Source organism: Lithobates pipiens, unplaced genomic scaffold (genome assembly GCF_037356315.1).
Source record: "Lithobates pipiens isolate NorthernLeopardFrog02 unplaced genomic scaffold, aLitPip1_a1.2 Scaffold_8, whole genome shotgun sequence".
In the NCBI taxonomy this organism is placed as follows: Eukaryota; Metazoa; Chordata; class Amphibia; order Anura; family Ranidae; genus Lithobates; species Lithobates pipiens.
This window is the reverse complement of record NW_027507903.1, coordinates 410683954-410797679: the sequence shown is the minus strand read 5'-3', so window position 1 is coordinate 410797679 and position 113726 is coordinate 410683954. Positions and strand designations below refer to the sequence as shown.

The 113726-nt window shown below is 44.6% G+C and overlaps 2 protein-coding genes across 2 annotated transcripts; one reads left to right on the top strand and one right to left on the bottom strand.

Annotated features, from left to right (window-relative positions):
* Positions 1-13184: 13184 nt before the first annotated feature.
* On the top strand, positions 13185-30147 carry SRA1 (steroid receptor RNA activator 1). Its single transcript, XM_077474129.1, has 5 exons — positions 13185-13261; positions 19347-19469; positions 21780-22003; positions 26163-26271; positions 29862-30147. The coding sequence occupies exons 1-5, from the start codon at positions 13237-13239 to the stop codon at positions 30056-30058; spliced, it is 678 nt and encodes a 225-aa protein (XP_077330255.1). The 5' UTR covers positions 13185-13236; the 3' UTR covers positions 30059-30147.
* Positions 30148-30459: 312 nt separating this feature from the next.
* On the bottom strand, positions 30460-104298 carry C1QTNF2 (C1q and TNF related 2). Its single transcript, XM_077474128.1, has 3 exons — positions 104119-104298; positions 47510-47767; positions 30460-38445 (listed from the first exon to the last, which is right to left on the bottom strand). Exons 2-3 carry the CDS (start codon positions 47757-47759, stop codon positions 37790-37792), a joined length of 906 nt encoding a protein of 301 aa, XP_077330254.1. The 5' UTR covers positions 47760-47767; positions 104119-104298; the 3' UTR covers positions 30460-37789.
* Between the last annotated feature and the right edge of the window lie 9428 nt (positions 104299-113726).

Here is a 113726-nt window from a genome sequence, read left to right as displayed (position 1 = left end):
TTAGTCCGCCGTACCTAGTCCGCCGCAAAAGTACCATGTGTGGGCAGGTAGCTCGTTCAGAAAGTCCAGTGGAAAGTCCGGCAGAAAGTCCGCCAGACTAAGTTCGCCGGATAGTCTGATACGTGTGTACGCGGCATTAGAGAACCTTAGTTCACAAACAGCATCATGTAGGCCAGGGAACACACCAGACAGGTTAGGAATAAAGTTGTGGAGAAGTTTAAAGCAGGGTTAGGTTATAAAAAAAACTCAAGCTTTGAACATCTCAAGAAGCACTGTTCAATCCACCATATGAAAATGGATAGAGTACGGCACAACTGCAAACCTACATGGCCTTCCACCTAAACTGACAGGCCAGGCAAGGAGAGCATTAATCAGAGATTCAGTGGGAGATTCTGTCCACAGGACAACTATTAGTCATGCACTCTGGGCTTTATGGAGTGGCAAGAAGAAAGCCATTGTTGAACAACAGGCATGTAAAGTCCCGTTTGCAGTTTGCGAGAAGCCATGTGGGGGGCACAGCAAGCATATGGAAGAAGGTGCTCTGGTCAGATGAGCCAAAAATTGAACTTTTTGGCCTTAAAGCAAAACGCAATGAGTGGCAGAAAACTAACACTGCACATCACCCTGAACACACCATCCCCACCGTGATACATGGTGGTGGCAGCGTTACGTTGTGTGAATGTTTTTCTTTAGCAGGGATAGGGAAGCTGGTCAGAGTTGATGGTAGGATGGATGGAGCCAAATACAAGGAAATCTTAGAAGAAAACCTGTAATGCCACGTACACATGATCGGCATTTTGATGGGAAAAATCTCTGATGGTTTTCCTGATGGAATTCCGACAGGATTTCGCTCAAGCTGTCTTGCATACACACGCTCACACCAAATTCTGACCATCAAGAATGCGGTGACATACAACACGTATGATGGGACTACAAAAAGGAAGTTCAATACCCAGTAGCCAATAGCTTCCATCTTGTAGTTGAATCTGAGCATGCGTGAGTTTTGGTGTGTCGGAATTGCATACACACAATCGGAATTTCCGATAGAACGTTTTTCTGTCGGAAAAATTGAGAAAATGCTCTCAAATTTTTGCTGGCGGGAATTCGGCCATCTAAATTTTGATGGAGCATACACACGGTCACATTTTCCAATGAAAAGCTCTCATCGGTCTTTTGCTGGCCAAAATTCCGATCGTGTGTATGCGGCATTAGAGTCTGCAAACTGCAATAGACTTGAGACTGGGGCGGGGTTCACCTTCTAGCAGGACAACGACCCTAAACATACAGCCAGAGATACAATGGAATGGTTTAGATCAAAGCATATTCATGTGTTAGTATGGCCCAGTCAAAGTCCAGACCTAAATCCAATTGAGAATCTGTGGCAAGACTTGAAAATTGCTGTTCACAGACGCTCTCCATCCAATCTGACAGAGTTTGAGCTATTTTACAAAGAAGAATGGGCAAAAATGCCACTCTCTGGATGTGCAAAATCCCAAGAAAATACATTTATGTTTTTGATTGTAACATGACAAAATTTGGAAAATTTCAAGGGGTAAGAATACTTTTTCAAGGCACTATATATCTTTTACTATCAAAGCTTAAAGTATAACTAAAGGCAAAACTTTTTTAGTTTTGGATAGAGTGGAGAGGAATTAAAACTCCTGCCAGTTTTTCTCGATGTCGTTATCCCTGTTAACCACTTAAGCCCCGGACCATTTGGCTGGCCAAAGACCAGACCACTTTTTGCGATACGGCACTGCGTCCCTTTAACTGACAATTGCGCGGTCGTGCAACGTTGCTCCCAAACAAAATCGATGTCCTTATTTTCCCACAAATAGAGCTTTCTTTTGGTGGTATTTTATCACCTCTGCTGTTTTTATTTTTTGCGCTATAAACAAAAAAAGAGTGACAATTTTGAAAAAAATAAACTTTTTGCTATAATAAATATCCCCAAAAAATATGTAAAAAAATAATATTTTTTCCTCAGTTTAGGCCTATACATATTCTTCTACATATTTTTGGTAAAAAAAAAAAAATCGCAATAAGCGTATATTGATTGGTTTGTGCAAAAGTTATAGCGTCTACAAAATAGGGGATAGTTTTCTGGCATTTTTTGTAAAAAAATTTTACTAGTAATGGCGGCGATCAGCGATTTTTATCATGACTGCGACATTATGGCGGACATGTTGGACAATTTTGACACATTTTTGGGACCATTGCCATTAATACAGTGATCAGTGCGATTTACATTGCATTGATTGCTATAAAAATGTCACTGGCAGTGAAGGGGTTAACACTAGGGGGCAGTGAAGGGGTTCATATGTATTCTAGGGAGTGTTCTAACTGAAGGGGGATGGGACTGTGCAGTAAAATTAACAGATTGCTGTTCATACTCTGTATGAACAGACGATCTGTCAGTTCACTGCTCAGAGAACTGGAAACTGTGTGTTTACACACACACACAGCTCCCTGTTCTCCCCCTAGTGGCCATTTATGCTACCGACGTCGCATATTTGCGCAGCCGAGCCATACTGCTGCAGTACAAGTGAGGTGGCTGGTTGGCATGCGGTTAAGGAGATTCACCCTCGCTATTTGTCCTGTTTATCATTACCATTAAACGTGAAAGTAAAGAAAACCCAAAATTTTGGGTTATCCCCAAAAGTTAATAAGGGAGAAATCTTACGATGGGGGTCCCCAAGGGATTCCCTTAATTTACAGGGATTTCGGATTACTTCCTGTTTGGTATGGGACAGGAAGTGAAGGGAAATCTTCAAAATGGGACACAGATGCAAGAAAGGGGTTATAACCCTCCCTTACTCTATCCAAAATGAAAAAAAATGTTTTGCCTATAGTTCTACTTAAACTTAACAAGCTGACTATAGAAGCTGATTGGTTGCTATGCACAGCTGCTACAGATTTTGACTGTTCCACAACCCCTGGCCTGCAGCCAATGCTGTGCCTATGAAGGGGTTGTGTGGCTGGGAATTTTAAAGCAGTGTACCTGATGTCACTGCCTGAGCCTCTGGAGTCCAGCGAGCCTTGTGTGAGTGAACACAGCCTTTGACTGAACTCTCCTCTCTCTCTTTTCCTTCCATTTAATTCTTCCTTCCACATCATTTAGTGATCCATGCTTCCTGCCTTCCATGTACCATAGTAATACTTCCTGCCTTCTATATACCATAGTAATCCTTCCTGCCTTCTTTGTGCCATAGTGATCCTTCCTGCCTTCCGTATGTCATAGTGATCCTTCTTGCCTTCCATGTGTCATAGTGATTCTTCCTGCCTTACATATGCCATAGTGATCCTTCCTTGCTGCCTTCCATGTGTCATACTGATCCTTCCTGCCTTCCATGTACCATAGTAATAATTCCTGCCTTCTATATACCAAAGTGATCCTTCCTGCCTTCCATTTGTCATAGTGATCCTTCTTGCCTTCCATGTGTCATAGTGATTCTTCCTGCCTTCCATATGCCATAGTGATCCTTCCTTTCTGCCTTCCATGTACCATAGTGATCCTTCCTTCCTGCCTTCCATGTGTCATACTGATCCTTCCTGCCTTCCACGTACCATAGTGATCCTTCCTACCTTCCATATGCCATAGTGATCCTTCCTTCGATGTACCGTAGTGATTCTTCATTCCTGCCTTCCATATGCCATAGTGATCCTTCCTTCCATGTACCGTAGTGATTCTTCCTTCCCGCCTTCCATGTGCCACAGTGATCCTTCCGGCCTTCCATATGCCGTAGTGATCCCTCCTTCCTTTTTTCCATGTAACATAGTGATCCTTCTTGCCCTCCATGTACCATGGTGATCCTTCCTTCCTGCCTTCCATGTACCATAATGATGCTTCCTTTCATCACATGTACCATAGTGATCCCTCCATTCATTCTTCCATGTACCATAGTGATCCTTCCTTCCATACAGCGTTGCCATCCGCCATTATTTTTACTGGCAGCCATTTTTCTCCTGCCAGTAAATGTCAGTGAAAAGTTGCTAGTAAAAAATATGGCTGTGAAGCTCGGCTCTGAACTGCACATGCCACAGCCGGCCGAGACCATCCAAGTGCCTGTTATAGTTTGGGTGGTGCCGGTAGCGTGAGGCTGGTGGAGGCGGTGCCTGAGTGTGTCATGTAATGTCATGGTACAAGGGCATGGGCCGAGCCTCATGTGCAGGTCTGGGAGCAGGACTTTCATGCTATATGGACTGAAGGGACCACCTGGCGTGGAGAGAGACTGTCACTGTGACTCAGGAGGGGACGTGTTGGTGAGGTGTCATCATCATCTGTGCTGCTGCACACCGCTCTCAGTCAGTGGCATACCAGCTGGGGCCGGGGGGCGTTCCACACACTGCAGGGAGTGTCAGGCTGCCCCCCACGAGCAAAGGAGTGACAGTGGGGTGGGCCACGGCAGTGCAGCGGCGTGGTGACAGAGCAGCCAGGAGACTGAGCTGTGACAGGGTGTTTGGGTGCTTGGGCCGGGTGTGGAACATAGCACTACCAGGGTGACACCCAGAGCCGGCTGAACAGTGCAGGATAAAGAAGATACTTTCTCCTCCTAGAGAGAGAGTGAGAGAGAGAGACAGTGAGCAGCGTTTAATAGAGGAACTGCTGGAGTTAACTTTTTAAGTTAACCAGCAGGTGATTGGTTGCTGTGTGGTCCTAGCAATCAATCATTAGCTTCTTAATATGAAAAATTTACTTCAACAGCTCCCGCCCCCTGTTCAACGCTGCTGTGTCTCCCTCTGGCTGCATGATTAAGGTAGGAAGGTGCTGGGGGGGTCTGCATGGGGTTGGTCCAGAGTGTGGGCAGGGTTTCTATGTAACATTTAGAGGGTCCATCCAGACCTATTGGGGGGTGTCCATGTAACATGCAGGGAGTCTGTCCAGAACTGTCGGGGTTGTCTATGTAACATCCAGGGGGTCCAGAGCCCCCTGGAGGTCTTTGTAACATGCAGGGGTCCAGAGCTGTGTGGGGGGGTCTTTGTAACATGCAGGGGTCCAGAGCTACGGGGAGGATGTGTATTGTAAAGCGGTCCAGAAGTGCAAGGCTCTGTGTAATGTAAAGGGGTCCAGAGGTGCAGGGTGCTGTGTAAAGGGGTCCAGAGGTGCAGGGTGCTGTGTAATGTAAAGAGGTCCAGAGGTGCAGGGTGCTGTGTAATGTAAAGGGGTCCAGAGGCGGAGGGTGCTGTGTAATGTAAAGGGGTCCAGAGGCGGAGGGTGCTGTGTAATGTAAAGGGGTCCAGAGGCGGAGGGTGCTGTGTAATGTAAAGGGGTCCAGAGGTGCAGGGTGCTGTGTAATGTAAAGGGGTCCAGAGGTGCAGGGTGCTGTGTAATGTAAAGGGGTCCAGAGCTACGGGGGCTGTGTAATGTAAAGGGGTGCAGAGGTGCAGGGTGCTGTGTAATAGAAAGGGGTCCAGAGTTCTGTGCAATATAAAGGGGTCTAGAGGTGCATGGCGCTGTGTAATGTAAAGGGGTCCAGAGGTGCAGGGTGCTGTGTAATTTACAGGGGTCCAGAGGTGCAAGGTGCTGTGTAATGTAAAGGGGTCCAGAGGTGCAAGGTGCTGTGTAATGTAAAGGGGTCCAGAGGTGCAGGGTGCTTTGTAATGTAAAGGGGTCCAGAGCGGTGGGTGCTGTGTAATTTAAAGGGGTCTAGAGGTGCAGAGTGCTGTGTAATGAAAAGGGGTCCAGAGGTGCAGGATGCTGTGTAATGGAAAGGGGTTCAGAGGTGCAGTAGTGGAGAGGGGGTACCCAGTAGTGACAAAGAGATATTGGGAGATGCAGAGGTATGCAGGGGCACAGGGGGATGTTTTTACATTTTAACGCGGGGGAGTGCCAGATATAGGATCCGCTCCGGGTGCCAAATGCTCTAGGTACGCCCCTGCTCTCAGTGTCACTGTGAAAGTCAATTTCATGTGTGTGTGCTAATCGAATATTGTACTTGTTTGTAGCCTAAATACTGAAATTTGCACTTATGGCTGTAATTTGGTAACTTTTGGAAATGTCAGTAAAAACTTGTCTGTCAGTAAATTTTGTGTGTTGTGTCAGTTAAAGTGGTTGTAAACCCTTAGAAACCACTTTGACCTACAGGTAAGCCTAGATTAAAGAGGAAGTAAAGGCTAAACAAAAAAAAAAGAAAACACACCCTGTAAGGCAAAGGCATAATGAGCTAGTATGCATAGCATACTAGCTCATTATGAATAACTTACCTGAGAACGAAGCCCCCGAAGCAGTCCTCCGTCTTCATGTCCGCCGCTGACATTGATCCCGGAGGGACTTCCGGTTCTCACTGCTCCGGCGCTGTGATTCGCCGGAGCAGCGATGACGTCACTCCCGCGCATCTGCGGCCGCCGCGATCTGCGATCGCGGCGGCCGCAGATGCGCGGGAGTGACGCGATCTGCGGCCTGCCCAGTGCGCCTGCGTGCCGCTGTCTACGGCGCATGCGCCGTAGACAGCGGTGGCTGTCTTCGGGTAAATATGTCCTAAGCCGTATAGGTTTAGGAGATATTTCTTGGACCTACAGGTACGCCTTAATCTAGGCTTACATGTAGGTCAAAGTTGGTTGTAAGGGTTTACAACCACTTTAAGGCTTACCTGTAGGTCCAAGAAATATCTCCTAAACCTACACGGTTTAGGAGATATTTACTAAAAGACAGGCACCATAGACAGTGGAGCGCAAGTGTACTATCGCCGTTAGCAGCGGCATGCCGTTAGTGGTGGCTCCCGTGCGCATACGCGGAGCAGCGATACCCGGAAGAAGATGGACGCTCCATACTACAGGGGACAGCAGTGACATCGCTGGCTCCTGTGTCAGGTAAGTGACACATAATGCTGCTGCTAACGGTGATATTCTGTTAGTGGCGGCTCCTTGCGCATGCGCGGAGCAGCGATACCCAGAAGAAGCTATGCGATGCAATTGGACCGTTAATACAGAGCTTTCAAAAGTTGATCACGACAGTTCATCTGATATTATTAGTTTGGACAAGAAGGAAAAATTTTCTCATACGATACCAGATCCTACAATTTTCGTTTAGTCAGTACAGTTGTCACTCGAAAATACAATGGAAACACACTACAACACATGACATCACTTCCGTTTTTTTTTTTTTCTGACGTATGAGAATTTTCGTGACTTTAGTAACCTATTCAATTTCTACTTGCGACTAGTAAGCGAAAAAAGTCGGGCGTTCTGATGTTTCGGATTGTGTGTATGGGGCATTAGGGTCAGTTCACACTGGAACAGTGCAGGAAAGGGGCATTCCGTGTGCGTTTCCCATACTACATGCAGCCCTTGTGAGACGGCACGTGGTTGCCATTAATTGTTAACCGCAGCATGTTTGCGGCCACCAGACCACACGGTACTGCAGTAATATGGGGTTTGGTGTGGCACGATTTGAAAAAGAAGCGCTTTGCAAAGCATCCCTATTCACTCGGTTTGTGGTCTCTTGCCAATGCGTCAGGGGAAATAAATCCTGCCGCAGCTACAAAGCAAAGCATCGTGCTGCTGCATATGAACATGCCTATGAAAGAAAGGGGGAGCACTTGGCGAGGTGGTAAAACCCTATGGTTGAGCTGCAGTTTTACCACCCCCTACAACTACTACTGTGAATTAGCCTTAAGCCCTTGTATACACGGTCGGACATTCCAACCAAAAAATCAGTCGGATTTTTTCCCCGGCGGATTTTGTCCATAACTGGTGTTTCATACACATGGTCGGACAAAGTTGTCGGAAAATCCAATCGTTCAGAATGTGATGACATTCGTTCATTACGACGGGACTACGTTCAGGCTAGTAGTCAATAGCTTTGGTCTCGTAATTTGATCTGAGCATGCGTGGCACTTTGTCCGATCGGAATTCTCTACAAACGATCAGAAAAAGTCCAATCGGATTTTGTTGTCGGAAAATTTTATATCCAGCTCTCAAACTTTGGAAAAAGTCAGATGGAGCCCACACACAGTCGGATTATCTGACAACACGGTCCGATCGGACATTTTCCGTCAGAATGTCCGACCGTGTGTACAAGGGCTAAGTGTTATGTTGCATACATTTGAGGTAAGATTTCCTTCTAATGTTCATTTGTTCAAGCAATGCTGCACTGTATACAGCAACTAGGCTTAGCTTATGTTTAACTGTCTCTCTTTAAGCCACTCCAACTGTTAGTAGCAAATGATGCTCATGGTCAAGCTGTTGCAAAACTATGGAGGGCCATAGTTTGAAGACCCATGTGCTACACATACTGAAGTACTTATTTTCTGGCTCCATCCCAGGGGTTCCCTAGGTCCTTCACAAACTTCTATTTTAAGCTCTCTGTCTATTTTCAGTATATACAAAACCACATGCATTGGAATTATTTTTTAAGTTATTGTGTTGAGGTTTATATGTATCCCACGAGACTCCAGCTTTCTGTCAAAGCATATTTTTCTATCAAAGCATATATTTCAATGCATATTTTATAGGTATGAAGAAGCCCAGGTTATGTTTAACCACTTTAGGTCTGCCCTGCTACAGGTTGGCCCCTGTGTGCTGGATCACGTATTTATACATGATCTGACACTTCCGGGTATGGGAGTGCGCACGCGCCCCCGGCAGCTCGCTTTCACCGTCATCATACACAGCGGGTGCCACTTACTCGATGTCCGCTGGCACCCGCCAATCATCGGGCTGAGACACAGAATGCCAATCTGCCTATGTAAACAAAACAGATCATCGTTCTGACAGGGTGGAAGGAATGGAGTTTGTGTCCCTGTACAGTACATATTTTTTTTTTTTTTTTTTAATCATTAAATAATTTTTATTGAAATTTCCATACAAATAGCAGAAAAATTAAAGGCAGCTGGTTCTGGTATATAACAATCAGGTATAGCAGTAAAACATTTACATACTAATCTCAATCAAAGTATGGTCCATTATAACAATGGAAAGGTCATTTACAATCTCCAAGTACAGATTTTTTTTTAGCTCTAATAACTGTATTGGTGTCACTGGTTCCCAAAAAGGGTCAAAAGTGACAGTGTCAGAACGTCTGCCGCAATATCGCAGTCCCACTATAAGTCGCTGGTTGCTGCCATTACTAGTAAATAAATAAATAAAAAGATTCCAGTTTGTAACTTTTGTGCAAACCAATCAATATACACTTATTGGGATTTTTTATTTTTTTTTGTAGCAGAACACATATTGACTAAAATTTATGAAGAAATTTATTTTTTTCAATTTTTTCTATTTTATAGCACGAAGTAAAAAATATATACAGTGGTGTGAAAAAGTGTTTGCCCCCTTCCTCATTTCCTGTTCTTTTGCATGTTTGTCACACTTAAGTGTTTCGGAACATCAAACCAATTTAAACAATAGTCAAGGACAACACAAGTAAACACAAAATGCAATTTGTAAATGAAGGTGTTTATTATTAAAGGTGAAAAAAAATCCAAACCATCATGGCCCTGTGTGATAAAGTGATTGCCCCCTAAACCTAATAACTGGTTGGGCCACCCTTAGCAGCAACAACTGCAACCAAGCGTTTGCGATAACGTGCAATGAGGCTTTTACAGCGTCCTGGAGGAATTTTGGCCCACTCATCTTTGCAGAATTGTCCTAATTCAGTTACATTAGAGGGTTTTCGAGCATGAACGGCCTTTTTAAGGTCATACCACAACATCTCAATAGGATTCAGGTCAGGACTTTGGCTAGGCCACTCCAAAGTCTTAATTTTGTTTTTCTTCAGCCATTCGGTGGTGGACTTGCTGGTGTGTTTAGGATCATTGTCCTGCTGCAGAACCCAAGTTCGTTTCAGCTTGAGTACACGAACAGATGGTCGGACATTCTCCTTCAGGATCTCTTGGTAGACAGCAGACCAGACCAGACCATTACACTACCACCACCATATTTTACTGTTGGTATAATGTTCTTTTTATGAAATGCAGTGTTCCTTCTACGCCAGATATACTTGGACACACACCTTCCAAAGAGTTCCACTTTTGTCTCATCGGTCCACAGAATGTTGTCCCAAAAGTCTTGGGGATCATCAAGATGTGTTGTGGAGAAATTGAGACGAGCTTTGATGTTCTTTTTGCTCAGCAGTGGTTTTCTCCTTGGAACTCTGCCATGCAGGTCATTTTTGCCCAGTCTTTTCCTGATGGTGGAGGCATGAACGCTGACCTTAACTGAGGCAAGTGAGGCCTGCAGTTACTTGCACGTTGTTGTGGGGTCTTTTGTGACCTCTTGGATGAGTCGTCGCTGCGCTCTTGGGGTAATTTTGGGCGGCTGGCCACTCCTGGGAAGGTTCACCACTGTTCCATGTCTTCGCCATTTGTGGATAATGGCTCTCACTGTGGTTCGCTGGATTCCCAAAGCTTTGGAAATGGCTTTATAACCCTTTCCAGACTGATAGATCTCAATTACTTTCTTTCTCAATTGTTCCTGAATTTCTTTGGGTCTCGGCATGATGTGTAGCTTTTAAGGATCTTCTGGTGGACCTTACTGTGTCAAGCAGCTCCTATTTAAGTGATGCCTTGATTGTGAACAGGTGTGGCAATAATCAGGCCTGGGTGTGGCTAGAGAAATTGAACTCAGGTGTGGACAACCACAGTTATAGTATGTTTTAACAAGGGGGCAATCACTTTTTCACACAGGGCCATGATGGTTTGGATTTTTTTTCACCTTTAATAATAAACACCTTCATTTACAAATTGCATTTTGTGTTTACTTGTGTTGTCCTTGACTATTGTTTAAATTGGTTTGATGTTCCGAAACACTTAAGTGTGACAAACATGCAAAGGAACAGGAAATGAGGAAGGGGGCAAACACTTTTTCACACCACTGTATGGTTTGTTTATAACACAAAAGATAAAAAAAAAGTAGAGGTGATCAAATACCACCAAAAGAAAGCTCTATTTGTGGGTACAGCGCCGCATGACTGCGCAATTGTCAGTTAAAGTAACAGTGCCATTGGAACTACGTATTTGGCAACCCATTACAGTTGGCTAAGGAAGTGACGTTCCGTCGCCACCATCTTGCTACATCCCACACTCGTCCACAGTAAGGAAATACTAAGTAGGGGGAAAGCGGACATCTTGTTACACCCACCGGAGTTTTGCATTTTAGATGTATTTATGTAGCACTGACCCCCGAAAGAGCGTCTGGTTTTATTGGGCTTACCGTTACCTTCTTGACCTTGTGTACGTCTAGGGGTTTCCCTAGGTAGATGGCCCAAAGAATTGCAGAAACTGACACTGGATCCACTTTTGGGATATTTATTTGACAACAAGTAGACAAACAGTCTCTCAATGAAGGATAGAAGGTTGGGTAGGAAGTTCAGGTACTCTTGGAACTGCAAAAAATAGGAAGTCTCTCACTATAGAAATCCAGAGAATCACCGCTCACAACTGGATTCTCAATGCTACCGGATAGACCTCCTCTCATTAGGCCTAGCAGCCGATAGAGTGTTTAGATAAAGTAAAGTCTTTGCCACAGACTTGGATGTAGAACACTTACGAATAAAGTCTCTGCCACAGACTTGACTGTAACTGAAGGATGTAGATAAATTTAGAGAGCTATCATACGGTACCAGTATCTCGCAGCCGGTCCGGCAATACCTTATGAGTGTAGTGTCTTTCAACTGAGCCTCCAGGCTGCTTCTGAGAAGCCAGCCTTGTGCATGGCCTTCTCCCGAAGAGTCCTGGTTGCTTCTCCAGTTGCTGGGCCTCTCCACAGATGAGACGGCACCGGACCACCTTTGAATCCCCCTCCCAGTTACTTTGCCTCGGGCTAGCCAGCCCCGAGACTTGGAATTGGAATTGGATGGATCCGCACCCGAGGCCATGAGGACCATGGGGGCTGTTCAGGAGGACCAGGACCAACCAGACAGAACCCAGAAGCATGTGATTTCAGTACCTTAAGTACCCTCTCCCAGAATGCACAGCAAGATGACACTCCCACTGGGCTGGTTCCGAGAAAGAATGGCGTATTGCCTAGCTAAACTGCGTTTTCACACTTGCCAGTGGTGACACCTGTGGCCAAGCAAAACCCAGTGCAATCCAGCTAGACTGGTACTGAAACCATAATTTGGTATAATTAACCCTAAAACCCAACTGTGGCTTTAGGAATTTTAAATAGAAAAAAACACATATCGCGTGCTCTTCAGGAGCCGGAGCTACATTTATAACAGTAAAGTGAGTTTCTATAGTCAAATACAGGACTTAGAACTCCGTCCGACTGCTTAGATATTGAATTTTAAAAGCAGCGAACTTCTGTCAGATTATCAAACCTGTGAAAATAGCAGGGTTGCTGCTGCTTTTAAAATTCAAGATCTAAGGAGTCAGACGTAGTTGTGCGTACTGTGTTATAGTGTTTCACTATATAAACTGACTTTACTATTATAAATACGTGTAAACAGGGCCGGTGCTACCACTAGGCAAACTAGGCAGCCGCCTAGGGCGTACTGCTGCCTAGGGGGCGCCCGGCTGCTGATTTTCCTCCACGTCTGCATGCTTTGCAGGCTGCAGCATGTAACTAACTCAGTCACAGGAAGCTGCTCTGTCCAGCCGGTGGTGTAATTAGAAGCGCAACACAGCACTGGAGCCCCAGGGCTAGAGGAAGCAGAGACAATGCTTCCTGTATAGCGCTGCCTCCTGTCACATGGACAGGGCAAAGGCGGTGGGGTCAGGGGTGGAGCCAATGAGGGCGGCAAAATTAGGTTTCGCCTAGGGTGTCGAAAATCTTTGCACCAGCCCTGCGTGTAAAATGCAAAACTCCAGTGGGTGTAACAACATGTCCGCTTTCCCCCTCTTAGTGTATACTTACTATGGAGGAGTGTGGGGTGTAGCAAGATGGTGGCGACATAACATCGCTTCCATAGCAAACTGCGATGGGTCGCTGAATATGTCATTACACTGTATTGCAAAAAAACTTCAAGTGCCCTTAAGCCCCTTTCACTATCATAAATCTCCCTTAAATGTCCCTCATTCTCAAGTTCAAAAGTTGGGAGGTATGACAGAGACCAATATGTATCTAAGAAACCTATAATATATAATTCTGCTCTGTCCCTCCCTGTATATGAGACTGTTCTCTGCTTCTGTGCCTGGATAATCATTCAACTGCACTGGCAGCTCTTCTTTAGCTACACAGCAAATGAAGGAGCAGCAGTGTTTTGGTCTTACAAATAAAGCTTTGATTGAAAAAAAAAAAAAAAAAAAAGCAGCCACGAAGCAGCAGTGAGAGTTCCTGGAGAGGGAGGGGACTGGAGCCATGGCTGAGCTGTATGTGAAGCCAGGTAAGAGGATATGGGGAGGATGGTGTGTGCAGATAGAGAACCCTGCTCGCTGATTGTTATTATTGATGATGAAATATACCACTTTACTTGGGGCTCATTCAGTAAATCTGCTACATGTGTTGTTCGGACTTTACATCCCAGGTGTGCTGGGGACATATCCCTTCTTGTCCTAAGCAGAGGGGTCTCAAACTGACGGTCCTACAGCTGTTATGAAACTACAAGTCCCATGAGGCTTTGCAAGGCTGACAGTTACAAGCATGACTCCCACAGGTAAAGGCATGGTGGGACTTGTAGTTTTGCAACAGTATTGTCATCTGTGTTCATCTCTATAGATCAACACAAACGAGTATAGAAAACCATTGTGTTCTGATCACAGCGCTGAGTTGGGCTGCTGTGCCTTGTGCTTTCATCGCTCCTCAGTAGAGATGGGCTCAGGCGTGTTCGAATGCTCCACGTGCAGAGCCTGCCAGGAAGTCGGCGCAGCGCTGTGCTAATCACAGGCAGTCAGACATTGTCCGATCTGCGCATAGGGGCAATGTCTCACTGCCTGTGATTAGCGCTGCGCAGACTTCCTGGCGGGCTCTGCACGTGGACCATGCGAACACGCCGGAGCTCATCCCTACTCCTCAGTGCATTTCATAGACTTGAATGAAGTGTCATTTTGTGACCCTTCCATAAAGTTAAAGTAGTACTTCTATTTAGGCAACACCCCCCACCCACATACATTTTTTGCTTTAGGGCTCCTTCACACAGGAGCTTAGCGCCATTTGTTCCCTTTTGTTTTATTACTACTGATGGGTAGGGATGAACCGAACAACAAAATTCAGCAGAACGCACGAACACTGTTAAAGTCTATGGGACATGGACATAAATAAAATCTAAAGTGCTAACTATAAAGGCTTATATGCAAGTTATTGTCATAAAAAGTGTTTGGGGACCCGGGTCCTGCCCCAGGGGACATGTATCAATGCAAAAAAAAGTTTTAAAAACGGTTGTTTTTTCGGGAGCAGTGATTTTAATAATGCTTAAAGTGAAACAATAAAAGTGAAATATTCCTTTACATTTCGTACCTGGGGGTTGTCTATAGTATGCCTGTAAAGTGGCGCATTTTTCCCGTGTTTTAAAACAGTCCCTGCACAAAATGACATTTCTAAAGGGAAAATTGTCATTTAAAACTTATCGCCGCTACAAAGAATTGTCGGGTCTCGGCATTATAGATAAAACTTGTTTAAAAAAAATGAGCATGAGCTCCCCCCCCCCCCCCCCCCCAGTCCATTACCAGGCCCTTTGGGTCTGGTATAAATATTAAGGGGAACCCCGAACCAAAATAATAAAAAAAAAATTGGGCTCCCCCTAAAATCTATACCAGGCCCTTCAGGTCTGCTTTGGAAATTGAGGGGAACCCTGTGCCAAATTGAAAAAAAAAATGGCGTAGCCCCCCCCCCCAACCCATACCAGACGCTTCAGGTCTGGTATGGATTCTAAGGGGAACCCTGCACCATAATTTATAAAAAATGCCTTAGGGGCCCCCCCCCCCCCAAAATCCATACCAGACCCTTATCTGAGCGCACTAACTGGTATGCCGTAGGTAAAGAGGCGGGAATGCGCATCTCCCCCTCCTGAAATGTACCAGGCCACATGCCCTCAACATGGGGAGGGTGCTTTGGGGTCTGACCCCAAAGCACCTTGTCTCCATGTTGATGTGGACAAGGGCCTCATCCTCACAACCCCTGCCTGGTGTTGGGGGGGGGGGGGAGGGTTATGTGGGCAGGAGCTTATCGAAATCTGGAAGCCCTCTTTAACAAGGGGACCCCCCCCCATGTAAAAGACACGAGACAGCGTGGTACAAGTCCTTTATTAAAAAATTAAAAATGTCCTGTGATGTAAATTCACGCCTCCCGACGGACCAAAAAAGTAAAAAAATAAATAAAAAGCTGCGACCATTCCGCCTCAATGGGAGGCTCCTGCCGACTGATGCTTCTTCTCTGTGACAGTTCTTATATAGCCGAGGATGGGGCCACCCAGTGACGTAAATGTGTGACCCCGCCCCTTCTGACGCCAGTGAGAAAATTGTGCCACTTTACAGGCATACTATAGACATCCCCCAGGCACGATATTTAAAGGAATATTTCATTTTTATTGTTTCACTTTAAGCCTTAAAAAAAAAAAATCACTGCTCCTGAAAAAACGGGCATTTAAAAAAATAAAAAAAAATAAAAAAATTGCATTGATACATGTCCCCTGGGGCAGGATCCGAGTCCCCAAACACTTTTTATGACACTAACTTGCATATAAGCCTTTAAAATGAGCACTTTTTAGATTTTTCATGTTAGTGTCCCATAGACTAATGGTGTTCCGGCGGTTTTCGAACTTGCTGCGAACACTGCATATTGTTCACTGTTCAGTGAACAGGTAAAAACCCAACTTACGTTCGACTCGAACATCAGGCTCATTACAACTGCTGAGCTGTGCGCAGGCTATCCATATAAAATGAATAGGTGCGCATTGGCTGTACACACTCGCCCACACAACCAGGACTGACGAGTACACATGGATGGGTGCATGGACATGGATGCGCAGGTTCCATGTTCTGTGTCCATCAAGTCATGAGATTTACACAGCTCCGCCACACATCAGTTTTTTGACCATTTCTTGCTACAGTTTCACTTTCACTTACAAGTTGCTTCTCCACCCTGTCACTTAACTCCAGTCCTCCTGCTTTGTTTTTATTCTAGCTTCCCCACCAGTCTTCATGCTCCTTTTAGCCTCACTTCTCCACTGGCGGATACTGCTGCTGGTTCTGCTGCTGGGTATCCCTGGTGGATGGTACTGCTTGCACTGCTGGTGGGTATCCCTGGTGGATGGTACTGCTGGTGGGTATCTCTGGTGGGAAATGCTGATGGGTATCCCTGTTTGGTACTGCTGGCACTGTTGGTGGAAATCCCTGGTTGGTACTGCTGGTGGGTATCCCTGGGGGGTACTGCTGCCACTGCTGGTGAGTTTCCCTGGTAGAGGGTACAGCTGGTGGGTATCCCCGGTGGATGGTATGGCTGGTGGGTATCCCTGGTGGATGGTACTGGCACTGCTGGTAGGCATCCCTGGTGGATGGTACGGCTGGTGGGTACTGCTGGCACTGGTGGGTATCCCTGGTGGGTACTGATTGTGTTGTGTGTAACAGTGTAAATTTGCTGCCCCCTCAAAATAACTCAACACACCCATTAAAGTCTAAACAGCTGGCAACAAAAGTGAGTACACCCCTAAGTGAAAATGTCCAAATGGGGCCCAAAGTGTTAATATTTTGTGTGGCCACTATTATTTTCCAGCACTGCCTTAACCCTCTTGGGCATGCAGTTCACCAGAGCTTCACAGTTTGCCACTGGAGTCCTCTTCCACTCCTCCATGACGACATCACGGAGCTGGTGGATGTTAGATCTTGCGCTCCTCCACCTTACATTTGAGGATGTCCCACAGATTCTCAATAGGGTTTAGGTCTGGAGACATGCTTGGCCAGTCCATCACCTTTACCCTCAGCTTCTTTAGCAAGGCAGTGGTGGTCTTGGAGGTGTGTTTGGGGTCGTTATTATGTCGGAATACTGCCCTGTGGCCCAGTCTCTGAAGGAAGGGGATCATGCTCTGCTTCAGTATGTCACAGTACATGTTGGCATTCATGGTTCCCTCAATGAACTGTAGCTCCCCAGTGCCGGCAGCACTCATGCAGCCCCAGACCATGACACTCCCACCACCATGCTTGACTGTAGGCAAGACACACTTGTCTTTGTACTCCTCACCTGGTTGGCGCCACACACGCTTGAAACCATCTGAACCAAATACGTTTATCTTGGTCTCATCAAACCGCAGGACATGGTTCCAGAAATCCATGTCCTTAGTCTTCTTCTTGTCTTCAGCAAACTTTATGCAATCTTTCTTGTGCATTGTCTTTAGAAGAGGCTTCCTTCTGGGACGACAGCCATGCAGACCAATTTGATGCAGTGTGTGGCGTATGGTCTGAGCACTGACAGGCTGACCCCCCCCCCCCCCCCCCCCACCCCTTCAATCTCTGCAGCAATGCAAAGATAACCTCTGGATATGCGCTGAGCACGTGCACTCAACCTCTTTGGCCAACGATGGCGAGGCCTGTTTTGAGTGGAACCTGTCCTGTTAAACCACTGTATGGTCTTTGCTTTAGATCAGTTTCAGGGTCTTGGCAATCTTCTTATATCCTAGGCCAGTGGTTATCAACCCTGTCCTCAGGGCCCACTAACAGGCCAGGTTTTATGTATTACTTTTGGGAGACGCAGACTAGAAGACTGCAATCACTGAGCATCAAATGATATCGCCTGTGATGTATTTCAGTTATCTTGCAAACCTGGGCTGTTAGTGGGCCCTGAGGACAGGGTTGATGACCACTGATCTAGGTCATCTTTATGCAGAGCAATAATTCTTTTTTCTTTATCGTACATCACAGGACACAGAGCCTCAGTATTCACTGATGGGTTATATAGGCACCACTAGGTGATGGACACTGGAACACCCTAGACAGGAAGTTTAGTCCCCTATATAACCCCTCCCCTAACTGGGAGTCCTGTGATGTACTCCTAGAAAAGGATTTTACAGGTAAGCTGTTATAAAAAATCCTATTTTTTCAGATCCTCAGATGCTCAGAGTTCTTTGCCATGAGGTGCCATGTTGAAATTCCAGTGACCAGTATGAGAGAGTGAGAGCGATAACAACAAATTTAACACACCTGCTCCCCATTCATACCTGAGACCTTGTAACGCTGAGTCACATGACACCGGGAAGGGAAAATTGGGCCCAAAGTTTTCACTTAGGGGTGTACTCACTTTTGTTGCCAGCGGTTTAGACATTAATGGCTGTGTGTTGAGTTATTTTGAGGGGACAGCAAATTTACACTGTTATACAAGCTGTACACTCACTACTTCATCATTGTCATTTCTTCAGTGTTGTCACATGAAAAGGTATAATAAAATATTTACAAAAAGTGTGAGGGGTGTAATCAATTTTGTGAGATACTGTATATACACATGAAAATTAGCCATATCTTAATGACCACCCACCTAAAATTGAGTAGGTGCCCCTTTTGCTGCCAAAACAGCTCAGACCCATCAAGGCATAGATGCCATATCCCTGAAGATATGCTGTGGGATCTTGCACCATACCGCTAGTAGTAGATCCTTTAAGGTGGGATTCCAAACTATAATCTAAAATCGGTGCTCCAGTCTGGTACTATCGGGCATCCGTTGTCAGCTGTCCCCCTCCTCTCCCCTGAAGCCGGCGGCAGGGAGCTGATCACATGAGCAGACAGGAACACCTCGAGAATAGGCAAGTATAAGCATCTTCCTTTACCAGTCGGATCTGTGGCGCTATTTAGCCGCTAGCGGTTTTACCCCCACTATCGGTTGAGAGCAGAGGCTCTTTGCCAGCGGTATAGCCACGGTGCCCCATTGATTTCAATGGCCAGGAGCGGTGTAAGATGCTGCTAGCAGGATTTTTTTTCCCGTCCTGCTACCGCACTGCTCCAGTGTGAAAGCCCTCGGGGCTCTCACATGAGACACAGCAGCGGCTGTTTTAGGTCAGTTTGCAGGTGCTATTTTTAGCGCAATAGCGCCTACAAAACGGCCCAGTGTGATAGGGGTCTTAGGATAAAGATTTTGCATGAATAAATAAGATGACCATGGTAAGCACCCCTGTTGGTGGTAAATGGTTTGTCTTAACACAACTAACTGCTACATTTGCAGGAGAGCTTGTTCTGATGAAAAATTAAGACTTACTGACTGGATTACCAGCTGAAAATCAAGGAAAGAAAGCCTAAAAGAAAACAAATGCAGCAACAACATCTAAAAATTGGCAAGCTGCAATATAATAAATGTTGGGTTTAATGTTGCTTTAATGAAATGCTGTTTGGAATTTTATATCTTGCCTAATATGGAATAGAGGTAATAAGCAGCTAAACCTCTGTACTTCTTAAAGACTCAGGATGTTTTATTGATATTTTCCACAAAACAAACTAAAATAAAGAGCAATACTTCAAGTTTAAAACCTGTAACACATTTTTCTTTTCTAACAGGGAACAAAGAAAAGGGCTGGAATGACCCTCCCCAATTCTCTTATGGCTTGCAGGTATCCGGAGGTGGAAAACGTACATTGTTGAATAAAAGATTACCAGTACCTTTACAGGATCCACCTACAGGTAGGAGACAGTAGAAGATTTATAGTGTACTCTTCTGTGTGAATCACGGTAAGCAGTGAATGTGTTACTTTAATTGGTTGAACTAGATGGACTTGTGTCTTTTTTTTCAACCAGACTAACTATGTAACTAACTACTTATGTACAGTTGACTACAAATTTACATATTAAAGCAAGTCATAGATAATGCGATTTTTTTCTTTCCTGCAACCATGGGTTGCAGGAAAGATAATCACTCGATTTTCGCTAATCTATTGTGTTCCCCTTATTGATGAAGAAGATCATAGATAGTCCTGTAGTAGTTATACCTGCATCTTATCCTTTAAACCTCCCTAAATTATGCCGGAGGGAACCTGTTCAACAAATGTTTCTATATATGGCTTCTCAGTTCTGTCTTTTTTTTTTTTTTTTTTTTATTTACTCCTGACCACAGGTTAAAGGCTCCCACACATCAGCCTGTACACTAAAACATGTGCATGCTGGTGTACATCACAAAGGGGGTGCTATGCATCATCACAATGCATCACACAATTCACTTTATTCTTTTTTTACTTTATCAAAGTGTCACAAAATGCCTTTCAAGTTGATGTGCTGTGTTGTTGGGAGTTGCACTATGTGAAAATGCAGACAATTTTTTTTTTTTTTTATGTTCCCATGTGTTGAGTATGTTTTATTCTATGCTGATCAGTGCAGCTCAATGAATATGTTATGAATGGGCCCTTATGAAAAACGAACTGTAAAAGGCAATTGTCAAAGATTAGTTACCACCAAAGTGGTAGTGATTGGGATGGTTATAATTAAGAGATCCATTAGCTGACTATGGGAAAGAGAAGGAAAAGGAGATGTTTTAGTTGATAATAAAATAACACTACACTAGAAAAAAATGATGCGTTATGAGAAAACAGGAGATAACAACAGATTTTTTTTTTTTTCCACTTCATGTGAAACTAAAAATTACACATTGGTGACATTTATATTTGTGAGCTGAACTTCTTTAGGAGGATATTATCATGAGATGAAATAAGTAGTGGTGTTCCAATAATCCATGCAGATTAGTCCATCGAGCCCTGGGTCCAGACGTCTCAGTCCCGAGAGATACAGTGCGATGTACAGCTTCCCCCAGTAACTTGCTAAGTGCCAACCCCACCACTTCTGTTGTCGTCCGATGTCATGTTGTAACATACCTGGTGTTGGACCTGACGTGTGGAGCTAGGCTTTTCTTACACCTCTAAGGAACCCTGGTAAAGTGACAGGAACACCTGAGCACAGAGTGGGCATGAGTGCCTGGCTGGCCTTCCTTAGCAGGATGCTGAAAAGCAGTGTGTGCATTGCTGAAGAGAAGGTTGTACAGGCAGGGAGACCGGAACAGGAGATAGGCACAGGTCAGCAGGTTCAGATGCGGGTAAATGGGGTCAGGCAGTCTGGGACAGCAACGGAAAGGCAGAACAAGTAAAAGTGGTAAAGGCAGACAGATGGGCAGGTAGAGACGAAATCCATAGACAAGGCCGGGGTAGGTACAGGCAGTGTTCAGGCAGAGTCGGGAGCAGATCAAGTCAATAACCGGGAGTACACACAGGAACAGGTAGCAGGTATTCAGGAAACTTAATAGAGCAAACAGCAAGGAACCAAGGCCATAGTGCAGTTTAAATAGCCTTCTTGGCATTTGTGCGCACCCTGTATTTGTTCCCATTTCTTCATATAGGGGTGTTGGAGAGAAGATTGGGAAAGTGATTAAACCAGTATCTTATAGATTTTTTTTTTTTTTTTTTTTAATTGACCCTTTTGCTGAGTGGACCTCCAAGGCAGGTTTTCTTGAACGTTCTTCGCTTAGGAAATTCAAGCGTGCCATTCATGGATTGAGCGTAGAGGCGTATCTGTAAGTATTCAAAAAAGAGCCTGCTAAAGGAGATTATAAGTGTTTTGAAGATCTTGGAAGGACCTTAATACTCTGGTTCTGGCATCCACCAGGTGGCCAAAATGGAATGGGCCTATTCCTTTCCAAGCATGAGACGTCCTTGAATTTAGATTGTCTAGAACAGGGGGGGGGTGAATAGGAAGGAAGTGTTGCATTAGTGGTAAGAGTTGGTGGCTTTTAGTTTGGCGCCAAAGGAAGCAAGTCTTGACCCTTTTTTTCTTTATTGCTAGTCTAGATCACCTTTGATAGCATATTGTGTTGGAGAAAGGATGGTGTCCAATGTAAGATATTTTGTGCATGCATAGATACAGTTTGTGTGTAACCATTGGTCATTGTGTTACAAATAGAAGGACTTGTTAATAATTTATGGTTAAAGCATGTTTCTGTTTTTATTTTAGCATCTTCTGGGCAACCACTTTCTTTTTCCACCCCTCCAAAGATGCCACCAACAGTTCCAAAAAACAGCATTGGACCTCCTCCTCTAGGACAAGTTTCCTCGCCCCTCAGAGCGGATGACTCAAAGTCGTGTTCCAGTCAAACAGAGTCTGAGACTCCTGTAGATGTTAAGGTTGTTTTAACCCCACTCCATGAAATCTTGGACGCCTGCAAGGACTTAATTAAGGTGTCCTGTTGAATTAAACTAGATCATCACAACTTTCTATTTGTTTAAAAGAATTGTGCTGATTATTTGTTACACATTTACTATTCTTAATTTTCTAGATGATTGTACTATGTAAATTTTATTCCTATTGTCACAGCCTTCATGAGATGGGAAACAGTTTTTATTTCTAGAATCTTATGCGGCATGCACACGATCGGACCGCCGGACAATCTGCCCGTGTGGGGGCTCTGGCGAACTTTTTCTTTCCAAAAGGGCGGACTTAGAAGTTTTGGCTCTAAATTGTCCGCCGGAATCTGCCCGTCTGTGTGCTAGTCCGCCGGACTTTTGAAATGAACGGACTTACCCACACACGGAGAAAAGTCTGTTCATTTTGAACGTGGCTCCAGGTAGACGCAACTAGCGAAGGAGGTCAATGTCGCCGCCTCCATCAGCGAGATTGACACCTCGCTGGCCCCGTCACCTGGTATGGATTTAAAGGGGAAGCCCTACGCCGAAAAAACGGCGTGGGGGTCCCCCCCCCCAAAGTCCATAGCAGACCCTTATCCGAGCACGCAGCCCGGCTGGTCAGGAATGGGGGTGGGGACGAGTGACAGCCCCCCCCTCCTCCTGAGCCGCATGCCCTCAACATGGGGGGTGCTTTGGGGAAAAAGGGGGCCCTGCGGTCCCCCCACCCCAAAGCACCTTGTCCCCATGTTGATGAGGACAAGGACCTCTTCCCGACAACCCTGGACATTGGTTGTCGGGGTCTGCGGGCGGGGGGCTTATCGGAATACCGCCCCCCCACCCTATGTGAATGAGTATGGGGTACAATGTACCCTTACCCATTCACTTAGTGAAAAAAAGTGTAAATAAAGAAAAACAACACAAGTTTTTAAAATGTATTAGACAGCTCCGGTGGTCTTCTCTTCTTTCGTCTTGGGGGGGGGGGGTGGGGGGGGGTCTTCTCGCCGGACTCCTCCGCTATCTTCTGCTCTTTTACTAGCGGAGGAGCCCGGCTTTCTTCGTTATCGTCGCTACTGCCGTCCGGGGTTCTTCTTCCGACATCGGGGTCTGGTCGACGAGAATACCCCCCCCCCCTATACTTACCTACCTTTTTGCACATAGCAGCCCTGTTCTTCCCAGGTCCCCCTGCCGATGTCCCTTACCCCTGTCGAGTGCCCCCTATAGCAACCACTTAACATTTAACAGATTAAGCACACTAAAATAAACCTTCCTAAGTAAAACGTTTGCAAATTTAAGTGCTGTCGGCTCCTGCTCTCTCATTGCCTTTTTTCTGAACTTCTGGTCTTCTTAGGAAAAATTCAACAGTGGACAGTGCAATCTCCAGGTGGTCTGTTAGCTTGGAGAAGTGAGGGGGGAAGAAGGAAAGTTAGCTGGGCTGTATGTTTCTAGCACACAATATAGGGAGACATACTGTAACTCTAGCCCATGCATGCAAGGGTAGCTCCATAGGATGCTGCCAGAGAAATGATCCACCCTGAAACATGAATCTGGGGCAGCAGTTATGGCATCTGCTTAAACTGGAACATTGGGAAGGACTAAAAGATAAAAAAATCTACTTGCTGAGGAAGTGATTAAATAATTTAGGGTAGAACATGTAACATGTTCCCACTCCTGCAGCCGCTGCTGGATCCGCTGCATCTAGTCTTCTCCCCCCACTTGCTGTCAATATTTTTAACAATAAATGCAGCTTTGCAGGGTTACGCCCACCCCATCACGTCATTCATTCATTCATTCATTCACTGAGTTCTGTGAATGGGAAACTACAAGTACCCACATCATTTGTGACTGTTGGCTTGCAGTTCTCCATGAACTACCAGGGCGCTGTTGTGTGTTCTAGGTAGTTCATTGAGTCTTCCTGCCAGTGTAACTGCCGGCTCCTACAAGGTACAAACAGACAGATTCACTGACAGTCCGTTCGCGTGTATGCTAGTCCAACAGGCAAAAACCGACGCTAGGGCAGCTATTGGCTACTGACTATGAACTTCCTTATTCTAGTTCGGTCGTATGTCATCACGTTCGAATCCGTCGGACTTTGGTATGATTGTGTGTGTCCAAGTCCGTTCATTCAGAAAGTCCACTGGAACTCCGTCGGGAAGACTGTCGGACCGAATCTGACAAAAAGTCCGGTCGTATGTACACGGCATAAGAGTCCTGCATGGCACCTGTGATCTGATGATTGCAGGTGAAATGCTTTCCAGGCTCCTAGTTAAAAAAAGAAAAAAGACAAATGCACATTTTTTTTTTTTTTTTTTTTTATCCCTTTTAACTGTACCTCTCCTCAGCATGAGCATCAAGATGCTTTGTAAGTTTTCAACTCTTCTGTACTAACTGTTCTGTCATTTACTGGGATTTAGTAAAGGGGCAAACCCAGATGCCTAATGTTAAAGAGTAACTCCACTTTTGTTGAGAAAAAAAACAATCCCCTCTGGGTAGAGCTGCACAATTAAACGTTTCACGATTCGAGATTGCATTTCTTTCCCCCCTCACTATCTTAGCAAAGAATTTTCCCGATTCTTTGCAGAGTACTCTGCTCAAGCCCACAAAAAAAAAAACAGGCAGTCTGCCAAGTTTCACAACATTCCTCAGCCACTGAGCTAACTATAAACATTGGAACGTTTTGTTCTGTAGAAGGAATGAACTTCATTCTGTAAATGAGGGAAGTTTAACCAATTAAAGACTTTTCCTGACACCTCTTGGTTTCTAGTTCAAATCATTTTTTAGTAGGAAATTGTGTAGATTCCCCAAACATTGTATTATGTAAATGGTGGTTGTTGCAATATTTTATGTCACACATTTTATGTATTGGCGCAGCAGTCTTTCACATTTAATTAAAAAAACGAAACAGTAAAGTTAGGCCATTTTTTTTTCTTATAATGTGAAAGATGATGTTGTGCCACGAGAATCGTGAGAGAATAGTGATCTTTATTCTAAGCCAAAAAAATAATGATTCTGATTTTTCCCAGAATCGTGTAGCTCTACCTCTGGGTGATCTGTGAACATTGCAGGGATTTTCCAAACTTTGTTACAAATTCCTATCTTTTGTTATTCTGAAGAAAAAACTGTCTGTGTGAATGTGGATGGGAGTGACTTTATTATTTCCAATCTGCTGCTGAACTTGCAGGGTACTAATAAGGAAAGTGTCAGGGTCTGAAAATCCCTTTAGACGTGATTTCGCTTTGGGCGCATCTCACCAAAAATAAATGTTTGCATTCATGCAGAGGATGGCCAGAATTTGACTTGTATCTTAGTGCAGAGTTCTGGAAAAATCAGTAAGCCAATTACACAACCAGGAAATTACATTTCTGGGGGGGGGGACGTTCCGTACACCACCTGTGTACATAACACCTCCGGGTTGCCATATTGCATTCGACAGAAAATTACAGTGCTGAAGATCGAAAAGAAAAGGTAATTTTTTTTAATAACATTCAATTACAATATTACATGTGTAGCAATTGTTTTTGCTATATACATTTTATTTATTTTTTCTCAAGAAAGTAGTGGAGTTACCATTTAGGGTCCGTATAGATGGCTGTTTGAGCTCAACCAAACCCTGACTAGATCGGACTCTGCTCAACTATGTTCTATGTTGAAGTCGGTCACTCCACTTAAGCATACATTTGTTGTTGGACCTGGAGGAAACTAGTAATTGTCATTTCATTTATATGAATCCCTTAAACTGAACACTATACATTCTCTACATTAGGTGGCTTTACCTGCATGTATCTCTGCAGTTCTTTAACAAATACACTGCAGTTTTTTTATAGCTGGCTAAAACAGATTTTTAAAAAGCATGTTTTTGTGGGTGGGGGGTTCACTAAAAATACTTCTACAAATATTAACATACTAAAAATATTATAAACATGTTAATATTGTTTTTAGTCAGGTAGTTTTAAAATGTGTGAATAATATTTACCACTTGCACCCAGCAGGTTGTAAGCCCTATGCGTGGGAACTCCTCATGAGCTAATTTTATAGCAGTGCGAAACTTTTTCAGCGTATTCAGGTTGTCCATAAGCATGCAGCATTAGGCTTTTATATTCAACAGTCTAACCTGCTTTTCAAACTGTCAGAGATCTAATGACCAGTGCAAATGTGTTGGCCAAAATGGTTCAGTCTGCTGTTTTAACATTCATATGTGAATTGTTTTATTTTCCAGAAACAAGTGTTTCTTGATATAAGCAAGAGACTTGCCATGCTGGAAGAAATGTGGAACAGTGGGAAGCTATCAAGTCCCGTGAGGAGAAGAATGGGAATATTGGTAAAGGGTAAGTACCCTGATTACACTTTCTACCTTTTTTATACTAAAAATTGAAGATGCAGTTTAGATAGTGATATCTAGTGCGTCTTCATGCTTTCATGCTAAGTGTTTCCTGCAAATACCTGTTTAATGTTAAAAAAAAAAAAAAAAAAAAAAAAAAAAAGGATATTCTTTCAACCTGTAAGGACACTACCCCCACACAGTGGCGTAGTGTGGGTTGTCAGCGCCTGGGGCAAGGCAAGTAATTTGTGCCCCCAACTCATGGACTTTAATCCCTTTCACTGGTACAGTATTAAATCCCTTATGGTACATTTTAGGAATTTTATATACATATATGTCAATGCCCATATATGCAGCCTCACCATTGCCATAAATACAGCCTGATCAATGCCCTTCTGCAGCCTCACCTTAGATTACTGCTGCCTTGGAGGGGACAGGGAGGGAGGTGGGACGAGCGCCGTCAGATTACATACAGCGAGAATCTCTTGTTTACTCGGCGGACTCTTTAATACAAAGTCCCGCCTCCTGGACCATGATAGACAGAACACTGGTCCAATGCCGACCCAGGAGACGTGACTTCTTATTACAGAGGCCGCTAAGTAAACAGGAGATTCTCACTGTATGTAATCTGACGGCTCTCGTCCTGCCCCCATCCCCATTCCCTCCCTCCATTCCAGCCCTGCACACACCACACATGCTCCCCAGCCCAGTACTGTGTCTTACTGCTGCAGTCCCACAGTTTTACCCACCCAAGACTTTCTGCACCCCTCTAAAAGTTGCGCCCAGGGCGATCACACCGACTGCGCCCTCCGCATCACCACTGCTCCCACAGCCCCAGATACCTGAAAAACACAGATTAACCAAATCCTACCCATATGTAGAACCACTTATGAAAATAGAGGTCGCCCACAAATTGTATTTAAGGACCCTGGTTGGCATGTACCCCCACAGTCTCTGATGTGACTCTTATATTTTTCAGGATCTATGTGTCCTCTGTATATTGTCCAATATATAGTATAGCACTGTAAATGCAAACCTGTATATGTCATACATTGCTGTATTGATGATCCTTCCTAACAATGGGAGACAATAATGGGATCCTTAAAGTGACTTTAAAGGCTTGTTTTTTTTTTTTTTTTTTTATGACAAACATGCTATACTTGCCTCCTCTGTGCAGCTGGTTTTGCACAGAGCAGCCCGGATCTTCCTCTTCTCAGGTCCCTCTTCGCTGCTCCTGGCCCCTCCCTCCTTTGAGTGTCCATCAGCCAGCAGCTACAGGAGGGACCCGAGCCGAGTCAGAGCTCCCTGTATCCATTCCGACAGGGTGCCCCGACCTGGCCCCACCCCCTCTCTCCCCTGATTGGCTGGCTGACTTTGACAACCGTGGGAGCCAATGGCCCAGCTGCTCTGTCTCAGCCAATCAGGAGGAGTCTCCTGGATGGCTGAGGGGATTGTGGACATTGCTGGAGAGAGAAGGGGCACAGGTAGATAATTAGGGGGTGCTGGGGAGGCTACTACACACAGGTTTTTTTTTATCTTAATGCATAGAATGCTTTACAACTCCTTTTTAACTGAAATGTTTTTTTGTTGTGTGTGTGTGTGTGTGTGTGTGTGTGTGTGTGTGTGTGTGTGTATATATATATATATATATATATATATATATATATATATATATATATATATATATATATATATATATATATATATATATATATATATATAATTTTTTTATATTGGAAAGGCGACCCATTTCACTGTGTATATTAGCATTTTCCACCTGTTTTTTACAAAGAAAGGCATGCTGATTGCACACCTGTGGGCTGAGTTTATATTTTTACCAGGATTAGAGCTCAGAGCTCCCGCTTGGAGAAAGCTCCAACCCTGGCAGACAGAAAGTATAGGGCGGAGTCCTCCTGACTCCTCGGCCAGAGACGCGGCGTTTGTGAAAATGTGTCAGGAGGATGGGGCGTGGCCTGACGCAACATGGAGTAGGATGTGTGTTCCGTCCATTAATCCTTTTCTAATTGATCCTCATGAGGTGCTCCCCCACATTGCTGCCGCATTTAGGAAAGGCCGCGGCTTCGGTCTAATCCCAGAGGCTCGCAGCCATCTTACTCCTCCCGGCCTTCCAGCCAGCACTGCATCCCGGCCTTGCTGACTTCTGGATCCCTCCTCCCAAGGTACTGAGAGAGCTCACCGCTACTTACTTACAGCCTACACAGTGCTACTATCGAGCACCAGCCTGCGGACGATCCCCAAGCCCCAACCCATGAGTGGCAGCCATCTTGCTGCACCCCAGCGAGCCTCCCTATCTCTTCTCCGCCAGATTCCGGCCCCACATTGTTACTGGAGCACCTGTCGGAGAGATATACCTGGCTTGGTTTCCAGTGGCCATCCAGCTCCATCACGGCAGCCATCTTACTATACCTTCCTTCAGTATCCATACTAAACCCTGAGCCAACATGCTCACCCCCTATACTGACACCAGCATCACACCTGCCTCCTCTTTATATCAGCCATGGCCCCCGACGAAAAAGTCGGATGCGGCTGCCAAGCTGGACAAATATTGCAGAATGAGAGACCCCTGGAGGAAGATGGCGGAGCCACGTTGGAGGGGAGAGAGCAGATACGGACAAGGTATTTGAGGCCATCTCTGCACTACAAGCCACACTTGCAACTAAAATTGAGGAGTTGAAGGTGGATATCTCCCTGGTCCAACGGGACCTCCATAAGCTCAGGGAGCGGGTTAAGACCTCGGAGTCCAGATTAGGTGAGGTGGAGGAAGCAATCCCGCTATTACTGAATTCATCCTAACACATGCAGTACCAGATCAATAAGCTCCTGGCAAAACAAGATGACATTGAGAACAGACTCAGTAGTTGCAACCCTTGCAAGCTTTATTGGTATGCCCGATTGCTTTCACATTGGAGCGGTGTGCTTGCAAGACGTTAAAAAAACTCCTGCAAGCAGCATCTTTGGAGAGGTGAATGAGCGATGTATACACCGCTCCTTCGCCGCTCCTGCCCATTGAAATCAAAGTGCCGCTGCAGTGGGCAGTTTCTGGGCGGTTTTAACCCTTTTTCGGCCTCTAGCAGTGGTTAAAACTGGCCCACTAGAGGCTGAATAGCGCCGCTAAAACGATGGTAAAGTGGCGCTAGAAATAGCACCGTTTTACCATCACCGCCGCTCCCGCCCCAGTGTTAAAGGGGCCTAAAAAACGAAACGAATGCGTTACTACATAGCAACAGTCTCTGTAATTTGATCTGTAGGAAATAAAAATAAAAATAAAAAACCAAAATTGAGTGTCAGGAGGATAACCATGTTCCCTAAGAGGGGGAGGCTGCAGCTTGAGGCGTGAGCATACACTGAGGAGCAACCCAAAGACCTATGCGTGAGGTCTGAAGCAGCGGTGCTGCAAGTGAGTAAGGCAGGGGGCTGAAGAGATATATATTAGTGTGGCTGTCCTGTCCCTGAATACCTAGCCAAACTGCAGTTTGGTGAAGCATTTCCTTCTAATCTGCTATTCATTTCAGATGGTAGCAATGGGTAACTGAAGAATAAAACACCTATAATGACTGTTTCTTTTTTGTTTTCCAGAGTTGAAAATTCACAATTGGAATTCTGCTGATGAAATACACAGGTCCCTGATGGTAGATCATGTAAATGAAGTCAGCCAGTGGATGGTGGGAGTGAAACGTTTAATTGCTGAAGCAAAAAATTTACCGTGTGAAGAGCTGCCTGCAAAAGATGCAACTGTAACAGAGGGTACTGCCAGTGTGCAACAGGACACATAGGATGCCATTTTAGTATGGTCATATTGCTATGCAGTCTACCGACAGTATCAAATTACTTTTTGAGTAAATATTAACTTGTTTTTATGGCACTTTCCTGGTCGTGTGTTTTTTTTTTTTTTTTCTGGATTAAGGGGATACTTTTGTAATGGCAGCCATTTGAGGACTGAGTCAATATTAACGACTATGCAGATTATCATTTAAACATGTGAATAACTGAGGCTGTCTATAACTTATCTTCCACAATGGCTTCCTTCACAGTGTTCTTTAACATTGCCTAGACTGCTGCTGACCTATAAAAAAAATGCAAAGCGTCTATGTTGTCGGTGCTATGAAGAGGAAACTGATAGAGCTTGCAGTTATGCATTTTTATGCAAAATTATTAAATCGGTGACTGTTGATCCTTTTTTTTTTTTTTTTTTTTTTTTTATTGCTTAACACCAAGCCTTTAATTAAATGATTATTACACTGAAATTAATGTCATTTATTGAATGAATAGACATGATCATCTGGTATTTTTTAATAAACTTTGTTATAATTAGAATCATATTATAGTAATATTTATGTACTGTACATAGTTAAAAATGTTTCCAGTTCATACAAATTAATTTATGCTGGTCACAAGCAAAATTGCTTTCATAATATGCTGCAGTTAAAATATTTCTTCATCAGACTTTTACATTGTCTACAAATGGCATCATAATCGCATATAGTTTTTTCCTCCCACAAATAGAGCTTTCTTTTGGTGGTATTTGATCGCCTCTGTGGTTTTTTATTTTTTTCGCTATAAACAAAAAAAGAGTGAGAATTTCGAGAAAAAAAAAAAAAAAAAAACATTTTATTTTTTTTACTTTTTGCTATAATATCCCCCAAAAAAGTCCTCCTACATATTTTTGGTAAAAAATTGCAATAAGCGTATATTGATTGGTTTGCGCAAAAGTTTTATAGCACCTACAAAATAGGTTATTGATTTATGGCATTTTTATTATTATTTTTTTTTTACTAGTAATGGCGGGCGATCTGCGATTTTTATCATGACTGTGACGTTACGGTGGACAGATCGGACACTTTTGGGACCAGTGACATTTATACAGCGATCAGTGCTATAAAAATGCACTGATTACTGTATAAATGTCACTGGCAGGGAAGGAGTTAACACTAGGGGGCGATCAAGGGGTTTAACCATGTTACCTAGGGAGTGATTCTAACGGGGGGGGGATGGGACTGACTTGGGGAGGAGACTGATCAGTGTTCATATATACTAGGAACACATGATCTGTCTCCTCTCCCCTGACAGGACATGGATCTGTTTACACACACAAATCCACATTCCTGCTCTGTCATGAGCGATCGCGGGTACCCGGCAGACATCGCGGCCGCTGGGCACGAGCATCAGCTCCTCTGTGACGAGGCAGCCGCACACCCCCCTATACCACTGGGAAGCCGAGGACGTCATATTACACCCGCCCAGGATGGGATATCCCATCTGCAGACATCATGACTATAGCTGGGTAGTGAAGTGGTTAAGGATTTAACCCCCGCTAGTGGCCGAAGAGGCGGCACAATGGTGTAGTGGTTAACACTCTCGCCTAGCAGTAAAACGACACTACCTGCCTGGAGTTTGTATGTTCTCCCTGTGCCTACGTGGGTTTCCTCTGGGTACTCCCGTTTCCTCCCACACTCCAAAGACATGCAGGTAGGTTAATTGGCTTCTGTCCAAAATTGGCCTTAGTATATCGATGGGGAACATGGATTGTGGGCTCCTGTGAGTGTTCAATGTACAGGGATAGGGCCAATTGTGGACACTCACTCAGGTTGAACTGGATGGACTGGTGTCTTTATTCAACCTTACTAACTAAGAGGTTAAAAAGTGTCCATGTTGCGGCGCTTCGGAAGCGCTGCCCATTCATTGCAATGGGCAGGGCAGTGTAAGACCTGTTTTTTTTCCTGTCTTGCAAGAGCACAGCCCCAGTGTGAAAGCACTCGGGCTTTCATACTGGGGAGGCATGAGAGGCAGTTTTCAGGTGCTTTTCAGATGCTATTTTTAGCGCTAAAACACCTGAAAACTGCCTCAGTGTGAAAGGGGTCTAACAAAAATAAATGCAATTAGTACTCATAATTAGGAAGTAAATATTCGCCTTTCAGTGATGTTCTCCCCCTAAGTGTGTTAGGTCTAGGAGACCGGAAAAAAGCACTTGTGTGTACTTGATGCTTGGCTCCTGCATGCTCCCTCCTATACTGCTAGACTGGTCTTCACAGCCTTATCTTCCCTATTCTCCAGCTGACACAGGTCCTCTGATGTCACCAAGTACAATACAAAGCCCATAGCACTGCATTGGACCTAGGGATGCTAAGGAACAGTCCATAGCATGGGGCAGTAGAGGTGAGCACTAGCTGTAAGGGGAGCAGAGGATCGAGTAAGTAAAACAGTTTTTCCCTGAGCTGTAGACCTAAAGGAGCATTTAAATCTTGTAGTGTAGGGGCAGCCTCACTTCAAGGGGAATTTTTACTTTCCCCAGAAATTAGCTTCATCCCCACCCTTAAAAACCTAAACTAAACCCTCTAATTCCTGACCGTAACACTAACCCAACCTTACCTTACCTTTTTTAAAGGATGCGTAAATCCTAATGAGCTTCTCTTATTTGCTCCACTTTTGGCCTGTTAAATATACCATTTAAAAGTGTTTTGTTCAGTAAGTGCAAAAATAAAAAATACCTGTTGATATTATCAGAAATCTAGTGCTGTCATATATGCTCTTTACAATTAACTCGGGCACTATTATCAGCCATGCCCAGGTTACCTCTGTTAACTACGGAACTCCTCACCCTCTCCGCCTCTCCATAACTTAATTCTAACACGCTTCCTGTTCTAAGGTGGCATCGCTGCTCCTTCATAGATACAGTAAGGTGGTAAAGCCTTGCCACCCAAGGGCAGCTAGTATGTTACTGGCAGGATCACCAGATAATAATGGGAGAAAATAACCTGAAGAAAAAGGAATGTAGTCACCACTACAAATGATTGGTAAGCGGCAATATATTACGTTTTTGTTCTTGGGCTTTTAGACTGTACATTTTAAAGAAAGCCTTAACATTCTAAAGTCTTGTTCTGTGCCTCTAAGGTTAAATGTTTTGCCCCATACACACGTTCGGAAATTCCGACGGAAATAGTCCAATCGGATTTTGTTGTCAGAAAATCCGATCATGTGTGGGCTCTATTGGACTTTTTCTGTCGGAATATCCGAAGGAAAAAGTTTGAGCGATGGATCTAAAATTTTCCGACAACAAAATCCGATCAGACTTTTTCCGATCGTGTGTAGAGAATGCCAACGCATGCTTAGAATTTTTTTTTTAGATGAAAGCTATTGGCTACTGGCCTCTACATAGTCCCGTTGTACGTTTTGTACGTCACCTCGTTCCTAGCGATCGGATTTTCCGACAACTTGTGTATGCAAGACAAGTTTCGGCCAAAATTCATCGAAAAAATTCTGACGGATTTTGTGGTCGGAATGTCCGACCGTGTGAATGGGGGATTTGATGGTACTGACCAAGGAGAAATACTATGACATTTATGAAAAAAGAAACCACCCTTGCATGGTTACTGCAACTAAAAAGTAACCAGCAAAGTCAAGATTTATTTATTTTTTATTGGTTTAACAGTGACTCTGGACCCTACTTACAAAGCCACTGGTTATCAAAATCCTTGTTAAACCAAAAAAATAAAAGGGAGATTTATAAAGCACACTGGTGTGTGTTACAGATGTAAGTGAAGCCCTGTGACCTTCAATTAAAAGTGCCCGGAGGACAGCCCAGTGACATGACCTGCCAAAGTCATGTGGGCAGTCTCTCATCCAATCACTGAGGGTTCTCTGCAGCCTTTGGATAAAATACTGGCATTGGTAATTGGTGAGCAATCAAATTTGAGGCCTTAGGCAGATATAGAATTCTGAAGTAAAGTTTTTATATACAGGTAAGTTACACTTTTTTCATATATTTTATTTTGTGCTACTTTTATTATGCTTATTTACCGTCGTATTCTTTCTATAAATAATGCTGTTATAGCATTTGCAAATTCTCATTAATTTTAACAGAACTGTGTCACCATTTATCCTCATGTTTTAAGCAGCCCGTTGTTTATACAATTTTCTTTCCTTCCACCGTGAGTTGATGGGGGGGGGGGGGGAGAATCCCTCCCACAGCCCTATTCTACTGGTGGGGAGCCTTCTCTGATGGCAGAACACAATGAGTACTGATGGCAGCATTAATTCATGATCACATAAAAAAAAAAAAAATCTGACAAAGATTGATGGACTGACTTCAGTAAAACCAGCCTGCCCATAAATGGATCGAATCTCGTCTAGTCCCTGCTAAAACAGCCTTAGTTCACCCATCCTGTGAGCATATGGAAAATTTGTTCTGTGTTCTTGTTCTGTAACCTCCTTATAGCTGATTATAGTGTTGGCCACCTGTGGTAAGTTAAAGAGATTCTGTAAAGCCTTATTCAGCCATGCGATTAGGGTCAGTTATAGCCCTGGGTCAATGTACAGGACCAAGACAGTTTGATGGAAACCCTGGCTGTCCACCGATGTTCTGATGTACAGTATTCACATCCAGCAGCGGCTACATATGCTAGAGCCAGGGCCGTCTTTAAAATTGATTGAATCCTGGGCAAACATTTTCTTGCGCCCCCCCCCATACAGTTTCGCTCTCCACATGCTCTGAGACACACAATAAATAGCAGCTAGACTTACAGTAAACTGAATTTATCATATCAGCAAGGGATTGCGATTGGTTGCCAGAGGTTACAGTGTATCATTACCCTTACTGACTGGTTGCTAGAGGTTACATCACACATTACGGCTCACTGATTAGTTGCTAGAAGTTACAGCACATGATTTCTGCTTGTCGATTAGTAGCTAGAGATTACTGTACAGTAATACCGCTCACTGATAGGTTGCTAGAGGTTACAGCACATCATCTCACTGCAGGGGGCATGATATACATATGAATGCCTCCTTTATTTGCATATCTATGCCGCCTGATGCAGTTATTTACATATGCCAGTTATTTACTTGTAAACACAGGGTCTGCAGGTTAGTCATCTGTACACAATAGGGCAGAGCTGGGCAGAATTATTAGCAGCACTTCACACTGAGATATCGGGACATGGCAAGGGACTAAAACTTCAAGGGAATTTAAACTGGGATAGTTGGCAAGTATGAGCCAGCTGCTTTGGGCCCCACAACAATGACAAGGCCCAGGACAGCTGCCCCTTTTGCTCTGCCTTAAAGATGGCCCTGGCTAGAGCATTTGCCTTACTTGTCACAAATGCAGTACTGTCCATTTTGTATCACATGTGAGCCATGGAAATGCCTACTACCATGGAGTTAATGGTCACAGTATGAAGTTGAGATCTTTCAAGAGGGTTCAGTCAGTAGAAACTTGGATATCAACTTACCCACGCTCCTGCTGAAAGCTAATAGGCTGCCATAGCCAACTATTTATTGTGCTGCTGACTATGTGATTGTGCAAAAGGATACATAGTAAAGCTGGAAGCGGGGCAGGTTTTAAGTGGGTTATTTTTATAACTTACTGTATGTTTGCTTTTCAGCGTTTTGTGAGGAAGATAAATTGCAAGAAAGGTGCAATTGCCAGTTTGGCAGCTCGCCTTGGTTGTCTAAGATATTGTTTCAATGTACCTAAACCCAAGAACAAAAAATATATTGTAGTGAATATTATTAAATGCGGCTGCTGCTTTATTTTTTTACCTGGTAATCCTGTTAGTAACACTTTGGGAGAGATTTACTAAAACGGTTGCACACAGAATGTGGTACAGCTGTGCATAGTAACCAATTGCCTAGTAACTTTAGCTTGTTCAATTAAGGTTTGACATTAAGCCCCCTTTCACATCAGGGCGATTTGACAAGTCAAATCGCAGCCTGTTGCCTGCAACGGTACCATCAGAATCGGTGCAACGCCAACTTTGCAGCGCCACAACGATTTCCAAAAGTAGTTCTTGCGCTACTTTTGGCGACTTTGGGGGTAATTTTAACCACTTGTTGACCAGCTGCTGCCGTTTTACAGCGGTAGAATGGCACGGCTGGGCGAAACGACATTATGTAACATCTCTTCGCCCTGTGGCCACTAGGGGCTCGCGTGCCCGCTGCTCGTGCCCGGCAGTCTCAATGGCCGCCGTCTCCCACGATCGCTCAGGACACACTGAGAACCGGGATCTGTGTGTGTAATAACACAGTTTCTGGTTCTCTGAGGGGAGAAGAGACTGATCGTCTGTTCATACAGAGTATGAACAGCTATCTGTCATCTCCCCCTTCAGTTAGAACACAGAGAGGGAACACAGTTAACCCTTTGATCACCCCCTAGTGTTTAACCCCTTCCCTTCCAGTGACATTTTTACAGTAATCGATGCATTTTTATAGCACTGACCTCTGTATAATTGCCAATGGTCCCAAAAATGTGTCAAAAGTGTCCGATGTGTCTGGCATAATGTCTCAGTCCCGATAAAAATTGCAAATCGCCGCCATTACTAGTAAAAAAAATAGATTTATAGCATTTTTATTATTATTATTTATCTCCTATTTTTTAGACACTATAATTTTTTCACAAATCAATCAATTTACACTTATTACGATTTTTATTACCAAAAATATGTAGAGGAATACATATCGGCCTAAACTGAGAAAAAAAATAGCTTTTTTAAAAAAAAATTAGGATGTTTATTATAGCAAAAAGTACAAAATATTGTGCTTTTTTTTTCAAAATTGTTGCTCTTTTTTGTTTATAGCGCAAAAAATAAAAACTGCAGAGGTGATCAAATACCGCCAAAAGAAAGCTCTATTTGTTGGGGGAAAAAGGACATCAATTTTGTTTGGGTGGAGCACCACACAACTGCGTGCTTGTCAGTTAAAGCGACACAGTGCCAAATCCCCCAAAAAAACCTGGTCATTCAACAGCCAAATCTTCTGGGGGTAAAGCGGTTAATAGACAATTGTGCATTACCCTGCAGAGCTGTTTTTCAAATCGCCGTCTAAATGAAATGCGGGTTTGAAATTTGTGTGAGTTCAGCTGAACTTGCACCATTTCAAACTCTCCTCCAATGTGAGCGTAAACCTAGAAGCCGATTTGGTTCTGCATACCTGCACCAGATTCTTGGGCGCCAGTTTTAGTAAATCTCCCTCTTTGTGTTCTAGAGTGACAGAAGTAACTCAGCATACCTTATCTCTTGAGGAGAAGCTTTGTCTCCTTAGGATAGGACTACAAAACACCTCCCCCTTTCCTCTTCATAACATGACAAGTGGGTGGTCTGTAGTTCATAGAGAGCTGGGAACAATGCTAGCTGATAAAGAGTACGTCACAGGCAGAGAGTACAGTACAGGAAGTTTCAGCTTAATAAGTTCATCGCTAGGGTTTACATACACTTTAAACATGAACAAGAGTACAGAGAGAAGTTGAGGATATAATAGTATGATTCATATTTACAATTTATTTTAAAGGAATTCTAAATTACTTATTGCTAACTTGTAAATGAAACAGTTCAATTTTGTTGTCGCTTAAAGATAAAGATGGCCTTTACTAACTGTTGTTTAACTTGAGCATAGTGAACACTTGAAAACAGCTTGACTGCTACATGTTTCTATCAACATAAAGTTTACAACTCCCGGTTTGTTTACAGAAAATAAAATAAGCATTTGCAATGGCAAGACTGTCTATTCTGTGTAGTTCAACTCACACCCGTGGTTTCCTTTATCATGTTCTTATTATCCTTCTTTTCATCAATATATTCTTGTTCTGGATAGATGAGGAAACCTGTAAATAAACTGTCTGTCCAGTATGGATCATAAAAAAGTCCATTCTGTTCAGAGTAAAAAATCTGTAGCCACACTTCATCTCCAGCTTTCAAGGGAAGAATGGTAGACCCTGATGCTATGTCATGGTTCCCAGTGTTGGCATCAAAAGTCTTGATTTTGTATTGGCCATTGTGAACTAGTCCTATAGCCAAGTGCTTGTTTGCCAAGGTGATGTCGTATGTGAAGAAATAAGTACCAGGTATGCTACATATGTATTTCCCACTAGTGGCATTGTAGTGTCCTCCTTCATTCATAAGAACTTTATCAAACTTAATAGGTAGCCGTTCTCTGGGGTAACTTTTTGTGACAGCAACAGAAAATGCTGACTTTGCTTTTTTTGAGCCGCAAGTACATGGTCCAGGCATCCCTATATCACCTTTCTTTCCTTTTGGTCCCTTATTTCCTGTTTGCCCCGCTGTCCCAGGATCACCTCGAATACCTTTTGGACCTCGTGGACCAGCTCGTCCAATGGCTCCCTGCTTACCCTTACCACCCTCTTTTCCTGGATTTCCCAATCTGCCAGGAGTACCTGCAAAACACAGATGATTACTGTTTTTATTGTATAGTATTACAATTGCTTACAGCCTAGCCTTATTAACAAGTGGTGGTGCCCCTGTTCAGATAGCCTGTTTAGTTTTCTCATTAAAAGAAGGATAGCTGCAGAAAGCAAACTTAAAACTTAACTGCAGACAATTAAATCATTGAAATGCATACAGTGCCTTGAAAAAGTATTCATATCCTTGAAATTTTCCACGTTTTGTCATGTTACAACCAAAAACGTAAATGTATTTTATTGGAATTTTATGTGATAGAAAAAAACAAAAAGTGACAATACTTCATAGTCAATACTTTATAGAACCCCCCTATTGCTGCAATTACAGCTGCGAGTCTTTTTGGGGATGTCTCTACCAGCTTTGCACATCTAGAAAGTGACATTTTTGCCCATTCTTCTTTTGCAAAATAGCTCAAGCTCTGTCAGATTGGATGGAGAGTGTCTGTGAACAGCAATTTTCAGGTCTTGCCACAGATTCTCAATTGTATTTAGGTCTGAACTTTAGCTGGGCCATTCTAACACATGAATAAACCATTCCATTGTAGCTCTGGCTGTATGTTTAGGGTCTTTGTCCTGCTGGAAGGTGAACCTCCACCCCAGTCTTAAGTCTTTTGCAGACTCAACTTTTTTTTTTTTAAATCAGAAAAAAAAAGTTTTATTTTGTTTGTTCATTGTGTCAAATACATGACATACAGGATATTACAGAGTATAATAGAAAAAGCAATTATTGGCACAAGTTATTTGGTCAAGCATTGAATCATATATGGCAAATCTGTGACAAAACTTACAGATAATGTGCAATTATGCTTAAGAAAAAGCACAATGAATAAAAGGAAGACACCCATTCAAAGTTTTCGAAAAGCTCCATATAAAGAATAGTAAAACGGTTAAATATTTTGAATGGGTTCTGCATGTCCCAAGATCCCTGGTGAAAAGCCATTCCCCAACATTCTACCCAACCTGCCCATTTTACGAATCCTATCTCGCTTCCTAACTGCACAGATATTTATTTCAGCTTTTGTGAAGCAGTTTTTTCTAGTTGTTAGCCTTGTAAAAGTCTATCCTTCACTAATTGATGAGGTGATAATCCAGGTACCTCCAGCCAGGCCCACCACATTGCATCATATTTACGGGGTGCATTTCTGTGCTGGCATGTCAGTTTTTCTCTAATTAACATTCTATTGACCTGCTCAATCCATTGACGCCTAGTGGGGACCCTGGGAGTTATCCAAAGCCATGCAATTAGTTTCCGAGCAATATATAACAGGCAAAGAATTTCCCTGTGTATTAAGGGGGATAACATCTCCTCATCCAGGGCACCCAGTAGGCATATCTTAGGGTCTCGAGGAATGGCAAAAGTGTATACTTGAAATATTGTATCAAGGACTTCCTTCCAATATCAGAAGAACTTGGGGCACCTCCAATGCATGTGTAAAAGGTCACCATTGTCTCTTTGACATTTTGGACATAAAGGTGTGTCACGTGTACCCCATTGGTGGAGGCATGTCGGTGTCCTGTATGCCCGATGTAGCAAGTATAAATGGGATAGTTTTTGAAATCGGATACTGAGACCAGGGGAGCGGAGGCGAGGCAAAGATTCCACATCTCCCCATCCATGGCCCCCACATCCCCCTCCCATTTACGCCTGCATGGCAGACCAGCTGGGTCCTGGATTGTGTTAAGAAGCATGTGGTAATCTCTGGATATCATACCCTTCTTTTCACTTTCCATTAGGATTCCTTGTATCAGTGGGTGGTCTACCAATCTAAACTCTGTGTGTCTTGACTGTGTTTGTAGTGTGTGACGCAGTTGTAAATACTTGTAGAAATTGGTACGTGGTATATTGAATTCTGATTGTAACTCCATGAATGATTTGAGGGTAGTCCCATTGTATAATGTATTTTATGCCCATCTTTTCCCAGTTCCCAAAACCTTTGAGTTTGTACAATTCTTTATAGTTCATGTTTCGCCATAAGGGAGTGTGAGATAGATATCCTCGTAACCCCAGCAGCCTTTTAATATAAGACCATAGTGTTTTTAAAAGGACTATAGTTGGAGCCCCCGGGTCTAGGTGTGGATAGCCCGACTCCAGGCATGTCAGAGCCGACGTGTCATTGCCGGCCATGACATGGAGGAGCCTGCGGATCAGATCCAATGCATCCTCCCAACTGTTGTAACTGTGAGGCAAGGTAATAGGTTCTGAAGTGAGGTACCGCCAGTCCCCCTTCTTCCTTATTATATTGCAATGTCGATAAGTTAATTCTTGCTGTTTTTTTACGCCATATTAGTTCCCTAAACTGGGAGTCAATCCTATCAAACCAGCGCTGAGGAATCCAGACCGGGAAGTTATTGAAAAGGTATAGTAATTGGGGTGCCCACACCATTTTTAGTAGGGGGATTAGTAGTAGGGAGATTAATTCTCCCTACTATGGATAGGGGCAATTTACACCAGGCATTAGCTTTATCCCAAAATTTAGCAAGCAGAGGAAGCAAATTAAGGGATAAGTATTGAGAAACATCCGGGGGTATTTGGATACCTAAATAATCATACTGCAGAAGTGGAGCTCTGCGCACACGCTAGAATAGCCAGAATGTGCCCAGTAACCTCCCCCTCCTCAAAATGTTCCTGTTGTAGGAAAAAACGCTTTTTTTCGGCCAACTGTAATGCCGGTTGTCTGAACATAGATTGTGCTCCTAACCAAACTCTCTTTGTGTCTTCCGTAGGATTAGCAAGGTATTTATCCTCAGAGTCTTTAAGTGTCTTGCAGATCTCGATTTCCCTTGCTTTCATGTTAGTTTTGATTTAATTGATTGTGCTAATAAATTGCCCTCTCATAAATGCCTTGGCTGCATCCCAAACCACATTTAGGGGAGCTGAATGAATGTTGTCCTGAATAAAGAATTTTAATTGCTCTCTCAAGTTTCTAGCATTTACGTCTGACCATATTGGGTAGTGATATCGATACCCACAGTGAGCAATGGTCAGCTATATGTCTGTCATTGTACCCTGAGTCAACCAATAATGGAATTATGAGATCGTTTCCCATAATAAATAAATGGCCACTTCCACCCATCCAAAAAAAAGAAAGGGAAAGAACTTCATAATAAAGCCATGGTGCAAACATACCTGAATAAACAAAAATTATATGACCAGCGGAGCCATAAAATTCCCAGACAAAACCAAATCAGCCATCTACTCAGATGACTAGTAGCATTGTTACGGAGTGACAGGGGGATAGCAGGTTTTTTCCACAAGGCCATGCTCGGACCCTGGAAGTTTAGAGTTGGTACCCTTTGACGACCCTCAAACGGCTTCTCATAACATGAATATTATTAATCTTTCTGATTACACACTCTCTATGTCAGAAAATAAGCTATTATCTAAGGGTCTTAGCTTCTGCCCTGATTCAAACCTTGATGCCTTTGAGGCAATCAAGGATGTGAATCTATTTGCAAGAAAACTTTACTTAAGAGTCTCTACTCTAGGAACAAAAAGTAGGAGAATATCTTACAAAAGGACAAAGATCTAGACGTCCTGTTGTCCTTATTGGATGAACAGGACCTGTCTGACTTCAATGACATCACAGAATTGGATGTCTCATTTGATGAACATGGCACCAAGAGGCACCTCCACCTCTGTCAGCTAAACTTAAGAACAAAAATTTACTGTATCATCCAGTGAAACTAACATCACCTTCCTGGATGTTACATTGCCAAAAATAATGATTGCAGCATTTCCAGCGGCCTTTATCATAAGCTTACGGTGGGGAATACAGTCCTTCACGCCTCTAGCTTTCACCCCCAACCACTTGTATATTCAATACCATTCAGCCATTATCTTAGATTGAAGCAGAACTGTTCTAGTCAGGAAGGCTTCCTACGGGAGGCCAATGCCCTTGGAGATAGACTCCCACAAAGGGGATACTCACGCACGTGCTTGAAAAAGGCCTTTAAAAAGGAGAAATAGCCATCCTAGACATGAACTTCTTTTTGCCATTAAGACCAAATCGGTTGATTCTCAAGTTACTAGACTTATTACGAAATATAATAACCAACACGAAACAGTGAGGCAAATAATTAGTAAGATGCATACTAGCTCATTATGTGCCACTTACCTGCAAAAAAAAACAGCGATGTTCCCTGTATATTCAGCGTCCACCCTCTGGCCCCTCTTACTTCTGGGCCGCAGACTCCGGCTCTGTGATTCGCCAAAGCCGCATGACTTCACTCCCGCGCATGCGCATGGGAGCCGTGATTAACGGCACAGGCTAGTGAAGAAACAGCACTTTCGTTTTGTTTCTTCCCCGAGCATGCGCCCTTGGAATTTTCGGCGGACTACAAGTGAAATATCTCCTAAACGGCACACGTTTTGCAGATATTTCCACTACCTATAGGTAAGCCTTATTCTAAAAAGTGGGTTTACAACCACTTTAATATTAAAGGAGTGCAGTGCATGTAAATCTTAATACATCTAAAAAACAATAATATAAAAGACCAATGATAATCCAGAAAGAGTAGGATGAGGACTAACAGTCCCAGCAAGCACTGAAAGATTCCATGATATTTTAGTGTACATTTGCAATATTTATAACATTAGATACCTTTTGCATGGATTGATTATTTTTATACTCTTCCATAAATAAAAATAGCAGCCATAAAGGCAGATTTGTGGAGTGCACGACTAATAGTTTTCCTGTGGATAGATTCTCCCACCTGAGCTGTGGATCTCTGTAGCTCCTCCAGAATTACCTTGGGCCTCTTGGCTGCTTCTCCGATTAATACTCTCCTTGCCCGGCCTGTCAGTTTAGGTGAACAGCCATGTCAGGTGTTTTCCTTGGCTTTCATGATGATGTTTGTTCACTAAGGTTCTCTAACAAACCTCTGAGGGCTTCACAGAACACCTGTGTTTATACTAATATCAAATTACACACAGGTGGATTACTAATTGGGCGATTTATGAAGGCAATTGGTTCCACTAGATTTTAGTTAGGGGTATCAAAGTAAAGGGGGCTGAATACAAATGCATGCCACACTGTTCAGATATTTATTTGTAAATAATTTGGAAAACCATTTATACTTTTCCTTCCACGTCACAATTATGTGCCACTTTACGTTGGTCTATCGCATAATATCCCAATAAAATACATTTACGTTTCTGGTTGTAACATGACAAAATGTGGAAAATTTCAATGGGTATGAATACTTTTTCAAGGCACTGTATATGGGAACTGTTATACCTGCCAAACGTTTTTGTAAGCTTGTGGTACAGTATAGCACTTCTCAAGTTCTCTCTACAAACTACAAAAGAGTTGTGCTATCCTAAGATGGACCAGCAGCATACTGTTGGATAATGCTGTGCAGTATAGCCCGACTCAGTCAGAAGGTCACCCTTCCTTTTTCTAGTATGGTAACTGCTGTATAGAAGGTTGACATGAAGCTCGCATCAAAACAGATTAATGTACTTTTGCCAGTATTACAGTATTTATGAATCACTTGACCCTTCCTTTTAGATTGTAAGCTCTAGCTCTGACTCCTTTTGTATTAAATTGTATTGTAACTGTACTGTCTCCGTCCATTTTGTAAAGCTGTGTGCACACTGTTGGCTCTTACTACTGTAAATACTGTATTATAACAATTAGATGCAGAGGTGTAACTATAGGGGTCACAGGGGGTCGCAATAGCAACCCAGCCCCTATGCTCCAGGGAGCCCGTGCGGCTCACCTGTCATATTTGGTTCTAGACCTGGATAGGAGGGGCTGTGGGAGCAACATATAGCAAAACTGATGCCTTCCATTTTCCTCCTGCACCTTCAGGTGGAAAATAGAGAGCATCGGTTTCTGTATATGCCACCCCTCCTATCCAGGTCACTTGTTCCCGGCTATCCCAGGGCCCTTGTTTGGTCTCCTGGCCCCCCGCAGCACTTCCCTCTTCCCCTCTCCTGCCGGCTGCCGCAGGGGATGTTTCAGGATGGAGAGCAGAGGAAGGGGCTATTAAATATGTAATTGTAATATGTAAATATGTAAATATGTAATTAACCTGGTAATCCTGAGAATAACACACTAATGCCGCGTACACAAGATCAAACTATCTGGCGGACTTGGTCCGGCGGACCAGAGTCTGCCGGACAATCCGCCCGTGTGTGGGCTCCGGCGGACTTTTTTTCCCCCAAAAGTCCGGCGGACTTAGAAAGTAGTTTTGACTCAAAAATTGTCCACCGGACCCGTGTGTGTGCGAGTCCACCAGACTTTTGAAATGAACGGACTTTCCCGCACACAGAGAAAAGTCTGTTAATTTTGAATGCAGCTCCAGGTAGCCGGGACTAGCGAAGGAGGTCAATGTCGCCGCCTTTTAGCGGCGAGATTGACACGTCGCTAGCCCCACCACCTGGTATGGACTTAAAGGGGAAACGGCGTGGGGGTCCCCCCAAGGTCCATATAAGATCCTTATCCGAGCACGCAGCCCGGCCGGTCAGGAAAGGGGGTGGGGACGAGCGTGCGCCCCCCCACCCCAAAGCACCTTGTCCCCATATTGATGAGGACAAGCGCCGCTTCCCGACAACCCTGGCCGTTGGTTGTCGGGGTCTGCGGGCGGGGAGCTTATCGAAATCTGGGAGCCCCCTTTAATAAGGGGGCCCCCAGATACAAGGGTTTTACTTAGCATACCTAGAATATGATTTTAATAGAACAGTTATAAAGAAATCCTACCTTTTATCACACAAATCAGCATTTGAAGCATAAAAAAACAACACTTATATAAGATGAAATAAAATGGCTCTGGCAACTGTTACCAGAGGTACCAGAGAGATTTAGTGATCTTCTAGAATGCTACAGGTCCTGGACCTTTCTTCAGATCACACTGCAGTTAAGGAATACAGCCTGTTCAAAGGCTATGAATATTTATCTGACCCCAGCCAATCCCTGGGAGGGGGCTTTCAGAAGATAAGCCTTTGGGGTGAGGGTCTGCTCAGAGTCTCTCTCTCTCTCTCCTCTGCCCCTGGGAGGCAGCCTGTGTTGCAGAAGAGCGCCTAGTCCTCTGCCTGTGCTTGACTGAGGGCCTTGGAGGAACTTGAACATAAAGAAAATTGCTGGAAAAAACGGTGAAAGCTCATCTGGAAGAGGAAACCCTTTCACTGAGTGTCACTGGGGAGCTGTCTCTTGACACTATGAGTAGGATCTTTTGTCTAGAGCTCCAGGTGTGCTTTGAGGGTGAGACGCCAGAGGCTGCTGCAAGAACTGTGACTGCTTTTACAGAGTTTCAGGCTCGGTTCACACCTAAACCAACCACAGATCGCACAGGAACGTGTGCGTCCCTGTTCTCCATTTCAGGGACGAATCGGGGCCGAATCTTTGACTTAATTTGGCCCTGAAACTGAGCCAAAGACGCACAGCTGCCCTGGAGATATGTGAACTGGCTCCATAGAGGGCCAGTCACATTCTTCTGCTATGTGAATTGGATGCGGTGAAAACTGCATCCAATCCGCATAGATGTGAACCCAGCCTCAGACTAGCTGGCTGTTCCCTCTACCTCCAGCATTACTTAAAGTGGTTGTAAACTCTCCCCCATAAGTTTAGCCCAGATCAATCCTCATTACAAACCATTAAAATAGCTATATGTAAATATCATCTTACTGCCTCCGTTTGCTTGTAACCTGTCTTCTTGTTTCTGCTGACCTCACTGGTGCATGCGCATCTTTACATGCTCTTTGTGATGTCAGCCCATAATGATGTGTGCCATGGCCTTCATATCCACTCGTGGCACAGTGCTGCGATATTGGTTTCATTCAACATTTCCTGATACACCCCCTGTGACCTTACATGTCACAGGGGTTGCAAATAGTGGGACATCACGGCACACTGCTGCAAGACATGGTTGTTATGGTGATCCTAAAACTAGAGCAAGGCTTGACTAAGAACCCCAATGAGCATGCGCGAGGATACATATCAGACTAGTAGGAAGGGCAAAAGTATATTGCAAGACAGACTCAGACACATTTCAAATGGCGCTGCCTTTTCCTGGGAAGGAGAGTTTTATAAACTGCTGCAAAACAGACACACGATTGTTATTAATGTGGAATGTGTTAGAATACATTGCTACGCTATCTTATTTAAAAAACAGCTTTACGGGGGGGGGGGGGGGGGTAGTTCCTCTTTAAAGTGGTTGTAAACCCTTACAACACACTTTAACCTACAGGTAAGCCTAGATTAAGGCTTTCCTGTAGGTGCTGCAAATATCACCTAAACCTACACGGTTTCCTGTACAAGGATTTCTTCTGCGCATGCGCTGACGTATTCTGCGCATGCACCGACGTATTCTGCGCATGCGCCGACGTACTCGGCGCATGCGCACTTTAGAAGGGTCACGTTGTGCCGTTTTCATTAAACGACATGCCGCGACTGGCGGCTCCCGTGCGCACGCGCGGGAGTGACGTCACACGACTCCGGCCAGTCACAGAGCCGGAGCCCGTGACCCCGGAAGGAAGATGGATGCTTCGAGACGGTGAGGAAATCAGGGACATCGCTGGCTCCTGTGTCAGGTAAGTGACACATAATGGGCTACTATGTGATGCACAGTAGCCCATTATGCTTTACCTTTGCAGGGAAACAAAGAGGAAGTAAACCCATCAGGGTTTACTTCCTCTTTAAGGCTGCTACAGAAGGATTTTGCTTGAGAATCTAATGCCTATGTGTGTTTTGGCGTATCCTGCACAATCATCCCTCTACCCACTTGTGTTCAAGTACTGCAGTACATTTTCAAAAAGACACCCCTAGACTAAGCCTATGTTTAATTAGTGTGCTCTTGAACTGGTACCTGGGCCTGTCAGGCTCTGAACAGGTAAGGAAGACCTATTTCCAGCAGCCCCTGCAAGGGTGAGCACTACACCCATCAAACCAAAAAAAAAATGTTCAGCCTGTTGTCACCTTTGGGTTTTGGTTGAATGTATATCTTACTCTAGGTATCTTTTATGCCATTTGGGATGAAATTTTTCTATAATAATTAGGTATAGTCAAGAAGAAATAAAGTAGACATTTTATTAGCATACCATCATCTCCTTTTTCTCCTTTGTCTCCATCCTTTCCATCTTTGCCATCTTTCCCTGGAAAGCCCATTCTTCCAATAGTACCTGTGGATCCAGGATGACCTGGAACTCCAGGTGGTCCAGGGGGTCCTGGCATGCTGCAGAGAAGCTCAGAGTTGCCTTTGGAATAACGTAACTCTCCTTTTGCAGAACTGGTGAGCAGGTTATTGGCTGCACATGGAAAAACCCAAATCAGAACCACGAGTGAAATCATTTCTCAACCTATGATGTAATGAGAGAAAAAGAGAATACGGGTTAAAACCTGGAAATGAACGTAGCCAAACGTAGCCAAGGGAAGACTGCAAGAGGATTATTTTCGAGGGTAATTAACATGGCTCAATAGATAAGATAGCTATCAATTGCCTGTGCAGGAACATTTAGAGGAATGCCAGTGGTATCAATGGGAGAAATTGGTTGCTTAATGGGTCTGACAAAAAGTTATCTGACGGGGAGCTGCCATGTTATCAATCAACGCAATGGTATTGTAATCTTTCCAATGAAAGAGGGACTACTATCATCAGTTCCTGGTGGGAGGATGCAAGGATTCTTGGTGAGGAGCACTATTGTCAACCTGCAATAGAAAGCTTGTTGTGTGCCAATATCAGTTCTATGGATAGATGCAGATGCCACCATAAATCTTGAGGGGATATTGCCAACAGCATAGAAAAAATCTTACTAATACGCCATCCTTCAAAAGGAAAATGGATATAAGATCAAGCCACTATTCAGCTATCAAAACACATGCCCCTGGCTCTAGCTTCATTGAGCTTAAGTTAAAGTGTCACTAAATCCACATCATAAAAAACTATCAATAAATGCAATTGGGATTAATTTTCTGTATTGTGAAAAAAACCTGGTTGATCCTGCTGCTCTCTATCTCCACCTTCTATTCATGTCCCCAATTCAGCTAGGAATTTTGCAGCTGTGGTGACAACTCTGCAAATGCTCAGTTTTCAGAGCGTTTCTATTCTGAGCATTTTCTCCCTGTCACATCTGAGCAGCCCATGTGACAATATAGAGTCACACATGTGGGAGTATACAGAGTGCTAAATGAAAACCCACTCCCTCCCTCCTCCTCCATGCCCACTAACCAGCTAAACACAATGGGGTTGGATATTTATATATGTAGATTACCGGAGGCTTCGTCTCGCTCTTATTCTAAGACACAGGCTGGTGGGGCATGACAGCCTGTGACTGGTAGAAATCTGTCCCACACCAGGTTATTTCCACAAAATAATAAAGATTTCATTTCAGATATACTGTATATTTATATAACAATTTGAAACAGCGTACTGATATTTATTTATTTATTTTTTATTCTGTATTCCAAAGGCTGTTTTTTTATTTTGTGACCAGGACTAGAAGCTCCTTCTTCTTATGTTTCTCTGCAGACATGGTGGGAAAGACTGCTGTATAATAAATTAGGAAAAAGAGTACTTAAATGTTTTTTGTATTTTTTTTGCCATCTTCCACATACAGAAACAGAAGGCAAAATGTAAATGAAACAGTGTGTGTTTAGTATCACTTTAATGAAATTTACACTGCAACATTTGCTTGATGATCCCGCTTACTGATTACAATATTTCTTGCTTGAATGATTACAAAGTGATCTATTTTTTTCTTTGGTGAAGAGGACAATTCCTAATGTGCTTTAACCTTTTCTGTCAAAACAATTCTAACCGCTTTCCTTTGGTGGTATTTTATTAACTTCTGCGGTTTTTATTTTTTGCGCTTTAAACAAAAAAAGAGTGACAATTTTGAAAAAAATATATATATTTTTTACTTTTTGCTATAATAAATATCCCTAAAAGTTTTTTTTAAAAAAACATTTCTTCATCAGTTTAGGCCAATATATATTCTTCTACATATTTTTGGTAAAAAAAACAAAAAAAAACGCAATAAGCGCATATTGATTGGTTGGCGCAAAAGTTAAAGCACCTGAAAATGATGGGAACGATTTATGGCATTTTTATTATTATCATTTTTTTTACTAGAAATGATGGTGAATCTGGAAAGGGAACCAATGTGGAAGGTAATATCAACTGATGGCTGCATAAAATGTATGAGGTAAATGTCTTTAACCACTTTCTTACTGGGTACTTAAACCTCCCTCCTATCCCAACCAATTTTCAGCTTTCAGCGCTGACGCACTTTGAATGACAATTGTGCGGTCATACAACACTGTACCCAAATGAAAATTTTATCATTTTTTCCCACAAATAGAGAGCTTTCTTTTGGTGGTATTTGATCACCTCTGCAGTTTTATTTTTTGTATTTTGTTAAAAAAAATTTAAAACAGGTAATTTTTCTCCTACATTGATGTACGCTGATGAGGCGGCAGTGATGGGCACTGATGGGTGGCAATAATGGGGACTGATCGGTTACACTGATAGTCAGCACTGCTAGGTGGCACTGATTGGCACCACTGGTGGGCATTGATAGGTGGCACTTGTAAGCACTGTGGGCACTGTCAGGTGGCAATGGCAGGTTGCACAGATGAGGCATATTTGCCTCTTCCTCTTTGGGACCGATGTCCCTTGCAGATGAGCCGGCTTTTTATTCTCATGCTGTCAGTGTGAGGAGAAAAAAACTATTACGGAGCTTTTGTTTACATCATGTGATCAGCTGTCATTGGCTGACAGCTGATCGCATGGTAAGGGGCTGGGACCGGCCACTTACTCGGATTGGTGATCACTAGAGTCTCAGTGACTCTGTGATCACAGCGCGCCCTGCAGGGCGCGTGCACAGGGGAGGCCATCATACGACGGCCTCCTGGAAATTCAGGTCCACGCTGTGGCCGTCATTTGGCTATAGCACGGATGCCAAGAGGTTAAGGAACCATTCACACCACAATACAGCATGCTTCAACACACATTTCCTTGCATTATTGCATGTTCCATTAAGCATTTTAAAGGTCTCTGAATGCCCCTCAATGCACAATTTTTTTTTTTGTACCTGCACTTGTTGCAATATGGCTGACATTGTTACTCTTCTTCCATTTCAATAAATTCTACTTCTACTAAATGTGTGCTGGCGTTTTGGCGGCGCTGCCCATTGATTTTAATGGGCAGCACCGCCGAATACACCACCGTATACACCGCTCATAAAGCGCCTCAAAAATGCTGCTTGCAGGACTTTTTTTGACGTCCTGCCAGCGCAGTGCCCCACCCCAGTGTGAAAGCCCTTGGGTTTTCACACTGGGATTGCAGATAAGGCTTTTTTCAGGCGCTTTACAGGCACTATTTTTAGTGCTAAAGCGCCTGAAAAATGCCTCCTGTGTGAAAGGGGTCTTATTCCCATGGCACGCTGGGTTTGGGTCACATGTCTAAGGCTTAATTCACACTGGCATTAAGAGCAGGTGTTTGACAGGCATTAAAAATGCCCCTCAAATGCCTATGCACAAGATATATTAGAAAGCACATTGTCCTGTTCACACTAATCGTTAGCGTTGCGTCGCTTCGAAATGAAAGCCTTATGTCGAGTCAGGAGGCATTTGAAGCCTTTCAATGCCTCCCATTCAAGTCCATGGTAATGCTCTGAAAACGCTCAGGCAGTCATTTTCATTGCGGTTGCAGCACGTTAAAATTAGTCACTTTCCATTGTGGAACAGTTTTAATACTCATCAAACGCTACAAAACCGCGCATAGGGCGCTTGGGGAGTGTTTAACGCTTGTAAAACATCCCATTCTAAAGCTCATTGATGCCTGTCTGACGCCCATACTAACGCCAAGCGTCAGTAATTTAGTCAAGTATGAACAAGCCCTTAATGTCAATGCAGCAGTATGCTGGTGCGCTAATATCGTCAATGTGGCAGGTACAATTTTACACAGTGGAATCAACCTGCCCCCCCCCCCCCCAAATTAAAGTTGGGTTTTAATCACATCTATAAATGGTTTGTTACACGATGCTCCGGTAAGATTTAAAAAGCCCTTTTTTGTTAATTATATCATCATGACTGTGTAATTAGGGGGAAAGAAACAAATACTCATGAGAAAGGGTAGGAGCAAAACTGACACTTTCCTTTCCTCCAGTTCTTATCAATCATTGCCATCAGTTTGCAACCTACATACAACACTTGACACTAGGCATAAAAGTTTGGGAAATATTCCAGAGAGAAAATAATGTATTCCTTCATTTAAATCCATTGTATTGCAAGAACTGCATAAATTGGTCATAACTGAAAACATATTTCTGCTCAGTTCCAAATACCAAATTAAAAACAGACACAGATGTGTCCTCCTTATACAATGTGGAGGCATTGTCAAAGAGCCCCTATTGAGAGAATGAAATGTTTAATATTTGTAAGTCTGCACACAAGAAGAACAATTCTGGCAAAACTTTCTAGGCAGGAAGCCTTTGAAAACCAAAACCCCATAGAAAATTAAGAACAAATAAAGACAAAAGAACATTCAGTGTTAATTCCATAGATAATTAAAATTTAATTGAATCCAAAAATAGTTACACACATGTGTCTGTGGATGTGAGTGCATATGGCACTTGTTTATAAAACTACAAAAAGAAATGTATAAATTGGATTTAAATGTTTCCAGTTCATTGTAAAATTCACAAAGTTACTTAACCACTTCAGCCCCGGAAGATTATACCCCCTTCCTGACCAGAGCACTTTTTACAATTTATGCCCCGTACACACGAGCGGACTTTTCGACATCCAAACTCCGACGGACCGAGTCCGTCAGACTATCCGATCGTGTGTGGGCTGCAACGGACTTTTGATTCGCCAAAGTCTGACGGACTTTAGAAATGAAGCATGCTTTAAATTTTCCCGTCGGAACTCCGCCGGACCCGGTCCCCTTCGAAAAATTCGCTCGTGTGTGTGCTACTCCGACGGACTAATACCGACGCTAGGGCAGCTATTGGCTACTGTCTATGAACTTCCTACGTCGAATCCAGTCGTACGTCATCACGTTCGACTCCGTCGGAGTTTGGTGTGATGGTGTGTGGTCAAGTCCGTTCGGTCGAAAAATCCGCCAGAACTCCGTCGGAACTCTGGCGGAACTCCTTTGGAGGTCTGTCAGACTTAATCCCTCTCGTGTGTACGGGGCATTACACTGCGTTCTTTTAACTGACCATTGCGAGATCAGGCGATACTGTATGAAAATTTATGTCCTTTTTTTCCCCACAAATAGAGTTTTTGCTCAGTGGGTCTAATGGGAGTGGTTTCATAATTATTAACCAGCTGCTGCACCTGCAGGGCTCTAATGGGGACAATTGCAGGGTCTGCGTCCCTTTAGATGTGATTTCCTATTGGGAGTATCTCACCAAAAATTACATTTTTGTTGCAGGGGATGCCAAAAATCTGTATCTAAGTGCAGACTTTGTTCCCATTGGGGAAACACCCTTCTATTTTTACTGGTGCCCATTGTCACTGAACGTGAAAATGAGGGGAAATGCACAATTTTAGACACAAGAACTGGAGGTTAAGGAGAATACTTTAATAGAGATACCTATTCAAGTGACAAGGAAACTTTCATTTTTTTGTCTGGATCAGGAAATGAAAGCAGAAATTTCCCCAACAGGACACACAAAGCATTACACAACCTGATAGAGGTTTTCACAATTTCCTACTCAGTTCAAAACAAGATATACTTTACATTTTGGGAAATCAAGCTACACTTATTTCTTGTCATTTGTGTGGAAGACTCACTATTTGTCTGCACTAAAGGGGATTCCTCCGGATGTTTCAGATGTTGCTATGCGACTCTATTTTTTGATGATATCTCTCATGCAGTAAATTGCACTTTCCATCAACCATCCTTCTAATCAGAAAATGCATCAACATATGCCCATTGCACACCATAGTGGATACACGTGGAAACGTGTCAGATAAGGTGTTGTAGAACAGACTTTATTGTAGGCTATCAAATCTGCAAATTAAAAAAAAACTCTCCCTATATGAGATAATGCTATGAGATAATGAGGTGGGATTGCAATTTGCTTTCATAAGCCCCATACACACTATCAGTTTTTCTGCTGAGTTTTTCCTTCAGTTTTACCAAAACCATATAATATGAGGTCAAACATTAGGAGTTTCCATTTGTATGCAATCAGGCAGGCCCTTCCACTACATGGTTTTGGTAAACCTGAAGGAAAAACTCAGCAAAAAAACTGATAGTGTGTATGGGGCTTTACAGGTTACATTAAATTTCTCAATGAACAGAAAAAATTGACCTAGACTGTCTAGACTTGAGATGTTGTCTTCATACTTCTGAGTTGTAATTGCTTAATTTTATTAGTAAAATAGATAAATTGGACAAATATTGGCAGATTAGTAGGATCACCCCCTGTATGGGCACCTTTAGTCTGAAGTGTCAAAGTCTTTAAAGAGGAGCTGCACCTAAAAAAAAAAATATTAAAAGCCAGCAGCTACTAATATTGCAGCTGCTGCCTTTTAATAAAATCACACTTACCTGTCCCAGGTTCCAGCGATGTCAGCGGCAGATGACGAGCGATCGCTCGTCTCGCTGCTGCCACCGCCGCCATCCTCTGTCAGGGAATCGGGAAGTGAAGCATGACGGCTTCACTGCCCGGTTCCCTACTGCGCATGCGTGAGTCGCGCTGCGTGTCTCTTATGGTCCCCCGCTGTGTCTCTGGGAACTGTGTGTTTCCCGGAACACAACGGGGGGGGGGGCGGGGCGTCTGCGGGGGTTCTGCGGCAGTCTGGCCGGAAGTGTGTGCAGTTACCTGGATTATCCAGGTAACTGCACCCCCCTCCCCCCTGAAAGGTGCAGATTGTGGCACCGGAGGAGGGGAGGGATCAGAATAGCGGAACTTCCCCTTTAGGGTGAAGAACCGCTTTAAGCTTGCAGCAAACAGGGAATAATAGCAGTTAGACAACACATGACCTTGTACTGGGAGTTGAACAGGGATACAGTGGGTCCCCAGACTGAGTGGAATGCCTTTAAAGTCTCTGTTAGGGGCCAATATATTTGACTTATGAGGCTGGGTTTACACTAGAGAATGCAGCGGCTCATAGCAGGAGTCCGGTGTATCTCCATTCACCATTTCATGTCCGATTTTAGCCCTAATTTTGGGATGAATTCGAACCTGAAATGGACCAAAAGATGCACAGGGCACCTGTGCAATTTTCACTGAAGCTGCTGCAGAGATCTGTGAACCGGCTCCATAGAGAGCCCGTCACAATCTCTTGCTATGTGAATTGGATGCGGAAAAACCCACATCTAATTCGCACTGGTGTGAACCCAGCCTAAAAAGTGTAAGGGTGACTCGAGAGATGGAATCCTCTATCCAGTTGGCAGAACAGGGGTTCGCCTCTGACCTGTCTTCATCCAATTATCAGGAATTGGAGAAAGCTAGACGTGAACTCTTGTTACATGGAACAAATTCACTGCTCCTTTCTTAAGTTGTGATAACTTCTGTTTGCTGACTGAGATAAAAATGGCAAATTGTTGGCTAACCTAGTGGCAAATAACCACCAAACTACTGACATTGCCTTCATTAGGTATGACACTGATGAGATTTGAACGGTTCCAGCTGATGTCTTATGCATTTGCTTGCAATACTATGAACAGGTCTATTCACCTATTGCATCATATGACAGCTCGGAACTGTCTGACAGACTACTGCACTTACTCATGTCTACTTTCTCCACTACTGGCAGAGAATTTTTTGACATCCCAATATCATCAGAAGAAGTTCAGGCGGCCATCTTATCATTCCCTAGTAACAAGTCCCCAGGCCCTGATGGTATACCAACAGAATGATATAAGTTATATGGTAATGAGCTTGTCCCGATTTGTGATCTTTATCCAAAGTTTCACAAGGATGGTGCCCTTCCTGACTCCCTTACTAGGCGCATGTGGCCCTTAAACAGAAATCTGATAAGGATGCTGTGGTTCGTACAGGCCAATCTCCTAATTGAATATGGATCTCAAGATCTGTACCAAACTTATGGTGAGCCTCCTATCCAAACTCATTGAGGGCCTGGTTGTCTCGGATGAAACAGGATTTATACCCCAGAAATCCACAGATATTAATATTACGCAACTCTTTAAACATACTCAAGCCACTTATGTAAACTTGGGCAGTAGGTAGTGGCATTTGAGATAGAAAATGCTCTGTGGACTTGACTCCATGAACTTGACTTACATGGCCATGGTGCAGGAAAGGATTGGCTTTGGCCCTTCCTTCCTGAAATGGGTTTCCCCTCCTGCATAAGCAACTCCAGGCAGCTATAAAAATAGGAAATATCTCATCCACTTTTTTCATAAGAAGGGGCATTCGTCAGGGTTGTCCATTGTCATCTACGATATTTGCTCTAATGATGGAGCCCAATGAGGTGGCCCTCTGTAGTGACCCTCAGATTAGGGGTCTGGTGCTCCACAGATGGGCGTTATATGCAGACGACGTGATCCTGCTCTTACAAGACTCAAATCTCTCCTTGAAAGCTGACCTGCCAAATTTAGGTGAATCCTCAGTCTTTTCTGGCTTTAGAATTAACTGAAACAAGTCCTAAATTATTCCCCTTGGCCCCATATTGCCTGCAAATAGGGACGGCTCTTTTATTCTTCAGTGGGTGACCAAAATGAAAAATCTATGTGTCCAGGTGATGAATGTTATTAAAGCGGTAGTAAAGGCATTAAAAAAATACAAAAGAAACCCCTGCAAGGTAAAGGCATAATGAGCTAGTATGCACCGCATACTTGCACATTATAAAAAAGACCTACCTTAGAATGAAGCCTCCCATCTGTGTGATGTCAATGCTACAGATGCTTCCATCTTCACCCGGTCTTGCTTTCCGGGTTCGTGGACTCCGGCTGTCTGACTGGACGAGCTGCCATGATGGGTCTGGGCCACGGCGCACAGCTCTGAAGGAACAACGCAAGTATGCTGTTCCTTCAGAGTGCATGTGTCGGCAACGTTACTGGCTGCTGCTTGCTAGAATTTCTTCTAAACGGTGCACGTTTAGGAGATATTCATTTTACCTACAGGTAAGCTTTATTATAAGCTTACCTGTAGGTAAAAATGAAAAAAAAGAGTCTACTACAACTTTAATGACTTTGTACCCCTAACTTTTCTTCCCCTCTTACAAGTCACAAATTCTAGATTTGAAACCTGTAAAACTCTACTGCTTTCCCTAAATGGCAAAATGATTCTAATAAAAATGAATGTGCTCCCAGCCTTTCTATACATTCTTAGAAATGCCCCAGTTTGGATCCCTCTGTTGCTGTTTAAACAACTTGATGCCTTGGTTTCCTCCTTTCTGTGGAGTGGTAGAGCACAGAGGCTTAGCTTGGCCACCCTAAAGCAGCCCTCTGACTCTGGAGGTTTGGCCTTACCAATTTCTTACTAGTATTTCTTAGCCAGGCAACTAATACATGCAAATATTTGACTAACACCATAGGAAGGACAAAGCATGGATTGTGATGAAGGCTAGGCTCCTGCATGAAGTACTACAGTCCATTATGCACCAAGGTGGACGTGCTCCATATCCACTCACTCACACAATGAGAGTAACCATTGAGGTGTGGGATAAAACCCAGGTGCCTCCTTGGCCTCCTCAAACCGCTGGTCCCCTCACACCCTGCTATGGAATAATCCAAATCTCTACTGTTCATGGTCCAGATTCCCTACCTGCAATCTGGGAAACCAAAGGTATTAGAACCCTAAAAGATTTGTTTTTTACTTGAAAATGTTCTTCTTTTTAAGAATTTAAAATTAAACATACTTTCCGATATATCCAGTTGCGCAATGCTTGCCTTTCCCAGTTTCACTTGGCCTATTTTCATCTATCATCCACTAGGCCGGAGACCATGTTGAGAGAGGAGGCTTTACCCAAGGATCACTCAATGCTATATAAAGTTCTACAGCCATCATCCTCATAGGGCTTGGACAGACGTAGGGAAGTGTGGACAAAGGATCTAGCCATATTGGACAATGATGATTGAGATGATTTATGGGAGTACCCATTCAGTCATTTATACCCCACCAGGGATACGATTTAAGGTGTTCTCTTATGCCGGCTAGGCTTGGTAAAAATTCTGCTAACCATAACAGTGCATGTTGGAGATGTTCTTATATAAATGCAGATTTCATTCACATCTTTTGGACATGCCCTGATATTGACATCTGTTGTTCCCAGATCATTCAATTTATATATCCAGACAACAAATATTAAACTACCACAAGATATGCTTTACTGCTTATTGGGAGTCGTGGAGCCTTTCACAATATAACTTGTGAAAAAAAAAAACAATAGGGAATAATAATATCTTGCAGTATGTGTCACTAGTCTGTGAGAAACTGCACTGACTTTTCTTTCTAATGAAAGCCTGCAAGCCTCTTATTTTTTGTAGATGCTCTTAAAGCCAATATATGGATTCAAACATCAATCACTATTATGTAGCTGAAAACATCTACAGAAAGAAAAGCAGATCCCTTCATTCTGTCTTGGTTGGACTAATGCAGGACTCTGAATATTCGGTCCTTAGATAATATAACTGTAGGACTACACACAAAGGATTTATATGCAGTAACCCGTCTCTTTAGATTTACATACTTTGTCCAAGTCTGATACTGTACTTTAACTTGAATGACAATAAGCAAAGTAGTCTGGCCCACAACTCTTATGCCCCGTACACACGATCAGGTTTTCCGACAACAAATGTTGGATGTGAGCTTGTTGGCGGAAAGTCAGACCGTGTGTATGCTCCGTCGAGCATTTGTTGGTGGACTTTCTGCCAACAAATGTTGGCTAGCAGGTTCTCAAATTTTCCACCAACAAATATTTGTTGTCGGACTTTCTGATCGCGTGTACACAAGTCCGTCTGACAAAAGTCCACGCATGCTCGGAATCGAGATATAACTAGCCTTCGTAATGGAGATATCACGTACGTCTTGTACATGGCTACGTTCATAATTGTTGGCCAAAATTTGTGTGACCGTGTGTATGCAAGACAAGTTGGAACCAACATCCTTCGAACAATCCACGGTTTTGTTGGCGGAAAGTCCAATCGTGTGTATGGGGCATAAGACTTCAGGGGACTTCTGACCTTCTGATTGTCACAGCAATGGCAGCTCCCCTATACCTTTCCAGATATGTTTCTTTTTGTTAATAAATCCATGCAGTTGTGCTACTGTCCTTGTAAATAAACCGACAAATTCGATTTGTATTTCCTTTTTCTACTACTCTATCTATCTGTCTCCATCTGTATCAACGGGAGCTTACAGAATATTTTAAGAAGCAACTATCTATGTAAGACTTTTATTTATGACATTATTAAGACCTGGGGCTTTTACAGTCTGGATTTATTATGACATTTTCCATTGGAGATGCCAAGTATGAAAGAAAAGAATCTCTAGAGAAATTAAAGTACTGCACAATACTCTAACTGTATTCTATTCCATAGTTGTTTTAAGAGGTAAGCACATCATTATCCAGTTTTTGGATAAGAATTATTTTGGTGCATCTCATAATTCAACATTTATATTACGGGGGAAACCCAAAAATGAGAGCATAAGAGCACATCCTCTTACATGATAGAGTATAATGTAATGACTGTTACATTCTCCAAACCATCCTACTCTGTTCTAATGGCGCTTGCAAATTTACTTGTTTGGAATTATTATTTATCTTATTACCATCTATGCATATTGGGTGTGTTAGCTAATGATTTGGTCAATTACAGTGGTTCAGCTATGGTGGGTTCGGTGGTCCATCAGTAGGTGTGTTTCCCATTGCGCTCACTATTGGATTTACCACTCAATGTTATCCATAGGATTTTAGTCTCGGTTCTGGATGTTCCCATAATCAAAATGGCGTTTGCAGCATCAGCCACCTGAGATTTAGACCGAGGCTTGGTTATGTGTGTTCATTCTATAAAGCGGTGCATCAGCACATCCGTGCCCCAGGATGACGTCAGATTTGTGACAAAACGCGTCGGGAGGAGGAGTTATGTGCTTAAAGTCACTGCGCTGTTTACGTTCTGATTGGACGGGCATTACTAATGATACTGGCCAGCCTCATTTTTTACTTGAATCTTTTATACGTTTTGGAAGCAATACTACTTTTTATTAATAAACAACCATCTGGTTTTACCTATGGTGACTTTCCCTGCTTTTTTTTGCTGGGCTGACATTACCTATTACATCGCAAGCCACACCTCTGACCATCTTCAGCGTCATATGGCTCGAGCAGACATCTGAAGTCCCTTAAAAAAAAAGGCCCTGGCTGGGTATTAGCCACAAGTGTTAAAGCTTGTGCAGCTGGTAAGCATGTGGTGGTGGATTCACTTTGTCCATCCTTAAAGCCACAGGATTTTCACCAACCTTTGCTGTTTGTCCATTTTCCATTGGAGGAATTTTCAAGGCTTCACCTTCCACCGGAGGACTTTATATATGTCACTCGATTCACTTATTGGGACTTATCATTTTTATTCATTTATTTATTTATATTTGTTTGTATTTATATTTGGTTAATATGTCGCTTTGAGAGCGCAGCTTTCATTTTTTACGTATCTTTACTTGTGTATATTTCACTTGGAGTTGCAGCTAGAGTTTTTAGGTTTGTATACAGCGCAGTCTTTTTTCTTACACTCTGTTCTGTGTCTGACCTTCTCTAGCTACCTGATGCTATACACTGCACAGTAAGTAAATACTCCAGACTGCCCCATTGTGTATGTTGTTCAACGTAAGTACATACTATATACTTCCTACTACTAATGATTTCAGCCATACAGACATTGCCTAAAACATAACTCCAGCCCAAAAAAACAAGATAAAAATGAATACAAAATCAACTTTTGCTCCAATACTCACCTTCAACCCAGAGATTCCCCTCACTCCTATTTTTTCTGCCACTAGATGTTTTCAGTATGATGGCCAGCATTATTCAACTCATTTATGCTGAGCCCAGGTCATCTTGGACCTGCCCCAGCCTGTGACTGGATGGTGAAAGGAAAAGAAACACAGTCATGAGATCATCTTATATAGATGATACGGTTGAAAAAAAGACACAGGTCCATCCAGTTCAACCTGAGAGTCACTAACTAACCACTGTACATTATGTTCACTGAGAAAGACATATATTGTTTTTTTTAATTCATTAACAACCACAGCTAATAATACTACCTGGGGAAGGGAGTTACACTGCTCTAACAGTAAAGAATCTCTTTCACAGTTTAGGAATAAAGATCTTCTTGTCCAGTTTCAAATTGTGGTTGCAACTTCTTCAAGGATCTTCGAGTAAACAGTTTATTGTCAATGTCCCCTTTGATTTATTTGTACATTGAAATCCTAACCTCTCTTAAACGCCTCCTCTATGTGGTCAATAAATTACATTTCTGTAATCTTTCCAAATAGCTGAGACTCTCATGCCCCCTTAATAATTTTACTGCTCTCCGCTAAACTCTTTCTGGTACATGAACATGTACAGGATTAGTGACCAAAACTGAAGCTAAACCAGTGCATCATAAATTGTTGATATTAATAAATACCTGTTTTATTGTATAAGAGTATTCTGCTAGTTTTTTAGCTTCAGCTTGCCATTGCATGCTATTGCTATACTATATTGCCAAAAGTATTAGGACGCCTTCCTTTACATATACATGAACATGAACTTTAACGGCATCCCAGTCTTAGTCCATAGGGTTCAATAATGAGTTAGCCCACCCTTTACAGCTATAACAGCTTCAACCCTTCTGGGAAGGCTGTCTGTAAGGTTTAGGAGTGTGTTTATGGGAACGTTTCATCATTCTTTCAGAAGTGCATTTGTGAGGTCAGGCACTGATGTTGAACAAGAAGGCCTGGCTCGCATTCTCTGCTCTAATTCATCCCAAAGTTGTTCTATCAGGTTGAGGTCAGGACTTTGTGCAGGCCAGTCAAATTCCTCCCCCCCAAACTCGCTCATCCACACTATTAATGTTAGTTGTAAGCAACAAACACATATGGGTAAGATAAAAACACTTAACTTTAAGAGAGGGAATTTTCCAAGGATGAAGGCTGCTCTCCAGTATTTAGACTGGGAGGGAATATTGGCATCAATGGACACAGAACAGAAATGGGAATTCTTCAAAGTAACTGTATGTAAACTCATGGCAAAGTATATTCCCATGGGCAATACGTTTAAAAGGCTAAAAATAAAACCTACGTGGCTCATGGCCAAAGTTAAAATGGCTATAAATAATAAAAAATATTTTTTTAAAAATATAAAAATGAAGGATTGCTATCATCGTTTAAATGTTACAAAGAATATAATAGAATATTTAAAAAGGAAATCAAGGTTGCAAAAATTGTAAGCGAATGACAGATAACAAAAGATAGCAGGAAAAACCCCCAAAAATTCTTCAAATATAATAGTAGGGGCAAGGGTCTAGCAGGGATCATGTGCGCCCATTCCACCGCAAAGTAGGGAGTGAAATTTTGCTTTTCAAATACATCTAACAACCATTGCTCGATAAACTCAGTGGGGTTCTTTCCTTCCATAAGCTCAGGAAGACCCAGAATATGCACATCTATTTTCAAGGCCATCAATGCGATTAGCATGATGGTTAGATTTCAAGCCCACTACTTTAGGATCTCGTTGCATGGGGCCCAACTCATTCTCTATGGTGCTCACCCGGCCCTCAAGAGCAGATGTGCTCCCCCCGCACTTTCTGATTATCATGTCACATTATAGCGACATCCTCTCTGAGATGATGGAATAAAGTGGATAGGGAGGTCAGAGTATGGTTACAGCTCCTCTGCAGTGCTAATTAAAGAAGGCTCCACCATGCCATACCCCTCTGTTAGCTCTGGATGGTGCCGCAGTCAGTGTCCTCACAGCTTGCTCAGTCACAGGTGCTGCAGGGGCACGCAGGCAGAGACAGAGGGGAATGGGGCCTTATTCCAGGCAAAACATTCCAGTGGCTCCACTGCACTTCTGCCCTTGTCTGTTGTCATAGAATGGGCCAGAAGTGGATCTGCACCATTTTGAAGGCCTGGATCTGTCACAGCTCCGCGATCTTTAAGCCACTTCACCATCGCCCTAGTGATCGTGTGAGGCTGCAGCGTCGAACCTGCTGATGAGCCCCTCTACGAGAAGGTATTGGTGGGCAGGTATAGCCCCGGGAGATGCCTCAAATGCTGCTATTTTGCTGATCTTCAGCGGGAGAATGGGAGAACGCATCCTCTCATGCCTAGCCATGCCCCCAGAAGTGCATTTGTGAGGCCAGGCACTGATGTTGGATGAGAAGGCCTGGCTCGCAGTCTCCGCTCTAATTCATCCCAAAGGTGTTCTATTGGGTTGAGGTCAGGACTCTGTGAAGGCCAGTCAAATTCCTCCACCCCAAACTCACTCATCCATGTCTTTATGGACCTTTATGGACCTTGCCACTCCCGTTCATCTTAAAAATGCCCCCACGGACCTAGAAATAAAACATATTTCAAATCTATCCGACGGACTAAAAACTGGGGAAAGACCAAATATGATGCAAGGGCAGCTATTGGCTACTGGCTATTGAACTGCCTTGTTTAGTCCCGTTTACGTCATCACGTTCAAAATGAACGGACTTTCGAACGGACTTGGTCCGGTAGTGTGTGGCCAAGTCCATTTAGTTCAGAAAGTCCGTTGGACCTCCGCCGAAAGTCTGTCGGGAAGAGCGCCGGACCTAGTCCGGTCGTGTGTACGCGGCATAAGACAGGAAGTGAGGGGAAATCTCATGCAATGATATAACCTTATTAGATGTTCTGGTTATGTATAAAAAGTATATATAGAGCAAGCACTTTTTTTTCCATTTTGGCTAAATTATGGAAGAGTCAAAACCACATTCTTTTTTTTACCATCTGTGTCCCGTTGTGAGGTACCATAGACACAACAGGTAGTGAGAGAGAAATGCCCTTGGAGACAGTTGCCACCAGGACCAGAGGAGATGGGACTGGAGGAGGAGGATATGCGGTAGAGGATATGGGACTGGAGGAGGTGGACATGGGATGGAGGAGATAGGACTGGAGGATAAATACTAGGGACTGGAGGATAAGGACATGGGACTGGAGGAGGAGAAGGAGATGGGACTGGAGGAGAAGGAGATGGAGTTGATGGGTCTAAAGGAGATGGGAGGAGGAGATGGGACGGGAGGAGGAGGAAGATGGGACTGGAGGAGGAGACAGAGATGGAACTGGAGGAGGAGGAGGATGTGGGATGGAGGAGGACATGGGATTGGAGGAGGAGAAGGAGATGGGACTGGACGACGGGGAGGACATGGTATGGATGAGATGGGACTGGAGGAGGAGGAGGATGTGGGATGGAGTAGATGGGACTGGAGGAGGAGGATGTGGGATGGAGGTGTTGGGACTGGAGGAGGAGGTAGAATGGAGGAGATGAGACTAGAGGAGGAGGAGGAGATGGGACTGGAGGAGAATAAGGACATGGGATGGAAGAGGTGGGACTGGAGAAGGATGACATAGGATGGAGGAGATGGGACTGGAGAAGGATGACATAGGATGGAAGAGATGGGACTGGAGGAGGAGGAGGAAGACATGGGTTGGGGGAGATGAGATTGAAAGTGGAGGACATGGGATGGGACCAGTTGGGACTGTGAGGGGGCAGGCCCTGGGGAATGTTGATGGTCAGGTCCGGGGATGGGGGGGGCCCAGGCCTAAAACTGTGTAAGGGGTCCCAAAATTAATCATACAGCTGGCTCTATAGCACCAGAGGAGTGGCAGCAGCCCATAGTCTCTAGGATCTCTCACACCAGACTGTACTCAAAAATGTCCTCAGATGTTGGTTGTCTCCGGCCAATATTTTCCAGACACCTTAACCAGTGACCTCAGACTAGATCCTCAGAACGACAGCCGTCAGTGAGTGAGTCAGCTTCAGGGAACTTTCAGCATCCGGGCCCCATAGCGAGCTAGGCATGTGGCAGGGTTGCCTAAGGTGGAAACCAACCCCCTTAGGCTGTGATCCTCTTCTGCAGGACACGACAAATCTGCCCCGGTCCCAGATTATTTATATCAATTTCCCAACAGCCACCTGTGCAGGGCTTCCCAAAGATTGGTTGGGACAGTATAAATATTCATGCTGCCCTTTTACATTACTCCACACCGATGTTTCAGAACTAGCCAGAGGGTTCTGAAAATACAATCAAATCTCCAGCCTGCAAGTCCCAGAACAGACTTTAATCACATGTAGCGGCATTGATTACAGCGAACTAGAACTTATTACATACTTATTACATTGAGACATGCCAAGTTCTAAACATACTTGCAGGCATAGCAGGTTATCTCTGAAAAAGTTACTTTCTCATTCTATTTTGGGCATGTCTGTTACTTGGGCAGTTGTTGCTAAACTTCATCACATCACCCTATAATATTGGCACTTCCATCTTCTGTTAATATTGAATTGGAGATGCCGCGCGCCATGTCCATAGTGGCGCGCAGATCACATTCTCCCATACACCGAGACCACAATAGTAAATGGTGGATTTGAGCTCTGTTACCGGCGCACCATGTAGTAAATATGAAAATGTGCATTGCGCCTCGCTGTGCGCCTCTACTGACGGTGCACTGCTTTAGTGAATCAACCCCAAAGTCTACTTTAATTGAAAATTCTAAACAGTAGGGTTATCCCAATGAATTAGTAAGAAGTGGTTGAGAGATATTTCTATTATCAACCAAATATTTGTAATACTACAGCTGATGGTGGGGATACTACTAATTTGAAATTCATCACAAGGTTCAATGGCAATTATCATGCTATAATTACAATATTGAGAAAACACTGGCACATATTTCAAATCAGGTGCAAGCACTGTTTAGGTAGTCTGCAGCTGCTGGGGCAGACATTTCTCTATCCACCATGGTTAGCCTGTATTACCAGCTTAAGTAGCTTCTGGACTGTCTAAGGGAGATTGTACAATATTTAAATCTTTATTTAGACATCCAAAAAATAATGAGACAAAACATTTGACAAAATCAGCATATGTAGGCCATCAACAACATGATACAGTAGATGTTGACAAACCCCCACTCCCAGTATAGTCATGTCTCCATTGACATCCCAGGAAAATAACTTCAATTGGAAACATAGTATATTGAACACCAGGGTCATAAGGTGCAATATATAATAATACGTGGCAGTAGAGCCCAGAGTTAAGGCCTAAAGCCTCGTACACACGATCAGACTTTCCGACGAGAAATATTGGATGTCAAGCTGTTGGCGGAAAATTCCACCGTGTGTATACTCCATCGGACAATTATTGTCTAATTTTCCTCTAACAAAGGTTGGCTAGCATGTCCTCAAATTTTCCGCCAACAAATGTCTGTTGTCGGATTTTCCGATTGTGTGTACACAAGTCCGTCGGACAAAAGTCCAAAGTACAAACATGCATGCTCAGAAGCAAGGATGAGCCAGAAGCGGTTGGTCTTGTAAACTAGTGTTCGTAATGGAGAATCAACATTTGTGACGTGGGAAATTATGAAATCTCGAAATGCAGCGCACAATTCTCTTCTTCTTTAACCACTTGCTTACTGGGCACTTAAACCCCCCTCCTGCCCAGACCAATTTTCAGCTTTCAGCGCTGATGCACTTTGAATGACAATTGCGTGGGCATACAACACTGTACCCAAATTACATTTTTATCATTTTTTTCCCACAAATAGAGCTTTCTTTTGGTGGTATTTAATCACAGCTGGGAGTTTTACTTTTTGCTAAACAAACAAAAAAAGATGCAAAAAAAAAAAAAAATCATGTTTAATAGTTTGTTGTAAAATTTTGCAAACAGGTAATTTTTCTCCTTCATTGAAGTGCACTGATGAGGTGGCACTGGTGGGCACTGATAGGCTGCACTGGTGGGCACTGATAGGCTGCACTGGTGGGCACTGATAGGCATGATAGTTAAGGCGTCACTAATAGGCACAGATAAAGTGACACCGATAGGCACAGATAAAGTGCCACCGATAGGCACAGATAAGGCAGTACTGATGGGCACAGATAAGGCGGCACTGATGGGCAAAGATGGGCACAGATAAGATGGCATGGATGGGTGGCACGGATGGGTGGCACTAATAGGTACCACTGATGGGCACTGATAGGTGGCACTGATAGGTGGCTCTGATAAGTGGTCCCGGCAAAGGAGGTCCGCGCTATAGCCAATCTCTAGTGGTTAATGAGATAATAATGAAGCTTCTTTGCTGGTGATACTAATGGAGTTATTGCAAATTCATTTTCAAAGGCTTTTTTTTTCTAGTGATATCAAGAATAATATTATGCTTTTTTTTTATTTGGGCAAGTTACCACAACACCATTATCCCGTAGTTTTTAAGATCAAAGATACAATTATGTTGGTGTTCCTTGTTAATTTTACATTGTATTTTTTTAAATGTAACTGCCTACTCCCAAACTGTCATTTGAAGTAAAACACATGGTCAAGTATTATTCTCCCAATTTTTTTATTGTGCATTGAAAAAAGAAAACACATAAAATTAGACATAGTATCTGCCAATAGAACTTAACCAAAAAGTGCATTTTATGCATCCAAAAATATACCAAATCAAATCAATGTCAAAACAATAACTCCAAGTCTAATAATAAATAACACATTATCTCCTCCGATTCCACAACTTGTCTGGTTACATAGTTACATAGTTAGGTTGAAAAAAGACACAAGTCCATCCAGTTCAACCACAAAAAAAATAAAATAAAAATATATATATATAATAAATATCATACAATCCCATATACCCAATTCTATACCCACAGTTGATCCAGAGGAAGGCAAAAAACCCCAGAAGAGCATGATCCAATTTGCTAAAGCAGGGGAAAAAATCCCTTTCTGATCCCCCGAGAGGGAATCGGATTTTCCCCGGATCAACCTTACCTATAAATGTTAGTACCCAGTTATATTATGAACACTTAGGAAATAATCCAGGCCTTTCTTAAAGCAATCCACTGAGCTGGCCATAACCACCTCTGCAGGGAGTCTATTCCACATTTTCACAGCTCTTACTGTGAAGAAACCTTTCTGTATTTGGAGATGAAATCTCTTTTCCTCTAGACGTAAAGAGTGCCCCCTTGTCCTCTTTGTTGACTGTAAAGTGAATAACTCGACACCAAGTTCCCTATATGGACCCCTTATATATTTGTACATGTTGATCATATCCCCCCTTAATCTCCTCTTATCAAGAGTGAATAAATTCAGTTCCTCTAATCTTTCCTCATAGCTGAGTTCCTTCATGCCTCTTATCAGTTTGGTTGCCCTTCTCTGCACTTTCTCTAGTTCACCGATATCCTTTTTTGAGAACTGGTGCCCAAAACTGAACGGCATATTCCAGATGAGGTCTTACTAATGATTTGAACATGGGGCAAAATTATATATTTCTCTCTGGAGTACATACCTCTCTTAATACAGGAAAGGACTTTGCTCGCTTTGGAAACCACAGCTTGGCATTGCATGCTATTATTGAGCTTAAGATCTACCAAAACCCCCAGATCCTTCTCCACTATGGATTCCCCCAGTTGTACTCCCCCTAGCATGTATGATGCATGCATATTCTTAGCCCCCAAGTGTATAACTTTACATTTCTCAACATTAAACCTCATCTGCCACATAGTCGCCCAATTAGACAGAGCATTGAGGTCGGCTTGTAAATTGGAGACATCCTGTAAGGACGTTAACAAACGTTGAAACGTTGGTTGACAAACAGCTGTTCAGAAACAAACTGAAAAGCATGAAAAACGCGAACTGAAAAGCGCTAAATAAAGCGCGAATCAACACTCACTAAACTTCTACTAACACGAAACTAGCAGAAAGAGCCCAAAGGATGGCGCTAAAGAGCTGAAAAACAATGTATTACGTCACTACATTCGTATTTGTTGGCCAGCAATTGTGTGCCATGTGTATGCCAGACAAGTTTGGGTCCACACCCTTCAGACAAAAGTCCACAGTTTTGTTGGTCAACAATCCGATCGTGTGTACAAGGCTTAAGCATGCCTCCCATGACCACATGAATGTTCAATAAAGCAGCAATCAGAAAGTGAAAAAGTGATTGTAACCCCTAGAAACTAACACTTACCTCTCTGCTCCTAACACTAGCCTTAACCTAACCTCTAACACAAGTCCCTGCTGATGCATTCCTATCAGTCAGGCACTGAAAGTATTGGGTCAATCAGTGCTAATGATAGTGCCAAAAGCCACTTGCTCTTTACTGAGATTTTTCTAATGCAATAAAGTGGGAGTGGCCCTTCACCTCAAACTAGGGAAGCGCACTTCCATTATATCCTGCGGGTTTGGTGCACATTCTAAATGTAGGCGTTTTGGTGCGCATTCAGAAAGTGTAATACGCCCGCATGATGTAATAGAAGATTATGGAAAAGAACAAAGGGTAAGCAAAAGGTGCACTGCGCTACACCTGCAGTGATAGCAAACCGCAGCGCATTAGTGTGAAAGCAGCCTATATATGGGGCTCAAGACATTAAGGGCTTGTTTACATTTGTGGTTTGCGGGAAAATATAACCCCATAGTTGAGACGTATTTTTAGCACACACCCCCAACCACTGGTGTAACATCAGGGGTCACAATGGTGACCCCGCCCATGCTCCAGGGGGCCCCGTGTGGCCTTGCTGTCACATTCTGTTTTACACTTGGACAGGAAGGTTGGCCGGGGATGCATATACAGAAACTGATCCTCTCCATTTTCCTCCTGCAACTACTGAAAACTGGCTTCCCCTCCTTTCCCTCTCGATGGCATTCAGTGGCTGCCAGAGGAAAATGTTCATTATGCTATTGAAAATAAATAATGTTAAATTCGGAACCATTTCATTTCATTGTGGCCCGCGACCTGTTACCAAATCACTTAAGTGGCCCTTGCTCTTTATAAGGTTGCGCACACATACAATAGAGGAACCTTTTAGCAACTGCTACTTCACTGAGCAGCACAGTGGTGTAGTGGTTAGCACTCTCACCTAGCAGTAAGAAGGGTCGCTGGTTCAAATCCCAACCACGACACTACCTGCCTGGAGTTTGCATGTTCTCCCTGTGCCTGCGTGGGTTTCCTCCGGGTGCTCCGGTTTCCTCCCACAATCCAAAGACATGCAGGTAGGTTAATTGGCTTCTGTCCAAAAATTGGCCCTAGTATATGAATTGGGACCTAGGATAGTGGGCTCCTTGAGGGTAGGGACTGATGTGAGTGTGCAATGTACAGGGATAGGGACAATTGTAGACACTTACTCAGGTTGAACTGGATGGACTGGTGTCTTTATTCAACCTTACTAACTATGAAACTATGAAACTGAGAACATTCCATCTAAAAGTAGCAATATTACAATATTTACATCCTGTTGAATACAATGGAGTTGCGTCACATAGGCTGTTCACTTTGCAGGGGAATTTTGCCTTGCGTCTCAGCCGATGTCTATCACTGGCAACACAAAGGGCTCACTCTGGTCCATAATATTTTTGCAGTAAACTGGGTTTACTGATCTGTGTAACAAAAAGATGAACCCCAAGTAGAAAGAAAATTGCACTTTAACTGAGCCAGTCTCCCTAAAGTGATATAGCTGAGTTACCCTGACTTCTTATTTTCTTAAGGTTTTCACAAGTTCTGTTCGTGTTATCCTGCTATAAAAGAGGCATTTATCCAACTTCTTTAATCTATTGATAGATGCTGAAGAGTTAAACAACCTGACTATTTATTTTATCTTAGAAACTCTTTTAGGCCTTGTTCATGCAGGTATAATACAGTGTACACCCGTGCAAGGACCATGTTTGCTTGTATGGGAGTGCACAGGTGTTTTGTGCATCCCCCTGCAGGCAGTACCATTCATGTAATTTGTACACAGCGCTGTACGAATTCAGTCACTGCTCCCAATTTGACAGGGGCCTGGGTGCATGGCACTGTCTGCCTTCAGGGCCATGCACCTGTGCATCCCTGTGCAGGCAAACATGCCCTGGCCCTCACACGGGCGTACTATATGCCGTAGTATGCTGCTGTGAACATGACCTTAGTATAAGGTGACCAGATTTTTAAAATGAAATCCAGGGACATACTTTTTTTTACTAGTAATGGCAGCAATCAGCAACTCATAGCGGGACTGCGATATTGCGGTGGATAAATCAGACACTAATGCTGCATACACACGACCGATTTTCCCGTCTGAATAAACTTCAATTCCGATAGAGTTCTGATGGAGTTCCACTAAAACTGTCTTGCTTACACACGATCACACCAAAGTCCGACTGTCTAGAACGCGGTGATGTACAACACGTACAACGGGACTAGAAAAAGGAAGTTCAATAGCCAGTAGCCAATAGCTTCCGTCTCGTACTTGCTTCAGATCATGCATCATTTTTGGTCCATTAGAACAGCATACAGACGAGCGGTTTTTCCAACAGGAATTGGTTCAGTCGGAAATATTTAGAACATGTTCTATTTCTAGGTCCGTCAGAATATTCGGGAAAAAAAAGTCAGATGAGGCACACACACGATCGGAATATCCGATGAAAAGATTCTGTCAGACTTTTTGTGTCTGACATTCCACTCGTGTGTACGCGGCATTAATGACACTTTTGACACTTTGTGGGAACCAGTGACACTAATACAGTGATCAGTGCTAAAAATATGTACTGTCACTGTACTAATGACACTGGCTGGGAAGGGGATAACATCTAGGGCAATCAATGGGTTAAATGTGTGCCTAACAAGTGATTTCTCACTGTGGGGGGAGCTGCTTTTACTAAGGGAAGACATAGATCCCTGTACTTGCTTTGCAGGAACACAGGATCAATGTCTTCCATACTGACAGAATGGTGAACTGCCTTGTTTACATAGGCAGACCCCTAGGCGAGTCCGCCGGATCCGCTGATTGGCTCTGATACCCCGTATATACGTGATCCTGCGCAACGCGACCCCCCTGTAGCAGTAAATCTGCTATCCGGCGATTGGAAACTGGTTAAGATCATCAGCATTATGATAACTCACAGGCAGCGGGCACTCTATCATGGCTCTGGCGGGCTCTGTCACAGTGTGTCACATAACATGGCTGCTGGGTGCTGATTTTGTTAACTTATGACAATTAAGTGCCTGCTGCCCGTGAGTTCTGATATCATCCAGTATGCCAGAGAGACAGACACAGTGCAATGTAGTCTATTCACAGACACCCCCAAAGCACACCTATGTTGAAGCCCTGAAGGCACTGGCAGCCCCACGATTGGATCTGCTTCCCCTCTATTCCTGCTGCTGGACATCATCAGCTGAGCTCAGCTGCCTCTCTCTGCCCGTTGCCGCCTCCGCCGGCCTCACAGCCTCTCAGGTCTCACTCTCCAGGCCGCGGCTACTACTGGGTGGGGAGTGGAAGAAAATGACTCTGCCGGGGGAAGGCAAGGAGATAAGTAGGCAGACGGCTGGCTGGGATTTGAGCCAAGGCAGAAGAACATGTGAGCAGAGGTGAATGGGCATGTGCCGGAAACTGAAAAAATAGTCCATCTGCTCTGACCTGCACATCATCATCAGAAAGGGACACAGATAATGGAAAAAATACACCCCCTAAACTAGTAGGAGCGGGGGGTGTAATTCAGATATTTTTTTTATTCTGCACTGACTGTCTTTGAAAATTGCCCCAGCTCCTGTTGAAGTCAAATCCGGGGACAAAACCGGGGACAGAATTGGTTCGGGGACAGTGTCCTCAATCCGGGGACTATCCCCTGAAACCGAGGACATCTGGTCAACCTACCTTAGTAAGATATCTCTGCTAGAATTTCTGGGTCTGCAGGCCTGCTGTGGACCTTATGCAGAAATTTCACTCTTCCTATTGGATCTTTAATTTATGTTCTAGTATGAAACTCCCAGATGAACAAGAAAAGGGTTGGGAACTATGGCAGGGTGGGAATGACAAGCTGCACTGGTGGGACTGACATGCGGCACTGGTGGAACTGACATAAGGCACTGGTGGGACTGACAAGCTGCACTGATGGGACTGACAAGCTGCACTGGTGGGACTGGCAAGTGGCACTGGTGGTCACTGACATTTGGCTCTGGTGGTCTCTGACATTCAGCCAGTGGCGCCCATCAAAAAATTTATTTTTAATACTGGCCCTTTAAAAAAAAATGCAAAAAAAAGGTCCTTAAAGAGGGATTCCGCCCAAAAAAAAATATTAAAAGCCAGCAGCTATAAATACTACAGCTGCTGACTTTTAATAAATGGACACTCACCTGTCCCGGGTTCCAGCGATGCCGGCAGCCGAGGCCGATCGACCGCTCGGGCCTCGGCTGCTGCCGCCGCCATTCGAGGTGAGGGAATCAGGAAGTAAAGCGAATCGGCTTCACTTCCCGGTTCCCTACTGCGCATGCGCGAGCCGCGCCGCGCAATAGGAAATCTCCGCGCTGTCACTGGGACCCGTGTGTGTCCCAGCAGACAGCGTGGCAGGGCAGGAAATGGCGTAGACTCCCGTGGGAGTCTATGCCCGGAAGTGGGTGAAAATACCTGTCTTTGACAGGTATCTCCACCCTCCTCCCCCCTGAAAGGTGTCAATTGTGACACCGGAGGGGGGGGGGGGTTCCGATCAGCGGAGGTTCCACTTTAGGGTGGAATCCCGCTTTAAGTGTTTGGACGCCAGACACAGTGCACTTATGGGAAGCGCCACGTCTATCACAAGATTGCAGACGTGGTGCTTCGTTTGCGGGTGTGTAGCCCGCCTTGCAGCATTTGTGAAGCACTCAGTAGCTTGCGCACGGCGCTTGTAGTATATATTACTACGGCCGGGCGGTTTCATTGACATCTCAGTTTGTCACTTCCTGTTTTCTCTCTCCCATTGCACCCTGGTGAGAGGAAGCAGGAAGTATGAGAGCAGACTCCTCTATCGCCACTGGAAGGAGACACAAACACAGCAAGGTAAGTACACAGGCTGGACACAGGGACACAGGCTGGACACAGGGACACAGGCTGGACACAGGGATCACAGGCTGAACACAGGGATCACAGGCTGAACACAGGGATTAAAGGCTGGACACAGGGATCAAAGGCTGGACGCAGGCTGGACACAGGGATCAAAGGCTGGACACAGGGATCAAAGGCTGGACACAGGGATCACAGGCTGGACACAGGGATCACAGGCTGGACACAGGGATCACAGGCTGGACACAGGCTGGACACAGGCTGGACACTGGCTGAACACAGGGATCACAGGCTGGACACAGGGATCACAGGCTGGACACAGGGATCACAGGCTGGACACAGGGATCACAGGCTGGACACTGGCTGAACACAGGGACACAGGCTGGACACAGGCTGGATACAGGGATCACAGGCTGGACACAGGGGTCACAGGCTGGACACAGGGATCACAGGCTGGACGCAGGCTGGACACAGGGATCACAGGCTGGACACAGGCTGGACACAGGGATCACAGGCTGGACACAGGGATCACAGGCTGGACACAGGCTAGACGCATGCTGGACACAGGGATCACAGGCTGGAGACAGGCTGGACACGGGGATCACAGGCTGGACACCGGCTGAACACAGGGACACAGGCTGGACACAGGGATCACAGGCTGGACTCAGGCTAGACACAGGGATCACAGGCTGAACACAGGGATCACAGGCTGGACACAGGGATCACAGGCTGGACACAGGCTGGACACGGGGATCACAGGCCGGACACAGGCTGGACACTGGCTGAACACAGGGACACAGGCTGGACGCAGGCTGGACACAGGGATCACAGGCTGGACTCAGGCTAGACACAGGGATCACAGGCTGAACACAGGGATCACAGGCTGGACACAGGCTGGACACTGGCTGGCTGCATTTGATGTGACAGAGGCTGGACACAGGGATCACAGGTTGGACACAGGCTTGACGCAGGGATCACAGGCTGGACACTGGCTGGACACTAGCTGGCTGCATTTGATGTGACACAGGATGGACACAGGGACACCAGCTGGCTGCATTTGATGTGACACATGATGGACACAGGAACACCAGCTGGCTGCATTTGATTGACACAGGATGGACACAGAGACACTGGCTGGCTGCATTTGATGTGACACTGGCTGAACACAGGGATCACAGGCTGGACACAGGGATCACAGGCTGGACACAAGCATCACAGGCTGGACACAAGCATCACAGGCTGGATACAGGGATCACAGGCTGGACACAGGGGTCACAGGCTGGACACAGGGATCACAGGCTGGACGCAGGCTGGACACAGGGATCACAGGCTGGACACAGGCTGGACACAGGGATCACAGGCTGGACACAGGCTAGACGCATGCTGGACACAGGGATCACAGGCTGGAGACAGGCTGGACACGGGGATCACAGGCTGGACACCGGCTGAACACAGGGACACAGGCTGGACACAGGGATCACAGGCTGGACTCAGGCTAGACACAGGGATCACAGGCTGAACACAGGGATCACAGGCTGGACACAGGGATCACAGGCTGGACATGGGGATCACAGGCCGGACACAGGCTGGACATGGGGATCACAGGCCGGACACAGGCTGGACACTGGCTGAACACAGGGACACAGGCTGGACGCAGGCTGGACACAGGGATCACAGGCTGGACTCAGGCTAGACACAGGGATCACAGGCTGAACACAGGGATCACAGGCTGGACACAGGCTGGACACTGGCTGGCTGCATTTGATGTGACAGAGGCTGGACACAGGGATCACAGGCTGGACACAGGCTTGACGCAGGGATCACAGGCTGGACACTGGCTGGACACTAGCTGGCTGCATTTGATGTGACACAGGATGGACACAGGGACACCAGCTGGCTGCATTTGATGTGACACAGGATGGACACAGGGACACTGGCTGGCTGCATTTGATGTGACACAGGCTGGACACAGGGACACAAGCTGGCTGCATTTGATATGACACGGGCTGGTCATCCCTCGTTCATCTCAGACGCTAACCACACCACCTTAGAGCCACGCCCACTATTTCACCAAAAACCATGCCCATTTTCACAAAGTGGGAGGGGTTCAAAAAGGAAGGGTGGGGTCTGGCGCCCCCCCATCCTAAAACTTCACCAGCTGCCACTACATTCAGCACTGGTGGTCCCTGACATGTGGCACTGGTGGTCCCTGACATGCGGCACTGGTGGTCACTGACATTCGACACTGGTGGTCCCTGAGATTTGGCTCTGGTGGTTACTGAGACGTTGCACTGGTTTGCATTTATATTAAAATGTTTTGTATTTATAAGGCTGTAACTTATCATACATGTGCTACTGAGTAGTATGGATTGCTGGCTGCAGAATGAGGGGTTTGATTTATGTTGAAGTAGGCGAGTTCACATTTACATGTACAAGCCTAGTGTACCTCCCACATTCACTCCCATCCCAAGTATTCATGGGAAATGTAGTCTGATTACAGTTAGAGAGAGAGAAGAGGCTATGATGCAATCACTGTTTTAACACCTCCTACCTGCCAGAAAAGATGATGCATTTTTTGAATCACGGAGCTGACTTCCCGAAAATTCAATCAGACAGATCTCTTAAATGGTAAGAAATTTCACAAATGTAATAACTGTTTGGTGTTTTGTGGGGGGAGGGGTGGTGTACTAATGGGGGATTTTTTGAAAATCCCCCATTATCGTGACTAGGAGAGACAGAACAGGGACGAGTGTGTGCAAACACACACTTCCCTGTTCTGTTCTGACAGGAGTGACAGATTGTGTGTTCCTATTAGCTAGGAACCACAATCCATCACTTCCTCCAGTTAGTCCCCTCCCCCTTCATTTAGAATCACCTCCCAGGGAACACAATTACCCCTCAAGCGCCCCCTAGTGTTCCTCTTCACTGCCAGTGACATTTTTACAGTAATTAATGCAATTTTATAGCAATGATCGCTGTATTAATGCCAATGGTCCCAAAAATGTGTCAAAATTGTCTGGTGTGTCTGCCATAATGTCGCAGTCATGATAAAAATCGCAGATCGCCGCCATTACTAGTAAAAAAAAAAAAATCCTCTACGTTGTAGACGCTATAACTTTTGCGCAAACCAATCAATATAAGCTTATTGTGATTTTTTTTTTTACCAAAAATATGTAGAAGAATGCATATTGACCTAAACTGAGGAAAAAAATTGTTTTTTATATATATTTTTGGGGATATTTATTATAGCAAAAAGTAAAAAATAATGTGTTTTTTTTTTTTTAATTGTTGCCCTTTTTTTTCTATAGTGCAAAAAAATAAAAACCGCAGAGGCGATCAAATACCACCAAAAGAAAGCTCTATTTGTGGGGAAAAAAAGGACATAAATTTTGTTTAGGTACAACGTCACATGACCGCGCAATTATCAGTTAAAGCGACACAGTGACGAATCGCAAAAAGTGCTCTGGTCAGGAATGGGGTAAATTCTTCCGGGGCTGAAGTGGTTAAATCTCTTGGTAGTAAAAAAGTACTTGCCAGTATTGCCCCTGCTTTGGGTTGAGAGCAGATGGCTGATTTTTAGTTGCAATACTGGGTGACTAGATGGCTATCAATAATACGTCTCTATTGACACACATAAGAGGCAATGAAAGCAAGCTTATGTGTCATTTTACTTACAAGATGAATGGATTGATCGCAGGACACATGCTCTAAATCAGTTGCATCATTTAAAACAACATGTGCTTATCACCATAAAAAAAACAGATTGCCTACTTTTTTTCTTTGTTTGTACCAAGACCTCAGGTTGTAGGTCATATTGTCCTGTTAAAGACATAGAAAAAATTGTTCAATGGCAGCAAAATCTTTCTGAAATACAGAAGCCAATAATAGCACTGTGCTATAATCCACACCATATTTCCTACATCAGAAAGCAGGAAGCATGCCCTTTTGATCTTTTACTTTTGCAGATTTTTTTCTAAATTGCTTTGTAATTTGGAAAACCATTGGAAATTATAGTATTAAAAAAAAGGGTTTGGTGCATGAAGAGAACTATGATTTAATTGTTATTGCTGAATCTTGGCTTCATACGACTTTGCTATTATAATTCCTAGCTAAATTCTCTTCACAAGAGACAGGGTAAAACATAAAGATGGTGGTGTCTGTCTCTATGTGAGAAGTGATCTCAAAGCGAGTGTGAAAGAGCAACTAGTTGATGGTAGACATGTGCGATTAGTTTCATACAAATGGAAAACAAATCCGAAATACAAATTTTTATGCATACGAATTCTGTACGAAATACGAAATTTCGTTTACGAATTTTCGGATCCAAATTTATAATGAAAATTCGAAATTGTTATGAAAAGTTAACAAACCTAAAAAGTTAAAAGCTCAGGAATTCAGCACAGGGATGGTGGGAACCTCTCAAAATGGGCACAGCGGGTGTACGCTCAGACCTGGGAACTCAGCACAGGGATGGTGGGAACCCCTCATAATGGACACAGCAGGTGTTACGGACCCGGGAACTCAGCACAGGGATGGTAGGAACCCCTCATAATGGACACAGCAGGTGTACAGACCCAGGAACTCAGCACATGGATGGTGGGAACCCCTCATAATGCACACAGCAGGTGTACAGACCCGGGAACTCAGCACAGGGATGGTGGGAACCCTATGGGAATTTCTTTGCTTACGAATTTTATATGAAATATGTAATTTCGTTAACAAATTTCGGAATTTCGGAATCAAATTCCATTACAACAGAAATGTGACTGGTGTTTTGTTCACCAACCAGAGGAAGTCAGCACAGCACAGGGATGGTGGGAACCCCTCATAATGATAACTTCATCATAGCGAACATTCGTTATTTTTACGAAAAGTTAACAAACCTAAAGGTTAAAAACCCAGGAAGTCAGCACAGCACAGGGATGGTGGGAGCCCCTCATAATGAGAAATTCATCATAACGAACTTTCGTTATTTTATGAAAAGTTTACGAATCTAACGAAAATTCGTATTAATTTTCATACGAAATGAAACAAATTTATTGACAGCGCACATGTCTAGTTGATGGAGAGTGTGATGGTGCTGAAGCATTATGGGTTGAACTGCATATGGCTGTGCATACTAAATACAAAATGGAAAATTGTATCATACTTACTGTAATTTTGCTTTCCTGGTGCCTACCCATGGCTGCATACCTGTGATAAGCTCCGCCCTGGAGTCCTCCCCTCAGGATAGTGAATAAATTATAAAAGAAATAACCACCCCCCCCTAGCATTCTCCTGATACATCGAATACCAAAGGGAGGGCATGTATGCTGCCATGGATAGGCACCAGGAAAGGAAAATTACAGTAAGTATGATACAATTTTCAGTTTTCCTGGTGCCTCCATGGCAACAGGGCCGGCGCTACCACTAGGCGAAGTAAGCAGCCGCCTAGGGCGCACTACCACCTAGGGTGCAGCCACGGCCTCTGTCCAGTGTGAGCTCCTCTTCTGATCTCTCGCCCCCCCCCCCCCGTGGTGTGCCGCCCGCGCCACCAATCCCCCATGTTTCCAGCTGAGCGCCCCACTGTGCTCCCACGTGTTTATCTCACAGTGCCGCTCCGGGACTCCTTTGCTCCAGCCTGTCCCTCTGGAGCAGCGCTGTGTGTCTGTGTGAGTGCAGCGGAGGGGCGGGGCTCAGCGGAGATAGGAGCATTGAGAGGTTGGTCAGCTGACCTCCTGCCCGGCGGGGACATCGTGGAGCAGGGTGGACGGCGCTGGCCTGGTCCCGGCGGGGATATCATGGATGCGGAGCGGGTGGACGGCGCTGGCGTGGCCCCGGCGGGGACATCGTGGAGGCGGAGCGGGTGGACGGCACTGGCGTGGCCCCGGCGGGGACATCGTGGAGGCGGAGCGGGTGGACGGCACTGGCGTGGCCCCGGCGGGGACATCGTGGAGGCGGAGTGGGTGGACGGCGCTGGCGTGGCCCTGGCGGGGACAGCGTGGAGGCGGAGCAGGGGGACGGCGCTGGCGTGGACTCCTGAACAATTCTGCACACCCAGTGCGGAGGAGTCGGAGAGGCCCGGATGATGGTCGCTGAAGGCAGCATCAAAGAGCAGAGGTAAGGAGGAGAATGGATCCTCCTCGATCTACATTGAGCTGTATGGAGGGGGGTTGTGTGTGAGTAATGCAGGATGTAGGAGTCAGGTAGGTCAGCGTGATGTGTGTCAGTGTGATGTGTGTCAGTGTATGTGTCAGACAGTGTATGTGTCAGTGCATGTGTCAGTGCCATTGTATGTGTCAGTGCCAGTGTATGTGTCATGCCAGTGTATGTGTCAGTTTCAGGGTATGTGTATGCGTCAGTGTCAGGGTATGTGTATGTGTCAGTGTGATGTGTCAGTGTATGTGTTTTCAGTGTATGTGTCAGTGTGATGGTCATTGTATGTGTCAGTGTAGGTGTCAGTGTGATGGTCAGTGTATGTGTCAGTGCCAGTGTATGTGTCAGTGCCATTGTATGTGTCAGTGTCAGTGCCAGTGTATGTGTCAGTTTCAGGGTATGTGTGTCAGTGTGATGTGTCAGTGTCAGGGTATGTGTATGTGTCAGTGTCAGTGTGATGTGTCAGTGTATGTGTTTTCAGTGTATGTGTCAGTGTGATGGTCAGTGTATGTGTCAGTGTGATGGTCAGTGTAGGTGTCAGCATGATGGTCAGTGTGATGGTCAGTGTATGTGTCAGTGTATGTGTATGTGTCAGTGTATGTGTCAGTGTATGTGTCAGTGTATGTGTATGTGTCAGTGTATGTGTCATGCCAGTGTATGTGTCAGTGCCAGTGTATGTGTCAGTGTCAGTGTATGTGTCATGCCAGTGTATGTGTCAGTGTATGTGTCAGTGCCATTGTATGTGTCAGTGCCAGTGTATGTGTCAGTGTCAGGATATGTGTATGTATCAGTGTCAGGGTATGTATATGTGTCAGTGTCAGTGTGATGTGTCAGAGTCAGGGTATGTGTATGTGTCAGTGTGATGTGTCAGTGTATGTGGTGTCAGTGTATGTGTCAGTGTGATGGCCAGTGTATGTGTCAGTGTGATGGTCAGTGTATGTGTCAGTGTGATGGTCAGTGTATGTGTCAGCATGATGGTCAGTGTATGTGTCAGCGTGATGTGCCAGTGTATGTGTCAGTGTGATGGGTCAGTGTAGGTGTCAGCGTGATGGGTCAGTGTAGGTGTCAGCGTGATGGTCAGTGTAGGTGTCAGCGTGATGGTCAGTGTAGGTGTCAGCGTGATGGTCAGTGTAGGTGTCAGCGTGATGGTCAGTGTAGGTGTCAGCGTGATGGTCAGTGTATGTGTCAGTGTAGGTGTCAGTGTGATGGTCAGTGTCAGTGTAATTGGCAGTGTAGGTGTCAGGTGGGTTAGTGTAGGTGCCAGGTGGGTCGGTGTAATTATCAGGTAGGTCAGTGTAGGGGTCAGTGTGATGTGAGTAGTGCAGGAAGTAGGAGTCAGGTGGATTAGTTTGTGTCAAGGGGTCAGTGTAGGGGTCAGATAGGTCATGTGTAGCAAGGGCAAGGTAAGGTGGAGTCATGGGTGCAGCCGGGGGGGGGGGGGGGGGCGGCAAAATTAGGTTTCGCCTAGGGTGTCAACGATCCTTGCACCAGCCCTGCATGGCAGCATACCTGTGGTAAAATAAATAGCTACAAAGTGGTGGGTAATGCTCATAAAGAAAAAATGTATTAAGGAACCGAGAGAGCTGACTCAATTGCCCTTATTCCAAACTCCTCTGAAGTGAGTGCCCCTGGGCCAATTCTATAATGTTGTATGAACGTGTTCGAGGATGACCAGGTAGTCACCTTGCATATTGTCTCTAGAGAGACATTAGCCCTTGCCGCCCAAGATGAAGAAACTGCCCTAGTTGAGTGAGCTTTCACCACCGGAGGATCCATCCCTCTAGCCCTATACGTTCTTTGGACCAGCTTACAAATCCAGACGGCAAAAGTTCTTGAGGCTGCTTCCTTCCCTCTGTTCTTACCCCAAGGGAGTCTGAACAATCTATTTGATGCTCCAAAGGGTGCCGTAGCCTGTAAGTAGTATCTTTAAAATTCTGGAAAGGTCCAAGTCATGTAGTGAACCCGTGTGTGGACCCAGAAAAGTAGGTAGCGCCCAAGCTTCCGCGAGAGTGGATCGACAAGAAACTTTTAGGGACAAAACCTTGCAAAGTCCGTAGTTCCACCCTATCCGGGAAAAAGATATGCGCTCATCTTCTGCTCCTAAGGTTTGTTATTTCCAAGGCCCTCTTCCCTGAAGTAACTGTAATTAAAAAAGCAGTCTTGAGCGTTAGATTCCATAGAGAAGGGGATTCCGCAGTCCAGGACAAAGGAGAGATCCCAAGCTGGAAAAGAGAGTTTTACTGGTGGCTGAATCTTTTGGCTGAACCTGCTCTGAACAAATGAATGATGAGAAAGTCTTCCGCCCATCTCTTTTGAGTAGCTGCTGAGTAGCTGCTGAGATAGCCGTCACCTAAACCTTCAGCTAACATAGCTCAAGACCGAGGCCTAGGACTGCTTGTGGAAAAACGAAGAGAAATGCAGAAGCAGGAATAATGGGATCCGTGCACCTGTCGGCTGCAAAAGATTTGAACTTATTCCATATCTTAGAGTACGCAAAATTTTGTGGAAGATTTCCTGGCTTTTAAAAAAGTGCTGAAATTACTCTTGATGAGAAACCTAAGGATAAGAATTCCTCCCTTTCAACATCCCAACCTACAGGTTCACTTTGTGAGGTGCTGGGTGCACAAGCCACCCTTGGGAGAGAAGCTTAGGTGGGACCGGAATATTGATAGGGCGAGAGGTACTGAGATTCATTGTCCAGGGAAACCATGGCCTCCTCGGCCAGTAAGGGAGTCTTGCCACAATTCTTACTGGTTCCCTCCAAAATCTAAAAACTCAAGAATAGTGTTTGAGGGTGAAATGCAAAGGCTGTCTTGCATTGCCATGGGCTCGAGAGGATATCCTCAGCCTGAGGATAGTGCAGGTGAGATAGGAATCTTGGTAATTTGGCATTTACTGCTGCCCTGTTGTCCAAGCGCAATAGGACCGGTGTCACGTACCTGGTGGAGATCGAGCCGGAGAGAGGGCTTTTCTTGCACCTCCTGTCCGACACCCCTGATAGTGATGACAGGGAGTGACGGACACAGAGTGGCATGAGGGCCGATGTAGTGGATGCTGCTGGCTGGTCCTTGGCAGGAACCAGATGGCTGAAGAGCGCTGGGCAGGCTCTGAGGATCGTAGCTCCGTATCGCTGGGTCAGCAGATGGAGGCGTAGCCAGGATGTAAGCCAGGAGGTCATCAACAGCCGGGCAAAGCAGGTACCGAGACGAGAGGCAGAGACGGGACACAGATGGGCAGCAAGGTACAGAGCAAGCCGGGATCAGGTAGGCAGGCGGAGGTCAAGGAGAAGGTTCAAGTGAAGCCGGGTTAAGACACTGGAAACTGGAACAGATTAGACTGTTTTGTTTCATTTAAATTTATTAATTAATTAATTTCATTTAGTTATATTCGTTAAATTCGTTTTCGGATTTCGTTTCGTTTTCTACCGAATTCGAAAAATCGGTCGCCTTCGAAAATATTTCTACCAAATTAGAAAATATTTCTACCGGATTTGAAATGATTTCAACATGATTCTAAATTATTTCAACCGCATTCGAAACTATTTCAACCGGATTCAAAAATATTTTGCGACCCGAATTTAGGGCCATGTGTCTCAGGGTCACTTGGTGCTTGAAATCCCAAATTTGGTGATGTTGTAGTGCTAGTTCAATTGTGTTTGCATACCAAATTTGATGTTTCTAGCTATAAGTGACCCTGAGATATGTGGCCCCAAAGTTGGGTCACAAAATGTAATTCTCTGCTGCAGAAAAGTGCTTGACATTTTGTGACCTGACTTTTGGGCCACGTATCTCGGGGTCACTTTGTGCTAGAAACTAAATTTGGTGATGGTGTAGTGCTAGGTCTACTGTGTTTGCATACCTAATTTGGGGTTTCTAGCTATAAGTGGCCCCGAGATACGTGGCCCCAAAGTCGGGTCGCAAAATGTCATTATCTGCTGCAGAAAAGTACTTGGCATATTGCCCATATCTGGGGTCACTTGGTGGCAGGTGACGTGGCAAGTGGACAATCCACAACTTGGTCACGTGGCACTCGTGTCCGGCCACGTGGCAGGTCACGTGGCACTCGTGGCAGGTGTTGTGGCAAGTGGACAATACACAACTTGTGGCAGGTGACATGGCAAGTGGACAATATACAACTTGTGGCAGGGGATGTGGCAAGTGGACAAATACAATACACAACTTGTGGCAAGTGGACAATGATATACAGCATATGCACTTGCCTTGCGATCAACATCCATGACTTCTTCAATGAGGCATGCTGACAACTTCATTGATACCATAAATATAAATGAAATAAGATGTGTGTGTTTTTTTTTGCACTGGTACACTGCAAGTATGAAAAGTTGATGTGACAGTTATATATAAGTATAAGTAACTAACCATCTTCCAAAATTTATAATTCAAATAGAAAAGATTAGAACAGAATAGAAAAAATATATAATGTAATAGAATAAAATATAAAGAATATACAACCATCTTCTGAAATTTGAATTTGAATAGAATAAATTTGAATTTCGAATAGTATGAATTCATATTTTTAAATGAATACATTTTAAATTTGGATAGAAAAGATTATAATAAAATAGAAAATAGACTAGAAAAACGATAGAACAGAACAGAATAGAATATATTATATTTTATTCTGTTCTGTTCTATTTTTTTTTCTAGTCTATTCTTTTATATTCTATTAAAATCTTTTCTATCAAAATCATTATATACTAAATTCGAATTTCGGAAGATGGTTTTATATATATATCTTTCCGACATTGGAATTTCGTATAGAATGAATTCAAATTTGAATAGAAAAGATTAGAATAGAAATAGAGAATAGACAAGAAAAACAATAGAACAGAATAGATTATATTATATTTTATTCTAAAATGAAATAGATGATAATAGTCTGCAGGAGATCTTATGGAAACAAATAGTAATCTGCAAAAGAAATAAAAAATGAAATAGATAGTATCTATATTATATTCTGTTCTATTGTTTTTCTAGTCTATTCTCTATTTCCATTCTAATCTTTTCTATTCAAATTCATTCTATATGAAATTCCAATGTCGAAAAAAAAAAAAAATTATATATATATATATATATATATATATATATATATATATATATATATATATATATCCATCTTACGAAATTCACATTTAGTATATAATGATTGCGACTTTAATAGAAAAGATTTTAATAGAATATAAAAGAATAGACTACAAAAACAATAGAACAGAATAGAATAAAATATAATATATTCTATTCTGTTCTATTGTTTTTCTAGTCTATTCTGTATTTCTATTCTAATCTTTTCTATTCAAATTCGAATTCATTCTATACGAAATTCGAATGTCGGAAAGAAATATATATATATATATTATAAAACCACCATCTTCCTAAATACGAATTTAGTATATAATGATTTTGATTTTAATAGAAAATATTTTAATAGAATATAAAAGAATAGACTAGAAAAACAATAGAACAGAACAGAATAAAATATAATATATTCTATTCTGTTCTGTTCTATCGTTTTTCTAGTCTATTTTCTATTTTATTATAATCTTTTCTATCCAAATTTAAAATTAATTAATTAAAAAATTTTAATTCATACTATTAGAAATTCTAATTTATTGTATTTGAAATTTGAATTTCAGAAGATGGTTGTATATTCTTTCTATTTTATTCTATTAAATTATATTTTTTTCTAATCTTTTCTATTTGAATTAGAAATTTTGGAAGATGGTTAGTTATATACATCTGTCACATCAACTTCTCATACTTGCAGTGTTACCAGTGTAAAAAAACACACACATCTTATTTAATTTATATTTATCACATCAATGAAGTTGTCAGCATGCCTGATTGAAGAAGTCACGGGTGTCGATCGCAAGGCAAGTACATATGCTGTATGTCATTGTCCACTTGCCACGTCACCTGGCACAAGTTGTGTATTGTCCACTTGCCACATCACCTGCCACAAGTCGTGTATTGTCCACTTGCCATGACACCTGCCATGAGTGCCACGTGACCGGCCACAAGTGCCACATGACCTGCCATGACTGCCACATGACCAAGTTGTGGATTGTCCACTTGCCACGTCACCTGCCACAAGTTGTGGGGTTCCTAGCACCAAGTGACCCCGAGATATGGACAATATGTCAAGCACTTTTCTGCAGCAGAGAATTACATTTTGCGACCCGAATTTGGGGCCACATATCTCAGGGTCACTTATAGCTAGAAACACCAAATTTGGTATGCAAAACACAATAGAACTAGCACTACAAAATCTCCAAATATGGGGTTTCTAGCACCACGTGACCCCCGATATACGTGGCCCCAAATTCGGGTCACAAAATGTCAAGCGCTTTTCTGCAGCAGAGAATGAAATTTTGCGACCCGACTTTGGGGCCACATATCTCGGGGTCACTTATAGCTAGAAACACCAAACCTACTTTGGGGTTTCTAGCTACAAGTAGCCCCGAGATACGTGGCCCCAAATTTTGGTCGAAAAATGAAATTTTTTCGAATTTTGGCCGAATTCGGTTGAATTCGTTAGCATTGTAATTCGGTAATTCGGATGCATCCGAATGTCCGACAAATGAAAATTCGTCCGAATTTCGATTCGGAACTAAACGGAATGCACATGTCTAGAACAGATCGGTAAACAAACACTAGCTGAAAGACCACTCAGCAAAGTTCATGTGTAAGTGCTCAGTTTAAATAGGCTACTTGAAGCCCATACACGCGTGCGCACCCGTGTGTGCGCATTACAAGTCCTTATTTACACTGGTGCGCCCGTGCTTGTGTGCAGGTGCACATCTGTCAGCCGGACTTCTCTTACAATTGGCTTCTGTTGTAGATGATCTCCCAGGCTCACTAGGGCTAGATAGGCCGCCCGTATCTCTGGGACATTGGAGACCACTCCCATTGTGGGGAAGTCCCATCTGCCTTGTACTGCGAGATGATCGCTGTGCCCTCCACAGCCCCTCAAACCCACATCGGTAGTAAAAATGGTCGAGGAGAGGCATCCCAGGAGAGGAGGCTTTGAGATCAAGTCTGTCTTTGACCACCAGGGGAGGCCTCTCTTCCTGGGACTTGAGATAAAAATACGCTGACACAGTGACTGTCTCTTCCATTGTGACAGGAAAGCCACTTGAAAAACCCTCTGGTGCCAATTAGCCCAAGGTAGTATCAGGATACAGGATGACTTGGTTCCAATTGAGCTCAGGCAACCTGACGCCGAGAGGTGAGAGAGTGACCTGACATGACACATCTTCTGGGCAATAGTCGCTACCTTCTGGGGGGGAAGACACACACTGAGGTGTTGAAAAGAGTGCCTAGGTAGATCATTAAATGGTTTGGGGTTAGAAGACTTTTCTCCTAATTCACTAGCCACCCAAAATCTGTGGGGGTGGACAGTAGGACACCTCTGTGCTTCAGAAGCTGCTCTGGGTTGGGAGCTAGCAACAGGATGTCGTCCAAGAAGTGGAAAACTCTCAGGCCTCTCCCCCTGAGAGGTGCCAGGACTGTGATCAGAACTTTAGAAAATACCCTCAGGAACGTGCAGACGCCGAAGGGGAGACACTGGAATCGGAGATGCATGTGCCCAACCGCCATCCTTAGATATTTCTGGAAAGCAGGAAGGATGGCACGTGGAGATTCACTGAGATCATCCAGTCTTTCGGCTGGACTATTTGAATGATCCTCTGTAAGGATTCCATCTTGAAGGTGTATAACCGAATGAAACTGTTTAGCCGTTTTTGAATCCACTACCAGTCTCCATTCTCCGCTCCCTCTGGGGATCAGGAAGAGGGGAGAATAGAAACCTGTGAACTTCTCAGAGGGAGGAACAGGCACTACTGCTTGCTGAATTTGGAGTAGGCAAAGAAAATTCTGTAAGGCCTCAGCCTTTTGTAAGGATGCTGGCATTCGTGTTAGAGCAAGAGTCTTGCAGGGAATGATCTGAGAACATCCTGAAATGCACAAAATGGACGGTGGATACTACCCAGGGGTCCTTGCATCAGTTGGACCAGACCCAGAATCCGTTTCAGCCTGGCCCCAACCCGAAACACTTGGAGTGTCCTTGTGTCAAAAGGACTTTGCCCCATCCTGGGGAGACTTGGGGAGACTCCTTTGCTTATTAGCTTTCAAGAAAGTGGCTTGAGTTTTTTCTTAGGGTCTCTGTTCTGACGGAACTGCGAGAAGTTCCTGTTTCTGGAGGATTGATCTGTGGAAGAAAAAAAACTCGGGAATGCCTTTTGTCTTGAGGGAGTAATTAAATTTTCCCCCAGTTACCCGAAAGATTGCTTTCCCAAGCCTGTCTTCGAACAAAGTTTTCCCATCAAAGTTCTGATTAGAAGCTGAATCTGCAGCCCATGGCTTCAGCCACAGGGCCAGTTTGGCCATAATCATATGCAGCTCTGGCTGAATATCTTACTGAATTGCTGCTTCCCCTAAAAGGTTTTCAGATAATTAAGCTCTTCCAGTGTCTTTATGTTATCCTCTTTTGGTACATCTTGCCAAATAGCGACCTCAATGTTTTCAGTCTAGCCCCTGATGGCGTTTTGAGACTGACATTAATGCCACTACCAGTCTGCAGGTGCCTTGTGCCAATTGGTAGGCCTTTTTAAGGACCAAATCGATGCCCCTATCTAGAGGATTCTTAAAGGAAGCTGAGTCCTCCATTGGCAAGGTGATGTTCTTGGCTAAGCGAGCCACCATCAGCTACCAGAGGAGAGGCCGACACTTCTAAAGGACACAGTTTATATAGGCGATTCAAGGAAAAATGTTTTTCCGTCTTTTCCCATTTCCCTTTTATGAGGCGCTTTACTTCTCCCATAAATGGTAAAAAAAAGGAAAGCTTTGTCTTCAGAAATGTAAAATGGGACTTAGATCTCTAGGAAGCTCCTAAATCTCTTCCCAGCCTATCGCTTGCTTCACTGCAGAAAACAAATGGCTGCACTAAAGAAAAGCTGAATCCTGATGGGTCGGATTCATTTGCTGACTCTTTGGACTCATCTCTGCACCCTGATGCTGGAAGGGGAGGCATTGAAGCGGCCATTACAGGCCCAGAGGTTGAAGGGTCTGGGAGGACAGAATCTGAATTCGGGTCCTGCCCACTTTCTGCGACCGGCTGAGAAGGCATGGAACCCATTAGCTCTGCTAGTGAGTCTTTGACGACTCTTTGATTAAGTTGGTTATTTGCCAGGCCTCAGCCTCTCCCTGTTCGGCATAGCTCCGAAACAGTCTCTGCAGATCAGCTTATCTGCCATAGGGGTGGCCCCGCAAGCCCGACACCTCTTAAAGCTTTCTCGTCTGGGTGAACTAGGGTGAACTAGGCTAACGGTGTCTCTTCGAAGCCGACATTTCACCCGAAAGGCATCGTGAGCTAGCTGAACAGCTGTGACTGAAACTTAGCTGGGAATGACCCCTGTGGCGGCCAGAAGTCTTGTTACTCTCGTTTCAGCCATATACGCCAAAAAGAGTCTAACAGCCCAAGGCACTCTTTTAACTCCAAGAAAAAATAACAAGTTCTAAGCTACCCAAGGAAGCAAGGGTCTTGAACTAACGGCGGCTGACTCATTATCGTGGGGCAGGCAGTAGCAGAAAGGCAATAGAGAAAGTTGGAAATAAAAGAAATTAAATATACCAAATGAGGAAGGATGAAGAGAACCTCACCCTTCTTCACCCCCATCTTATTTATTTATTTATTTATTTTTAAAGAACACATTCCTATGGACAGAAAACTCTAGAAAGACTTCCATGCCACACCTACCCTGTCCTTCCGTTCTCCTTCTCCTACTACTACAAGAAAATTTTGTCCAAAAACTAATTTTAATTAGTGACAGCCAATACCCACCAGAACTTCAGCACATGCTTGAAAGCCAAGAGCACTCAAGGTAAGGACCTGCTGGACCAATGCAAAGTGATACACTAACCCTCCCTCATCCCATAAATAGAGCAAAGGAAGGAGGGAAAAGCAAGAGAACTCCGCCAGGAACCCACCTCCCTAAGAAAACTACAGTGAGTGAAAAGCCAGAGGGATTTTCCCTGACGTGGGATGACGCTGAAGGCGTCAGCCTCTCGCGCATGCGCCGTATGACAAACAATGTCGTCAGAGCCCGTCCCCACCTTTGGAACCTGCGGCTAATAGAGAAAAGCCAATACCGACTCGTGTGCATGTGCTCGCTGCACACAAGGGACACCACAGGACCGAAAGCGGTAGCAGAAAAAAGGAAGTAAGGAAAAGAGACAAGAAAGGCAATATGAAATATGGCATGACCAAAAAATAGGAAAGCAAAGCTACCTTACCTGCCCACACAGAGAAGGGTACCAGCCAAACCTGAAATGCAGGACTCAATGCTCCAAGATGGGAGAACGCTGCTGCCACCAAAAGACCCTCAGAGGTGGGTCCCCTTTTATCAGCACTTTTAGCAGCCCAAGGAAGGGGACCGCATCTGGGAGAGGCCTGTACCCAGACGGAAGCTGCACAAGGTAAGGACACACAACACCACTATCCATCAGGTATGAGGAAAAAAGGAGAATGCTTTCTTTTATAATTTATTCACTATACTGAGGGGAGAAGGGCTGCAAGGGCTGGGAAAGTGATAATAATGGGGGATTTTAACTAACCTGAAAATAACTGGAGTAATGGCACTGCTGGAACAGTAAAAGGGTGGACATTTATAAACCTATTACAAGACAGTTTTATGGTACAGGTCACTGAGGCCCCAACTTGAAATGATGATCTGTTGGACCTGTTAGTCTCAAACGATATGAAGATTATTACTAATGTTCATATAAGTGCCAGTTCACACCAAAGCGGAGTCACGATCATGTGACTTTGAAGCCGACATCCCTGAGCGACTTCATTGTGGCTTGCATACAACTTCTATAACAGAAGTCCATGCAAGTCGTGATGAAGTCTCCCCAAAGTAGTGTAGTAACTTTAAGTTGGAGTGACTTGAGTCGCACCGATTAGAAGGGTTTGAATGCCATTAATGCCAGTAATGGGGCATGGCTTGTCTTGCGACTTTGTGTGAACCGACTAGTGGCCATAACATTATTTAATTTAATGTAAACAGTAAACAACAAATACATACTGGAAAGATAACACTTAATTTTAATGCCCAATACACACGGTCGTAAATTCCGACAGAAAAAGTCAGATCGGATTATTTTGTCGGAAAATCCAATCGTGTGTGGGCTCTATCGGACTTTTTCTGTCGGAATTTGAGAGCTGGATCTAAAATTTTCCGACAACAAAATCTGATCTGACTTTTTACGATCGTGTGTAGAGAATTCTGATGCACAAAGTGCCACGCATGCTCAGAAAAAATTTGGAGACTAAATCTATTGACTACTGGCCTCTATGTAGTCCCGTCGTATGTGTTTTACGTCACCTTGTTCCGAACGATCGGATTTTCCGACAACTTTGTGTGATCGTGTGTATGCAAGACAAGTTGCGGCCAAAATCCGTCAGAAAAAATCTGAAGGATTTTGTGGTCCAAATGTCCGACCGTGTGTATGGGGCATAAAAGTGCAAATTTTTCAAGGCTGAGAGATATAGACTGTGAGGGAATGCTGTCATTAAAGAACAGAACAGGATTTGGAATGCTTCCAATTGAGTATATAATATTCCCATGGACAATACGTTTAAAAGGCTAAAAATAAAACGTGACTCGTGAATATAATGTGACTCACGTCCAAAGTTAAAATAGCTATAAATACTAAGAAAATAGCCTTTAAAAAATATAAAAACAACGGAACACTATCATCATTTAATCATTACAAAGAATATAACAGATTCTACAAAAATGAAAGAGAGCGAGATATCATTTTGCCCCTGTACAAATCATTAGCAAGACCTCATCTGGAGAATGCAGTTCAGTTTTGGGCACCAGTTCTCAAAAAGGATATCGGGAACCGGAGAAAGCGTAGAGAAAGGGAAGCAAACCGATAAGATGTATGGAGGAGCTCAGCTATGAGAAAAGATACGCTGAACCTAATTTATTCTCTCTTGAGAAGAGGAGATTAAGGGGGTCCATATAGTGAAATTAGTGTAGAAATATTCACTTTCAGGCCATTACAGAGGGCAAGGGGGCATTTTTACATCTGGGGATTTAACCTTCACATACGGAAATGCTTCTTTACAGGAAGAGCTGTGAAAATGTGGAATAGACTCCCTCAAGAACTGGCTCTGGACTGCTAGTAGATTGTTTTAAAAAAAGAGCTGGGTGCATTCCTAAATGCACAAAATATAACTGGATATAAATATCTAGTGATAACAACTAGGGATGAGCTTCGTGTTCGAGTTGAACATACGTTCGACTCGAACATCGGCTGTTCGTCCGTTCGGTGAAGTCCGAACATTTTGGTCCGTTCGCGCCAAATTCGTGTGGCTCTCACGGCCCACAATGCACTGCGATGGCGCAGTGCATTGCTGGCTCATGATTGGCCAAGCATGCACTGTGACCCTGCATGCTTGGCCAATCGCAGCGCCAGCAGCGAGGAGAGCCATGATTGGCCACAGGCAGGATGCCTGTGGCCAATCATAGCTCAGGCTGTGTAGTGCACGCCCCACACTATATAAGGCCGCCAGCGTGGCGGCCTTGTGTAGTGTGTTGGCGTCTGAAGCAGTGGGTGTTCTGTGTACCTTCAACACAGTACACACCGATCGTTTTCGGCCGATTTTCGATCTTACTTTTGTGTAGTGGTTGTTGTCTGCGTGCCCTGACCGCAGTATACACCGCTATATTCACCTCACCTATATAGCTAGTGATCTATCTTTTATAATAGAGCTTGCAGTCAGTAGTGTTAGGAGCTTGTGCGTGCTGTCTGCGTGCTCTGTACCCAGTACATACCGCTATATCCACCTACATAGCTGTTCTCTATTTGAGCCCACTTGCCATCTGCAGGAGTTATTGGAAGTTGTGTGTGCCTCCAGCACAGCACAGTATACATCTGTATATACCCCTTTATCTCTGGTGTTCTATAATAAAGGCATCTGCAGGAGTTAGTGGGTGTTGTGTGCCTCTAGCACAATATACACTACCCAACTGCTTTTTTACCCAACTCCCTTCAGGCCATTACCATGTCTGGAAGGCCAGCAAGGAGATGCAGACAGGCGCGAGCCGATAAAAGAGGGCAAGCAGGCTCTGTGTCTAGAAACAACAGTGCTGGTCGTGGACGCGGTGCATTGTCATCAGCACGTGGCCATGGGACACGCTTGTCCTTCTTTTCGGCAGCTGGACATGTTGAGCCGCAACATGCCAACGACTTGGTAGAGTGGATGACCAAGCCCTCTTCATCCTCCTCATCCTCTCTCACCCAGTCTCAGGGTACTAGCAAAGCAGCTTCCAACGCATCGTCTTCCCTCGTCTCAATGTCATCATCAGTGACTCCTTCCCTAGACCCACCACGTCCTCCTGAGGAGTCTCCTGAACTCTTTGAGCGCAGTGTTGGGTACATGCTCCAGGAGGATGCCCAGTGTTTTGTGGGCTCTGATGATGACACTCAGCTAGAGGAAGGCAGTAGCGTGAGCGCAGAGAGAGGGGATGCTCAAGAAGGACAGCAATCTGGCAGTCATGTTCCACAAGCTGCAGCATACTGCCAGGTTTGCTACAGCGATGAAGAGGGAGGGGATGATGAGGGCACTGACTCCACGTGGGTGCCTGGAAGGAGAGAGGAGGAGGAGGAGGCACATGTCCAACGAGGCAGGATGCCCTCCGGGGGCCAGCTTAGGGGCAGCACACTGACTGAATCACACCGCAGAGCTCCGCCTGTGCAGGGCGCTGCCTCTGCGCGTTATTCTAAAAGTTCTTTGGTGTGGGCCTTTTTTGAGACAAGTGCATCAGATCGCACCGCTGCTATTTGCAACATATGTCTCAAGCGTATCTCACATGGCCAAAACATCAGCCGCTTGGGCACCACATGCTTGACCAGACATATGTTGACCTGCCATGCAGCTCGTTGGCAAGCGTACCTCAAAGACCCACACCAAAGAACAAAGCGGACCTCTCCTTGCTCCTCATCAGCTGGCATCTCCAACCCCACTAGACCTTCAGTCCTCTCTGAAACCTGCTCTGAGAGGAATGAAGGTATAGAATTAGGTGTGTCACAGCCAAGTGCTTCCGGGAACTCTGCTAGCGGTACACCCACGTCCGATTATAGCAGGCAAATGTCCCTGCCCCAGCTGCTGGACCGGCGAAAGAAGTTCACTCCCAGCCATCCACATGCCCAGCGGTTGAATGCTAGCTTGGCTAAATTGCTAGCACTTCAACTGCTGCCTTTTCAGTTGGTAGACTCGGCCCCCTTCCGTGAGTTTGTACAATGTGCGGTTCCTCAGTGGCAGGTCCCCAAACGCCACTTTATCTCACGGAAGGCGATTCCGGCTCTCTACCGGCATGTGGAAGGCAATGTCCTTGCCTCGCTGGACAGGGCGGTCAGCGGTAAGGTGCATATTACCGCTGACTCATGGTCCAGCAGGCATGCACAGGGGACGTTATCTGTCTTTCACGGCCCATTGGGTCACTCTTCTGGCAGCTGGGAAGGATGCAGGACAAGGTGCAGTAGTGTTGGAGGTTGTTCCGCCACCACGCCTCCAAAATGCTACTATTGGTTGTGACACACCTCTCTCCTCCACCCCCTCCTCTTCTTCTTCCTCCATGGCCTCTTCCAGTGCTCTGTCCTCAGAACCAGCGGTGCTTCGTAGGCGTTCCAGGGGCTACGCATGTACGCAGGCAAAACGATGCCATGCCGTGCTTGCGCTGGTTTGTTTGGGGGACAGGAGCCACACTGGGGCGGATGTTTTGTCAGCTCTGCAGGGGCAGGCCGAGAGGTGGTTGACGCCACGCCAGCTTAAGCCAGGAATGGTGGTTTGTGACAATGGCACCAACCTCCTCTCCGTCCTCCGACAGGGACAACTGACCCATGTGCCCTGTGTAGCTCACGTCCTTAACCTGGTGGTGCAGCGGTTCTTGGGCAGGTACCCGGGCTTACAGGATGTCCTGAAGCAGGCCAGGAAAGTCTGTGTGCATTTCCGCCGATCATTTAATGCCTGTGCTCGGCTGGCTGAGCTCCAAAAGGAGTTGAACCTGCCCAAGAACCGCCTTATATGTGACATGCCCACCAGATGGAACTTAACGTTGGCCATGCTGCAGCAGCTGCACACGCAGCAGAGGGCCATCAATGAGTACCTGTGCGACTACGGCACCAGGACAGGGTCAGGGGAGCTCGGTTTTTTCTCACCACGCCAGTGGGGCATGATCAGGGATGCATGCACTGTCCTGTCACCGTTTGAGGAGGCCACAAGGATGGTGAGCAGTGACAGTGCATGCATCAGTGACACTGTACCTCTTGTCCACCTCTTGGAGCATACGCTGCGTGGAATAATGGACAGGGCACTTGAGGCAGAACAGAGGCAGGAAGAGGAGGACTTCCTTGCCTCTCAAGGCCCCCTTTATCCAGACAGTGTTCCTGCTGTGCCACCCATCACACAGGAAGAGGATGAGGAGGAGGATGATTGTGTCAGCATGGAGGTGGAGGCTGGGACTCAGCATCAGCAGCAGCAGCAGTCTTGTAGGGATGATTTACAGTCCCAAGAAACACGTGGACTTGTACGTGGCTGGGAGGAGGTAGCTGTGGATCATGTTGTCCTTAGTGACCCAGAGGACTCCGGACCGAATGCCTCAGCTAACCTACCCTGCATGGCCTCCCTGATCCTGCAAAGCCTGCGGAAGGATCCTCGTATTCTTCGAATCAAGGAGAGGGACCATTACTGGCTGGCCACTCTCCTTGATCCACGGTACAAGGGTAAGGTTGCCAACCTTATCTTGCCATCGCAGAGGGAGCAGAGGATGAGACATCTCCGGGAGGCCTTGCAGAAAGGTCTGTGCAACGTGTTCCCAGAGACTGTGAGGTTACAAACTCCTGGTCCTGGACAACGTGTTGCTGAGGCATCGGTCAGAAGGAGCGGTGGAGAAGGTGGCCGTCTGACTGATGCTTTCAGACAATTTTTTAGTCCGCAGCCCCAATGTATGATCGGTTCCAGCACCCATCGCCAGCGTCTGATTTACATGGTGCCTAGGGGCAAGGTCAGACTTGGACACCTTTCCCACTGAAAATCCTCTAGCTTACTGGGTCTTGAGGATGGATCACTGGCCAGAGCTTGCACAGTATGCAATTGAGCTACTGGCCTGTCCTGCATCCAGCGTTCTTTCGGAACGCACCTTCAGTGCTGCTGGTGGCTTTGTTACCGATCACAGGGTGCGCCTGTCCACCGAATCAGTTGATCGACTGACCTTCATCAAGATGAATCAGTCTTGGATCACCCACAGCTACCAAGCACCTTAAGCTGATGTAACAGAATAATTTTTTTTGAAATATCACATCCCTTCAAGACTGCCTATGCTGATGCTGAGTGACTGTCCTGTTATGTTGATTGTCTATCCTCTTCCTCCTCCGCTGATATGTTGGAAGAACATTTCTGGTTCTGGGTGATGCCATCAGCCCAATTTTTCTGCCCCTGTTTAACAGGGGCGTTTAAGTACAATTTTTGATGCAATGCTTTGCAGCAGGGCTAATTCCTGCACTAAAACTAGAGTATATGGCAGAGGTTGCAGTGTGGTGGCACCAGCACCAGTGCCTAAGGCCCAATTTTTCTGCCCCTGTTTAACAGGGGCGTTTAAGTACAATTTTTGATGCAATGCTTTGCAGCAGGGCTAATTCCTGCAATAAAACTAGAGTATATGGGAGAGGTTGCAGTGTGGTGGCACCAGCAGCAGTGCCTAAGGCCAAATTTTTCTGCCCCTGTTTAACAGGGACATGTAATTACAATTCTTGATATAATATTTCACAGGAGGGCCCCTTCCTGTGCCCACCCAGAGTAATGGTGAGGACTTATAGTGTTGTGGCACCAGCACCACAACCACCAAAGGTCAATTTTTCTACCACTGTTCAACAATGGCATGTAATTACAATTCTTGATATAATCGTTCACAGCAGGGCGCTCCAGCACCCACCAAGAGTCACTTTGAGGGCTTACAATGTTGTGGCAAAACCAACACCTTGTTCCGCCATTTCTGCAGAGCATATAGGGCAGGCCCCTACTTTCAAACATCCAATTTACAAACATCTCCTACTTGCAAACGGAAGGAGACAACAGCAAGTGAGATGAAAAAAGATGGACGACAAAACAAATTATACAGGGGTGATAACCCTTCCCTATGTTTTCCAAAAAGCTTAAAAATCATTTTTTTGACTGGAGCTACACTTTAAAAATGTACCAGTTGAAAATTACAAACAGATTCAACTTAACACAACAAACCTACACAGTCCCTGTCTTGTTTGCACCGCCTGTATACTGCTGTTCTGAGTATATAGGGCCTGGGGGCCACACGCATTTCCTTTTTTTAATATGGGTACAGGGTTCCCCTTAATATGCGTACAAGACCCAAATAGGCTGGTAATGGGCAGGGAGGGCTACCCATGCCATTTTTCTCAATGATTTTCAACCATATTGCAGGAACCAGATATAACATTAAAACCGCAAGCAGTTTTAAACGGTGTTATTTCCGTTTAATGTCATTTTGTGCAGGGACTGTTCTAAACACGGGAAACACGTGGCACTTCACAGGCATACTACAGACACCCCCCAGGCACCATATTTAAAGGAATATTTCACTTTTTTTTTTTCACTTTAATCGTCATTAAAATCAGTGCTCCCGCCAAAACGGCCATTTTTAAAAACATTTTAGGCATTGACCCATGTCCCCTGGGGCAGGAGCCAGGTCCCCAAACCCTTTTTAGGACAGTATCTTGCATATTAGCCGTTAAAATTAGCACTTTTAATTTCGAACGTTCGAGTCCCATAGACTTCAATGGGGTTCTAAAGTTCGTTCGAATTTGGGGTCCGTTCGAAAGTTCTGGTGGGAACCGAACCGGGGGGTGTTCGGCTCATCCCTAATAACAACAACAAGGGTAGTTTATCTAGGTAATATCTGATTGCCTCATGAGGAATCAGAATCAAATTTTTACCCCCACCCAAACTTTGATCATGCTTTATTGCATTTTTTGCTTTCCTCTGGATCAACTATTGGTATAGGATTGTGTATATAGAGGTTTTCTATTTATGTGTTTTTTTTATTGGTTGAACTAGATTAACTATTGTCTTTTCTCAACATAACTACTCAACCACGTTAAAAAAAAAAGTATATTTGTGTATTGATGAAATCGTCTGATCACATAACTTTTTTGAGCCCAGCCAGGTTCACATTAGATCACAGATCACAATCATCGCATGTGATTTTTGCACCTGTACCTGCGGTGCCGATCACCTGCGATGTCTGTGAGATGCGAGTTCAGCCGTACAGTTGTATGTGGCCGATTCCTTTGTGAGTTCACAGTTCGCACTGCGATCTGTGAACCGATCTGGGGGGTCATTAACAATGTAATGACACCCACAGTGGTTTGCAGAAGGCAGTGTGAACTGCCTATGGGAGAAGAGGGATGCGGGAAACAGCGCTGTAATCGTGCTGGTTCCAGCATCGCATCAGTGTGAACCTAGGCTAATAGTGTGACTAAAAATTGCTTGTGTGCTCCCAGCTACCTTAATTGGCATGCATTTTCAGCTAGTGGATATTTGTGAATATTACTTGCTCAGGTTTAGATCTGTCAATATAAAATGGTTATTGCTTTCTTTGTGTATTTTTTAATGCAAGGTGTTCTCTGATTGGACGATGTGGAGATTGTGACGTCACTGCCCCTCTTCTCTACCTCGTCCAATCAGAGAATGCCTTGTACTCACTCAGAAAAAAAAGCCAAGGCATCCTATGAATGGGGGCAGTTCTGACGAGCCTTTCCCTGTGGTCAATGTGCAAGAGGGGAATCAGGTGGTAGTGCAGAATCTGATGAAGATCAGAGTTCATCTTCAATACCCCATTAAATGAAATAATAGTCCTCTATATATTGGTGCTACAAGACAACAACATGAGGATGAGGTATAAGGCATTATGGTACCATATTTATGGGGATTTGAAAAGCCCTTCACATACACCATAGTTGGTACAGACCAGTGCAAGCAGCAAAATACTAGTATTTAGTACTACATGATCTGTGTATTTTTGTACCATGGTATCATGTAACATGTTGAGAAAAGGACTGTTTTTATGTCATATTTATGGGGAGCATGGTTACTTGGGGATCTTACACAAGTAATCTTAAAGAGGAAGTAAACCCTGATGGGTTTACTTCCTCTTTTTTTCCCTGCAAAGGTAAAGCATAATGGACTACTATGCATCGCATAGTAGCTCATTATGTGTCACTTACCTGACACAGGAGCCAGCGAAGTTGCCGCTGATCCCTGTAGTCCGCCGCATCCATCTTGCTGGTGGCGTCTCGCAGCTCCGACCAATGACAGCGGTGAAGCCGCGATGACGTCACTCCCGTGCATGCGCACGGGAGTCGACAAATTAGGCAAATCCATTCTTGGATTTGCCGCATTTAGTGCGCCTGCGCGCCGCTGTCTACAGCGGTGCCCATTTTCGGGCAAATATCTCCTAAACCATATAGGTTTAGGAGATATTGCTTGGACCTACAGGTAAGCCTTAATCTAGGCTTACCTGTAGGTCAAAGTGGTTTGAAGGGGTTTACTTCCTCTTTTTTGCAAGTTTGCAAGTGGAGATGTTTAGGAAAACCTCCTCTGCACCACAATCAGATCATCAGATTATTGTTATGCCCCGTGTACACAATTGGAGTTTCCGATCACAAAACCGTGGAATTTTATTCGAAGGGTGTTGGCTCCAAATTTGCCTTGCATACACATGGTCACACAAATGTTTTCCAACAATTATGAACGTAGTGACGTACAAGACATACGGCGAGCTGATAAAAATGAAGTTCAATAGTCATGTGATATCTCCATTACGAATGCTAGTTTTACAAGAGCAATCGCTTCCGGCTCGTCCTTGATTCCGAGCATGCGTGTTTGTACTTTGGACTTTTGTCCGACAGACTTGTGTACGCACGATCGGAAAGTCCGACAACACAAATTTATTGGTGGAAAATTTGAGAGCATGCTAGCCAACATTTGTTGGCGGAAAGTCTGACAATTGCCTGATGGAGGATACAAGCGGTTGGACTTTCTGCCAACAAGCTACCATCCAACATTTCCCGTTGGAAAATCCGATCGTGTGTATGCAGGATTAGATGAGATGTGGGTGGACTGGTAAATACAGAAATAGCTGGATTAAAAACATAAGTACTGAGCAGGTAAACCGGGCTTCCTGTATGCATTTCAGGTTTAACTTTCAGTTTTTATTGGAGTAACCTGGGAACTGTATCCTGGGAATCGCTATATTGCAGTTACTACTACAACTGTTCTTGATTAGAATCAGTCATTGTAGAGATTAAAGTTTCACATAACAGATGTTGTAAAAGTTGCATATAAATTAACCTAACATTCCCAAACCCTCTCTTGGGGCACTGGAGTGATCTAAAAAGACCCAATTCCTGTCAGGCTGTTGCTTTGAAAGTGGAGCCCCATTTTTCATCTTGAAGCACCCACCCATGACTAAAGGTCACACATTCTACTGACATGGTGGACATCCCACATGGTTTACCCTTTAAAAACAGCTACAAAAAATTAATTTATAATAAACTGAATTTCCAATTTTCACTTGTTATAACAGAGCAACTTTACCCTGGGGCTTGATTCAGGCCTTTGCAGTGCACTAACACACGTGTTCATGTGTGTCGCAGTAAACAGCCCATTCATTTTGAGTGGGCTGTCAATACATCACAACTGACCTTTAGGCTCTGTTCACATCTAGGCATTTTTGGGTGACTTTCTGCTCTAAGGCTGCTTTCACACTGGGGCTTTGGCGGTAAAGCGCTGCTATTTTAAGCGCCGCTTTACTGTCGTTTTTGCAGAGGTGTTTGACCACTAGAGGGGCACTTTTAAACCCCACTAGCGACCGAAAAAGTGTTAAAATGACCCGCAGCGGTACTCTGCCAGCGGATCGGCAGTGCTGCCCATTAATTTCAATGGGCAGGAGAAGTGGAGGAGCGGTGTATAAACCGCTCCTTTACCGCTCCAAAGATACTGCTTGCAGGAGTTTTTTTAACGTCCTGCCAGCACATCGCCTCAGTGTGAAAGCACTCGAGCTTTCACACTAAGACTGCAGGGGAGTCGTTTTTCAGGCGCTTTACAGGCGCATTTTTTAGCCCAAAAGTGCCAGAAAAACACCTCAGTGTGAAAGGGGCCTAAGCCTCAGCTGTAAAAATGCCCAAGAAGACAAATTCCATTCAACTCAATGGTCCCTGTTCACATCTGTGTGTTCTATCACCTTAAGCAAAACACTGTCGCTAAAAAGAGTACATGAGCTTCTTTTTTGTCAGATTACAGGCATTTTACTGCTTTTCATTTGTCAACTTAAAACACCTGAACACAAAAACTCTGTAAAAATGCCAGAAAAAATGCCTGTAAAAATAGCAACGCCTAGATGTGAATGGAGCCTTAATGTAATGGGCCTGCAACTTTTTTTTCTATTGCACCACAACCCACAGATGGTTAACATCTATGCACTGGGGTGCCATTCAAAATGAATGGCACTACAACACACCAGTGTCAGTTAATTAACCCCTTTGGGCTGCATTAATGGCACCAGAATTAGTGTTCTTTAACCCCTTTATGCTGCAGCATGGAGGGGTTTATAAACACTGCCACCACTGCCACTAATGCAGCACAAAGGGGTTAATTAACTGACACTGATCACTAATGCATTAGTGACCAGTGGCAATACATTAACCCCCTTCATGCTACATATTACTTATACCATTGGTAATTAACCACTTGCTGACCCACTGTATTACATATACTGCGAGGGGCTGCAGCTACAGGCACCACAACATACCCATACATCGTTGCCTGTTTCAGGCGCATGCCCTCACCCATCAACTCCCTTGTGATTTGACACAGCGAGAATCTGTCAGCAGATCCCAGCCAATGATTCACAGCTGGGACCTGCTGATAGGCTGTGTCCAATCACAGCCCAGAGAGGGCTCTGTAGAGGGAATGATTGCTTTGTTTCTTGTCCCTAAGGAGCAGGTAAAATAAACAAACCAATCTGTGTTAAAAAGCAGTACAAATTGCACACTAGCCCCTTAGTTGCCCCTAGATTTTAACCCCTTCCCTGCCAGGGTCATTAGTACAGTGATAGTGTATATTAGCACTGATCACTGTATTAGTGTCACTGGTGATGTCAGTGGCAGTTAGTCAGTTCCCACAAATTGTCAGTTGGTGTCACTATTACAGTCCAACTATGTCACTGATCGCCCCCATTGCTAGTATATAAAAAAAAACAAAAAAAAAACCATATACAGTATATTCCATCATTTAGTAGATGCTATAGCTTTCACACAAACCACCTAATATACACTTTTTTTTTTTTTTTTTTTTAACAAAGACGTAGCAGAATATATTTTGGCCCAAATTTATGAAGAAATAGTTTCATTGTTTTGTTTTTTTGTTTGTTTTTTATTGGATATATGTTTTATAGCAGAAAGTAAATTTTTTTTTCTTTTGTTTATATAATAAAAAATGCAGTAGTGTACAAATACCACTAAAAGAAAGCTCTATTTGTGTGAATAAAAATGTATATAAATTTAGTTTGTGTACAGCGTTGTATGACCACGCAATTACCAGTAGAGCAGTTCTAAAATGGACTGGTCATGAAGGGGGTAAAATCTTCCAGAGCTCAAGTAGTTCATCCACGCCCCCCCCCCCCCCCCCCCCCCAAAGAGTTAACCACTATAGCCAGTTCACATGAGGATCACAGACACTGCCCTCAATCCTGGAGGTTGTTAGGAAATATTAGATAGCACTATTGCTGGTGATTATTGTTGCAGAAACTGACACGAGTGCTGTGGGTTATTATTATTGCAGAAATTGGCTGCTGATTCTTAAACTGGCACCAATGCTGGGGATCGAATTGTAGAAACTGGCACTGATGCTGGGGGTTATTATTGCTGATGCTGACACCAATGCTGTGGATTATTTTGTAAATTGGCACTGATGTTGGTGATTATTATTATGAAGATTGCCATTTATACTGAGAGTTTTCATTTTCTAAACGGTCACTGATACTGGGGAATATAATTGTAGAAACTGGGACTGATGCTGGGGGATATAATTGTAGAAACTGGGACTGATGCTGGGGGATATAATTGTAGAAACTGGGACTGATGCTGGGGGATATAATTGTAGAAACTGGGACTGATGCTGGGGGATATAATTGTAGAAACTGGGACTGATGCTGGGGGATATAATTGTAGAAACTGGGACTGATGCTGGGGGATATAATTGTAGAAACTGGGACTGATGCTAAGGGATATAACTGTAGAAACTGGGACTGATGCTGGAGGATATAATTGTAGAACCTGGCACCGATACTGGGGGATATAATTGTAGAAACGGGGACTGATGCTGAGGGATATAATTGTAGAAACTGGGACTGATGCTGGCGGTCATTATTATTGGCTTGCCGACCGTATCATATGTACAGCGGCTCTGCTGTACTGGATCATGTACCAGGTACGTAATCCGGCACTTCCAGATAGGGGACACATGTGCATGCCACCTGTGACCCGGCTGTGCTGTGATGATACATAGCAGATGCTGATCAATGGGTGCCTGCCAATGGATGACCACCAGCACCCACCAATTGTTGGGAAGAGCTCTGTCCTGTCAGTGGGGAAGTTAAGCTGCATTATTATTTCAAAGCACTTTAAGTACCTCCAATAAAATACATATATTTAAAATGTGGGAGTAAACTCTGTTTCTATCGAATAAAACCTAATTTCATTTGTATTGTTTTAAGTATTTTCTTGTTTTGAAATTACATTGAATCTTTCCTTATTGGGGGGTGGGGGGAGATCAGTTTGCCATCTTCACCCAGCGCACCGGATGACCTTGTCCCGGCACTGGTACCAGCTGTCAGAATATTATAGCCGGTAGAGAACAGTCCTCCGTCTACACTGTTTAGCGTGAATGGAGGCATCTATAACGGTATGGCTTGCCTTAGTCTTTGGTAGATCTAAAGGAAATTGTACAATCTAATTTTGGTGAGCACAAATGTCCTTTCTGAGTACATAAAATATTTTTAAAATGTATTCCATTAATGAATTCTTGCAAAGAATGCATGAAAATTGGCCTGGGAGATCTAGAAGCCAGACAGCAATAAATTAATATCTTACACAGGAAAAAAAGTGCCCACAGATATCAATTAGTAAAAAAATGTCTTGCAGAAAGTCTTACATAGGTCCCCAAGGGTATCACAACATTTAATGGCTGTGTCTGTACTAGTATCATTATAACAAAAAATAAAAAACATTCCTTTGCTTATGACTTTTTGTACTGCAATTCATTTTCTCATTATACAGAAAATACTTATTCACTGTAACACTATATTACAGAAATTATGCTTATCATCTCCGTACAAACTGCTCTTGAGACTGCAAGTGGAAAGTATGCAAGTGTTAGCAGGCCAGAAGTCATATAAAAGATACATGCTGTGGACACAGACTGTACCCGGTCTACTCACGTTTTATCAGCTTTCTAATCAGTGCAGAAAGAAACTCAAATGAACAGCTGTAGAGTTTTAGAAGTGTCACTCGAGGAGTATGTAAAATTGTTCATCTGAGTGGGGCGTCCTGCACCGCCAGGCTGTTTTCTGTAAAATATGTGAGTGTTAGTCCCATCTGCTGATACTCCTAGCTCTCAGACTGAACTTTTTCATTTGCTTTTGCCAAAGCATATTTTTCTAATGTTGTAATTGGCTTTGAGCTCTCTTTACATGTTACGTCACAAAGGAAATCTAGCCTCTAAACAGATGGTTGTACAGTACATTGACCCCATCTATAGTATAAGAATTTATCATATAGACAATCTAGCCTCTAAATAGATTGTTGTGTGGGATTTTCACTCCTAGAAATGCAATAGTAAGAGAAGTATACCACTCTAGTGCAATAAAATATTATATTCAGATTCCAAAAAAAAAAACAAGAACAGTGATAAATTATCCAGAACATTGTGCATGTGTATTAAGCTTCAGGTGTTTGTTTCCTGGGCTGGGCAAGGGGAGGAGAGGGGTTCCTCAGGTGAAAAAACGTGCACATTTACAGGCTGGAAATGCCTGAATATGCTCAAAAAGCTCATGTCGTCTTGGGGTGTAAAACATAGGGCGACTGAACGATCTAATGTGAACAGAGACAATTAAAAGAGAATAGGATTGTGCAAGTCAGGCATAAGGAAAATTATCAGAAAAACGCTTAAGTTTGAATGGGGGCATATTTCATGTAGTTAACTCCTGCTATAATATAGAACTGGGGTGGCCAACCAGTGGCCCGTGGAGCCCTCTGATGTGGCCCGCGACCTCCTGTTCTGGAATGGTGGGTTAGTAAGACCAGATCGCAGGTTGCCGACCCCTCATACCACAGCATCAGTGTTGTGAATGAAGCTGGTGGTAGAGGAAGAAAGTGGCTGCAGAGCAGAGCCCCATAAGCCGATGCTTCTTGTACAGTGCCGGCTTTTGCCACAGGCAGAGTCTATGGCAAAGTTCAGTTAACCCACAGGATAGACACAGGTGCACTTGTGGGTAAACCACAGCACATCAGTGTGAAAGCAGTTTATGCCCTTTTCACACGATCGGCCCTACCCAATTCTACCCTCGATTCACCTCTACAGAGCGGCAGATGTAAACAGACTTTTGTCCGTTTACTCCGACTGCCTCTATTCCGATCCGAAAAATCCCATGAAAAAAAAATAGAAGGGAATTCGTCCCCTTCCATCTGGGTGGATCGGATCAGAGGGTCTATAGAGTAGATGTGACCTGTCATCCACCCGCTCCGCTCATTGTGGCCAGCGACTGGTTACCAAGCTTAATTGGCCCCCTGCTATAGAAGATGAACTCATTCAGATAAAAGTGAATAAATGCATGTATTTGCCTAATTGAACTCAGACTTTGTTTATCCTCCTCCCGCCCGCCCTATAGCCGAATGACGGCCTTAGAGCGGGCGGGTTCCTTCGCCTGGCCGTCCCTGGACGGCCTGGTGTTTACTTCCGCAATGCGCGCCGCCGGGGGCGCGCATCGCGGAAGTATTGTATTCGCCGTGTCTCCCGGAGACAGGCAAATACAGATCGCCGTGAACGGCCAATCAAAGCGGACGTTCACAGCGCGATCGCAACTGCCAATGGGAGATGATCTCATATGTAAACATATGAGATCATCTCCCATTGCCGTGTCTCTCCCTCCTCACACAGAGACAGCGTGTGAGGAGGGAGAGCGATCTGTGTGTCAGCCCCAGTGCCAGTGTCCGCCCCAGTGCCATCTGTCAGCCCAGTGGCATCTGTCAGCCCCAGTGCCAGTGCCATCTGTCAGCCCAGTGCCATCTGTCAGCCCAGTGCCATCTGCCAGTAGTGCCAGTGCCGCCAGTGCCACCTGCCAGCGCCAGCGCCAGTGCCTGCCGTCAGCCCCAGTGCCGTCAGCCCCAGTGCCGTCAGCCCCAGTGCCGCCAGTGCCACCTGCCAGCGCCAGTGCCACCTGCCAGCGCCAGTGCCTCCCGTCAGCCCCAGTGCCGCCCGTCAGCCCCAGTGCCGTCAGTGCCGTAAGCCCCAGTGCCGCCAGTGCCGTCAGCCCCAGTGCCACCTGCCAGTGCCATCCGTCAGCCCCAGTGCCGTCAGCCCCAGTGCCGTCAGTGCCGCCAGTGCCAGTGCCACCTGCCAGTGCCACCTGCCAGTGCCAGTGCCACCTGCCAGCGCCAGTGCCATCCGTCAGCCCCAGTGCCAGTGCCGCCAGTGCCACCTGCCAGTGCCACCTGCCACCACCAGTGCCGCCAGTGCCACTTGCTAGTGCCACCTGCCAGCGCCAGTGCCACCTGCCAGCGCCAGTGCCATCCGTCAGCCCCAGTGCCGCCAGCCCCAGTGCCGCCAGTGCCACGTGCCAGTGCTACCAGCCAGCGCCAGTGCCACCTGCCAGCGCCAGTGCCACCTGCCAGCCCAGTGCCATCTGTCAGCCCAGTGCCATCTGCCAGTAGTGCCAGTGCCGCCAGTGCCACCTGCCAGCGCCAGCGCCAGTGCCTGCCGTCAGCCCCAGTGCCGTCAGCCCCAGTGCCGTCAGCCCCAGTGCCGCCAGTGCCACCTGCCAGCGCCAGTGCCACCTGCCAGCGCCAGTGCCTCCCGTCAGCCCCAGTGCCGCCCGTCAGCCCCAGTGCCGTCAGTGCCGTAAGCCCCAGTGCCGCCAGTGCCGTCAGCCCCAGTGCCACCTGCCAGTGCCATCCGTCAGCCCCAGTGCCGTCAGCCCCAGTGCCGTCAGTGCCGCCAGTGCCAGTGCCACCTGCCAGTGCCACCTGCCAGTGCCAGTGCCACCTGCCAGCGCCAGTGCCATCCGTCAGCCCCAGTGCCAGTGCCGCCAGTGCCACCTGCCAGTGCCACCTGCCACCACCAGTGCCGCCAGTGCCACTTGCTAGTGCCACCTGCCAGCGCCAGTGCCACCTGCCAGCGCCAGTGCCATCCGTCAGCCCCAGTGCCGCCAGCCCCAGTGCCGCCAGTGCCACGTGCCAGTGCTACCAGCCAGCGCCAGTGCCACCTGCCAGCGCCAGTGCCACCTGCCAGCGCCAGTGCCATCCGTCAGCCCCAGTGCCGTCAGCCCCAGTGCCGTCAGCCCCAGTGCCGCCAGTGCCACCTGCCAGTGCCACCTGCCAGCGCTACCTGCCAGCGCCAGTGCCATCTGCCAGCCGCAGTGCCATCTGCCAGCCCCATTTGCCAGAGCAATTAGCCAGAGCAAATAGCCAGCACCATCTTCCAGTGCCAGCCCCAGTGCCAGCCCCAGCCCCATCTGCCAGCCCCATCTGCCAGCCCCATCTGTCAGCCCCATCTGCCTCCAGTGCCATCTGCCTCCAGTGCCATCTGCCTCCAGTGCCACGTGTCGTCAGTGCCACGTGGGGTCACTTTGTGGGCATTTCCATTGTCCTGGTGCTCCAGGGCCTTCAAAAATGTAATAGGTGGTTGAGAAATAAGATGTGTAATTTATGCTGCTAGAACGCCTGATGGTGCTATTTCAATATTGGGCCTCTGTATGTGGTCAGGCTGTGTAAAAGTCTCACACATTTGGTATCGTTATACTCAGGAGGAGTAGTAGAACGTATTTTGGGGTGTCATTTTTGCTATGTACATGCTATGTGTTGGACATATCTTATAAATGGACAACTTTGCGTAAAAAAAATGTGTTTTCATTTTTTTCCCACATTTTCCCAAAACTTCTGGAAAAAAAATGAACCATTCAAACGACTCATTATGCCTCATAGATTATACGTTGGGGTGTTAGCTTTCCAAAATGGGGTCACTTTGTGGGCATTTCCATTGTCCTGGTGCTCCAGGGCCTTCAAAACTGTAATAGGTGGTTGAGAAATGAAATGTGTAATTTATGCTCCTAGAACGCCTGATGGTGCTATTTCAATATTGGGCCTCTGTATGTGGTCAGGCTGTGTAAAAGTCTCACACATTTGGTATCGTAATACTCAGAAGGAGTAGCAGAACGTATTTTGGGGTGTCATTTGTGGTATACACATGCCATGTGAGAGAAATAACCTATTACATTGAAAATTTTGTGAGAAAAAAAAAAAAAAAATCTTCATTTTGCAAAGAATTGTGGGAAAAAGATGACAACATCAAAAACCGAACCATGCATCTTAGTAAATACCTTGGAATGTCTACTTTCAAAAAAGGGGTCATTTGGGGGGTATTTGTACTTTCCTGACTTGTTCGGGTCGCAAGAAATGAGATAGGCCACCAGTACATCAGGTGTGATCAATTTTGTGCGATTCGCACCACAGCTTGTAGACTCTCTAACTTTCACAAAGACCAAATAATATCCACTAATTTGGGTTATTTTTACCAAAGATATGTAGCAGTATAAATTGTGGCCAAAATTTATGAAAAAAAAATTATAATTTGCAAAAAAATTTCACAGAAACAAAGAAATATGCGTTTTTTTTCAAAATTTTCGGTCTTTTTTCATTTATAGCGCAAAAAATAAAAACCCCAGAGGTGATCAAATACCACCAAAAGAAATCTCTATTTGTGGGAAAAAAAGGACACAAAATTCATTTGGGTACAGTGTTGCATGACTGAGTAATTGTCATTCAAAGTGTGAGAGCACCAAAAGCTGAAAATTGGTCTGGTCAGGAAGGGTGTTTAAGTGCCCAGTAAGCAAGTGGTTATATACTGTAGTTACTAAGAAAAATGCATTTTCTTGGAACAATAGTGACCATTAGAATTCTTCTAATTGTGATAAGTTTAACCACTTGAGATCCGCGCTATAGTCAATTTACGGCTACAGCGCGGATCTCCTTTTCCGGGACTACGTCTATTGACGTCGTCCCGTGTACGAGCGGCCTGCGCGCGCCCTGAGGGGCGCGCGCGGCGCGCTCTGTGATCGGCGAGTCCATGAGACTCGCCTGATCACCGATCCGTGCAAGGGGTCGATCCCGACCCCTTATCACGTGATCAGCTGTCAGCCAATGACAGCTGATCAGGTGACATAACGGAGCCGGTAATCGGCTAGTATTCCTCCTCGCGCTGACAGCGCGAGGAGAAAAAAAAAAAGCCGATCACCGGCGGCCGTGATCGGGACATCAGTCCCGATCACGGCCAGCAATGCAAGCACCCACCTGCCCCCTGCCAGTGCCCACCTGCCCCCTGCAGTGCCACCCTAATAAAAAGTAAGTGCCCCCCAGCAGTGCCACCCAGCAGTGCCCATAGTGCCACCCAGCAGTGCCCACAGTGCCACCCAGCAGTGCCACCCACAGTGCCCACAATCTGCCTCAAAGGTGCTGCACCCCAGTGCCGCCCATCAGTGCCCAGCAGTGCCACCTATCAGAGCCGCCTATCAGTGCCACCTATCAGTGCCCATCAGTCCCATCTATCAGTGGTACCTATCAGTGCCCATCCGTGCCACCCATCCGTGCCACCCATCCGTGCCATCTTATCTGTGCCCATCTTTGCCCATCAGTGCCGCCTTATCTGTGCCCATCGGTGCCGCCTTATCTGTGCCTATTAGTGCCACCTTAACTATGCCTATCAGTGCCCACCAGTGCAGCCTATCAGTGCCCACCAATGCAGCCCATCAGTGCCCACCAATGCAGCCTATCAGTGCCGCCTAATCAGCGCACTTCAATGAAGGAGAAAAATGACCCGTTTGCAAAATTTTATAACAAACTATTAAAACATGATTTTTTTTTTTTTTTGCATCTTTTTTTGTTTGTTTAGCAAAAAATAAAACTCCGAGCTGTAACTAAATACCACCAAAAGAAAGCTCTATTTGTGGGAAAAAAATGATAAAAATTTCATTTGGGTACAGTGTTGTATGCCCACGCAATTGTCATTAAAAGTGCATCAGCGCTGAAAGCTGAAAATTGGTCTGGGACTGAGGGGGGTTTAAGTGCCCAGTAAGCAAGTGGTTAAACCTTTTAAATGCAAAAAAAATAAATAGCAGGGATGGTTTTCAAACGCAAATGGTCAAATGCAAACAGGGTCAATGAGCAAAGTTGAGATGTAGCCCCCAACCAATCTGAAATCTAGTTTAAAGCTGGATCGAAATTTATACATTTAAATCCATCTATGACCATTTCCGCTCTAGAGAATTCGATCTAATGATCCTGTCCTGACAACGTTTGTCACTTGAAATCTTCTGAAAAATGATGTATTCCCTTCTTAATGGATAGATCTTTAAATACCTGTTGTGCCTCTGGGATAAGAACTTTTAAAGTGCAATGCCAGGGCCAGGCTTTTCTTAAAGAACAAGTTCATAAATGTAAAAATAAAATGTGTAAAATATATGTGAACGTAAAAATACCTCCCCAAACAATTGCAGCCATCCCTGGAGTAGCAGATGGGTTCAGTGGGGGCGAAGGTTTTACATCTGGAGGTCTGTGTGCAAATTTTGAGAACATTGTGTCCGGTCTCAGGAGGTTTGGAGATAATTTGGTGAGCTGGATTCAGGACAGTCTGCAGTGTGACATACATTTTTGTCTAGGATGTTAGTAACTATGGAGGTAGAGAAGTATGCGGCAGACCAGGGTGCCCTACGTGTTTGATTGCTGTAGATTCTACTGCTTCCTAATGTACTGTGGGTTGGTGTACAGATTTCCGGGTATACAGTGCAATTGTGTTCTCATTTTCTGGCTTAGGCCGAATTGCAATTTCCATCTTGCAGAATCAACAGAAGTTGTCAAAATCAGATGATGGACAACTTCTTGTTTCTCCACAGCTTGTTCCAAAACTGTGAGTTGGTTAAGGCTCCTGCTTCCTTTCTTTCCTTCCTTCTGGAAGGACTTCTAGCTGGACTTCTGCCTTAGCTGCTTCTGCTTCAGCCTTCAGCCTTCAGCTATTTTTGTCTGTGCTCATGCTTAAGTGCCTTGTGCTTCAGCCTGCGCACAAGTCTGGCCAGCTTGTGCTTTGATGGCTGCTTCCCCTCTTAATGAAGTCAGCTTTAGCTTCTGCTTTCATTTAGGCTATTATAAGTTGACTGCTCAATAAGGATCGCTGAGAAAAGACTCTTAGGCCGCGTACACACGCGGGGACTGTTCGCTCAACTTTGTCCGCTGAACAGTGTTTCGGCGGACAGTCCGCCCGTGTGTGGGCTTTCAGCAGACAGTTTCAGCGGACAGTCTGCTGAACAAAGTTTTTCGGAAATTCCGAAAAACTGTCCGCTGAAACTTTGTTTCAGCGAACAGTCCCCTCGTGTGTAGGCTTGTTCGTCAAACTAAGTTCCGCGCATGCTCAGAAAGGATTTACACGCCGAAGTTTGCATTGCAGTGTATAGGACGTCGTTTTCTAGTCCCGTCGTACGTGCCGTTCACGTCATCGCGCACGGTTTCAGCGGACTGTTCGTTCGTCGTGTGTCCGTCCATGCTAATTTTGAGCGGACTGTCCGCTGAAACTGTTTGACGGACAAAGTTGGGCGAACAGTCCCCGCGTGTGTACGCGGCCTGAGTGATGATTGCTTTGAATGTGACCTTAGTGATCCATAAGATGCCTTAAGCTGCCAATAGATGGATCAAATCTTGGTCGGTTTGGTAAGGAACCAGCCAAGATTCAATACATCTATGGCCAGGGTAACAGAACAGATTATTATAAGTCAAAGTGAAGCTTCTTCTTTAAAGTATATCAAAGGCCAAAGCATTTGCTTTAATCTTGAACAGAGTGGTGAAGGGTTGATGCTGTTATGTCGCTGGTTCACTCTCTCTCTTTGTCACTAGAGCTGGGCGTAGGATAAAATCCAAAATCTGAGTAGCCAGCAGAAAAGGAATACAGGGGAACTTTACAGAGGGAACACTTGTTCTGGTGAAAACTGACTAAGAGGGATTTCCATTGTTTTGGCGAGATTCATTCTCCTTTATGTTACCAAACACAAAATCTCTCCAATGGTAGTTTTAAAATATAACTAAAGGCGTAACTTTTTTGAAATTTGGACACAGTGGAAAGGAGATAGATTTCTGCCTGTGTTCCCGTTATGGAAATTCACCCTCTTTATTTGTCCTGGTGCCTGTTATCACCAAAAATCAAATCAAAAGAAAGTCCCAAAATGTGGATTGTCATCACAACAAGAATATGGGGGAAAACTTCCACTGGGTTAGGTTATGGTGACCCTGCTAGTTATGGTGACCCTGGAGACAACCAGGGATTTCCTTTTTTTGGAGGGATTTCCACTCACTTTCTGCTGGGGCTTTAGGACAGGAAGCAAAGGTAAATCTCCCCAATGGGACACAGATAGAAAAAAACAAAGCTGACATGGGTTATAATGTTCCCTTACTTTACCCACAATGAATGTCTTTAGTTCTATGTTAAAGTGGCATTAAAGTGGTTCTAAAGTCAAATATTTTTTTACCCTAAAGTGGTTGTAACCTTATGCCGCGTACACACGGTCGAATTGTATGACGTACTTAGTCCGTTGAAACACATTTCAACGGACAATCCACTCGTGTGTGGGCTTCAGCGGACTTTTTCAGCGTGCAGTCCGGAGTACTAAGAATTTCGGTTTGCACAACAATCTTTCCGTCGTACTTTGGTTTCAGCGGACAATACGGTCGTCAGTATGCTAGTCCGACGGACTAAGAATGGCGCATGCCCAGAAAGGATTTACAGGGCTTTGCTGTGTCTTGGACTTCCTATTTCTAGTCCCGTCGTACGTGCTGTTTGTGTATCCGTGTGTGGCCAAGTCCGTTCGGTAGAAAGTACGCCGGACTGTCCGCCGGATTGTATGACGGACTAAGTACGTCATACAATTCGACCGTGTGTACGCGGCATTGGTCATGACATTTGAACAAAGCACATTCCTCTATATTGTGCACTTGTCTCTATCCAAAGCACTGAGTATGATTTCTCTCTGCTGCCTCATTCCTCTGTCAACTGCATGACTCACTTCCAACAGCTTTTCCTGAGGCCAAAAGATAATTAGAGGGGAGGAGGGCTCCAGCACACAGCCTGTAATTGACAGCCAAAGCTGTACATGTTTCCATGTACTGTAAGCGGGGTGGGATGTCCCACTTCAAAGAGCTCTGCATTGTGAGACTTCAGTTCCCCACCCATTGCTTTGTTTGACCTGAGAGATGCTGTGTAAAATGCGTGTTGTAAAAGGATGTAGAAGAGATGGAGCAGATAAACAGGTACAACCTACATAGGAGGATTTGTTTCATCTCTGTGCATCACCTGATGCTAATCACTTCATTGGGTATATGTGAGGGTTTACAACCAAATAAATGCATTCTCTGTATTAAAGCGGTATTAAACACAAAACAAAAAAAATATATATTGTAGCTTACCAATCCGTAGATGTGGTGACTGCATACGTTATTTTTTTTTTCAGGCTTTTTTCCCTCTGTTTACACCTGGTGATCTGGCCAGTAGGGATGGCCGAACGGTTCGCCGGCGATTGTTTCGTGGTGAATTTCGGCTGTTCGCGGTCCGCCCGATCGGCGGACTATTGCCGCCGTTCGCCCGGCGGACTTCCGTGTTTACTGTGTAAAAGAACTTTGACCTATGATGACACATCCATCATGGGGTACAGGACAGCCAATTGAGACATTACAGCACATGGACACTTGGACATCCCCCCTAACTTATAAATAGACCCGATCCGGCGGCCAGTCTACA

Bases quoted from the DNA above. Each gene is read 5' to 3' on its own strand.
- SRA1 (XM_077474129.1), top strand. From the start codon at position 13,237: ATGGCTGAGCTGTATGTGAAGCCAG. The intron at 13,262-19,346 runs GTAAGAGGATAT...CTTTTCTAACAG, and splicing joins TGAGCTGTATGTGAAGCCAG to GGAACAAAGAAAAGGGCTGG. The intron at 22,004-26,162 runs GTGTCCTGTTGA...TTTATTTTCCAG, and splicing joins CCTGCAAGGACTTAATTAAG to AAACAAGTGTTTCTTGATAT.
- C1QTNF2 (XM_077474128.1), bottom strand. From the start codon at position 47,759: ATGATTTCACTCGTGGTTCTGATTTGGGTTTTTCCATGTGCAGCCAAT. The intron at 38,446-47,509 runs GTATGCTAATAA...TGTGTTTTGCAG, and splicing joins AGGAGAAAAAGGAGATGATG to GTACTCCTGGCAGATTGGGA.